Below are 144,179 nucleotides of genomic sequence, written 5' to 3'. Positions count from 1 at the left end.
ATCAATGTTAACTGCATTACAACATTCAGATGTTAGATCCTGTATTATTTGCTAAATTTCATGATAAATTTAAATAGTTAGTTTAATATATTAGTGAGTTTAATATTAGGCAAAATTTAAGACAGATAATTGATAGAATTCGCCATAAATAACACGTGCTTAGTTCGTCGTACGTTCAAAGTGCAACTTGGAATATATACGAGATAATTGATCATAAATGACAATGTATAGTACGAAACAACATTTTTTTTTTTAAATATATGAGACAACATCTCATACATTAATCTGTTCCCAATGTAAGTAGCTGAAGCACTTGTGTTATGGAAATCAGAAGTAACGACGGTACCACAAACACCCAGACCAAAGACAACATAGAAAACTAATGGTAATCTACGTCGACTCAGCCGGGAATCGAACCCGGGACCTCAGAGTGGCGTACTCATGAAAACCGGTGTACACACCACTCAACCATGGAGGTCGTCAAAATTAATGAAACTTGAAAATAATACTTAATTTATTCAAAAATAAATAAATAAAATGTATTTTTTCAAACGTTTGTCACGTGACACAAAACGCTCCTGATCGGCCGGGCTTATGATGAAGTCACTTTGTTGTAAACCTTGCTTTTCTATTATATGTACCACAGATTAAAATACAGCAAAGTGACGTCACCGACCCCATTGCAGCGCCATATTGTCCAAGTAGCGTTTTCGCGCGTTATTTAATATGGAATTTGTAATATGATATTTTTCGGCAAATATGTACTAGAAATAAAAAAAAACAATTTTTACTGGGTTCTTTAACCTCTACAAAATAATAAAAAATGGATTTTAAAAACCAGTCAAATAGCCTAGTATAATCGGTATATTTTGTCGGGCAACGTATACGGCTCTACAACAGGATGTCACAAAGCGTACAAAATGCTTCTGTGGCAACAGAATTTAAAAAAAATGTTTAGGAACGCTGTGTGCGGAAGGTTACTAGACAATTAGTGAGTTTATGATCAACAGCACACTTCCAATATATATTTAATTAATTCAACAAAGAAAAAACACGCTCAGTTTCGCCTGTTCTTCTCAGGTCAGTACTGTTTAATTTGAGTATCAATAAGTAAGTGCGACGATTCTATATTGAGTAAAGGAATTTGAGTTTGACTTTTATCATAATCATGAGTATTCGACACTACAAACACTAAATGGGGATCCACCATCTTTAACTGTAGTCTCTGTCACCACAACACGTGTCAGGAGAGAACAAATGAAACGAAACCACAGAGAGAATGAGTTTATTGCGAGAATCATTCCGAATCGCTGGAGTCAGAGGCGGCGTCCTCGACATCCACGCTGAACTTGTACTCCTGGTCGGCGCCCAGGTAGGCGTCCGACATGAAGTACAGAGTGTACGTGTGCCGGCCCGCCGAGCCACACACGAAGTCCAGTCGGACCTTGGCGGAGCGCCCGAGCGAGACACGTTTAATGGACAGCAGCGTATTCGTCTTGGGGTCGCCGATCACGACCCACCAGCCCTCTTCGCGTTTCTGCAGACGAGTCACACAATATCTTATCTACACTGATACTGTAAATATGTGAAGCTTCATCATCAACGAAGGCAGTGGACTGCTATTTAACCGACTTCAATTTTTTTTTTTTTGGAATAGGTTTGCAGACGAGCATATGGGCCACCTGATGGAAAGTCACCATCACCCATAGACAATGAAGCTTACATCGTCAATGTGCCACCAACTTTGGGAACTAAGATGTTATGTCCCTTGTGCCTGTAGTTACACTGACTCAACCTTCAAACCGGAACACAACAATACTGAGTACTGTTGTTTAGCGGTAGAATAACTGACGAGTGGGTGGTACCTACCCAGACGGGCTTGCACAAAGCCCTACCACCAAGTAAACTACAAAATAGGAAGTTATCAGTTCGACATATATGTGTGTAACGTTGTTTGTATGTATGTGTGTGTGTTTGTTCACGAATTTCTCGAAAACTAAAAGTCGCATCGAGATGATCATTACTTAATTTAAGTTACAATATTCACTTCAGATTAAGGAACAGTGTGAGTTTCATTAAATCTCACACCTGACATGCTGTGTACTTTGATATAGTATGTGTATAGATAGCGCACGAGTTGAATGCAGTCGGGGCGTGAGGTAAAGAGTGGGAGCAAGTCCCCCGCTGTCCGCACGCCCCTCCTCGCTCGCCCGCAGTGTAGTGTTGTTCCATCCTTGACAGCTATCGTACGCTTGCCGTGTTACCGCATTATTATTGTTGAAGTAATAAGAAAATTATTGGCAAAGGGATGGATTGATTGAAGATACCATTGATCGATTTATAATTGAAGTCAGCGACGGTGAGGATAGTGACACCGATTCAACCATGTGTGAATCTGATGATAATAATAATAAATACATTTTTGTGTTTTTTTTTTATTTCGTTTTGTGAAATAATTAATAAAAATGTATGATCAGTATTATTTTGCCTTTTTTTAATTATGCTAACCTAGTAAAATTATCGATATTAATTACTCACAATATAATGAGTGTTTTGGTCATCAATTATAATTAGGTCACAGCACTATCGAATTCCTGAGCTCTGCATTCAACTCGTGCGCTATCTATATATATAATGGAGGGGGGGGGGGGTGTTACCTGCGGGAAGAAAGGCGCGATGACCGGTCCAACGATCTCGTCTTCCCTCTCCAACGACACCTCCACCACGATGGGTTTGCCGGCGCGAAGGCGGCGCTCGTTCTTCACCTGACGACACGCATTACGTTATATTAAAACTCTCTGTGGTACAGTGGCGCTGCTGACGGTACTTAGCTGATTGTTAGGGACACGATAACCGACTATGGCGATGTTAACGGTGCATAGTCACAGATTGGTTGAACAGTGAATAATTTAGTTTTGAATTTTATACCCTACCCAATGTTAGAAACTTGTTAAAAATACATCGGTAAAGAAGTAACATTATTCAGTACAAGATTATACAGACGATAAAAAAGCGTGGATAAATAAATAATAAATAAATAATAATAAATATGAGACATCACATACATTACTCTGATCCCAATGTAAGTAGCTGAAGCACTTGTGTTGTGGAACATCAGAAGTAACGACGGTACCACAAATACTCAGACCCAAGACAACATAGAAAACTAATGGTAATCTACATCGATTCGGCCGGGAATCGAACCCGGGACCTCAGAGTGGCGTACCCATGAAAACCGGTGTACACACCACTCGACCATGGAGATCGTCAAGATTTAACTTACAGGCAGGATATATTACATACATACATATATAATTGTATTCAACTAACATGACACTTTAGACTGTACTTTTAAATGTTCATAAAGCTGAGTGTAAGATGTGACTTGATTACGTCTATGTAAATATTTATGTATAGTACGACACAAATTAGATGTAGCATCGGAAAATGCAATGGAATGAAAATCAAAACCGATTACTGCCGATTCACACAACCAATAGAAATAGCTCCCTATCGCGCCATTCGACGCTATTCGTCGCTATAGATTCACGCGTCAGTGAAAGCAAGTGCATGTAAATCGACGCGTCAAATTGACGAATATATCGGGTCGTATGATATTACAAGTTATTACGTTTGTGTAAAGATCATATTCACATGAGAAATAAATATTGATAATTTGGGATAGCGTACTCAATTCGGATGCGATCGGTTTTACGAATTTTGCCGATGCGACATCCAAGTTGTGTCGTACTATATGTATTATCTAGAGAGCCGCGATGGCCCAGTGGTAAATCTGGTTGGTTGGTAGCTCTTTAGCAGTGCTCGTACCTCGTAGGTCAGCTCGACGTTGGGGTAGCGGTTGCAGAACCTCGCCACGTCAGCCATTTCAGCAGGTGACAGTTGCAGCAGCTTCGCTCGGGCGCCATCTTCCAGCTCCATCACGTCGAACACAGTCTCCACGCTCTGCGGCGAACACACACACACAGATAAGTCGACATCTTACGCGATTGCACCTCAGCGAGTGATTAGTCGCTATTAGATTATTGTAGTGTGCATGTGTGCACCTCTCAACTTACATACCTATGTTATTATAATAATTCATAAGAATACATACTGTGGGGGAGAGTCTAATTAAAGCATTCATTAAAGCAAGACGTATTCTCATTGTCCCGATATCAGATTGTTGAGTCGAGATGGCCCAGTGGTTAGAACGCGTGCATCTTAACCGATGATTGCGGGTTCAAAGGCACCGCTGATTCATGTGCTTAATTTGTCTTTATAATTCATGTCGTGCTCAGCGGTGAAGGAGAACATCGTGAAGAAACCTGCATGTGACAAGTTTCATTTAAGTTCTGCTACATGTGTATTCCACCAACCCGCATTGGAACAGCGTGGTGCAATGTTCCAAAACCCTCCTCAAAAGGGAGATGAGGCCTTTAGCCCAGCAGTGGGAATTTACAGGCTGCTGTTGTTGTTGAGTGATTAGTGTGGAGTGTGAGGGTCGAACCTTGTCGGCACAGCGCTGCACCAGCTCGGGCGTGAAGTGCGGCAGCTGCCTCAGGTACGAGTCCTTGGCCCACATGGCCTGGGTGACCATCTGCGCAAGCTCCATGGCCGCCACGGCGGGAGACAGCCAGCCGCTGCTGGAGACCACGTCCACGCACGCCTGGATCAGTCTTATCGCCTGCAAACGTAATAACATACACTGATGTTACTACTGCTCGATAAAAGTAAGTAATTTTTGCTGATTAATCCACATTATCTATTAATCTTAAGAAAAAATTGTTGTTTATATTTCTATTGTATATGTTAGTAAATTCGTAACATCTATTGAATGCAACGACCAATTTTAATGGTTCAAAAAGTGATGTTTTTCTTGTTTTTATGGTATCGGTTGGCAGACGAGCATATGGGCCACCTGATCGTAAGTGGTCACCATCACCCATAGACAATGACGCTGTAAGAAATATCAACCATTCCTTACATCGTCAATGCGCCACCAACTCCCAACTAAGATGTTATATCCCTTGTGCTAACACTGACTCAGCCTTCAAACCGGAACACAACAATACTGAGTACTGTTATTTGGCGGTCGAATAACTGGTGACTGGGTGGTACTTAACCAGACGGGCTTGCACAGAGCCCTACCACCAAGTGATGTATATGAATGAAGCAGTCAATGGCCGAGGGTCGGTCAGGTGAGGTCAGGTGAGGTGAGGTGAGGTCAGGTGAGGGTAACCTTGGTGAGCACTAGCGCTGTGTCTGCCTGCAGCTCGGCCGGAAGCTGCGTGCGAGACAGGTGCGCCTGTAAGAGCACGTGAGCTTTCACGTGCGGCTCGTTGTACTTCAGCGTCGCGCCAGCCGCCGGCGCCGGCTTATGCGGAACCCTGCACACACAACATTACTGACTGCATCCTCGAAGGGAACAATAAAATCAAAAATCAAAGTATACTTTATTCAAGTGAGCTTTTACAAGCACTTTTGAATCGTCATTTAACAATTAAGTGAAGCTACCACCGGTTCCGAAAGTAGATTCTACCGAGAAGAACCGGCGAGAAACTCAGTAACTCTTTTTCAACATTAAAAAAAAATTCATTTATTAAATTAAATATATCCTGCGTGGAAGTCAACAGGTATTAATTCCACGCTTTTTTATCATCTACAAAATCTTGTATCGAATAATAAGCCTTTATCACCAATGTATTTTTTATAAACGATTTGAATTTACGAAACGGCAAAGTTAAAAATGTCTGTGGAATTTTATTATAGAAACCTTGCCCCAAGAAGGATTTATTGACTTTGCGGAGTCGGAAACTTGGCGTTATAAGTTTATCCTTACTTCTAGTGCATATACAATGATTATCACTGACTTTATCAAAGTGAGTTGAGATGGCCCAGTGGTTAGAACGCGTGCATCTTAACCGATGATTGCGGGTTCAAACCCAGGCAAGCACCGCTATATATATGTGCTTAATTTGTGTTTATAATTCATCTCGAGCTCGGCGGTGAAGGAAAACATCGTGAGGAAACCTGCATGTGTCTAATTTCAACACATGTGCATTCCACCAACCCGCATTGGAACAGCGTGGTGGAATATGTTCCAAACCCTCTCCATAATGGAAGAGGAGGCCTTATCTCAGCAGTGGGAAATGTACAGGCTGTTACTTTACTTTATCAAAGTGATCAATGTTACTGTGTATATACATGATATTGTTGTAAATATATTGCGACGCAACAGTGAGTATTCCTACTCTGTTAAAAACATCCCGCCCAGCGATTCCATGGAGCCCCTGTGTCTCTCCACAGAGGGTCATACTTATTAGATCTGTCTAATATAAACGATGTCATAAGGTCTTAATAAATAAATAAATAAATATGAGACAACATCACATACATTACTCTGATCCCAATGTAAGTAGCTGAAGCACTTGTGTTATGGAAAATCAGAAGTAACGACGGTACCACAAACACCCAGACCCGAGACAACATAGAAAACTAATGGTAATCTACATCGACTCGGCCGGGAATCGAACCCGGGACCTCAGAGTGGCGTACCCATGAAAACCGGTGTACACACCACTCGACCACGGAGGTCGTCTTACAAAATGACTTATGAATAAATAGGTCTTTAATAATGTTTTACTGGCTATATAGATTTTTTTTTCTCTTTCGTTTGTGTATCAAACGAGGTTACTTGTAAACTAGAATGGTCTAGAATAAGACAGTACGATAATAAAATCCTTTGACATCGTTACATTTTGTTTGCTTTTTTCTACATAAATCTATCAATACTCACTTCGCCGCCAGAGCTTTGATGATGTTCTCCTCACGGTGCCGGATGCAGAGGTCGGAGTACTCCGCCGCTGATGATATTATCTCCAGAAGACCACGGATCTTGGTCTTCGAAGTCAACGACAGACTGAACAGCTCTGAAGGTATAAATAAAACTAGTTATAACGGATTTGAATCGCGTATATTAATTATTTTGGACATCCCGACGTTTCGAGCACTTTACAGCGTTCGTGGTCACGGGTAGACCACCGGTAGTTTTATTTAAATGTGTAATAATCGCAAAAATTTAAGACAGCTCTGAAGGTATCAAACGATAAATTAAAGAAACGCGATATGATTGTATCTTGTATTGAGGAGTGTTAACCAAAGTTACTTTGGACCGCTACTGAAAAATTTTTCACAGACCCTATAACACTATTTAGAATACATATATAACACTACTTAGAATCTATACAGAGTCGGATGTAAAGGTCTGGAGGCCCTGGGGCCACAAAGCAGTGGACTAGACCAATAGGAGCGTAGAGATCCTAATATACTATCATGGATTAATGGATTAGCTTAAGCTTTTATTAATTTGAATCAGTAAGTATTTCTTGACTGGTATCGGTAACTTTTAAAATATGAAGTAGTAAGATTATTTTAATTTGACAATATCTCGGTATTTGTTAACTCACTGAAAACTTTTGTGGCCCCCACTTATGTGGAGGCCCCAGGGCAGTTGCCCCGGTTGCCCTTCACTAAATCCGGCCCTGAATCTATAGATCCCTTATCGTATAAGATAACAAAAATGTTCTATGTACAATAGAGATTAGATCTCTCTTTCCTATTTAAGATAATTCGTAACGAGATAGACTGTACTTACTTGAAAATATACACTATCGTATTCCAAGGCGCAATGCTCGTAGTTTTCTGGGTACTTTTGATGTCAGAATATCAAAAACGAAATTAGGATGTAATGCACCAATACCTAGATCATCTCGGTTGTACAAAGGTTTTAGTCAAGATCTAGATATTTTTAATGACTCTGCCATGATTTATCGTAAACGGGCGCTAGAATTGTTGAGAGATGCAAATAATAAATAAATAAATAATGTTATCTTAATTTTATTTTGTATTAATTATTATATTTTTAGTGATTTTTGTAACGTAAACTTCGCATGAATTTAATGAATTATTTAATTTTAGTTTGTGCCTATATCAATTCAAATTATTTGTGTTTTTTTTTTAATTTTAATTTTATTAAGTGTTTGTTAATTTTTTATGCTCTTTAATTTTTATCAATTTTGACATTATTTTTTTTCTTAATCTTTCTACTCATGTTGTTGTAATTGTGTGTTAATTTATTTTTGAAACAGATATTGTAATTGTTGTGGCTACTTTAAAAAGCTTCACATGTTGGCTGTTTTCGCATAGTTGTTTTACATTTGTCATTAAAACATGTAGAAGCTACTAGTGGTCCTTAAATAAATAAATAAATAAATAAATAAATAGAGATATTGAATATTCTCGCTAGGAAACTTGAAATCGGCTTTTGTCTACTATAATACACCTCTGGAACCAGATTAAAATCCATTTATTGGTGAGAACCGCATTAAAATCCGTTGCATAGTTATAGTTATAGTCGCGTTATAACACTGCATATGGACGATGCGTTACCTATGGTCGTGTAGTTGATGTAGTAGTACGACGCTATCATCCCGAGGTTGAGAGGTTGCACATCCATCTCGTCTTCGATGGCGATGCACTTTGACTGCTCCAGGTCTGACAGCGTCGTCTCCACGAGCTCTGATAGGTGATCTGACAGGTGCCTGCATAGATAATATACATTAACATGATATATATATACAATAACACGCGTGCATCTTAACCGATCATTGCGGGTTCAAACCCAGGCAAGCACCGCTGATTCATGTGCTTAATTTGTCTTTATAATTCATCTCGTGCTCAGCGGTGAAGGAAAACATCGTGAAGAAACCTGCATGTGACAAATTTCATAGAAATTCTGCTACATGTGTATTCCACCAACGCGCATTGGAACAGCGTGGTGGAATATGTTCCAAACCTTCTCCTCAAAGGGAGAGGAGGCCTTTAGCCCAGCAGTGGGAATTTACAGGCTGTTGTTGTTGGTGACACTTGATAGATTATTGAGAACAGGCTGGCCATCTGACGGTAATTTGTCATCAGTAACCAGCTCTTAGAAGATTAAAGCGCTGCAAAACTTGCGAAGATGTTACGTTCCTTGTGCCTGAGTGCTCTGCCTAGAGGGCTTACACAAAGCCCTAATAAATTAGCCTAATGGATTGTAAAACTGAATCCATAACCGTTTACCTATGCGTAACACCCTGTAGATTGTAGTAGTTGGGGTTTTGCGTGAGTCGGCGGTAGAGGAAGGTCCATGTGAGGTAGTCGACGGCGTCCTGCTTGTTCTCGATCGTCTTCGTGACAATTTCCGCGTTCATGTGGTCATGCAGCCGATGGTCAAGGTGGCTCTGGGGACGAGGTTCAGTCCAGGTTAGTGATTGACTACTCCACCCCCCCCCCCCCCCCCCCACTGAGACAGAGCACCGAGATGATAAAGAAGCGTGGAGTTAATACCTGTTGACTTCCAAGCAGGATACATTACTTGAAATAATTGTATTTAACTAACAAAACGTTGTATTTTTTAAATGTTAACAAAAGAGTAACTACTGAGTTTCTTGCCGGTTCTTCTCGGTAGAATCTACTTTCGGAACCGGTGGTAGCTTCACTTAATTGTAAAATGACGATTCAAAAGTGCTTGTAAAAGCCTACTTGAATAAAGTTTATTTTGATTTTGATTTCGATTTTGAGAGACGGTCACCTCTAGAGGCAGGCAGTCGTTGAGTAGCTTGGTGAAGAAGGTCTTGTGGTGCGCGGCGCACATGAGCACGGCCACCGAATGCTCGTCGTCCAGCGGGCGGCAGGCGCGTCCCAGCATCTGCAGCACCGTCGTCACGGGGTACTGCTCGTAGCTGTGCAGCTTGCCGTCGTACACGTGCGTGTCGGCCACGATGACCGTGTGGCAGTGCGCGGCGAAGGCGAACGCCAGCTCGGCCGCGACCACGCACAGCTGGGCCGCGCCAGACTCCAGCAGCTGCTGGGCCGCGCGACGGTCGGCCGGGCAGACGCCCTCGTGCAGGTAGGCCACGCCCGCCGCCAGCGTCTCGCGCAGCATCTTGTCCTGGAGCTTGCGCAGGAACGGCTGCAGCAGGTCGGGCCGAGCGCGCAGGAAGCGCCCCGGGCTCCCGTGCGCGGCGGCCAGCGCCAGCAGGTCGGCGGCCAGGAGACGCGCGTGCCGACGCGACGGCACGAACACCACGCAAGGCTTGGTGCCGGCGTGACGCACCACGGCGTTGTAGATCGGCTTCGTCATGGCGGCCAGCCGCGACGCCGCGTGCGAGATGTTGAAGCCCTGCGGGGGACACGTGACGTCACAATTCCAATTCGAAAGTAAAGATGGCAGCAGTGTGCTGTGACGTCACGATTCCGATTCGAGCCTTGAGATGGCAGCGGTGTGCTGTGACGTCACGATTCCGATTCGAAGGTTACGTTGGCAGCAGTGTGCTGTGATACAAGGTAGCCGGCGTCAGTTACCTGCACGTGCAACTCGAGGGGCAGTGGTCGCACGCTCGGGTGGAAGTTGAAAGCGCAGTTGGCATTGCAGCCGAGCCACTGCCACACGTCGCGGGCGTCGGCCAGCGGCAGCGACAGCGCCACGATACGGATCGGACGACCTGACGACGAGAACGGCGATAGTTACTGGTAAGTTTAACACCGAATATCATAGTACAAAAATATAAGCCGCTTATTTTATCTATAAAATGTGAATAGTCTATTTGACTGGTTTTTAAAATCCATTTTATATTATTTAGTAGAGGTTAAGGAACCCAGTAAAAGTTGATTTTTTTTATTTCTAGTACATATTTGCCGAAAAATATCATTTTAAAAATTCCATATTTAAATAGCGCGCAAAACACTACTTGGACGATATGGCGCTGCAATGGGGTCGGTGACGTCACTGTGCTGTATTTTAATCTGTGGTACACATAGAAGAAAAGCAAGGTTTACAAAAAAGTGACTTCATCATAAGCCCGACCAATCAGGAGCGTTTTGTGTCACGTGACAAACGTTTGAAAAAATGCATTTTTATTTATTGACTTTTGAATAAATTAGGTATTATTTTCAAGTTTTGTTAGTTAACAACCATTTTTAAACTCATAATATACACTGATTACAATAATTCACAATTTATTTTTCGCATTGTCAAATAGCCTATTATTTAATATAAGTGCCCAACCCCCCAAAAGATAACTAAGTAGTGTTGTCTTAAATTTTCGCGATTATTACACATTTAAATAAAACTAGTTATTACGGATTTTAATCGCGTATATTTATTATTTTGGACTTATCACGGGTAGACTGTCTACCTGTGACAGTCTACCCGTGACCACGAACGCTGTAAAGTGCTCGAAACGTCGGGATGTCCAAAATAATTAATATACGCGATTAAAATCCGTAATAACTAGTTTTATTTAAATAGCTAAGTAGGGTCACAAACCGGTCTGCGAGGCGATGTATCTCATGCGGGAGCAGGCCACCTCCAGTACGGGCCCCTCCTCCCCGCCCAGCAGCTGCAGCGCATCCACGATAAGCAGCGACACACTTTGCACACTCTTGCGGACCTTCCACCTGGAACGAATTAACTCATACTTATAACCGCGACTTATTCTTATAAAAAAAATTAAGTATATAATCTATGGTATACAACTGGCGCCATCTATTGACGGCTGTTTGCGGTTCTGCCTTGTGTTTTGTCTTTTGTCTTTGTATAGTAAGACACAAATTAGATGTAGCATCGGAAAATGCAATGGAATGAAAATAAAACCGATTACTGCCGATTTACATAACCAATAGAAATAACCCCCTATCGCGCCATTCGACGCTATTCGTCGCTATAGATTCACGCGTCAGAGAAAGCAAGTGCATGTAAATCGACGCGTCAAATTGACGAATATATTAGGTCATATGATATTACAAGTTATTACGTTTGTGTAAAGATCTTATTCGCGTGAGAAATAAATATTGATAATTTGGGAGAGCGTACTTAATTCGGATGTGATCGGTTTTACGAATTTTGCCGATGCGACATCTAAGTTGTGTCGTACTATACCAATTAAGAAAATAACAGTCGTTAGTCTTTAAAAACTGGTCATAGAACATGGAGATGACTCACCGCCTGGAGAGAACATCCCATTTGTCAGCTGTCGTTATGATGATCTGTCCCTTGTTGAGAAGCTTGTGGTCTGTGGCCGTCTCACCAGTTAGTTGCACCACCTGGAATATTGTATGTTACTTTTATTATAAATTGCTTACATTATATTATTACTATTATATAGTTTTATGTACACTTTACTAGGTGTCACTCACCAAAAATCGGTACTCATTTTTATTGCGTTAACTGTGATATTCCTAAAGTTGGTGATTATTGCAATTCCGTTTAAAGGGTGAGTGAGGCGTTGTCTCAGCAGACATAACATATCAGTTCTCAGGTTTGTTGGCACATTGGTGTTATAAATAATATTTCATACAGGGGGATTGTCTATGGGCGGTGATCACTTACCACAGTTACAGGGAGAGAAAGAGAGGCAAAGCTCATAAAACGTGTTTTTTAAGTCACGGTTTATAAAAGTACTACCGTACTATGAGTCGCATAAAGGAACCTTCGTACAAATAACTAATGTTCATGGCAATTTCTGCCCTGCCTCGAGACGAGACGACCTCCATGCTCGAGTGGTGTGTACACCGGTTTTCATGGGTACGCCACTCTGAGGTCCTGGGTTCGATTCCCGGCCGAGTCGATGTAGATTACCATTAGTTTTCTACGTTGTCTTCGGTCTGGGTGTTTGTGGTGCCATCGTTACTTCTGATCTTCCATAACACAAGTGCTAACTACTTACATTGGGATATAATGTATGTGATGTTGTCTCATATTTATATTTATATCCTCATCAATATCATTCATATACAAATACAAATGCCTCATCACACCGACAGGATGTGCGTGGAAGCCAGTGGAGCTCACCTTAAGGTTGAATCTGGTGCCAAACTTGTGGTACCAGTCAGCGAACACGATGTCTGCCAGCGCATCCTTGGGTAGCAGGTACACGGCGCGACCCGCAGCGTTGGTGGTCAGCAGTCGCAGCAGCGCCAGCTCAGCAATCACCGACTTGCCGGAGCCCGACGGAGCGCCCACGAACACGTTGTCGTCTGAGTTGTACACCGCGTTGAACACCTGCGAAGACAGCTCATTAGAACAACAACAACAACAACAACAGCCTGTAAATTCCCACTGCTGGGCTAAATTCCTCCTCTCCCTTTGAGGAGAAGATTTGGAACATATTCCACCACGCTGTTCCAATGCGGATTGGTGGAATACACATGTGGCAGAATTTCTATGAAATTTGTCACATGCAGGTTTCCTCACGATGTTTTCCTTCACCGCTGAGCACGAGATGAATTATAAAGACAAATTAAGCACATGAATCAGCGGTGCTTGTCTGAGTTTGAACCCGCAATCATCGGTTAAGATGCTCGTGTTCTAACCACTGGGCCATCTCGACTCAGTTATACGGATTAGACGAAATCAAACAAGCGTGTAATACACGTATACTAGCGTGCGCGCTGCGTGTCAAACGCACACTCAACGTACAAGATATATATATACAGCGCGGACTTAATACCTGTTGACTTCCAGGCAGGATATATTACATATAATCGTAATTAACTAACATTACTGTATTTTTAAATGTTGTAAAAGAGTAACTACTAAGTTTCTTGCCTTAAGGTTCTCCGCGGTAGAACTTTCCGAAATGGTGGTAGCTTCCCTTAATATATTTGTTAAATGAATTAAAAGTGCTTGTTAAAGCTTACTTGAATAAATAAATTTTGATTTTTATTACCTGTGTCTGAACAGGATTGAACTGCGGGAATGTATCAGCGTACAGCTCTTCGTATTTAGCGTTCCTCAGCGCTGATATCGGCAACGGTTGCAGGTCTAGCAGTTCTGTCGGTGGCAGGTTCTTCTCAGGCAAAATCAGGTGGCGGAAGGACACTGGAAGCTGAGTCTCAGCTGCTATCCACCTGGATATCATAAAATATTAGGAATAGTATTATTTATAGTCCATTCCAATGACAAAAGGAAACATTCAAAACATACCGTATTTTTCAATATCACAAGTATTTTGTTGATAATTCTGCTATATGATTAACTACAAAAAGTTCTTGATTAATATATCTTCATTTGTAATACAACAGTATTTCACTAAACTACATAAATCCACTTTAATTTCACTTCCAAAGTAACGAAAACAGTTTTGTCGACATTCAAGACGCCATTTTTCGATGACGAACATTTAAAATAAAGGCGTCAACTAAGGATGTTCGCTAAACGAATGTAGACTGAATGAATGTTTAAAAAAAATATATGATTTTAGTTTTAAAATTCATTATAGATATTTGTTTAATATATATTTATTTAATTGGTTGTAATATATAGTATGAATTATTTATTATAAACGTAAAAAGTTACCTAACGATAGATAAAAAAGTTATTTTTATACAGTAAGGTTTTTACATAAAAATAATATATTTACCAAGAATGTTAAAAGAATTATTTTACTTTAAAATAATCACTTAGCTCGAAATGTAGACCAGTTTTGTGCATAGCAATTTTATAGTTTTGAAAATAATACAATGCTAAAAAAGACATTCGTCTCTCATCTTTCGTATCATGTGCACGGATGCATATTCGGAATTCTCTGAAGTTTTTTATTACGACCTGGCTTTGTTTAAACGGAAAATTACTTTTAAAATCATAAAAAATATATCGTTCTTTAGCATTAATTACCCATTCATTCAATTATTTTCACCTCACTAGTCGAACGCAAATGACATATCAATTCAAGGTCAAAGTTGTTTATTTACCTTTTTTCCTCTTCCCATTGGAATAGACTATAAGTCGCTGTTTTCTTTTTAATATATATGATTATATTATCATTTGGGTTGTCTGGAAGAGATGGCTTATAAGCCATAAGGCCGCCTATTGTACAACATAATATTATACATGTCGGCGCGAAACCACGAATTTAAGAAAAAACACGTGTCCAGAAATGATTATATTAATAATTTAAAACTGTTTCATTGTTAAATTAATAATTTTTAGTGAAATTTGAAATTTTAAATAAGTCTGAAGTATTTTAGTGTTTGTAAACAGCTGTTATGTTGAGTGAATAAGTCTACCCACCTATTTTTGTTATAAAAGACCAAGCGCCTGTCGTTATCGACAGGCTTGGTCGAGCGGTCGGAGCGATCGGACCGCCTCATATTGGAATAAATCAGAGAAGAATATTCCCTGAGTTTAATTTCAAACCTCCGAGCATGGATAAAGATCGAAACCCTGACACTTGTGACGTCAGCTATCCTGACGTCATGTTTTTTTAAAAAACGGGCTCTGACATGCTGCTCCGTTATATATATAACATTTTGTATATTGTGTCTGTGGTGTACAATAAAGAACAAAGAAATTAGATTATGGTTACCTATCAGAGACAACTCTTAGGAAGTACTGAGGGGGCAAAGGCTCGAACACCGGAACGAAAAGTTTGACGTGGTGCTCGTCACGACAGTACTTCTGCTTCAGCAGGAAATATTCGTGGTGCAAGATCACCTCCGAATCCACATCCTCAACCAGGATCCAGAACGCTTCCGACTGCCCGTGTATCTGTTTAAAGAGATATAAGAATTAAGAGTAAGTATTTTCCCAACGATTGGAATCCCGAGAGGAGACCGTTTTTAAGAAGTCGTCCTAACTTCGGCCAAACTCAAGGAAGACCTGCCTGCACTGAACTGATAAAAAAGCTTTTTACTTTTTGGTAGGACTTTGTGCAAGCCAGTCTGGGTAGGTACCACCCACTCATCAGTTATTCTACCGCCAAACAACAGTACTCGGTATTGTTGTGTTCCGGTTTGAAGGCTGAGTCAGTGTAACTACAGGCACAAGGGACATAACATCTTAGTTCCCAAGGTTGGTGGCACATTGACTATGTATAGTTTAATATTTCTTACAGCGTCTATGGGTGATGGTGACCACTTAACATCAAGTGGCCCATATGCTCGTCCACCGTCTATACCATATACCATAAAAAAAAGATTCCAATATATTTTTATAGGATTCAGCCCCAGGTTTGATCCTAGGACCTCAAGAACTTTACATTCGCTTTACATTTATTACAATATTATAACATGACTACTCAAAAGTGCGTTTATGATCCAATTTGAATAAATTGGCAATGACCACTATTTATTTTTTTCCAAATATCGCGACTACCGATCTCGAACAACTAGTTTTAAACAAAATAGAAGAGAGCAATATCAACGCTTATCATGCGAATTTAAAATTGAATGCAGGTATTACTTTTTAGGGTACCTACTTATACAATACTAATATATACTAAAACAATCTCCGAAACGCGCTGCTTCTTTTACAACAAACAACAACAACAAACAGCCTGTAAATTCCCACTGCTGGGCTAAAGTCCTCTTCTCCCTTTGAGAAGAAGGTTTGGAACATATTCCACCACGCTGTTCCAATGCGGGTTGGTGGAATACACATGTGGCAGAATTTCTATGAAATTTGTCACATGCATGTTTCCTCACGATGTTTTCCTTCACCGCTGAGCACGAGATGAATTATAAAGACAAATTAAACCCCTGGGCCATCTCGACTGCTTCTTTTGCTAAAGTATCTTTATTGGTACAGTAGATTATTCAGTATATACCTTCTCGTCCCACTGGAAGTCCGGTGTGATGGTGAGCTCGACTCTAAGCGTCGATCGCGTCACCGGCTGGATGTGCGTGCTCAGCTCTAGTTTCGGGAACTGGTGCACATACTTGTGTATCATCTTGCCGAGCTTCGGTGCCCTCACAAGCTCGCCGATTTCATTTGGACCGAGTTCGTATAACTTTTCCCAGGGGAAATTTTTCTTTTCGAGTTTCTTTATGACCTGTGGGTATAAATGCACATTATAGTTAGTTATTCTATACAAATTATTATACATAGAGTAACAGCCTGCAAATCTTCAACACTCAGTAAGTTCTCCTCTTCATTTGAAGAAAAAGGATCATTGAGTTATCAATACAAAATAAGCACATGAAAATCAGCGGTGCGCCTGGATTTGAAGCCGCTATAATCCGTTAAGATACACGCCTTCTAACCACTGGCCCATCTTGGCTCAAATCAGCTCGGCAAGTTAAATTAGTGATAAAATTTTCGTGTCTACATTTCAGTACCAAAACTTTGCTTTAAGCTTGTTATACTTGTGACACTCGATCATAGCCTGTAGATATTAAATAACAATTATAAAACTCACCTCTTCCGGCATCTTTCTAAACTGTCGCAGCGGCGACATAGACTGCCACATCCGGCGGTCCACCATCTTACACAGGGCTAACGTTTTGTCCACCAGCTGGGCCCAACCTTGAATAGAACACGTACATAAATCACATTAAAGTAGTAAAGTAAAAGTAACAGCCTATACATTTCCCACTGCTGAGATAAGGCCTCCTCTTCCATTAAGGAGAGGGTTTGGAACATATTCCACCACGCTGTTCCAATGCGGGTTGGCGGAATGCACATGTGGCAGAATTTCGATGAAATTATACACATGCAGGTTTCCTCACGATGTTTTCCTTCACCGCCGAGCACGAGATGAATTGTAAACACAAATTAAGCACATATAAATAGTGGTGCTTGCCTGGGTTTGAACCTGCAATCATCGGTTAAGATGTATGCGTTCTAACCACTGGGCCATCTCCAAAATTAAATAAATTACATTCTCATGCAATATAAGACTATAAAGTAGGGACACATCTGTCTCAACAAAAGACGCTCAGCGCGTATAGTACGACGCAACTTAGATGTAGCATCAGCAAAATTCGTTAAGCCGTTCACATGCGAATTAAGCACGCTATCCCAAATCATCAATATTTATTTCTCATGCGAATATGATCCTTACACAAACGTAATAACTTGTAATATCGTATGACCTAATATATCCGTCAGTTTGACACGTCGATTTATTGTCTGGTCTTAAAATGAAGAGTTGGTTTTCAATTCTAAATACTTGTAGTAGCAACTTAAGATCAATTATAATACCACACATCTACTAACATGTAAAAGTAAAACAATCCAAAAGTAACTTAAATAAAGATATCGCTCTAAGTCACTTAGTGGTAGAGCTTTGTGCAAGCCCGTCTGGGTAGGTACCACTCACACATCAGATATTCTACCGCCAAACAACAGTAATATAACAATACTGAGTGTATTGTTGTGTTCCGGTTTGAATGGCGAGTGAGCCAGTGTAACTACAGGCACATGGGACATAACATCTCAGTTCCCAAGATTGGTGGCGCATTGGCGATGAAAGGATTGGTTAATATTTCTTACAGCGCCATTGTCTATGGACGGTATGACCATCAAGTGGCCCATACACTCGTCCAACCAATAGCATAAATATGCCTCGTGTACCTCTATGCAGCACAATCTCGTAGAGCGCCCTCAGGAGCCTGGCGGCAGACTGGGTCACGTACACCATGTCTGCCATCAGCGCGAACCCTTCCAGCTTCAGCTGCGATATGTAAGCTTGCAGCAGCACGTTGATCTTAGCCGACGGCTCCTCGATGCTCTCTTTGATCGGGATTGGGACCTGATGATAATAATCAAGTATTTACAACCAAGTATTTATTAACATATTATTATTTCACTAAAAGAATACTTCGTATAATATATATTATATACTTCTTATATATATATATATATTCACTAAAAGAATACTTCTTATAATATAACTCCGGGATTAAGGCTCGATTTCCATCACAGGACAGTAATTATTGTAAAGAACAGCATCGTAAATCTGTTTATTTGTAAAGAGCAACTATGCGAGTTTCTTGTTATTTCTTCTCACTGGAGGCTGCTTTCGGTGTTAGTGTTTAAATTTAATCTCATTAAGTAAGTCTAATGCTTCTATATTGAATAAAGAAATTTGAGATCGAGTTTAAACAGACCATTAAAAGTTAAGCATTAATAAATAAATAAATATTGGACAACATCACTACTCTGATCCCAATGTAAGTCGCTAAAGCACTAGTTATGGAAAATCAGAACGTCACGTAACGACGGTACAAACACTCAGACCCGAGACAACATAGAAAACTAAACATATTCAACGTCGACTCGACCGGGAATCGAACTCGGGACCTCAGAGTGATGTACCCATGAAAACCGTACACGCGACTCAAACATGGGAAATCGTCAATTTTTAATATACTATTTCTGATTAAAATTCACTGTTTTAAGTCATACCCTTAGTCATTACTTGGTGGTAGGGCTCTGTGCAAGCCCGTCTGGATAGGTACCACCCACTCACCTGTTATTCTAACGCCAAACAACAGTACTCAGTATTGTTGTGTTCCGGTTTGAAGGCTGAGTCAGTGTTACTACAGGCACAAGGGACATAACAACTTAGTTCCCAAGGTTGGTGGCGCATTGACGATGTAAGAAATAGTTAATATCTCTTACAGCGTCACTGTCTATGGGTGATGGTGACCACTTACCATCATGTGGCCCATATGCTCGTCCGCCAATCTATACCACAAAAAAAAACCTGTAAATTTCCCACAGCACACACAGGTTTGGAACATATCCCACGCTGTTTCAATGTAGGTTGTTTGAATACACATGTGCCAGCATATCTATGAAATTAGACACATGCATGTTTTCCTCACGGTGTTTTCCTTCACCGCCGATCACGAGGTGAATTATAAACACAAATCATGCTATACACGTGCTATGAATATTGTGTGTATGTGTGTTGATCTATTAACATATAACATCTAAATTTCCGTATAACATCTAAAATACTAGTCATTATTTATTGACGACCTCCATGGTCGAGTGGTGTGTACACCGGTTTTCATGGGTACGCCACTCTGAGGTCCCGGGTTCGATTCCCGGCCGAGTCGATGTAGATAACCATTAGTTTTTCTATGTTGTCTTGGGTCTGGGTGTTTGTGGTAACGTTACTTCTGATTTCCATAACACAAGTGCTTCAGCTACTTACATTGGGATCAGAGTAATGTATGTGATGTTGTCTCATATTTATTTATTTGAAAAATTAGAGAAGTATTTTAAACTTTTACCATAAAAAACAAAAACATACCCTCTCCATTAGCTTGTGTAGTTCCAGCTTCTCCTCATCCCGTACAGCGATGTGCTTGAACTCAGCGGACAGCGAGAAAACCCTGAAAAGTTCGATCTCGGCCAGCGTCGGTTTTAGCAGCTGATTGTAGCTCTGCATCGTCTCGTACGTGCAATAGAAGTGAGACGCGATACGACCCAGCTCGGTGGCCTGGAAATGACCGGATTTCCGCTCGTATTTCACGAGACCCGCTCTGAAAATTAATACATAAACAAACCATCAATACAACAACAACAACAACAGCCTGTAAATTCCCACTGCTGGGCTAAAGGCCTCCTCTCCCTTTGAGGAGAAGGTTTGGAACATATTCCACCACGATGTTCCAATGCGGGTTGCTGGAATACACATGTGGCAGAATTTCTATGAAATTTGTCACATGCAGGTTTCCTCACGATGTTTTCCTTCACCGCTGAGCACGAGATAAATTATAAAGACAAATTAAGCACATGAATCAGCGGTGCCTCGGTTTGAACCCGCAATCATCGGTTAAGATGCGCGCGTTCTTACCACTGGGCCATCTCGACCATCAATACATAATATGGCAATTTTTAATATGATATTTTTCAACAAGTATGTACTAGAAATAAAAAAAATCAGCTTTACTGGGTTCCTTAACTTCTACTAAATAATATAAAATGGATTTTAAAAACTAGTCAAATAGCCTATTATGAAATATTTCAATACAAATTTTACAACTATGCGAGTTCCTTGCCTTGCTTGTTTCTCCTCGCTAGACGCTGCTTTCCGAAACGGTGGTAGTATTTAATTAATTACGATTCAAAAACGCTTATTTGTGAAGTTTACTTAAATAAAATTTGATTTGATTTACTATTTTTATCAAAGCAGATTCTTCGTATTACGAAATATAAAAAAAATTTATAAACATAATTAATATGTTCGAAACATTGAAATTGGTTCAGTGGTTATAACGCGTACATCTCAACTGATTACGGGTTCAAACGGCAAGCATCACTAAATATGCAGAGATATACATAGATTAACGATCATTACACAGTACAAAACAAAGTCGCTAACCGCCGTCTGACCCTGTATGCTTAGATCTTTGAAATTACGCAACGGATTTTGATGCGGTTTTTTTTTTATAGATAGGGTTTGAGTTGGTCGAGATGAATGTTTTATATAAAATATATAATACATGGATTTAATATTAAAGAAACAAGAAAAAATCTGTAGTAGGTATATTTAGTATTGCACCCATGCAAAGCCGGGGAGGCTAGTATTAAATATACTAACTTATCGAGTAAGCAGGCCGCAGTGTGGATCAAGTCAGCTCGGTGGAGTTCCAACAACGAGTCCTCTTGTAACTTCTCCGGTGATATCCCGTAGAGAGCCGGCTGTCGCAGCATCCTTATGTAGAGATATGTGTAGCCTGGAAAACAATAATAATAATATTTATTTGCCAATAACAGTAATACAGAAGTAAATGACACATACAGAGTACTTAGAAAAACATTTAACAAGATAGTAGATTAATGACCCCATTCTAGGAAAATCATGTGTTATGGGTACAAATAGAGGTTGAAACATTTAGTGAAAAGATATGGCACATATGGCAGAATGTCTACGAAATTAGACACATGCAGGTTTCCTCGCGATGTTTTTCTTCACGAGATGAATTATAAACACAATTTACGCAAATTAATATTCTTGTGTGGTGCTTGCCTGGGTTCAAATCCGCAATCATCGATTAAGACGCACGCGTTCACATATAACCGTTTTTTTTTTGTGTTTAGTCAATGATATTCTAATAAACAGATATGTTATAGCCATATTAAACAAAAGAAAAAAGTGTGCCGCGACGGGACCGTTTATTTTACATTTCGTTACAAGTAAAAAGGATAGCTTGATAAAAACAATTAGTAAAAGGGATAACTAGATGTTTTAATTACGCAAAACGTAACGTAACGTAAAACGACTAAAGGCAAACGTCCCAATTAGGACGTTTTCTAGTCTTTACTTTTTGCGCGTTAATAACATATGTTTACTAGAACATCATTGTGTTTAGTCCTAAGATTTCTATATTTTTGTTGTGGTCTAAAGTATATTAAAAGTCTTAACAAACAAGCTTGGGAACCAAGATTTCACGTTCATCATACTGCACCACCCACACATTCAAACTGAATCACAACACTATAGTCTGTTCGCGTTAAGAATGCAGTGAGTTGTCATTGTTTACCGGCTTTACTCCGCCCCCTGACCAATCAAATCTTTTTTAACAGCAGGGTGAAGTTGTATGCATATTTGTGTTAAAATTCAAACTAATTATATTTGTTTTAAAGACTAAGTATAATTAATTTAAAAAATACACATTAAAATAAAAAATCGAATCGGGGTGAATAATCAACAAAATTCTTAACACTATATACAATCGTTTGCGAATCGCGATGTAGAAATTTACATATTTTGACATAACGTCATCTAGTAGCTATAGGTTACATTTATTATTACGTGTACAGCTTGAATAAATTAAATATAAATATATAAATAAACAAAATTTATATTATAAAAATGAAAATATCAGTTAATAATTAATTAAATGTGAACTTGACTTTGTAATTTGAAAAGATTTGATTGGTCAAAGGGGGCGGAGTCAGGCCGGTAAAGAATGACAACTCAGTGCATTCTTAACGCGAACAGACTATAAGTACTGCTCTTTGTTGGTAGAGCATATGACGTATGGGCGATATACACGGCGCTTAGCTATTAGTGCGTCGCTCACCGAGCCAGGTGACGGCGTCGCGGACGCTCTGCACGGAGCCGAGCACGATCTCGGCGTTGAGCGCGTCCGGCAGCTTGCCGACCAGCTGCGACTCGATGGGCAGCTGCTGATTCAGCAGCGACAGGTAGTACTGCAGCTCAGAGTGGTTCGTGATCAGGATACCTGGGATATAGTGAGGACAGATTAAAAAAATATTTATTATCTACTTTTCCAACCTTATATGGGACCAAACCAAATTATAAATGGTGCGTGGTATGTTATATACCATAAACAATAGATATGTTTCACTCCTAATATGATATTAGTATTACTATTCTAAATACGTGTATAGTACGACACATTAGATGTAGCATCGGAAAATGCAATGGAATTATAATAAAACCGATTACTGCCGATTTACACAACCAATAGAAATAGCTCCCTATCGCGCCATTCGACGCTATTCGTCGCTATAGATTCACGCGTCAGAGAAAGCAAGTGCATACATCGACGCGTCAAATTGACGAATATATTAGGTCATACGATATTACAAGTTATTACGTTTGTGTAAAGATCATATTCGCATATTGATGATTTGAAGTAGAGTACTTAATCGGATGTGTTGGTTTTACGAATTTTGCCGATGCGACATCTAAGTTGTGTCGTACTATACGTGTGTACGTGTAGATGTCGCACGCACACATTGACAATAAAGTTAGCTCGTTTCATTTAATTCTTTTGTATTCTGACACTCTATCTAAACAGATATAACTTTTTCATTCAACCCTTCGAGATAATATACGATAATACTACCCAATCCTCACACCACGTACACATAAAATCAAATCAAATCAAAATAAACTTTATTCAAGTAGGCTTTTACGAGCACTTTTGAATCGTCATTTTACAATTAAGTGAAGCTACCAACCGTTCGGAAAGTGGATTCTACCGAGAAGAACCGGCAAGAAACTCAGTAGTTACTCTTTTTTAAAATTTAAAAAATACAAAGTCATGTAAATTAAATACAATTATTTAAATGAATATACCCTGCTTGGAAATCAACAGGTATTAACTCCACGTTTTTAATCATCTATAAAATCTTGTATCGAATAATATGTATTTTTTACAAACGATTTGAATTTACTAAACGGCAAAGTTAAAAATATCTGCGGAATTTTATTATACAACCCATCAGGTGAAACCCTGAGGTCACAGGGTCACAATGCACGCTCACCCTCGCCCTTGGTGTCGTACTGCGGCCGGCCAGCTCGGCCCAGCATCTGCAGCACGTCGAGCGCGCCCAGCTCGCTCCAGCGGCCCTTCTCGGGGCTGTACACCTGCGTGCCCTTCACGATCACGGTGTGCGCTGGCAGGTTCACACCCCACGCCAGTGTCGCCGTTGATACCAGCACCTGAAGATAAATAAATAAATATGAGACAACAGGGATGTTATGGATATGAAATTTCGGTTACGGATTGGATACGGATATAGGAATGATTATTATACCGGATACGGTTACGGATACGGATAATAAATTATTTCGGATTATCCGTTACTTTCGGTTACGGATATTATATTTTTAAGGAATTTTAAAAGTAAAATACAAAATACAAATAGGTAATAAAGTAGTTTTATTTCGTTTTTGGCAGGAATTACAATCAGTCCGTGAGAAATTAATACAGCTATTTAAAATAAAAATAAATATAAATAATTATATTGAGTATTATCTATCCGAAACTTTAATTTCGGATTCGGTTACGGTTACGGATGATTTTTTATATCGGATATCCGATAGTTTCGGTTACGGTTACGGAGCTCCCTAACACCCCTATGAGACAACATCACATACATTACTCTGATCCCAATGTAAGTAGCTGAAGCACTTGTGTTAGGGAAATCAGAAGTAACGACGGTACCACAAACACCCAGACCCAAGACAACGTAGAAAACTAATGGTAATCTACATCGACTCAGCCAGGAATCGAACCCGGGACCTCAAAGTGGCGTACCCATGAAAACAGGTGGACACACCACTCGACCGTGGAGGTCGATAGATAGTATTAGAGATTCGATACATTTCGATAGTTAGGAAGATAGTATTAGAGATGTGTGAATAACAAATGTATTTAGATTTAATGCATAGTTTGGACAGACATCCATTCATAGAGCACTGGCACTGGCACTGGAATGTCTATGGACTATGTATGATCTGCAAGAGTTGACTTGAGTGCAAGTCCACGAGTTTCGAGGTTTCAAGGGTTCGATTCCCAGCCGAGTCGATGTAGAAAAAGGTTCATTAGTTTTCTACGTTGTCTTGGGTCTGGGTGTTTGTGGTAGCGTGGTAACTTCTGATGTTCCACAACACAAGTGCTTCAACTACTTACATTGGGATCAGAGTAATGTATGTGATATGGTCCAATTTATTTAGATATTATTTTGATAGTTTTGATAGGTAGAGTCGAGATGGCCCAGTGGTTAGAACGCGTGCATCTTAACCGATGCTTGCGAGTTCAAACTCAGACAAGCACCTCTGTTTCATGTGCTTAATTTGCGTTTATAATTCATCTCGTGCTCAGCGGTGAAGGAAAACATCGTGAGGAAACCTGCATGTGACAAATTTCATAGAAATTCTGCCACATGTGTATTCCACCAACCCGCATTGGAACAGCGTGGTGGAATATGTTCCAAACCTTCTCCTCAAAGGGAGAGGAGGTCTTTAGGCCAGCAATGGGAATATACAGGCTGTTGTTGGTTGATGGGTAGCATGTATGTACCTGTATGTGTCTGTCAGCGAATAGGTGTGACAAATTTCATAGAAATTCTGCCACATGTGTATTCCACCAACCCGCATTGGAACAGCGTGGTGGAATGTGTTCCAAACCTTCTGCTCAAAGGGAGAGGTCTTTAGGCCAGCAATGGGTATTTACAGGCTGTTGTTGGTTGATGGGTAGCATGTATGTACCTGTATGTGCCTGTCAGCGAACAGGTCCTCGACGAGAGTCCGGTCCACGCGGCTCATGCCGGCGTGATGGATCGCGAAACCGTACGGCAGCAGCTCCCGGAGCTCCGGATTCTTGACCTGCTCCGCTTCGGTCCTCAGGACTTCCACGCTGGCCGAACCTTCCCTGTTAAACAAATGTCATATTAATGTCAAAGTTCTCATCATTCAATATGGAAGCGTTACATTTGCCCAAACAAACATTAGAAAGTATTTAATTTCAGTTGTCTGTCAGTCTGTCTGTCGCTGTTGTCTTAGATTTTCGCGATTACTAGACATTGAAATAAAACTAGTTTTAACGGATTTGAATCGCGTATATTAATTATTTTTAACATCCCGACGTTTCGAGCACTTTACGGCGTTCGTGGTCACGGGTAGACTACCCGATAAAAATAATTAATATACGCGATTTAAATCCGTTAAAACTAGTTTTATTTCAATGTCTGTCGCTATTTCACGAGAGAACCGCTGATCGAATTTTGGTACGAAACAAATTTGAACTCCAAGAAAATAACTTCACACTAAAAACGATTTTTGTATATAATACATGAACAGTATAGTTGTATGTGAAGAAACAGTGATAATTTTAGATGTTTCTAATGTGATGTCATGAATAAACAAATTCTTTAGTATATTTAGTACGAGCATTGGACACATTATAGAATAGGACTTCCTCACCTGAGGAACTGCCCGAGAGTGTCCTTTTCCAGGCACATGTCTCGAATCGCGCGCGCCGTCTTCCCGGTCTCCTTGCGGGAGTGCACGAATACGAGAATCTGGAAAAGAGGGGGTGCAATGTACTATTAAAGGGGTAATTTAATATTTGGAATGTAATTTATTTTATTATGTAGATTATTCATAGTTCATTGACCTTCTATAGCGAAAACAAAATTAGGTAATTAATAATAAGCCACTAAAAAAAGTTATTTAAATCTTAGTCACATTTTTATTGAAATCATGCTGTGCCCACGACTTCGTTATCGGATACAACAAAAACAATCTTGTTGTACCCATAATTACTCCTGTGAAAGTCCCTTCAAAATAGGTCCAGCCGTTAAATAAACGGAGAAGCAGACAGACAAAATTTGAAAGAAACAAAATCTAATAATCCTACAACCTTGGTGGGTAGGGCGTTCTGTAAGCCCGTCTGGGTAGGTACCACCCATTCATCAGACATTCTACCGCCAAACGACAGTACTCAGTATTGTTGTGTTCCGGTTTGAAGGCTGAGTGAGCCAGTGTAACTACAGGCACAAGGGACATAACATCTTAGTTCCCAAGGTTGGTGGCGCATTGACGATGTAAGGAATAGTTAATATTTCTTACAGCGTCATTGTCTATGGGCGGTGGTGACCACATACCATCAGGTGGCCCATAAAAAAAATACAGTTCAATAATTTAAATATTTCTTCACACTTATCAAAGCCCTCTCATCCCCTCTATTTTATAATAACTAATAATAAATTGTACCTGATTCCTTCCAGCGTGTTCCATTGCCTTCTCGTAGACAATATCGTTCATCACTTGGAACCTTTTCAGTGCCTTCTTCTCTGTTACGCCGATGTACTGCTGTTCCAGGGCGACCGGTCTGCAATGTAGGTAAAGTACAAATTACACAATCATGACTATTTACAACTGGTTACTCACTCCCCCCCCCCCCCATTTTAAAAGAAAAAATAAGAATAGGCCGACTCCTCCACCGTGTTTAATATTTATTACGTAAGGATACATACTAAAGGATATATACTAAAGGAAAAAATTTATACACGTTAAATTTTTAGGTTTATTTTTTGTTGATTTATTTTATTGTTTATCTTTCAAAAGTAACAATTTTTTTGGAATGTTTATTTGTGATCTTAAAGATTCTAAAAGCTAATCATTCTAGGGAACGTTGAAGAGTCGAGATGGCCCAGTGGTTAAAACGCGTGCATCTTAACCGATGATTGCGGGTTCAAACCCAGGCAAGCACCGCTGATTCATGTGCTTAATTTGTCTTTACAATTCATCTCGTGCTCAGCGGTGAAGGAAAACATCGTGAGGAAACCTGCATGTGACAAATTTCATAGAAATTCTGCCACATGTGTATTCCACCAACCCACATTGGAACAGCGTGGTGGAATATGTTCCAAACGTTCTCCTCAAAACGAGAGGAGGCCTTTACCCCAGCAGTGGGAATTTACAGGCTGTTGTTGTTGTCTAGTGAACGTCGGCAATCGCGCGGTTTCCGGTGCCGTTTGAAAGTATTTTACTTTGCGTATTTTTTTTGGAGCCGAGATGGTTGCGTTCTTAGAACGCGTGCATATTAATGATTGTCTACTGAATATTCGTTTGCTTTATTTGTGCTTATAACTGATCTCTGCCACATGTAAATTGTGAATTCCACCAACCTTGGAGCAGAGAGAAGAGACACACAGACCAGCAGTGGGAAATTTACAGGCCGTTGTTGTTGTTGTTGTTTTTTTTTGGTCTTACTTAAGAACGATCGATCGATTTGCTGTCAATGTCAATGATGTTTATTTGGCTCCTATTATATGTGGAATAGAGTGTATGTATGTATGTGTGTTTCAACATACCTGAATGAGTTATCAAAGTAGAACAGGCCCTTCTCCGGCTTGACCCTCAGGAAGGCTGCGACGTCCGTGTAGTTCGGCAACGTGGCAGACAGACCCACGAGTCGAACCTGCGTACGTTGGAAATTAAATTGAGATATTCTTTATTACTTACATAATAAAAAAATTATATGTTATAATACTTATGATATTAGTGTTTATATGTAAAGATAAATAAATAAATATGAATGTTTGTAGCAGTCGCCTCTGTGGAGCTGTCATTTTTTACACGAATTATAGAATTACCCGGTGAATCAAGTGGTTATATGTATGTCGAAATTTCAAAAAGTTTTATTAGAATTTATTTCCTTTTTTTATCATACATACAGGCGACTTCAGTATGGCGTAGAAAACGTGCAAAAAAATGGGATATTTTAAAGAATATCGAAGGAAAAATATCACAAACGTGAACGACTAAATTTATATTTTGAATATCCATCATGTCTGATAACGAGTATATGCCTAACTCCTCGTTATATATAAAACATAGACTGGTCAGGCCAATAGAGCCCATTCTTCTCCGTAGAATACAAATTTTACCGAGAAGAACCGACAAGAAACTTAGTGTTGTCTTAAATTTTCGCGATTATTACACATTTAAATAAAACTAGTTATAACGGATTTGAATCGCGTATATTAATTATTTTTGGCACTTTACAGCGTTCGTGGTCACGGGTAGTCCTCAGTCTACCCGTGACCACGAACCACCACCGTCGACCACGAGATTCAAATCCGGTATAACTAGTTTTATTTAAACGACAAGAAACTTAATTGCTCTTTTATTTCTTGTATTCGCTTAGTGCATTTCGACATGTCAAAGTCTAGAGGTAGGTAAGCTGTTAGCGCGATGCGCGTGCGCATTAGGTTTCTTGTAATCGGTCGGTGCTTTTCGACATGTCAAAGCCTAGAGTGAGGTAAGCTGTTAGCGCGATGCGCGTGCGCACCTCCTCCTGCGTGTGCTCGACGGTGCGCAGCGTGCGCGCCACGAGCGCCTCCAGCACGGGCCCGCGCTCGTCGTGCAGCAGGTGCACCTCGTCGATGATGACCAGCCGCACCAGGCTCGTGAACGAGCGCTCGCCGCCTGCCGCACACACACACACAGATACATAGTCTTATGGCTAAAGCTAACCGACACACACACACACAGGTCACACACACACACACACACACACACAGGTCGCACAGATACACAGCTCTATGTCTAAAGCTAACCACAGCTTCGCAAGGGTGCAACGCTGATACTAAATATACTACAGAATTTAATAATATATTTTTGTTATATGCTACTTTGTTTTATACTACGTAATGATAAAATATAATAACATGTTTATGAACATAATTTCGTGATCATTTCTAATTTCAAATATAATATATGGCGAATGTTCGACCAATTTTAAAACGACGTAAATACAACAAACAAACAACAAACAACTAAGTATATACAGAACTTGTTTATTTAAAGTAAAAAAGTAAAGTAACAGCCTGTAAATTTCCCACTGCTGAGCTAAAGGCCTCTCCCTTTTAAGGAGAGGGCTTGGAACATGTTCCACCACGCTGTTCCAATGCGGGTTGGCGGAATACACATGTGGCAGAATTTCTATGAAATTTGTCACATGAGGAAACCCTCACGATGTTTTCCTTCACCGCATTGTTGTTTATTTACGACATCACATTAGAAACTTCTGAAATTATCAGCGTTTCTTTACTATATTGTCCATGTAATATTTGCGACTTTGTTTTATACTATGTAATGATAAATAATAATGTTTTTGGTCATAATTTCATGGCCATTTCTTTCATTTCTAATTTCAAATATAATATATGGAGAACTTTCAACCAATTTTAAAACGACGTAAATACAAAATGTCGCATCTTATATTGGATTAATTAGATTACAATCTGTTTCGCGTCAAATCATCAACTGTCGAAAGCTCTTCCTTTAAGTTCTTCATTGGTCGGTCTTACTGTAAAGAGCGACCAATCATATATCACCATTATTATTCGGTAGTTTACAATCTATCGAAGTAAATTCTAACGATGTTTGTAATGTTATGGTAACACATACAACTTTACTTATGAAATATTATAGAGCTGAGATGGCCCAGGGGTTAGAACGCGTGCATCTTAACCGATGATTGCGGGTTCACACCCAGGTAAGCACTATAAATATGTGCTTATTAATTTATGTTATAATTCATCTCGTACTCGGTCATCAGAAAAACATTTTAAAGGAAACCTGCGTGTGTCTAATTTCATCGATATTCTGCCACATGTGCATTCCACCAACCCGCATTGGAACAGCTTTTTGGAATATGTCCCAAGCCCTCTCCTTAATAGAAGAGGAGGCCTTATCTCAGCAGTGGGAAAATTACTGTTACTTTATGAAATATTTCATTGTAAGCTGATAGCGCTGTCCTATAAGTGTTACTTTAATTTATGAAATATTTCATTGTAAGCTGATAGCGCTGTCCTATAAGTGTTACTTTACTTTATGAAATATTTCATGGATTTAAAGCGCTTTCCAGCGCCACAAGTGTCGTTAAGACTAACCCTTCCTCGTGACGATGTCCCACTTCTCCGGCGTGCACACAATGAGCTGCGTGGCGTCGATCTGCTCGCGCGTCAGCTGGTGGTCGCCGGTCAGCTCGGACACCTTCATGTTGTAGGCTGCGAGGCGCTTGCTGAAGTTGCCCACCTGGGAAACCACTCGTTCGTGTATTGAACGTACTCAAATAACGGATAAATGCAAATAACGATTTTGTTTTTATGGAATAGGTTGGCGGACGAGCATATGGGCCACCTGATGGTATGTGGTCACCATCACCCATAGACAATGACGCTGTAAGAAATATTAACTATTCCTTACAATGTCAATGCGCCACCAACCTTGGGTACTAAGATGTTATGTCCTATGTGCCTGTAGTTACACTGGCTCACCCTTCAAACAAGAACACAACAATACTGAGTACTGTTATTTGGCGGTAGAATAACTGGTGAGTGGGTGGTACCTACCCAGACGGGCTTGCACAGAGCCCTACCGCCAAGAACTAACGACTAAAAACTAAGTTAATTTTAATCTTAATGTCATTTTATTCAGAACTAGCTGTGAACGCGACATTTTTTTTAGAATTTAACGAGAAATATCTTGTTGTAGGCTAACTTATTACATCAGCTAGCTGCCTGTGAAAGTACACTAAAAATCGGTCCAACCGTTCCAGAGACTAGCTGTGCCCGCCACATTGTATGAGTTTTACTTTTTTACTTTACTATGTTGTCTTGGGTCTGTGTGTTTGTGGTACCGTCGTTACTTCTGATTACTTACTTACATTGGGATCAGAGTAATGTATGATGGTGCCCAATATTTAAAAAATAAAAATACATATCCAGCCATTCCACAGATAAACCGAAATAAACAAACAGACAGACAAATATTTAAAAAAAAAATGTTGTTTCGGTATACGTACCGTATAATCATATGTACATAAGAATTAAGTGAAAAGCGGTTATTCGACTATGTCAATTAGACAGTGTGTAGGTTACCATCTCCTGCACGAGCGAGCGCATGGGCGCGACGTAGATGACCTTGAAGTCGTCCGCGCTGACGGAGCCGTCGTCGTTCACGTGCTTGCCCACCTCGCGCATCACGCACAGCAGCGCCACGTTGGTCTTGCCGGCGCCCGTCGGCGCGCACACCAGCAGATTCTCGTCAGACTCCAGCGCCGCCGACGAGATGCGACTCTGCACACAAATCAAATCAAATCAAATCAAATCTATTTCATTCAAGTAAACTTCACAATGAAGCGTTTTTGAATCGTCAGTAATTAAATACTAACACCGTTTTGGAAAGCAACGACAGCAAATCAAATCAAATCTATTTCATACAAGTAATCTTCACAATGAAGCGTTTTTGAATCGTCGATAATTAAATACTACCACCGTTTTGGAAAGCAACGATAGCAAATCAAATCAAATCAAATCAAATCTATTTCATCCAAGTAAACTTCACTATGAAGCGTTTTTGAATCGTCGATAATTAAATACTACCATCGTTTCGTAAAGCAGCTTTTAAGAAACGGCAAGGTACTCGCAAAATTCGTTGCGTAGTTTTAAAGATTTTTTTATTATACTATGTAGTGATACAGAATCACAATCCAAGTATATTAATTGAGTATAAGTATAATATAGAAGTCTTACTTTATATGTTTTTTACTTTCATTTCACATCGAAATCTTGGTACTGGTAATGGTACGAACCATTAAAAATATATTGAAGATCCTTCAGTAATTATAATAATTTTTCTTAATACTCTTTTTGGTTAATATAACCCTTTGAATCTCAATCGTGAAATATTGACAGGCGACTCATAGCTTTATGGCTACTCTTGGGAGTGATTAGTCAGCCATTAACAGTCCTACAGATAAAATAGATAGATAGATAGATAGATAGATAGATAACCTGTATCCTGTTCAACGTCTTGAAGCCTTCAAACGCTGGCTGAACGTATTTCGGTAACTTCTCTATCGGCACGAGCGTCTCGTTCTCTTCGAAAGGTTTCGGCTTCAGAGCCGGCACGTGAACCTCTTCGTAACCTTAAATAAAAAAAACATATATATATTGTTGGAATAAACAAGCAACATCAGCGTCAAGTCATACAACATCCCTATTAAAAAAAAAAAAAAGGCGGGAGATTTGTGGTTGACGCATTGAGAATTGCAATTATAATTATTACGGTGCAATGTGATTATTGATGGTTATTTGTGTTGTAGACTAAATGTTTTTCTATTGCGGTAGATTGATTGTTATTTTAAATTAAAGATAATTGGGTTAGAGGTTAACCTACTTCCTACTTCTGGTTGTAAAAATACGTATAAAAATGACCGAAATGGCCAATAATATAACCGAAAGATGGCTAGTAGTTAGAACGCATCCATCTTAACCGATGATTGCGGGTTCAAACCCAGGCAAGCACAACTAATTGTTCACGTGCTGTTTGATGACGAATGAAAGATCTATCGATCCAGGAAACTCAATTTTATTTCGAACAATGCCTTACATATCGTAACAAAACGAAGACAACTATAGCGCGATTTAAAATCCTACTAATGCCATCTATTAATGACAACTATACTAGCGGCAAGATACGATGGCCGTTTTTACACATTAAAAAAGTGATGTGAAATGTAAATTTATTATCGATATAATATATTCAAATCTTTGTTTTTTTGCAAGTAATTTAATTTAACTTTGATCATTATATCGTTTTTCTATCTGATTTCTAAATACACTTGATCCTGATCTAACATAGTTGAGTCGTGATGGTAAAGGTTACTCTAATGACCGGAAAACCTCCTTCGTCTTTCCCATGTAATAATGTAGGTACGTTCTGTTGCCTGATCTGAATACTAAATAACACCAACTACGAGGTCGAGTGTGAGAGTATGACGTACACGTTTACAAAAAAAAAAAAGTTATCTTCGCGGTACCCTTATATTTGTAGTTTAGAAATCACATGCGATAAATTTTATGACTAACTGCACGTCACTATTGACAATAAAGAACAACAATTTGCTCCTTTGATGTAATTATTTATAAAATACGAAACTTCATGAGCGGGCAAACGTCAAAACGGCCATCATAGCGTGCCGCTACTATAATAAAAATAATTTGATTAACATGAACATGAACACATGCTTAATTTGTGTTTATAATTCACCTCGTGCTCAACGGTGAAGGAAAACATCGTGAGGAAACCTGCATGTGTCTAATTTCATAGAAATTGTGACACTTATGTATTCCACCAACCCGCATTGGAACAGAGGGAGTGGAGGCCTTAGCCCACCAGTGGGAAATTTACAGGCTGTTGTTGTTAATACTAAAATCTTTGAATTTTATATTATCAATGTATCATTATGATAGTTAAGGATTACTTTATTCAAAATGTATAATATTATGCATGAACTGATTCTTAACACCGACTGATGACCAACATACTGAAAACTATATGAGTTATATATACATGTATATTCACATGTATTCACTCACAAAGATCCACCACACTAATTTAAATCTCGTAATAAACTTAACTAATATAATCAAATTTTTATTTTTTTTATTGTCGCTACTGGTAAACAGCCTCACGCACACGAAGATATCTTGTAAGCACGATTGTTGACCTACACGACTGTACTACTGTCGAATAATGCACGGCGATTTGTTTAATCAAATTTAATTGTCCAGCATTTTTTGTTTTCAGACTCCACATTAATGTATTATTTTTTTGCTGACCGTACTTATGATTGCATATTCCGCTATTAATAAATAATTTGAATTCTCACACCTCCAACTTCACTCACCTTTCCTCTGCTTCCTGAACGAACCAGGTGGCAGCTGACAGCGCTTGTTGGCCATCAGATGTGAACCGGCTGCGAACACCAGTTCCTCGAGCTGCAGCACCTTCCTGTTGCCGCCGACGGTACCACCACTGCTGGCGGGCTCTGTGCCGGTCTTGTGGCGCTTTCGCGGCTGTTCTGATTGTTCGGCCGTCTGTAAAATTATAAATATGTAATGTTAATAAAACTTCAGCGAAAACTAACGAAAATTAAAAAAAAAAATTTATGTTATAAGTTGGCGGACGAGCATACAAGCCACCTGATGGTAAGTGGTCACCATCACCCATAGACAATGACGCTGCGAGAAATATTAACTATTCCTTACATCGTCAATGCGCCACCAACCTTGGGAACTAAGATGTTATGTCCCTTGTGCCTGTAGTTACACTGGCTCACTCACACTTCAGACCGGAACACAACAATACAAGACGTGCTTGCACAAATGCCCTACCACCAAGTAAAGTATATAAATACTTCTCACGATACCTAATTTTTTGAATAATGACTGGTATTTTAGAAGTTATACGGAAATAGATGAACATACATAGAATATTCATAGCACGTGAATAGCATAATTTGTTTTTATAATTCACACGTGCTCGGCGGTGAAGGAGAACATCGTGAGGAAACCTGCATGTGTCTAATTTCATAGATTGTTATCTTTTTTTTTTGTAATATTTTTGTATCTGTATCTCAAAAGATAAGTATTATTATTATGTAGCTAGACAGTGATCTTCAGCAGTGCTGTGTACGTCTGTAATTGGTACAAACATCATATTAGTGTCAGTTTTAAATGTTTAGTTTTAAGTGTTTAATGTATGTACTGTTGATGTGCCATTCAAATAAATAAAATAAAATAGATATTCTGGCACATGTGTATTCAAACAACCTGCATTTAAACAGCGTGGAATATGTTCCAAACCTCCTCAAAGGGAGAAGAGGTCTTAGCCCAGCTGTGGGAAATTTACAGTCTGTTCTTGTATATTATATAAGTGTATAATGGGTGTTTTATATAATGCCCACCTCATCATCCCCCTTCCCGGTATCCAACTGCGCCAGTATCTTCTGCAAGTGAGGCTGTTTCGACATCTCCTCTCTGATCGCAGCTCGCTCGCTCTCCGATTGAGACGAAGCTAGCTTCGTGCAATAGAGGACTGAAAGAGAGAGATATACATGTAAGAAATCGAGTATATAGAGACTACTAACGCCATCTAGTTTAATTATTATATTTTTTTATTATTATTATATTTAAGGAATAAGGAACAAAGAATAAGGAATAGCACAGCAACCAAAACACAATAGGCGATAGGCTACAATATTCGACCAATCACAGCGGTTGAATACCTGCTACTAGTTACGTGCTGCTGTTAGTTTTGCGACACTTCGTTGAAAAAATGCCCTGCGATTGGCTGGCTATAAGAAATAAGAAACAAATTCCCACCCGAAGGAAATTTTATTCTTATTTCTTATTCCTTATTTTTCAATTATGAATTGATTAACAGTGCTGCCATCTGGATTCCATTTTTCCTTATTCCTAATCTCTTACATCTTATTTTTTTCATTGTGTAATGGGCTTAAGCTTTTTTATTTTGAGTATTTCTATTTACTAAAACATGACAATAAATTAAGAGTTACAATTTTGAATAATGAAATATGTAATAATGTATTGTAATATTCAGTAATGAGCTAAGTTATTTTGAGAATAATTTCAGTTCAAAAAAGAAAGATTCAAATCCAATATCTTTAATCCGACGTAACTTTATAGTAAAATATTTTCTAATCGACAATATTCAAACTTTTCCACGGCAAACTCCGGAAGAAAATAACTTAGTAACTCTTTTTAAACAAATCAGATTTACTGTAAATCTAATTTGTTTTAAAATGTACAAATAAAGGCTACTTTTATTTAATACTAGAAGTCGCCCGCGGTCTTGCTCGCGTTTAAGAGTTGGTTGTCATGTGTCAGTCATAAAAAGCTGTTGTCATTTCTTGCAGTTCAAGTTTGCTTCATACCAAACTTATCAAATTGTTCGTAAAAGATTCTTTCACATTTATAATATTAATATAGATTTTTATATTGTTAAATCAAATCGAGTCGAGATGGCCCAGTGGTTAGAACGCGTGCATCTTAACCGATGATTGCAGGTTCAAACCCAGGCAAGCACCGCTGTTTCATGTGCTTAATTTGTCTTTATAATTCATCTCGTGCTCAGCGGTGAAGGAAAACATCGTGAGGAAACCTGCATGTGACAAATTTCATAGAAATTCTGCCACATGGGTATTCCACCAATGCGGGTTGCATTGGAACAGCGTGGTGGAATATGTTCCAAACCTTCTCCTCAAAGGGAGAAAAGGCCTTTAACCCAGCAGTGGGAATTTACAAGCTGTTGTTGTTGTTGTTGTTTGTTGTTGTCATGTGTCAGTCATAAAAAGCCGTTGTCATTTCTTGCAATACAATTTTGCTTCATACCAAATTTATCAAGCTCGGTTCAGCGGTTTGTTCGTGAAAGTCATAGCACATGTATCATATTAATATAGATTTTTATATTGTTAGTATCCCAAATTACTTATATCTATATATAAATCTACATACCAGTATATCTATATTTGTTTAATATCTTCACGAGATCGAAGCAGTCGTACCCGAGAAGCAACACTAGTCTATTCTCCAAATCCCTGTCGTCGGCTGCGTCCGCTAGAGCGCGCAATACCTCTGACGATTTAGCCTGGTACATATAATACAAAGATAAATAATTGATTTTTAAAATCAGATCTGAGTATAATACGACACAATTTAGATGTAGCATCGATTCACAGAAAATAGAAATAGCTCCCTATCGCGCTTTTCGACGCTATTCGTCGCTATAGATTCTCGCGTCAGCTCAACCCGAGAGAGCAAGTGCATGTAAATCGACGCGTCAAATTGACAAATATATTAGGTCATACGATATTACAAGTTATTACGTTTGTGCAAAGATCATAATCGCATGAGAAATAAATATTGATAATTTGGGATGGCGTACTCAATTCGGATGTGATCGGTTTTACGAATTTTGCCGATGCGACATCTAAGTTGTGTCGTACTATATGTTTGTGTAAAGATCATATTCACATGAGAAATAAATATTGATAATTTGAGATAGCTTACTTAATTCGGATGTGATCGGTTTTACGAAATTTGCCGTTGCGACATCTAAATTGTTTTATATTATACAATTTGCGAACTACATCAGTCAACTATGAACGAAATATGATGATTAAGGGTGTGTACGCATGCGTCGGCCTGTGCGTGTGTGCGTGCGTGTGTGTGTGTGTGCGTGTCTGTCTGTGTGTCTGACTGTGTGTGCGTGTGTGTGCGTGCGTGTGTTCGTGCGTGTGTTCGTGCGTGTGTGCGTGTATGGGTGTGCGTGAGCCACCTGCGACAGCATGGCGTCGGGGAAGTGTCGCGAGAGGCGGCGCTGCAGCCAGTAGGCGTCGATGTCGAGCGCGTGCAGCGTCTGCGCCTCGCGCCGCCGCTGCGACTGCGCCTGCGCACCCTCCTCGGACAGCTGACAACAATGTATGTGATTATTATTATTATCTGATGGTAAAATTTTGATATTGATATTTGGGCTTTTATTAATGAGTTGATACATCATACAAGACAAGACAAATTCATAAATCTAAGGGGATGAAACTTAGGATAAAAGTTATGTAAGTTCGTAAGATTTAGTTTTAGAAATATGGAAATAGATGTTTAGAGTTTAAAGACAGTTTTTTTTAAAAAACATAGAGTGAAAATGGGGATGAGAGTTAGCATAGAGGTTCACATTTTTGAACACATCAAACATATGAAAATCAGTGTTTAATCTTCTATTTGTGAATAAAATATATTCTATAATGTTATGCTAAATTCACCTTTTAAGACAGTGATATTAGAGATGATTTTTTTTCTAAATAACAGCTAGTTAGTGAATAAAAATAACATCAAATCTCCCACGAGAGCAATTTAAGTGGTCTTGAACACAAACTTCAATAAAAAAATAAAGAATTTTATTTGTGCTCAATTTTAATCATATGTTTTTATTATTTATCATATAATTTCAGAATAAAGAAATGTTTAATTTATATTTTCAACAATATTCTAATGCACGATGAGACTACAAATATTCTACTATTTATAGGTAGAACTTTTACCTTGATAATTTTGAAAAGTAATTTATTTTTTGTATGTGATATTGTATCTACTGTTGGTTGTCATAATGAAAATAAAATAAATTAAAACTCGACTGAAATTGAGTCTAAGTGAAGTATTTAGCAACAGAGCACTCACTTTAGCGTGGATAGCGTTCTTCTTTCCCTCCCCATCGCTGTCATCGCCCGAACTCTCCTTACCCTCCTCGTTTTCTGAAACATCACCTTCTTCCTTCTCTTCATCGTGGACCTGTAATACAAATAATATATATACTACTAGTAGTCACTCGCGGCTTCGCACGTATTTTAAGCAGTGTAGTTGTCATGTGTTTGGCAAAAAAGTATCATATGTTCTTTCTTGGACTCCAAGTTTGCTTCAGACCAAATTTCATCAAATTCGGTTTGTTTGTGAAAGAATACAGACAGAATTATTTTCACATTTATATTATAAGTATAGATATATCTTAATTAAGAATTGATATATAGAGGATAATTAATATATTAATTTAATATATTTTTTTTAATTTATTTGATGGTAGGGCTTTGTGCAAGCCCGTCTGGGTAGGTACCGACCACTCATCAGTTATTCTACCGCCAAATAACAGTACTCAGTATTGTTGTGTTCCGGTTTGAAGGCTGAGTCAGTGTAACTGCAGGCACAAGGGACATAACATCTTAGTTCCCAAGGTTGGTGGCGCATTGACGATGTGAGGAATAGTTAATATTTCTTACAGCGTCATTGTCTATGAGTGATGGTGACCACTTACCATCAGGTGGCCCATATGCTCGTCCACCAAACTATACCATAAAAAATATATATGCCAGTAACCATAACCTAGAAAAAAGAAATCAATATAATTCAAAGCTATTTCACACTCAAATAATTTTAAAAATAAACATAATTTATGATGAAAAAAAAGGACCTATCACAATCAGCTTGTAAAATAAATAATCAGCTTTGTAACACCACTACATAGCCATATATTAGCAAACGTTAAATAAAAGATATATTTTTACTCTTGGCCCCCTTACCTCTCCATAGGCATCCTCATCATCTTCCTCAGATGACTCTTCAAATTGTACGTTGATGCCGTATGTCTCGTCAATTTCAGTGTTGCCCTCCGTAGCTGAGCTTATAGTGAAGTCTGTGATCTTCTTACCTGTTTAGTTACAATAATATTATGAACAGCCGTGTATCCAAGTTAGGGAGCGTTCAAGTAAAACGTAACGCAATTAGGGGGGAGGGGGGTCTCGTAAAACGTTACAATGCGCTACAGGGGCGGAGGGGGAGGTCTTACAATACATTATGTAACAGTCTTACGTAACATTGTTTTTTTTTTTTTAAATAAAAAATTAGGGAATAAAGACTCCAAAATTGGCAACCCTTTTCATTTACGTTTTACGCGGAATCCCTCGATTGTATTGGCCTGGTCGTCATTTTTGATTTGTTCTCGCAAGTTGGCAAACCTTTTTGTTCATATTTCACGGGGTAACAAACTTTTTTGCGACTTTAGGGTAAGAATGGTCACTTGAGTGTTACGTAACGTTTAGAGAGTGGGAGGGGGATACATAAAAATGTTACGGTGCGTTACAGGGGGAGAAGGGCGGGTCAAAAGTCTTTAAAAATTGAGTTAGGTAATACTTTAACGCTCCCTTAAAACTTTGGTTTATTATAAAGTACAACTCAATGGGAATTTTTATATTTTTATATCAATCCTCGATTATATATAAATGTTTATAAGTTTCGTGTGCGTTAATTTTCTCGAGGATAAAGTTATAGGTTCAGACAGTATAAAAAATAAATACATGAATATCTCTTGAAGAGATTTCCTAATCAATAACATCAAATTTAGTTCATCCATGAAAACGTAAAAATCTAATTTCAGACAGTTACTTTCACATAAATGTAGATAAAGTATATTTTTTTATAAAAATCACAACCAATTATACTAAGAAAAAACATTTAACTAGTACTTTATGAAGATATCTGAGTGACAACAGCATTACTAGTAGTAAAATAACTTACCCAAATTAACCAAGAGTGCGAATCTCTCGTCTGGTATGGGGCCGAGTAACATTTCGACCTCCTTCTTCCTCTCTGGATCCTTTAGTTTATCATTTTTAAGAACTACTAATACCTGAAAGGACACATTCATTATTATTAATTGATTTCATTTATAGGAAATAAACCCGCAATCATCAAGTAGAGAGTCGAGATGGCCCAGTGGTAAGAACGCGCGCATCTTAACCGATAATTGCGTCTTCAAACCTAAGCAAGCACCGCTATATATGTGTTTAATTTGTCTTTATAATTCATCTCGTGCTCAGCGGTCAAGGAAAATCAATCAATTTATAACATACAATAATAAACATAAATTTGTTAGCTGAGTTTTAGTGCATATGCTTTAGTGAAAACAAGATCGGTTCATTATTGTAATCCTTTACATTGCTTATTGTATAGTAATATTATTGAGTTAATAATCATTTTTGTGTAATCCTCTCTTTCATCATTTATTCTATCTAGGGAAGTATCCTTATCACCAAAGTCACTAGTAATTCTCATATTTTATAATGAGTATTCAAAAATTGCAGAGTGTACTAGAATTAACAATATTTTATTTGGATAATAACTAAAATTCAGTAATAATCTATGTCAGCGTGGTGGAATATGTTCTAAGTCCCTAATGAGAGAGGAGGCCATTAGCCAAGCAGTGGGAAGTCTACAGGCTGTTACTTTTTTTTATGTCAAAAGAATAAATTGGACATATTTAAGATAACTAAGAAGAAATACTTCAGCGTATTAATTTGTATATGAGTACAACCTCTTGTTTGGAAACTCCGACACCATAGATATAATGAAAAATTTAGCATAGTGTTATTATGCTAAATTTTTTCATTACATATACCTATGACAGGGATAAATTTGTATGAAATTTTACCTAAACGAAGCCTAGACAGCTAGTCTAAGAATAAAATCTGAAACTCACTTCATCACAAGCTCCACATAATATGTCCCTCGGCTGATCTCCCAGTGCGCTTTGCATAAACGCTAGCAATAACTCGTAAGCATGCCTAGTGTGTTGAGCTCTGGGACGATATAGAACTCCCGCTGGTGTGTCGTCTGCCCATGCTACTCTGGATTTCGATTTAGACAACTCATATGACGCTTCATCTCTTTTTTGTCGTCTGTGAAACAAAATAGGATGATGACTATTTACCTTATAACAAAAGAAATCTAGAACTTCTAGAGTCATTGTCACTCATCAGATACTAACTGAGTGAGTCAGTGTAACTACAGGCATAAGAACATAACATCTTGGTTTCCAAGGTTAGCGGTGCATTGGAGATGTAAGAAATAATTATTATTACTTATTGGGTCATTGTCTACTGGTAGTGGTTACTACTTATCATCAGGACTAGTAGTAATAGTAGTAGTAAATTTATCGTCCGCTTACCTATACCAAAAGAAAAAAATAATAATATTGTTGTATTATATCAGTGTTTATAAGCTTTTTTTGCCAAGCATTGAGGACTACAACTATTTCCTGATATTTTTACAGTAAATTGGTAATAAATCATATTTGTTAGTTCATAGTACCTCCTCTTATGACAAGAATGATACAAATAATATTCATACAAATCGAACTCACTTTGCTTTCCTCTCTTCTGCTTTTTCTGGTTTAGTTCTCTGTGCACGGTCACCCATACGGGTTCCTGTGAGTTTGCCAGAAAGCGACAACACTTCTCCGGTCGCTTCATCGCGACCACGTCGTTCTATTAGCCTCACATCGGCTTGTAACACGAGATTGGAATTCTGAGAAACATCAGATAAAGGAAGTAAATATATAAGTTGATTTTTAAGAAATGTTTTATTATTATATTGCAAAACAAGTAATAAATACTGGATACACGCGATTTATGACGAGAATTGATAAACTCGTAATAATATTATAAATGCGAAGTATTAATAACCAAAAGGGACGCAAACAAAAATATAAGATACGAAATAATTTGTTCATTATACGGAATAATAGCTACACGAAGTATATATATTTCACGATATTGGGTTAGCAGGTGTTTAAATAGTATTAAAAACGTGATTTAAAAATAATATTGCACAATAACAAGAAACTAGAATAACAAATAACTTACGGCTTTATATTCATATTGCAGCTGTCTGGCCGCCGCATCCGCCATGGCGAAATCTTATATTTATATTTGAAAATCACAATTCCCGTTCTTAAATTTAAATTTCCTCAAACGCAATTATAATAAAACGTTATACTTAAAAATATTAACACAACGTAAAACGAGGTTATACCGCTAACGCCATATTTATATAAACGTCAAAAAATATTTAACGTAAATATCTGTGTTGCAAGTACAATGAATGCGTGATGCATTTTAAAACATATTTAATTAATATGAAGTTAAAATTAAAGATAAAATTTAAACATATTTACAAAATTGTTGCTAATATTAAATCATAAAATATATCCATAGAAGTCAATAAATACGTTTCAATTGTATAAAAGATTTTGGCATAGACAATCTTTTTATTTTTGTATAGATAACAACAATGAAGGCAACAACAATAAACTATTTATACATCATACAAAATAGAAATGTCCTCCTATCGTGAAACCCACTCATTTTTTTTTCATATTTGATAAAGCTTAAGCTGTTCTAATTAAATCTTATAATATTTGATCATCTCATATTTTATTAATATATTTATGATGAGAAGCTCTTTTTTTAATTCACATTTGGGTATTTCATGCAACATATTTTAACAACAAACAAACGATGAATTCTATTCAATCCTTTGTTGTGCGTAAGCGATACTATTTATTATAGTTTATGTAAAATCAAAATGTACTTTATTCCAAAAGCTGTAACAAGACAGTATTTTCAAATCCTCATTATAAGAGCTCAATATTATTATCTATCATACTATTGTCGACTATGTATGTTGTTTCTGCCGAGAAGAAACGTCAAACAACTCTGCGATTCTTTAAAAAAAGTACAAGTGGAATCATTTAAGTATATTTATTCTATGAACATCCACGAACATAAACTCCAAGCTCTTCTATTATATACTATATAATCTTGTACTGAATATATATACATACATATATATATATATATATATATATATGTATGTATATATATATATATATATATATATATATTATTTAGTACATTATTGATAGTTTTTTATTATAATCTAGACTAGTGCCCATGATTGAGTGAGGACTACCGATACGATTGACTGAAAAAAAGTACATGGCTAAACTGAAAACTTAATTATATTTAACGCGAACTAATTGGAGTTATTCGCGTGTGGTACAACAACAGTCTAGTATCGTACCCTTTGTATCGTACCCTTTACGAGAAGAAATCTGCGATTCTTTAAAAAAAGTACAAGTGGAATCATTTAAGTATATTTATTCTATGAACATCCACGAACATAAACTCCAAGCTCTTCTATTATATACTATATAATCTTGTACTGAATATATATATCGTACCCTTTGCGTTAAAATAATTAAAAAAAAAAACACCCAAATTCGACCTTGAACCTTTATTCTTAAACAAAAAACGTTAAGAGTAATGTATTCATATTTTTGAATGAAACTGCTGATTAAACATACGTCGTTTAATTTATTGTTATTATTTTTCGATTAATATGTGTCTAATAAATTGCATTAAAATAGAATCATGCTTGTTTGTTTTGATAACCTTCAACAGTGTGTGAGTTCAATCACCTTAAACAGCTGACATTGACAGCTTACGTCATACACACGAGAAATAATGGCACCGTATATCAAAACAAATTTTAAACATTACGGCATGATGTAGATTTAATTAACACGAATGCTTTTGATTTAACACTTCATATATCATCTATTGCGCTTAAGAACATTTCTCTCTTTAAGTCATTGCTGATTTGACTTAAGGAAAGAAAACAGAGTTTTATTTATCATACTATACACAAAATTTATAAGTAAAGCCGTTAATTATAAATAAATTAATAAATTTATGACAATTACCTAAGAATAGGTACACGGATATTCAAAAATCCTTTTTCAACACATGTATTTGCATTACACATTACTATCACGTGATGTAAACATTGAATTGCATAGCGCACGTGTCAGGGCTGTGATTGATGCCTGCTGGCTGTTTTAAGCGAAACCCTTATATTTAAACTGTTACTGTATTTCACATTACCTCATAATAAAAATGTGGGCGTGACGGGACGCTTGGCACATATATAACATGAAAATAGACTATTGAAAGAATTGTTATTTAAACTAACAGTCGTCCTCGACTTCACCGGCGGTTTAAGCTTTGGTCCTTATTTGACGGTATTAGGCATAAAAAGTATACGCTACTCCAGGAGTTCAACGTTGTTAAACTTCATCAAAATCGGTTCAGTACAGTTACTTTCGCATTTATAATATTTGTATACATAAAACGTCATTTTGTTTGAAAAAAAAAGATTTTGTTTGATTTTGAAGAGAAAAAAGAACAAACATTTTTTTTTGTCTAAGAAGAAGAAGCTAAAACAAAAAGTGTATGGCGTATATTAGATGTTTAACATTAACAATGAATTCAAATTAAAAATATCTTCTTCAAAAGAAACAGTGTCAAAAATAAAAATATTTTATGTACAAATACGATATCTCCTTACCTGCTTACCTGTACAATGTTAATTACATTGAATGAAACTTGATACAAATAATATTAAATATCAATGGAAATAACAAAAGTTTTAACATTTCTGAGTTGTTTCTAATATAAAGAATAACATAATACAATTTACACTATTATTCCAATTATGATATATGAAATAATTAATTGATATATCAATTAACAAAAACCTTAATAGTTCGAATATGATTTGAATACTCTTTTTTATTGATTTTTAAAGCAAGCTCCTTTGAATTTCTTACAGTTGCAGCCCTGGATTGTTATTGATTGTATAATATTTATAAATGTGTGTAAAGGCGTGAGTTCCTTGAAGCTTTAAGTTTACATCAGTGTGCGTAGCATCGAAACGTCACAATCACATCAAAGCAACACAATTTTACTTGCAAGTGTCATGAGAAACAAAATATAGATTACTTATTGATAAATTGAGCATTCAAGATGGCGACTCCATCTAACGGAAGCGGCAATTTGGTAGAAGAATTCGAAGAATCCTTTCAGGTAAGTTGAAAAACATAAAATGTTATATACATTTCGCAATAACTTAAAAGCTAATTCTATTTATAACCTCTTCATTTGTATATGTGTGTTATCTGTCAAAATAGTACAACAATACCAACATCACAAATCTAACTATCTATATGGTGTTGCCGTATACGCAAACTTGAAGCTTCATAAGCTAAACTAGTCATTGATGTTGAAAATGCTAAGAACTTTTGTGAGTACGTGACCCGAATTCGCTTATGCGGCTTCGATCGCCGCTAGAGATTTTTGTTGCAAACGCATCTCATTCAAGTCGGCCATTTTACTGATAATGTTTTCTCATTATTAAGAAAAGTTAATCGCGTTTATTTTCGATTGAATCAATAATATACCTCGTGCAAGTGCAATAAATAACACGAGATACAACTTTATAAATATGGTGGTGTGGACGAACGTGTGAAATTGTGGTTTTCAATGACGAAACATTGTTGATTTGGATTTTTGATCGTAAAATACTACGATAATGTCGGTGACCGGGGATGATGTTTGTACATCGAGTGGTGGAGTATCTATACAAGTGTTTCGTCCAACATGGGATGAATTCAAAGACTTCAACAAATACGTGCAGTATATGGAGTCGAAAGGAGCCCACAAGGCAGGACTCGCTAAGGTGATTCCTCCTCCCGAGTGGGTTCCACGGAAGAAGGGCTACGACTTGGACGAGCTGAACGTAACCATACCTTCTCCTATTTGTCAAGTCGTCACTGGGAAGCAGGGTTTATTTCAACAGATCAATATTCAAAAGAAATCTATGACAGTGAAACAGTTCGCCGTGTTAGCGAACTCAGCTAAGTATTGTACTCCTAAACACACAAACTACGATGACTTGGAAAGGAAATACTGGAAGAACGTCACGTACGTTGCACCAATATACGGCGCTGATGTCAATGGCAGCATAACAGATCCAGACGTTAAGGAATGGAATATCAATCACCTCGGGACAATCCTAGACTTTGTAAACTCTGATTATGGTATAGAAATCGATGGTGTTAACACAGCTTACCTGTACTTTGGTATGTGGAAGACAACCTTTGCTTGGCACACCGAAGACATGGATCTGTATTCAATAAATTACCTTCACTTCGGCGAGCCCAAGACCTGGTATGCTATCCCACCAGAACATGGTAAAAGATTTGAGCGAATTGCATCTGGCTTCTTCCCTACATCCGCTAAAACATGCCAAGCATTCCTGAGACACAAAATGACATTGATATCACCACAAATATTGAAACAGTATTCGGTACCAGTAAATAAAATTACTCAAGAATCCGGCGAAATAATGATAACATTCCCGTATGGGTACCATGCAGGTTTTAATCATGGTTTTAATTGTGCTGAATCGACAAACTTTGCAGCACCGAGATGGGTTGAATACGGTAAACGAGCTTTGCAATGTACATGCAGTAATGATATGGTGAAGATATCCATGGACACATTTGTTAAACGGTTCCAACCTGACCGTTATGAGTTGTGGTTAAAAGGTCAAGATATAGGCTGCCACCCAGAACAGCCGGAAAAAATGGTCCCCGCACCCCATCCCTCTGGCCAAGATATATTATGTAACAAAAACAACACAGAGCTTCCTGAATCGTTTATAGAAGCAGAAGTTGAAGGTTTAAAGAAGAAGAAGCGTCATCCTTTACATTTGAAAAGAGCAATGGCTAGCAAGAGCATATCTGAAGGAGCAATTGCTGTGTCTATTCTAGGTCATGATGTAATGGATGATGATGAAATGACAATGGCAGAAGGTGACTTAGATATGATGACATCAATGAAACGTCCTATGATGCCCATGGATCCAGACGACACGCAGCTCGATGCTCTTGAAGATATATGGTTAAAAGGTGATGAAATGGACCCGTCTGAAGCCCAACTTCCCGATATTGGTTACATTGATTCCGACAGAGATTCAGATTATGTCGCACCAGCCACTAAGAGGAATACTAAAATAAGGAAAAAACGAAAAGAAAGCATTAAAAAGGAACCAAGGGAGAAGGTTATAAAAGAAGAAGGTGATACTAGTCAAGAACAGGAGAAAGTAGCGTCGCAGCCCAAAAAGCAACGTAGAAAAATGAAGTCTAAGAAACTATCTGATGAACAGTTAGAAGACATGGCAGCTGTGATCTCTAGCTGGGAGTCACCCCCTCATGACGTCGACGATAGTATTAAAATTGAAACAGAACCTGTTCCATCACCCAAGACTGATCCTTTACACGAAATCCCTGCATCACAATCGATCACATTAGATAATTCAGTAGAGTTAAAGAAAGAACCTAAAAAACGCAAATCCAATACAAAAACAGATGCCGAGAAGAAAGAGAAACCTAAAAAAGAGAGGGTTAAGAAGGAACCAGTTAAACGTGAACCCAAAGTCAAGAAAGAAAAGACAGAAGGCGACCAGAAAGTTAAGAAACCTCGTAAACCTAGAACACCAAAGAAAGATACGAACTTTGCATATAGTTCACCATTAGAACCCGTTATTGATGATCAGTCCAAATTATATTCCCAACTATGTCAGCCGAAACCCTCCACAGCAACTACATCCACCCAACCTTCAACTACAACACAGAAACCACTTCAGACTAATCCAAAAACACCACTGAAATCATATCCAACTTTCCGCCTAGACTCTAGTCCCCGAGTACCTGCAGTAATTCCGCCTATAAATAAAAACCCAAGTGCATTTCAAGGAGAGTTCCACAAGTTTATGAAAACTAAGCAAAACACAGTCATTGAGACGTCAGAATCATACTCTCGCAAGAAGTCAACTCCTAAGAAAGTTATAGTGGAAAGTGTCGAGCTGAAATCTTTCCCGAGTACACCGGAGAAAACTCAAGATATACCATTGCCAGTAGGTCAATATAATGACAGCATTTTCTTAGACGCACCAATTGATTATAGAACATTTGCACCTCCAAATGGTACAGAAAGATTACAAGAAGCGATGACTCAACCTAGTTACAGGCAGGAGAGGAACCAGTGGAGGCCAGAGTACTACCCTAATCCCCAAATACCGACAGTACAACCAATGTACGGACAGATGAGTTCAAATCAATATTTTAGAAGTCCATACCAATCACCGTGGTACGGCTATCAGAAGTGAAGGCAGTATTTGTTAATTAGTATTACTTAATCGTTCAGAGCACTCGCTACGTCGGTGATATGTAAAAATGATTTTCCAATGCTAAATTTTATTAAGAGACAATTGTATAAATTAAAATATAATTTTAAGGTATGATCCGATTACTAATTTGTGTGTGAGTGGTAGAGACTTAAAACTCTTATGTACAGATGATAAATAAACTTCATTGAAAATTTAGTTTGAATTTTTCAATTGAAATAAAACCTCTGGATATTTTTTTAAATTTCGAATTAACATTAATGTGAGAAAATGTATAAATTACTTTTTTTTTTTTAGTGAAATGATTATAGTACAAATATTTTGAAATAGGTTCTTTTCAAAATGACATTAAAAAAAAAGGTTTTTTTTTAAATTATAATTAAATTCAAACATTGACTTTAATGTTGTTATGTATATGTTTGTGATAAACAGTTCTGCCTAAGTTGCAACTAAGTTTTTATTTTAAGTAATGTAATGATTTTGTAAATTTATGATAATTTATATATTTTTTAGATTTTATAGATTCTTGTCTACTTATTAATTAAAGAGACTGAATATTATAAACGACCTGGTAACTTATCAAGAACATTTTTTCTTACTATTGTCCATAGAATAACTTACTGTCGGTTTATAAAAAAATAAAAACAAAACTTTCGTATCCATTGGCCAGTAGCTCTGTGTTAAACGTATCTTAATAGTCGTGTATTAATAGGCATTTATAATTCAACTTTAATAATAAAATATTCAAAATATATCTTTTCTACATTGCCAGTATAGTATACTGACAAAAAGTTTTTATGTACAGAAACATAAATCATAAAGTATTACAATTTGGAATCAAACCTTATGTGGGTGTTACCAATAAAATGTTCCTCACAACATAAAAATGCTCTGATCTTTGTTGATAATACTAATGACCGGCCATAACTGGTTCTCATCTGTAGACCATTTTATTATATCTATCTTAACTTTTTTTTTATTGTGTGTTAAAGGAATACGATCACAAGTCCTAGTCTGGGTTAATGTTTCCCGATTCACTTATTTTGTGTTCGAGTTTATAACTTTGATTAAACAGTTGATCTTCGGTAACATTCATTGCGGTCAAATAGATTTTTTTTTTGAACATGTTGTGACTTGTTTGCGCTATAGTAATCATGTACTTTGCTGGATTACAAGGTACACTCAAAAGTTTCGGACTACCAAGTACTAGCAGTCATTGCATTCTATAGTTCGACTAATTCGATCACCTGACATCGCCTTGCAAATAGCCCGTTACCGCGGGTCAGTTATATTTTTTTTTTAATATATAATTATTAATATTTTGGATTTAATAAAAAATATTTATAGATAGCGATGACGTGTCGTTAATCATAATACTTGTATTGTAATCATTATTCGAGATTATCTTGCCCTGGATTAAAAAAAAAATGGCGTGTTTTACAATCGAGTTGTTTAATCTGCGTTCTAGCGTGTTGTATATCAGTCGAAAGTAAAATATAATTGTTGGTAAAATTTTAAAAATCCATAACAGATATAATAATTGTTTGTATTTTTCATGTCAATTATGTTATTTCTCTAGTCAATATAATTAAAAAAAAAAAACTGGCAGACATATTTGTTTTTTAACCTACGAAAAAAACGTCTTTTTTATTTTGTATGTGCTGTTTGAGAACTTAGTAGACAAGAAATTTAATGATCTAGGACTCTAGGTAGAGAAAAGTAGCTCCTAATTGAATTGAAAATGTATATTTTAGGTTTTTTTTTTAAATTTAGTTTTGATACCCACCTTTCCTTAACTAATATTTAAATAATTTGCAAATAAGTTATTATTGTTTAATCGAAGTGGTTTAATTTATTATAATCGGGTCATACTTAATTTATAAAATATTATAAATAATTATATTGTTAGTTCTAATGATAGAAATGAAAGTTTGTTAAAATAAGTAATAAATCTATTTGAAATTTACGTTTGTTTCTTTTTTTTTTTAAATCTGTGTATCTTGAAATATATAGTCATTAAAGTTTATGGTTATTAAAGAAAAAGATTCTTCTGGGTTGGACATCTGTGTAAGTTCAAATCAAATCAAATCAAAACTCTTTATTGTAAACCAGTAAATAAATCACATAGACACGGTTAGGAAAGATGCACAAGAGGCGGCCTTATCGCTAACACAGCGATCTCTTGCAGGCAGCCTTAAGGTAGACGAAAACAGATATAGAAAGAGGTAGAGGTGTACAAAGCAGATATGAACATAATAAATAAATACAGTGTAATATTAATATCTTTAATAAATAAAATAAAATAAGAATTTATGATTAATAGATCTCTATCTATAATATGACACTATTACACGTAACTATTATTTCCACGTTAATTTTATTTCCAAAACTCCGATAATACACCTTGGAAATGAAACGATCGCCTCCTGGCTATTTCATTTCATTTAAATTGTTTATATAATATAAGAGACAAAAATTTTTTCTCAGGGTATTTTCTTTTCCGAACCGGTGGTACTGTTTCAATTGACCGTCAATAAGAAAGTGTAATACTTCTATATTGAATAAAGCAATTTGAGTTTGATAACAGTTTCGTCGACGTTGAAAACGCTTCCTCTTTCTCAAATCCACAGTGAATATCACATTAATCAAGCTATCGGCCAATGGTATTGCGTCAATTTGCTTTCAAATGTTGTTTATTTGGCTTTTCTCCTGTTATGGTCGGAATAGAGTATAAATACATATGTGTAGGGCATCACACATGACATGAACATTAATGATGCCCTCTTAAGAATACAATTCGTTAGTAATTTGTTATGCATCTCAATTTTTATTATATTTACATTAGTTAAAAGCTCTTCACATTTCTGTTTTGATTTTATATATCATAGGCAGCATGTTAAAGAAAGCCTCTAGTGAACATAGGCTGAACCCAACTTTGAATAAGCTGTGGATTTTGATCTCCAGTTATTCGGTTTTACAGATGTCCATGTATAGGAATATATGTGATTTTATATACTAATTTAACACTGTGAAAACTTTACTAGGAAAAAAGACAGATCTAAGAAATGTCGGTATTTGTAACAGGCATGCTTGAACGTGCTGACAAAACAAGAGGCGTCCCCGTGCGTCGAGAAGGAAGAGGTCAAGGTTGAGGTGGAAAGGTTCATCGACCTCGCGAGGCAGATGGAGGCCTTCTTCCTACAAAAAAGGTAATATTTTTATAGAGAATACTGGCGACCCGCCCCGGCTTCACGGGTGCAATACTGATACTAAACATACTACAGAATTTGTTTGCTTACGACATCTCATTATAAACTTCTACAATTATACGTTTTGGCATGTGTACCGTATATACATTCATGTCCACGTAGTAGAAAAATTACAAACAGACGACGACGTCCGCGTGGCGTGGGAAATTTGCAAAACGCAACGCAACATACACCCGATCATACCAGTATAAGCTGACCCCCAATTCATATCGACAACAATATCAGAAAGAGCTCAACTTAAGTTGGGCGCTTATATTTCCAAAACTTTGTATTATTTGCGTATAAAAAGTAGCCTAAGTTACGCCTTAGTACATTACCTACCCGCCAATGAAAGTCCTGTTCAAATCGGCCCAACCGTTCCAGAGATTAACCGGAACAAACAGACAGACAGACAAAAATTCTAAAAATATGTGTTTTGGTATGTGTACCGTATATAAAGACAAATGCATGTAGCAGAAAGCGGTTATTTTAATATTACAAACAGACACTCCGATTTTATTTATTTGTATGTATTAATAAAAACTATTAACGATCACAGATGTGTATGTTCTATGTTGATGGTTTTAGATTCCTGTTGTCAGCCATGAAACCGGAACTCCTCGTAAAGGAGGACAACAATGAGCTTAAATGCGAGTTACAGAGGAAAGAAGAATTACTGAGGAGGCATTACGACAAGATCAGTCAGTGGCAGAACCTCCTGGCAGATTTGCAGGTACATATATGTATGACTTCGACAGATTACAATATAGCGAAAAATAATGCGTTCAAATGCAATCAATTTTCACAGTTCACTATATTTCGACAGTTCACAATCTGCCTCGTCAGATTGTGATTTAACGAATTTTGTAATCTTACGGTGACATATATAAAATGAATAAATGTACGGTCTATAAATTTGTAACCGCTAGGCTCAGGCCTCCTCTCCATTTGAAAAGGTTTGGAGCATATTCCATCACAATGCACAAGCACATGAATATTCAGCGGTGCTTAGCTGGGTTTGAACCCGCAATCATCCGTTAAGTTTTTTCATTTATTTATACTTTATTGCACCAAGTTAATGTTTTATTAAACCTAAGGATTAGGCGATATATAAGATATATAAGCGATCTCTTCCAGGGAACCTTTGGGCAGAGCAGAGATTGTAAAATTTTGTTACCAGTCCTTGCCTCAGTGGTCAGTGGTTGATGACTTCGGGTTCAAACCCAGGCCAGCACAACTGTATATATGTGCTTAATTGTGTTTATAATTCGTCTCGTGCTCGGCGGTGAAGGAAAACATCGTGAGGAAATCTGCATGTGATAAATTTCATAGAAATTCTGCCACATGTGTATTCCACCACCCCGCATTGGAACAGCGTGGTGTAATATGTTCCAAACCTTCTCCTCAAAGGGAGAGGAGGCCTTTAGCCCAGCAGTGGGAATTTACAGGCTGTTGTTGTATGTTGTAATGTTGTATTAAACCTAAGGATTAACATTTAAAGTTGTATCAATGCAACAGGCATCCTTATCGCTACAGCGGTCTCTTCCAAACCTTTGGACAGAGCAGAGGTTGTAAAATTTTGTAACCATTTCTCGCCTCGAGATGCACGCGTTTTAACCACTGGGCCATCGCGACTCGGCTGAACTGTCATAACCTGTTACTTTACTTACTGTTACTTTATTTTTATTTTATATAAATATTCCCGCGTTCAGGGTCACACGCAGTACAATAAGTGTCAGCAGCAAACGCCGCAGCCGGCCTTGCAGCAGGCAGCGTCGCCGATGCAGCAGCCGTGCAGCGTGCAGCAAAGCGTTCAGGTAAATAATGAAGGATACCTACCTACCTCCAGAAACACACATACATAGGCAATTAAATTAAGATTAAGAAGAAGGAAATAGAAGAAATTTTGTCGATCTAGAACTTATATATTTATTTATTGTTTGCAAAAATATTGATGTAGATAAAGTAATATACTTAACACTAGAAACATTGTTACTATTTACTAGCTGTGCACGTGGACTTGTACGCGTTTGAATTTAACAAAAAAGATATTATTGTAGCCTAAGTCACTCCCTATTATATCAGTTATCTGTCAGTGAAAGTCCCGTCAAAATCGGTTCAGCCGTTCCAGAGATTAGTCGGAACAAACAGACAGACAGAAAAAAATTGTAAAAAATATTATTTTGGTATGTGTACCGTGTATACATACATATGCATTGCGTAAAATATATATTTTAGGCTATTTTAATATTACAAACAGACACTCCAATTTTGTTATATTCATAGATAATTTTGATTTGTTTTTTTTTTAACTTATATAATTGTGAATACAGCAAAAGATATTTCAAAAATAAATTAGGTATATACGCTATTTGACCTCGGATGGTTGACTTTAGGCTCAGCAAATGGCAGCAGCGGCAGCAGCACAGCAGGCGGCGTTACAGCAACAGGCGTTGCAGCAACAACAGGTACCGCGGCCCCCGCACCCGCCCGCATACCCCGCCACCGTGCAGCGGCGGTAGCGCGGGTCCTACCTCAAGGCCATCACTGGGCTCTTGTTATTTTTAATCTGTTAATACTTGAAAGTGCTAAATAGCTTATGATAAAATATTACTTTCATCCTAACAAATCCAGTAATAGATCAAGTTTGTCGTTTAAGAGGATTTACCACGGAGGTTAGGTTGTATAAAACAATACACAATATTTAATTTTGCTTCAGGTAGTTCGCTAAGAAGTTTGATTAGTTTAATGATTAATTTAATTTTAAGATTTTTCACGGATAAAGATGCTTTTGATTTGTGTTTGGCCATCTCAATTCTCAACTGAACAAGTTATATCGTTATACAAATATATATATATATATAGTTGTTTGAGATTAATTTAATTTGGAATAGACAATAAATTTGGAATCATGTCATCTGGGGTTATTCTACTCACAAATTGATACTTTATCGAAGTTGGCTCGGAATATACTCAAACATGAATGTTTATTAATTAGTAGTATTATTATTGTATGCCTCAAATTAATTTAGGAATTACTGATATTCTTAATTACCCCTCCTTTTAAGCTTATCTTATTATATAATACTTGTTGTCGCCCGCGGCTTTCCGCGCTTTTTAGAGGGTTGGTTTTCATGTGTCAGGCAAGCAAGTAGCCTATGTTCTTACTTGGAGTTGCGCTAATGACGCTTCAGTGGTTTATTTTTCAACTGTTATTATCTTATTTGTAGAATCGTTCATTCTTTATTTATATTGCTAATGGCCGCGATTAACTCTTATCTGAGACGCATTATTTTAACGCACGCTTACGGCATAGTTGTTAGTTGCTGTAAAAGGTGCTCAGTTGAAAATGTCAGAAGGAGATTTACTATTGAAGTTATCCCTTTAATAACCCACGAATTCATGTAACACTTGACTCTCAAGACTAGTTTTCTTTATTTAATTTGGACCAAAGGACAATATGTCCTCCTAAACTGCATTTTCCAAATCGATTCACATATTACGGATTTCTGGGTTACATTCAATAAATACGACCAAATTGATAATTCCTTTTTAAAGTCAGCTGATAGCTAACATTTGTCTAGTAACGGTGCCTCTACAATAAACTTATAATAGTTTGTTGATGTTATTACTAATATAGCGATATGGTTACTTAGTAAGTACTTGTAGGTGTTATATCAGATTAGAAAATATTATTAAGAAGTTAGGGTCCAGTATTAAAACAATCGAATCTTAATCGATGGCGGTTTTAAAAATGGCGCAAGTAACATTGATATTTCATGTCTTTATTGACTTTTTAAATTAATCTCGTGATCTAAAGGCAAATATCGTGAGGATCATGCTTGTCTCAGGTGAAAATCTTACAAGCGTATGTAAGCATGGTTGAATAACTTCCATCTTCCTTAATTTTTAATGAGGCATCGTCTCATTTATGTTATGTATTACGTAATTAAACATATATTAATTATGTTGTATATTTTGAAAACAGTAATAATCGGTAAGTTGATTGTAACCTATTCCAAACATAACGGGAAAAAAGCTAAATAAACATCTGACGGCGAACTGTCGCGACACCATCGGCCGAGAGCTGGTTGCTCTCTGACACTCGCTGTGGATTTGCGACACTATGACGTTTCGAACGTCGACGAAACTGTTATCGGAATTTGGAAGTGAAATTACAACGTGTGTAAGTAGTTGAGTGTAACAGTGTCGTGTTATACATAGAGATATATCAACCATGAGCTCTCAGTGCGCGATACAGCTGAGTTATTAGCGAATATGTACATCTGAGGTTTGTTTATCTTTATTCCTGCTTTGATTGGAATTGGTTAAAGATGCTTCTAAGCCGAAAGTTTAATACATTCTAGGAGGTTTATATTGGCCAAATTTCGCTTCGAATTATTAGTTTGTTTCCGATAGTTGTCATTATAAGTTTTTTTTTTAATTTCACTGTAATATTTCGAAGCACTTAATTTTTTGTTTTGTATTATTTTTAATTTCGAATACACATTTTTTTTATTTGTAATTGAGTTTTATTTATTTTTTCCTGCACCTTTTTGGTTTTTTAGAAAGCTTATTTTATCTGCACCATTTTAGTTTTCACGAGCGGTAAGTTTTTTATTTTATTTTTTTTATTTTGTTCAGATTTAATTTTTTAGTTTGCTTTTTCATATATAATAATAAATATTACTTTAAATATATATGCAGTTAATTTATTTCATAGTTAATATAAAATCCGAATATTTTTATAATTATGAATGATGTATGAAAAAATATTTTTTTTTTTAAAAGATGCAAAACATGTTCATGGCCGGTGGTCGAGGAGGTTATGCCGGCGCCACCCTGCAGGGACCATTGGCTTATTTGGAGAAGACTGCTACTAACATAGGTGCGTTAGGATTACCATATTAAATATAAAGAATATTACTACATAACAGATAGAGGCTTCCATTAATTAAGTAAAAGTAAATTAACAGCCTGTAAATTTCCCACTGCTGAGATAAGGCCTCCTCTTCCATGAAGGAGAGGGTTTGAAACATATTCCACCACGCTGTTCCAATGCGGGTTGGTGGAATACACATGTGGCAGAATTTCTATGAAATTTGTCACATGCAGGTTTCCTCACGATGTTTTCCTTCACCGCTGAGCACGAAATGAAACATAAAGACAAATTAAGCACTTGAATCAGCGGTGCTTACCTGGGTTTTAACCCGCAATCATCGGTTAAGATGCACGCGTTCTAACCACTAGGCCACCTTCCTAAATACTTCAATGCAGAGAGCGTCGGTGTTCTGTTGCAGACATGGTGGGTCTGGGCGATGGGCGCAGGTGACGCGGCCGCGGGAGGGGCAGGGGTCGGGGCCGCGGCAGAGGCCGAGGTGAGGGCTCTGCATAACTTATTACAAACAATTCCATATCGCAGGAGAACTAATAAACAATTTTGACGTTTGTTTTATTTGATTGAGATTTAATATAATCAATGGTATTTTGTGTTGTCTGGTGAATTTTAAGATTGCTGTAGGATTTATTAACGGAGAAGAGATTATTATAAGAAATAATAATTACGAAATTAAACTGAAAACAATATTAGTTTGAAATAGGTTCCATGTTGATAAAAAAATATATATTTTGAAGAGTGTCTTAAATATGATACATAAAAATAATCAATTTCGAACAAGATTTTAATTGATTGAGATATCAAATAATCTATAGTATTTTATTTTGTCCGGTAAACATTTAATTTGACGTACCTTTCTGTAGGATTTATGTATCCTACAGAAAGGTACGTCAAATTCAATTTATGTATCCTTCATACAAACAAAATAATATTAGTTGAAATAAGGTTTCATTTCATGATACAGTAAAAAAATATTAAAGAGTGTCTTATATTTATACTGGGACTATGATGCTTGCTTGCTCAATTCTTGTCTATGGTCGCCGCAGGTCGTGGCGCGTCCCCTGAGTATGGCGGCAGCATGACGCCGCCGTAGCGCCCCCTCCCGGCGCCACTCGCGCACTTCACACACACTCGCTGACTCACACTTTCTTTTCTGACTTTAATATATTTATTTAAAATATATTAATACGTGTACATACAAATTATATAATTCGTTTTTATATATGTAAAATAAATTAAGATAGAGTTTTAGTTTAACGTTTTGTAATATAATAAATAATTTATTTTTTGGAAACAAGAAATGTCAACAAATAAATATTTTTGAAGGTTATCATAGATATAGTTTTTTTTTTAATTTTATTATATTATGATTTTAGGTGAACAAATCACTAAAAATAGACAAAAATAGTCTTTTTATTTTTTAATATTTTATTATAGTTAGCCATGAAGCAATTTACATACTGATTAATAGAAAAAATATCGTTTTTTTGGAAAAACAGATACTTAATTTTATCGTATATTAAGTAAATGGCGTCAGTGAGTGTAATCATCCACCGATTTCCATTCCATTTCAGTCATTAAATAGATTTATAAGAAATATGTACATTATAATATTTAAAAAAAAACAAGAGTTTAATTTTATATAAAATATAGGATTATGAAGGTAAGTTTTAAATAAAAATAATCAATCTTATTTTATATGTAATTAGATTAATTCTATTTTTTTGTGTGTCACAATAATTATTTTTATTTTGTATTTTTGTACTATACCAGATATTTAAAAATACAGATATTAACTGTCACATTTAAATTGAAATAAAAAAAAGTTTGACATTTATAAAAAAAAATATACTTGTCAAAGGTTGTAAACCATTTTGTTGAAGCTTATATAAGCTTGTAATCTTTTTAAGTTTATTGAATAACCGAGCTGCCCGTGCAAAAGTATGTAAGCAACACATGTAATGGAATTTTCTCTAACAAATGCAGCTGTATATCATGTTGTCTAATTCAATTTTTATTATATTAACGCCATATTGGAAATCTATTATCCAAATTGTTATTTTCGTCAAAGTTTATGAATTATCTGTGCTCCGCGGTCTTATTCACTTATTGTACATTAAAAAATATGTCTTTAATAACTATTCCCAATGTTTATGGTTAATTTTCTTCCGCCTCCTCGAACGAAAATATTACCTATAAAGGTTAATTGTTTTCTATAAAAATGTTATTACGACTTGTGGAGGCTAAATACTTGACGTTCTTTCCCACTTTCCAAGGCGAATTTTAAAGAAAAAAAAATTAAAATGAAAAACAACCTGCAAAAACAAAAACTACCCAAACAACACTGTTGGGCTAAGGCATCCATCCTCTCCCATTAAGGAGAACGTTTTGGAACATATTCCACCACGCTGTTCCAATGCTGGTGGAATGCACATGTGGCAGAATTTCGATGAAATTAGTCACATGCAGGTGTCCTCACGATGTGTTCCTTCACCGCCGAGCACGAGATGAATTATAAACACAAATTAAGCACACATATATAGTGGTGCTTGCCTGGGTTTGAACGCGAAATCATCGGTTAAGATGCACGCGTTCTAACCACTAGGCCATCTCAGCTCTTGGGCGAACTTTCGTACTCATATATTTAAGCTTATGTTGACTTATGACCTGTCCGAGATCTTGATGATACTGTCAATAAAGATAAATATTTATACAATAATTTAAATGCCATTTGCTATAATGATTTTGTGAAATGGACAAAATAATTATTTTTTGAACGAAATACTTTAACGCAGCTTACATTACAGTGAACTGCAATGAACTAAATTCAAGCGCGTTTGAATTCAACAGAGTTATTTTTGTAGCCTATGTTACTCCTTATTACATCTTATATCTGCCGGTGAAAGTACCGAAATCGGTCTAGTCGTTCCTGATAGTTACTTTCCTTAGCTTACGTTTCTTTATAAAAATATTAGCGATCCGACCCGGCTTCGGCACGGGTGCAATACTGATACTAAATATACTACAGAATTTGTTTATTAACGACATCACATTAGAAACTTCTGAAATTATCAGCGTTTCTTTACTATAATGTCCATGTATTATATACAGAAATCTTTCTCTCGAATCTCTATCTATTCTAAAAACAAGCCGCATCAAAATCCGTTGCGTCATTTCAAAGATCTAAGCATATATATGGACAGACAGCGGTAAGCGATTATGATGTATTCATATGTTGTCAATATTTGTTTCCCATTTGCTTAATTTGTACCGTTCTTTGAATTAATATAGTTTAATCTATGTAACCGAATACTTTATAAATGTTTATGTATAATCTGGGAAAGTATATTTTTTTAAATTCAATATATCGTATTATAATCGTATTATCTATTATACGGTATTTAAGTAGACCCCAAATCGATATAACCATTTAATATAAGTCATAATCATTAATTATAATTAGTCAAGTGTGTTTTAGACAATTTTTAGCGAAAATATATTGAATCATATTATAATAAAAAAAAATGTTTTATTTCTAATATTCCTTCAGTTTTGTGAATGTCGAAGAAGTTTATTGGTGGTAGGACTTTGTGCAAGCCCGTCTGGGTAGGCACTACCCACTCATCAGATATTCTACCGCCAAATAACAGTACTCAGTATTGTTGTGTTCCGGTTTGAAGGGTGAGTGAGCCAGTATAACTACAGGCACAAGGGACGTAACATCTTAGTTCCCAAGGTTGGTGGCGCATTGACGATGTAAGGAATAGTTAATATTTCTTACAGCGTCATTGTCTATGGTGACCACTTACCATAAGGTGGCCCATATGCTCGTCCGCCAACCTATACCATAAAAAAAAGTGTAATCATCTTTCACTGGCGATTTTTGGCACCTTCAAGAAAAGAGCGTACTCCTAAAAGGCCGGCAACGCATCTACAAGCCCCCTGCCAGGCGGTGGTAATCAATTTCCATCAGAGCTTCTGCTCATTCGCCAAACATCTATATTTTTAACTATTTTTTTTTAATAAAATCTAATCAAAATAAATTTAATTAATCGTCATTTAACAACTATATTTAGTGAAGCTACCACCGGTTCCGAAAGTAGATTCTACCGAGAAGAACCGGCAAGAAACTCAGTAGCGGTAGTTACTCTTTTTCAATACTTAAAAATACAGCCATGTTAGTTAAGTACGATTATATGTGTATTTAATATATCCAGGCTGGAAATCTACAAGTATTAATACGACGCTTTTTTATCGTCTGTATAATCTTGTATTGAATAATATTCTATAAATGACACGAGGGGAATAAAACACGTTATGCTAATATAATTTATTGTTATCCATAAATAAAACACAGAATACACTATTACTCTTAAAATTAATATTCGATTCCGCAATATATGTGACATTATTTCAACATTTATACAACCGACTTAAATGCTACCACATATTCACGTAGAATGGATTGGCTTTAAGGGAAAATTCAATGTAAACAATAGTTAGATTCTTGCCGGTTCTTTATATAATCTGTGTATGTCTAATACTTTGACCATCATCAATGACAGATTCAATGTTTTTTTAAATTTAACATATTTGGATTTAATTTCAGAAACGTCTTGTCAACGACGCCATTTTGTTTTTTGTTTCCCGCCAATAAAACAACAAATATTAATAAAATTAACTTCTTAATTAAAGCTAAAATGTTAATTACACATACATACATTCGAATACATAATATATTTATATAAATGAAATAACCAATCCATTCTACATTAACACATAAATCAAAACAACACAACGATTCACATTGAATATTATTACAGCTGTAATTAATGACAATTAATTAAATTATTAATATTTTTAAGCACGGACTCGTGAGCACTTACTGCCTTCAAGTACTACGTAAGAAACCGTAAGTATGTATGGTATGGTAAGGATTTGATTTCTCACATAGAACATCAATGATAACTCTTAAACCTCTCCTTTTTAACAAATACTATTGCCATTTTATGTCTTGTAAGGTACATACAGGTACAGTACGACACAACTTAGATGTAGCATCGGCAAATTCAATAAAACCGATCACTGCTGATTCACACAACCAATAGAAATAGCCCCCTATCGCGCCATTCGACGCTATTCGTCGCTATAGATTCTCGCGTCAATTCAACCCGAGAAAGCGAGTGCATGTAAGTCGACGTGTCAAATTGACGAATATGATCATATGATATTACAAGTTATTACGTTTGTGTAAAGATCATATTCACATAAGAAATAAATATTCGGATGTGATCGGTTTTATGAAATTTGCTGATGCTACATCCAAGTTGTGTCGTACTATACATTTATTAGTAATCTTCACTTCTAAAGAGTATACAATTATGCTCACGTAGTACTTGAACGTATAATCTGCTTCCTTTGTCATAAAACGCAAATAATTTAAATAAAAAAAAAAAAACAGATCTACAGATATCACTTTATACATCCTTATTAAAAATATATAGAGTTGCAATTAAAAAATATTAATCGATTGAAAAACAACAATATTATTGTCTTGAATTCATTTAATTGATTTAGGCCTTAAGTCGTAGAGCCTTTAAACTTTAACGCCGCAGATTTTTTCATTCAAATAAAAAAAGAAAACTATTCAATTAATTAAAAAGTAATAAATACTACATGATAGCGATTATTTGACATTTCTTAATTCGTAATTACATTTTCCATGTTATAACAACACACAATTAAACTATTTTCAATCTTCCTAATATAAAAATAATATATTATATCGAATCGGGTAAAAATGCATTGAAATATTTTATAGTTAGTTTTTTTAAAAACCAAAATCTTAAGTCGTATTAGATAAATTAAAAAAAAAATTAAGTAAACTTGCCATGATTAAAAATCAGACTAAAATAGGAACGTTGCTAATATCTAAGTTGCACCAATTAAGTAACTTGTTATGTCAAAAAAAAAAAACATAATATTTGGCTGAATGTCACAAATTAAAAAAAAAAAAAAACAGAATACCGTGAATTTAAATCACTGGGACACTGAGTATTCTATCTTTGGGTAGTTGACTGTTCGACGGTATTTCGACCACGTGATCATCGCTTTGCATAGTGATACAGGATTTTGAACATTATTGCATTGAAAATAGAGCTCGGTTTTAACCGCTGCCTGAAGTATGGGGGCGTTCCAGTAATACGTGACCCAATTTAGGGGGAGGGGGTGTCTCGTATAACGTTACGATGCATTGCACGGCCGGGAGGCGATCTTTCTAACAACACTTTACATAACATTGTTTTATTTAAATAAAAACTTAGGGGGGCGGGGGATTGTGTGTCAAAAATCGTAACGCTCTACTTGAACGCACTCTAAGTATCACAATTGCCGATATAATGCTTTGATTACTTATATGTCTAGATAGACTGACGAGAGTTGACAAAAATATGGGCCACCTGTTGGCAAACAATAGGAGCAATATAAAGTAGGATGACGTCACCGACGTAACACGCACACCAATGTAAAAAAGTATTAATTTTACTTCTTTTGTACTGCGAAACTCTATCTAGATATATAAATAATTTTACATCATAATATGTATCCGGCTCGCAGAGGACCAACACTATAATAATCGTTGCTTAGGGGGCGTTCAAGTATAACGTAATGCAATTTGGGGGGGTGGGGGTGTCTCGACCACGAACCGTTATAGGGATGTCTTTCTTACAACATGTAACGTTACATTGTTAATTTATTTATTAAAAAAATAATGTATCAAAACTCCTAAATTGGCAACCCTTTTCTTTTACGTTTTTTGGGAATCCCTCTATTGTATTAGTCTGGCAATAATTTTTATTTTTTTAAAACATTAACAAAATACGCATGTGTTAGACTAAAAATCTCTTGTTGTATTACTACAGTCAATTAAAACTACACTTTGTGACTTTATGGTAAGAATGGACACTTGAATGTTATGTAAACTTTAGAGTAGGGGTGGTAAGGTATAGGAAAGCGTTACGTGGCGTTACAAGAGGAGGAAGGGGAGGGGGGGGGCAACAATCTTCATTATTGAGTTAACGTAATACTTGAACGCTCCCTTACACGCGTTGTCGCGTTACACCCAAAACAAAAAACATACAAACAGACATACACTTTTAATGACACTAAAAATCAATGTAAATAAAATTTCATTCTTAAATTCATTTTCAAATAAATAAAATCGCAAAACGAACCTATAATAAAAGCGTTATTATCTAACTTATAAAATATTCATTATTTTGGCTTCGAGTAAGGACTACGGTGCGACGCGCGTATTTAAACATTATATCCAAACTATTTTAGTATTTCTGTTATATTAAGTAAAATCAAACAGTAGACGTGTAGAAGTTTCTAGAATGTTTCTCAATTATCTGTGGAAGTTTCTAGAATGTATCTTAGAACTTTTGATTTTAATATACAGAACAAAAATAAAACGCGCGCCGAACGATTTCGCTCTTATAAATAAGTGCTTTCTATATCTAACAAAACAGTGCGTTCCTTTCTAATTCCTTGTTCGTTTCCTTAATCTAGATGCTAGTGATGTAACGATTATCGACAATCGATATCGAACCAAATTGAATATTACATATTATATTAGTTATCGTGGATGTACAAATATTTTTTTTCATATTTTTTATTTGTTATAAAATTTGAATAAAGTCGATATAGTCCCGATTTTATATCGATAGTCGTTACATCACTAAAATAATATTATTATAACATTTAAACTAGAATTAATGACGGAATTTGTTATGATGAAATTTAAACGCCACAGTATAAGGCAATTTATTTTAAGTATTCAACCACTTAAGAAGTTTAGTTATGACTAGGCCCCTTGGGGCTTGTGTGAAAGGGCCCCTGTAGTGCACCAACTGTATTACTCCACTTCTGATACTTAGATTTTAAAAGTGAATATATCAAGTGAACATTAACTTGAGCCCCCTGTTACCAGGGGGCCTTGTATTAAAGGGCCCTAAATCGGGCTCGTTCTATTAACGACAGAGACCCTGCTATTGCTAAGGCCTCCTGTATTAATATAGTTTAAAGATTTCGCTATATTGGTCGGAATATATCAATTTTATTTTCACTATTTCGTAGATACGAGATTTTCTAATTTTTTTTAATATTTCTTTCTAAAAAATTCTCAAAATTTATAAATAATACCATAATGTAAGATTACTGTTAGTGTCGATACTGACGATTATTGCTAATACTGGTACAGTACGACACAACTTAGATGTAGCATCGGCGAATTCAATAAAACCGAGCACTACCGATTCACACAACCAACAGAAACAGCTCCCTATCGCGCCATTCGACGCTATTCGTTGCTACAGATTCTCGCGTCAGAGAAAGCAAGTTCATGTAAATCGACGCGTCAAATTGACGAATATATTAGGTCATATGATATTACAAGTTATTACGTTTGTGTAAAGATCATATTCACATAAGAAATAGATATTTATAATTAGTGATAGCGTACTTAATTCGGATGTGATCAGTTTTACGAATTTTGCCGATGCTATGTTATTTAAATTGTGTCGTACTATATAGATAATTATTTGAAAGGCTTAAAACTGCTGTTTACATTGAGTATAAAAAAATTTGGCGATTTTTTTAAAGTGTTAATTTTTTTTTACATTATTTAAATAAATTACTTCATACAAGGTGAGAAATTAAGTACAATAAATGTATGTATGATTAGGAATGAGGCCGTATTGTATATATTGAGGTACATAGCTTTTTTGGTATATAGGGAGGTATCATTACACGCCTTAGTGGTGGGGGTTTGTGAGACCATCTGGCAGCACTGGGATGAGGTATTTATCGTACATTCTACCGCCAAACAGCGATACGATACTCAGTTTGAAGGGTGAGTGAGCCAGTGTATCAGGCATAAGGGATATAACATCTTAGTTCTCAAAGGTTGGAGCGCTTTGGTTGTGTGAGAAATGTAACTGTGTTGATGGTAAGGTAACCATGACCACAATAAATATCAATAAATGAAAGTTTCAGGGTTAAATTAGCAATTTACGTGGGGGGGGGGGGGAGTTTTGATTCTTTTCTATTTACCAACAAATGAAGATCTATATTAAACGTTACGTTAAAAAAATTTACATCTTGTATCAGCAGTGTTTACTTTATGCATCACTTGACTATTTGACCAGCATTCAACACTTCCAACCTTGACATCCAAGATACCCTCGTGGCAGACGCCTGGCTCACTCACCAATACAAAGTGTACCTTGACGGCTCACTCACCGCCCGAGCACTGGGGGGGCAGGGGGGGGCCAGGGGGCCTGGGCGCTAGTGCTTGAGTAGTTTCTCCTGCTCGTCGGCGCGCGCGAAGGCGTCGCCGTTGCGCTCAGGGGACGCTCGCGACGCGAACGACGCGCGCGTCACCGGCGACGCCGACACCGGCGGGTTGGGGGACACCTGCGGCCACGACATCAGTGTCAGGGTGACAGAGACAGCATCATGGAGAATTAGGTAGGTGCGAGCGAGAGGGAGATAAAGAAGGCAGGATGGCAACACGACGTGAAAAGATGGTTTATAGTTTATATATGTATATGTGTGGGCAGAGTCGGATTTAAAGGTCTAGAGGTCCTAGAATTAACTCGATTTTCTTTAATTTCAATCAGTAAGCTATCATTTATTTACTCGTACCATTAAATTATAAAACTGTTTGTGTCACAATCTTTATAAAAAATAAATCCTCTAGTAAGGATGTGTATATACAAAAAAATAAATAATAAATTAACCTAACTATATTAAATTGACCACACATATATTTAATTGTAGTAACTAACACACGTCAGTTGGATCAGTGTTTTTTTGGAGATGATGGTTGTGTAAGATGGGGGGGGGGGGGAGAACTTGTGCTGTATAATATATGGTGTTAGGAATCGATGAAAGGTATAATGAGTGGAAGTTCCACATTAAAAAGAGGAACTGGCAATAATTAGAAAGATTACCTGTCTCGATGGAGTCTTGTGCTCCCCGCTGATACTTATATCTTCGTCCACTGACTCCAACAACTGGAAAGAGAAAAATTAAAAGAATTATATATAAAAGAACCTCAAATTTCACACAAAAAAGATGGTAATTGCAGTTTGTATAGCCTCAAATCACAGTAACAGCCTGTAAATTTCCCACGAATGGGGTAAAGTCAGGTTTATAGGAGACGGTTTGGAGCATATTCCACCACGCCGCTCTAATGCGGATTGGATTCACATGTGGCTGAATTTCGTTGAAATTAGACACATGTAGGTTTACTCACGATGTTTTCCTTCAAAGAATTATAAACACAAATCAAAATATATATATTGGTGCTTGCTTGGGTTTTAACCCGCAATCATCGGTTAAGTTCTACACGTTCTAACCACTGGGCCATCTTGGGTCTTAAAAATACTTACTTGAGAAAAACATATTGTTTATTAACGTTGAACACATAATACAATAACTCTATATACTGTTACGTTATTAAATACAAATAGAATCTAGTTTTTTGAGAGACGAACGTATATTGTAAGGACCAAAATTTGACGACCTCCGTGGTCGAGTGTGTACACCGGTTTTTATATGTATAGTAAGACACAAATTATACGCCATATACGCCTCTCCGAGTCGACATAGAAAAAGTTCATTAGTTTTCTATGTTGTCTTGGGTCTGGGTGTTTGTGGTATCGTTACTTCTGGTTGTCCAAAACACAAGTGGAAGCTACTTACATTGGAATCAGAGTAATGTATGTGATGTCCAATTTATTATTATTAATTCGTTTTCTTGCGTTTCATATCGATTGGTAATTGTTTTATTTGAATTTAATTTGTTATTTCGATGGTTCTCTTTAAGTGGTTATAAATATTTAATGTTATTTGGATGACTTGGGTATTGTTGACATACAAGACGACTTAGATGTAGCATCGGCAAAATTCGTAAAACCGATCACAAGTCATCATCAAGTAAAGATTGTATTCTGTTTCTGTACTTATGAATAAATAAATATCGATATTACACACTGGAAAAACGATTACAAAATTCGACGTTACGTCAAGATATATATACATATACAAAAAATCAGCTAATTCTAACTAAGCCTAGACTAAAACAAACTATACTAGACTAGGCATTAGCCTGACCTCACAAATCACGATAATCTATTTCTAAATTCTAATACGAATATTCGAATTGCCGAATCCGACTTCAAAATCGAATCAAAACCTAAAAGGCTAGCGAGTAATCTGACAAATACTGGTCTACATTTAAAGTCTTAAACGCGTCAACGTCCGTTATTTAACTTTTAGTTAACTAATCAAATTGTTTTGACAACTATATGACCAAAAATATATTCATTACAACCAATGATATTCTAATAAACTGATATGTTATACCCATACTAAACAACAGAAAAAAGTGTACCGCGCCGGGGACCGTTTATTTTACATTTCGTTACAAGTAAAAAGGATAGCTTGATAAAAACAATAAGTAAAAGGGATAACTAGATGTTTTAATTACGCAAAACGTATTACTACATAATTATGTTGTATTATAACGTATTACTACGTAAAACGACTAAAGGCAAACGTCCCAATTAGGACGTTTTCTAGTCTTCACTTTTTGCGCTGTAATGACATATCTGTTTACTAGAACATCATTGATTACAACTATTGATTTACTGCTAAATTTAAGACTACAAAGTTAACTAACGATTCACGTCTCATCTCTCTTCTCCAAAAGCCTCAGAATCTTCGATAGCTGCTGAAGAATCTGTTCAGAATCGTTTGCACTTCGCTTACCATTCTTGGAACTGTTATCGTTCTGTTTGCCCAAGTCAGATATCGTTGGATCAAGTTCTGCAGCGTCTTCCATCATTCGATCCTCAATATTATTGTTGGTATCGATTAGTTGTACGTTTGTGTCATGACAGGCACAGATTATTTCCTCTATAGCTTTTATTTTTGGTATATTTGTTTCGCTAACAGTTTTTTCGTATTTACGATTCATTGATTTATCATTTTTGTCTTTTCGTTTCATATCATCTGGTTCGTGGAGGGATAGGAGTGACTTGTCAGTACGAAACTGAGTCTTCTTTTGGTCTGAATTGATTAAAATCATTTAGCTGTTTGTTAAGTGGTCACCACTACTTTGATGGTGTGTGATATCATCAACCATTTTTTAAATAATGCACAACTTTGTGAACTGGAAGATGTTATATCCCTAGTACCTGTTACACTGGCTCACTCACCTTTCAAACCGGAACACAACACTACCTACCAGCTACGCAAAGTCCTATATGTAAAGTTTATTTTCGATATCTAGGTATCATATGTTTTGAAATATATCATGACTAAAGTATGGATTTGAAGATGTTATCATTGCGTCCAGTAGTACAAGATTTAATAAACTAGTAGTCACTTGCGGATTTGCTCGCGTTTTAGAGTGTTAGTTGTCATGTGGTTGGCAAAAAAAGTAGTCTATATCCTTTCTCGGAGTTCAAATTTGCGTCATATCAAACTTCATCAAATTCGGTTCAGCGGTTTGGTCGTAAAATAGCGACAGACATACAGAGCTACTTTCACATTTATAATAGTAAAATATAGATTTGTAAAGTTGGTGTGTGAGGGAGATAGCGAGAGGGAAAGAGTAAGCTGTTCGTTGAACAGGACCAACCTTTCTTCCCTTCCTCCTTACTCTGACGTGGAGATTTACTCATGATGTCACTTTGGCTCAGTGACGATGACTTTAGGCGAGATCTCCTAGACGTACTCGGCAAGTGTTTTACATCGGAAGGATCGTATTGTTCCTCGGTGCCATCTTGCTCGTTCGTGAGTATTTTTTTATACGTTTTCGCGAAGAAATTCTTATTTTTATACGAGAAATCGTCAAAATTTAAATTTTCAGCGTCAACGTCCGTGTAGCTTTTCGTCGTGAAATTCGGCGGATTTTCCAAATCTTTCGTCTCGTTGTATTTCCTATCGTTTTCCGAACTTTTATCATCTTTACTCGAATCACGCAACAGCTCTTGGGACCAATGTTTGGTATTTGGTGACCAATCGGTCAAATATTTGGAAGACGTTGCCTCGTCATCGTTTTGGACATTGGACTGAAAGTTTGGCAAACTTTGCGACGTGTCCAATTTCAATGATATGTTATCTTGTATCGAATCACGTTTTAAGGATATAGACGAACTTATATTAGATCTTGAGTCATATTTTTTTGGGTCTTGTATTAGATTTAATTCAATGGATTTTTTATTATTCTGAAATATGTATTATGATATTCTTAAGACTTTATTAGGAGAAGGTCTACGATCACATACGCTAGCAACCTTAACCATATAGACCTTTTTTATACTGAAAATGAGGCACTATTTATAAGATTGAATATTCTATAATTATTTGGTTTCAAGCTGATGGTAAGTGGTCGCTACTGTCCATCAATATTGGTTCTGTGAGAAGTTGTAATCATTCCCTACAATGCGCCACCAATCTTGGATATTATTATGTCCCTTGTGCCTGTAGTTACACTGGCTCACTCACCCTTCAAACCGGAACACAATAATACTGCGTACTGTTGTTTGGCGGTAGAATATCTGATGAGTGGGTGGTACCTACCCAGATTTGCTTGTACCAAACCCTACCTCCTTGGAAACTTGTTATGAAAACTCTAATTAAATTTTAATTTGACATATATAATGATTATATCATACTAACATACACATCAATGTTTTTCGTCAAACTCAATGTACTCGGCGTAGCGAGTTTTATCGGTATTTGGTTAGCACTGCGAGAAGGATGTAAGGACTGAAGAGAGAAGCTTTAATGTATATATGTTAACGAATAATTTTAATACGTATGTTTATAATTAATCTCGACAGATGTAGTACGTGATCCCTGTGAGACCTGTAAATGAACCACTGGGCTGAGGCCTCTTTTCTATTTACATTTTTGGAGAAGATAGGAAGCCTGCACTAAGTTGCTCTTGCAGGTTGTTGGATACATAAATAGCAAAATTTCATTGAAATAGCCTTCCTCACCACTGATCACAAGATGAATTATAAACATATCAATTTCAGTGGTACTTGCCGGGTAAGAACCCGAAATCATCGGTTGAGATGGAGTTCTGACCACTGGACCATCTCGGCTCTTTGTTACATAATGTTGTCTTAAATTTTCGCGATTATTACACATTGAAATAAAACTAGTTATAACGGATTTGAACCTGTGGTACCCGTGACCACGAACGCTGTAAAGTGCTCGAAACGTCGGGATGTCAAAAATAATTAATATACGCGATTCAAATCCGTTTAAACTAGTTTTATTTCTTTGTTACATCTATTAAATGATATTATATGTTGTATGTTTGAATGTCATATTGATATCTTAATCGTACCTTATCAACTTCCGTATCGAACTGCTCGTTCGTGGCGCCCTTCGATAGCGCGCCCTTTTCCATGAGGGTCGCCCTCTTGGCTGCTAAGTAGAGGGACCTGGAACAATGCAGGAAGAGATTATGATACAGGCACATAGGCCACATGGTGAGTAGTGGTCACCATCCATAGACAATGGCTGTAAGAGACTTTAATCATATATAGTACGACACAAATTAGATGTAGCATCGGAAAATGCAATGGAATGAAAATAAAACCGATCACTTCCGATTTACACGACCAATAGAAACAGCTCCCTATCGCGCCATTCGACGCTATTCGTCGCTATAGATTCTCGCGTCAGTTCGACCCGAGACAGCGAGTGCATGTAAATCGACGCGACAAATTGACGAATATATTAGGTCATATGATATTACAAGTTATTACGTTTGTGCAAAGATCATATTCGCATGAGAAATAAATATTGATAATTTGGGATAGCGTACTCAATTCGGATGAGATCGGTTTTACGAATTTTGCCAATGCTACATCTAAGTTGTGTCGTACTATACATATATCTCCAATGTAAAATCCACCTTGGGATTTAAGTTAAAACGTCCATTATGCCTATAGTTACACTGGCTCACTCACCCTTGAAACCGAAACACAACAGAGTAAGTCATATCTAAGCAGATGGTTTTGCTAATCCCTACCACCAAGTTAAGAAGAGTATACCACCACAAGTAATCTAGTTCATGATTTATTTCTATGTTGACGTTCCTAAACGTTGAACGATTATCTGTTTAATAATAAAATGTATGCAAGTAGGACCATTTTTAATCATTATAAGATGAAGCGGTATTCTATTAGCGGTTTGGTTAGACAGTAAAAGACTCCGTGACAGCGTTGCAATGATAAATTTGGATCTTTATCCTCAATTGTCACGTGAGAAATGATCTATTATTGGATATCTATGCAAAATATTACTAGAATTTTAGGAATGCAATCAATATTTAGGTATATAGCATTTGTCATACATGACGACGGTATGTACACCGGTTTTCATGGGTACGCCACTCTGAGGTCCCGGGTTCGATTCCCGGCCGAGTCGATGTAGATTACCATTAGTTTTCTATGTTGTCTTGGGTTTGGGTGTTTGTGGTACCGTCGTTACTTCTGATTTCCATAACACAAGTGCTTCATCTACTTACATTGGGATCAGAGTAATGTATGGGATGAAAAAAAATACATCACTCACGAACAGTGAGAAAAAAATTGTATTAGTGTTTATGGCAATGTGTGTGCGTGCGTGCGTGCGTGCGTGTGTGCGTGCGTGCATGCGTGCGTGAGTGCGTGCGTGTGTGCGTGCGTGCGTGCGTGTGCGTGCGTGCGTGCGAGCGTGCGTGCGTGTGTGCGTGCGTGTGTGCGTGTGTGCGTGCGTGTGCGTGTGTGCGTGCGTGCGTGCGTGCGTGTGCGTGCGTGTGCGTGCGTACCGGCGCACGGCGAGGTAGAACACGTCGGCGATGGCGCGCACGGAGTAGTCCGGCACGAAGGTGTGGCGCAGCATCGCCTCCATGCTGATGTTCTGGAGCGACCCCATCGCCGACGGCGTCGGGGACTCCGCTGCAATACGGGCAGGGTCAGAGCTAACCATACCGGCACTTACATCGACAATGCAACCATCTTTAAGATAGTAAGTAAAGTAAAGTAAAGTAACAGCCTGTAAATTTCCCACTGCTGAGATAAGGCCTCCTCTTCCATTAAGGAGAGGGCTTGGAACATATTCCACCACGCTGTTCCAATGCGGGTTGGTGGAATGCACATGTGGCAGAATTTCGATGAAATTAGACACATGCAGGTTTCCTCACGATGTTTTCCTTCACCGCCGAGCATGAGATGAATTATAACACAAATTAAGCACATATATAAAGTGGTGCTTGCCTGGGTTTGAACACGCAATCTTCGGTTAAGATGCACGCGTTCTAACCACTGGGCCATCTCAGCCATGTTTAAGATATAAAATGTTATATCTATGTGTTGGAATAATACAAAAACTCTCCTCACAATCAATACTTTATCTCTCCTGAAGTGTTTCACGATCCTTCCAATTCGACGATTAGAGTAAGAATGACCATTTCTAGGCTTACTCCTAGTATTTAATGTTTACACGCCCATCCGACTGTAGCAACATACGGTTTTGATTTATTTAAAAAAAAAAACAATTTAGTTTAGTCAAAACCGAATGTTGACAATCAACGTAAATTGTAACTATTTAAATCGAATTATTTATGCTGATAATGCTTTAATATATCAAAACAATAAAATATGATCATATTAAAATAAATATGCTAACAGCTATGTGAGTCAATACCTGTTGACTTCCAAGCGGGATTAATTTAAATAATTGTACTAACTAACATGACTTTGTATCTTTTAAATGTTGAAAAAGAGTAACTACTGAGTTTCTTGCCGGTTCTTCTCGGTAGAATCTACTTTCGGAACAGGTGGTAGCTTCACTTAATTGTAAAATGACGATTCAAATGTGCTTGTCAATGTCTACTTGAATAAAGTTTATTTTGATTTTGATTTTAATATGATATTTGAAATTATGCACAGCACTTATATTTCTCTATTCTAGCGGCAAGATACGATGGCCGTTTTGACTAAAAAAGTGATGTGAAATGTAAATTTATTATCTATATAATATATTCAAATCTTTGTTTTTTTGCAAGTAGTATCTGATTAAAAATGTTTAATAAAAAAAATATAAAATAATAAATATATATAAATAAAATAAAATAAATAATTTATAAAATAGATAGAATATTTACTGTCAACACAAATGTAACACCGACTACGAGGTCGAGTGTGAGAGTGTGACGTACACTCTCACACTCGACCTCGTCGATATTTGTAGTTTAGAAATCACATTCGATAAATTTTATGACTAACTGCACGTCACTATCGACAATAAAGAACAACAATTTGCTCCTTCGATGTAATTATTTATCAAATACGAAACCTCATGAGCGGGCAAACGTCAAAACGGGCATCATAGCGTGCCGCTACTATAGATAGCATAGCTACCAATTTAAAATACAATTTAAATAAATCCTAGCGGACTGCAGCTTACAGTATGTCTTACCAAACGCAGTAGACGTACTATCGTTACTCACCAATGCCAAGGTTCTGTGCCAGCGCTTGAACCCCGAAGTAGGTGAAGGGTCCCGCCTCGAACACGAGGTTCTCCTTGCCGACCGTCACCTCCACTCGACCCTCCAGAATCAGCGCGAAGTAGTCCGCCGGGGGGGGGGGGGGGGACGAGGAATCAATATACATATAATGTGCAAAATATCGAAATATACTTACACTTTACTATACATAACTTAAATTTCCTTTGAACACCCCCCCCCCCCCCTATTAAATATTCTACAGAATTTGTTTATTTACGACATCACATTAGAAACTTATAAAATTATCAGTGTTTATTTACTATATAGTCCATGTATTATATACAAAAACCTTCCTCTCGAATCACTCTATCTATAAAAAAAAACCGCATCAAAATCCGTTGTGTAATATCAAAGACCTAAGCATACCTAAGCATACATAGTCACAGACAGCGGTGAGTGACTTTGTTTTATACTTTGGAATGAAGTTCTGATTACAATTTTTCAAATATTCAAAAGGTATATATAGTACGATACAACTTAGATGTCGCATCGGCAAAATTCGTTAAGCCGATCACATCCGAATTGAGTACGCTATCCCAAATTATCAATATTTATTTCTCATGTGAATATGATCTTTGCACAAACGTAATAACTTGTAATATCACATGACCTAATATATTGGTCGATTTGACGCGTCGATTTACATGCACTTGCTTTCACTGACGCGTGAATCTATAGCGACGAATAGCGTCGAATGGCGCGATAGGGAGCTATTTCTATTGGTTGTGTAAATCGGCAGTGATTGGTTTTATTTTCATTCCCTTGCATTTTCCGATGCTACATCTAATTTGTGTCGTACACTTTTTATCCACTTCAATTTTATTTGTTAAGTTCTGATTACAATGTTTCAAACATTCATAAGGTAAGTTTTTGCGAATCATTACACAGTATAAAACAAAGTTGCTTACCGCTGTCTGTCCCTACGTATACTTAGATCTTTGAAACTACGCAACCGATTTTGATGCGGTTTTTTAATTGATAGAGTTATTTGAAAGGAAGATTTCGTATATATAAATATAATAATAATAATAAATATGAATCATCACATACATTACTCTGATTTCAATGTAAGTAGCTAAAGCACTCGAGTTATGGAAAATCAGAAGTAACGACGTCACAAACGACCATACCCAAGACAACATAGAAAACTAATGTTAATCTACATCGACTTGGCCGGGAATCGAACCCGGGACCTCGGAGTAGCGTACCCATGAAACCTGTATAAGTACACACCTCGATCACGTCGTCAGTATATAATACATGGACAATGTAGTAGATAAACAAGATAAATTCTGTTGTATATTTATATCAGTATTGCACCCGTGCGAAACCGGGGCGATTCGCTAGTTCATAATGAATACCATGACAAATCAAAAAATCGACCAATGATATATTTTCATTTCAAGGTCAGAACTGTTTATTTAGCTTAACTTATGTGTGTGTGTGCGTGCGCGTGTGTGTGCGTGTGTGTGTGCGTGTCTCTGTGTGTGAGCGTGTGTGTGTGTGTGTGTGTGTGTGTGAGCGTGCGTATGTGTGTTTGCGTGTGAGCGTGTGTGTGTGCGTGTGTATGTGTGTGCGTGTGCGTGTGCTTATGTGTGTGTGCGTGTATCTGTGTGTGCGTGTGCGCGTGCTTATGTGTGTGTGTGTGTGCTTGTGTGTGTATCTGTTTGCGCGTGTTTGTGCGCGTGCGTGTATGCGTGTGTGTGTGCGCGTGCGTGTATGCGTGTGTGTGTGCGTGTGCGTGTGTGTGTGTGTGTGTGTGTGTGCGTGCGTGTGTGTCTGTGTGTGTGTGTGTGTGCGCGTGGTTAAGCTACAAGCTCCGCTCACCGGTTTTCCCTGCTGGTAGACGTACGTGCTGAGCTCCTTCTTCGTCTTCCCTTTCATCTTGATGTGCTGGATCACGTCCTGCCTCAGCAGCCGACGGAGCACCGTCTCCGACACGGACTCCGGCTTGAAGTACTCGATGCCTGGAAGTTGACGACAATATCAACACACATACATAATCTTGTGAAAGACACATCGGTAAAAAAGGCATATTATTCAGTTCAAGATTATACAGACGATGAAAAAGCGTGGAGTTAATACCTGTTGACTTCCAGGATATAAATAAAAATCAAAATCAAAATATACTCTATTCAAGTGGGCTTTTACAGGCACTTTTGAATCGTCATTTTTATTTATTTATTCATTTATTTATTTTGGAAACATACAGTAACTTTTGAATACATAAAAATTTTACTAATTTTACAATTAAGTGAAGCTACCACCGGTTCCGAAAGTATATTCTACCGTAGTGGACTATGTTCCAAATCTTTTCCTCGAAAGCAAGAGGCCTTAACCCAGCAGTGGGACATTTATATTTACAGGTTGTTATTTTTGTTGTATCCACACCCTCCCTTCAAGGAACGTCAAGGGATCCTTCGCAAAGGACAAAGCTGGCTGACGTATAACAGTCTCCAAGGTGCCCAAAGGTCTGGCTGACGTCTCCAGGCTGCCAGCTGTGAGGATACTCACTGGTGCTGAGGAACTGGAAGGTGGCGAGCGTGAGCTGCGGCGAGATGTGTATCCGCTGGTTTTCGTGCCGCTCCGCGAACGCGGCGAAGTCCTGCAGCTTGTGCATGGGACGCTTGCGGCGGCGCTTCGTGCGGTTGTCCACTGGAATGAGCAATATTTATTTAATATATACGTATAATGAAATTGGAGAGTCTGTTTGAGCAATATTTATTTAATATATACGTATTGAAATTGGAGTGTCCGTTTGTAATATTAAAATAGCCCTTTTTATACAATGCATATGTATGCATACACATTTTTTTATATAAGTACAAATTTTGTCTGTCTGTCTGTTTGTTCTGGCTAATCTCTGCATGGGACGCTTGCGGCGGCGCTTCGTGCGGTTGTCCACTAGAATTATCAATGTTTATTTAATATATACGTATAATGAAATTGGAGTGTCCGTTTGTAATATTAAAATAGGCCTTATTTAATCTATACATATAATGAAATTGGAGTGTCCGTTTGTAATATTAAAATAGGCCTTATTTAATCTATACATATAATGAAATTGGAGTGTCCGTTTGTAATATTAAAATAGGCCTTATTTAATCTATACATATAATGAAATTGGAGTGTCCGTTTGTAATATTAAAATAGCCCAATGAGTCAATGCATATGTATGCATACACATTTTTTTTTATAAGTACAAATTTTGTCTGTCTGTCTGTTTGTTCTGGCTAATCTCTGCATGGGACGCTTGCGGCGGCGCTTCGTGCGGTTGTCCACTGGAATGAGCAATATTTATTTAATATATACGTATAATGAAATTGGAGTGTCTGTTTGTAATATTAAAATAGGCCCTTTTTTATACAATGCATATGTATGCATACACATTTTTTTATATAAGTACAATTTTTATCTGTCTGTTTGTACCGGCTAATCTCTACATGGGACGCTTGCGGCGGCGCTTCGTGCGGTTGTCCACTGGAATTATCAACGTTTATTTAATCTATACTGTTGGAATAAACAAGCAACATCAGCGTCAAGTCATACAACTTCCCTATTTAAAAAAAAAAAAGGCGGGAGATTCGCAGTTGACACATTGAGAACTGCAATGATAATTATTACGGTGTAATGTGATTATTGATGGTTATTTGTGTTGTAGACTACATGTTTTTCTATTGTGGTAGATTGATTGTTATTTAAAATTAAAGATAATTGTTTTAGAGGTTAACCTACTTCCTACTTCTGGTTCTAAAAATACATATAATAAAATTGGAGTGTCTGTTTGTAATATTAAAATAGCCCTTTTTACTCAATGAGTCAATGCATATGTATGTATACACGGTACGTATACCAAAATAACATTTTTACTTAGTAAGTACAATTTTTGTCTGTCTGTTTGTACCGGCTAATCTCTGGAACGCCTAGACCGATGCAACGAATTTTAATTCTAACACAAATTATTTTCGTAGACATTCTTGTCTATTACGATTAAGAGTCAATGTTTAAAATCGACGGTAGCACTAAGAAATTGATGGTACCATCAGGTAATACTCACTGAAGACATCGGTTTCATCGACGATCTCCGCCTGTATCATCTCCTCGATGACGTCCTCTAGCGTGACCAAGCCAATGGTCTCGTAGAAGGGGTCGCCCTCGCCCTCGTTGTTGATCCGGTGCACGAACGCCATGTGACCCTTGTGACCTGGACAGAGGTCACGAGAATTATTAACACCAGTCAATTTAAAAAATAATAATAATAAGTGTCATAGTCTATATCCCAGACACAAGACAAGTAATGAACCTTTTGTACATCGATTCGGCCGGGAATTGAACCCAGGACCTAGGAGTGACGTATAGAATTCAAATAAAAAATCGATAACATTCGAACTAAGTACGCTATCCCAAATTATCAATATTAAATTCTCATGTGAATATGATCTTTACGCAAACGTTATAACTTGTAATGTCATATGACCTAATATATTCGTCAATTTGACGCGTCGATTTACATGCACTTGCTTTCTCTGACACGAAAATCTATAGCGACAAATAGCGTCGAATGGCGCGATAGGGAGCTGTTTCTATTGGTTGTGTAACAGCAGTAATCGGTTTCATTGAATTTGCCGATGCTACTAATTTGTGTCGTACTGTACCCAAGTAATTGCACACACTACTCCATGGAGGTCATCAAATAGATGGATAGTCAAATATTAATCATGTACAACCAACCTTCTTTGAACTGCTTAAACATGACGTCCAAGGTGACGTCCTCGAAGACGAAGTTGCATGGGTTCTGGTAGTACTGGCAGAGCGTCTTCAGCGGCGTGTTGTCGTCAGGGTCGACGAAGGCCAGGTCCTTGATGAAGAGCACCGTCACTATGTTCTCGCGTGTAGCCTCGTACACCGGGATCCGGGAGTAGCCTGGGGGGAGGATCATCGGTGTTTATTTCATGCATCATTAATATGGAAATATTTTTGCCAATGGCCTTGATCTTAAGTCTTTACACATTGGCGCTGTAAGAAATATTAAACAGTCTTTCTATCGCTGTTTAGCCACCAGCTTTTGGAACTAAGATGTTATGTATCTTGTGGCTGTAGTTACACTGGCTTACTCACTCACCCTTCAAACCGGAACATTGACAAAATTGTGATGATTGTATCATATTGGGATGGTGTATGTTTGTAATATTAAAGTAACCGCTCTTTTCTAAATGCTTATATATATGTTACATTTTTTTATGGTATGGGTTGGTGTTCGAGCATATGGGCCACCTGATGTTAAGTGGTCACCATTACCCATAGACAATGACGCTGTGAGAAATATTAACTATTCCTTACATCGTCATTGTGCCACCGACCTTGGGAACTAGGATGCTATGACCCTTGTGCCTGTAGTTACACTGACTCACTCACCCTTCAAACCGGAACACAACAATACTGCGTACTGTTGTTTAGCGATAGAATAACTGATGAGTGGGTGGTACCTACCCAGGTGGGCTTGCACAGAACCCTACCACGTGTGTGTGTTTGTATACCATGAGTGTATCATATTGGGAATGAGTAACTATCTATACATATAATAAAATTGGAGTGTCTGTTTGTAATGTAAAAATAACCGCATTTTACTTAATGCTTATATAAATACATATGTTTCATATACCAAAATAGCATTTTTTACAATATTTGTCTGTCTGTTTGTTCCGGCTATTCCGTGGAACGGCTGGACCGATTTTGATGGGACTTTGACTGGCAAATATCCGATGTAAAAAGGAGTAACTTGAGTTACAACAATGAATTTTTGTTAATCGTAAAGGCGCGAGTAGAGCTCGTCAAGGTTATATACACAAAGTGGTATTTCGTGTGGTACTAATATTATGTGCAAATCTGTGACGTCATTGGCGACAACCCGGTAAGTGGACAGGCGTTGTATTGATTGCGAGAGGATGATGCCATCGTCTAAAGATTCTCGAATATCAATTCTTTTTTTACGCGTCATCAAAAAAATGACAGATGTGTTTTTTTTTTAATTTGACGACAAAGTTGCCCGCTTAACAGCCGACCGCTAGTCGCTCGAAATATACAACTTCACGACTGATCTTATTTTATAATATTTATTTTATTACAAATTAAAATCGTCAATGTTATTTGTTGTGTTCCGAAAACAAACAGCCTATTGCATCTATTACTTAATATATAAAAAAAAAACCGAAATAAAACGGTTATATTGAATAACAATCGATTGTTTTTTTGCCGAGACTTCTGCTGACTTTTATATAGCATCTCGCTAGAGTTTCATCACAATCGGAATAATTTGTATTTATATTTAGGAGATTTCCTTATCCTTATAGAAAGCGCACTAATTTGAAATCGCCATTAATTTATCTTTTTTTTTTAATTTATTTCACATCTAGGCTTACAGTAATATATATATGTATATATATGTAGACATAAAATAATAAAAACCGGTCAATTACGAGTAGAACTCGCATATGAGGTGTTCCGTACCATTATTTATATAAACGATATTAAAAATCATAATTGTTACATGGAATCGTCCTTATTTTTTTTATATTTATTGTTAGCAGTGACAACAGAAACACATTATCTGCAAAAACTCAACTGTCTAACCAACACAGTTCATGAGATACAGCATAGTGACAGACCGACAGACAGACAGCGGTCTCTTAGTACCAGGGTCCGCCTTACCATTTAGGTACGTTACCCTACAAACGATACACACACAACATTACACAATAAATATTTTGGCATACCATCGAAGTGGGCTATGTATAGAAATTGTTTACGTTACATTATTGGACGCCCTCCAACGCGGACACCTAAAATTAAGAACACCATTAATTCATGGTTTTGTCACACACATAGCGAGTTTACATAACACGCGTAATATATTTGACTGGTTTTTAAAATCAATTCTATATTATTTAGTGAGTCGAGATGGCCCAGTGGTTAGAACGCGTGCATCTTAACCGACGATTGCGGGTTCAAACCCAGGCAAGCACCGCTGATTCATGTGCTTAATTTGTCTTTATAATTCTGCCACATGTGTATTCCACCAACTCGCATTGGAACAGCGTGTTGGAATATGTTGCAAACCGTCTCCTCAAAGGGAGAGGAGGCCTTTAGCCCAGCAGTGGGAATTTACAGGCTGTTGTTGTTGTTGTTGTTGTTGTATTATTTAGTAGAGGTTAAGGAACCCAGTAAAAGTTGCGTTTTTTATTTCTAGTACATATTTGCCGAAAAATATCATATTAAAAATTTAAATAGCGCGCGAAAATGTTACTTGGAAAATATGGCGCTGCTATGGGCTCGGTGACGTCACTTGCCTGTATTTTAATCTGTGCTACATAAAGGCAAGCAAGGTTAACGAGCAAGTGACTTCATCATAAGCCCGGTCAATCAGAAGCATTTTGTGTCACGTGACAAACTTTAAAAAAAATCATTTTTATTTATGGATTTTTGAAAATTTTATTTTTGTATTCAGATTTTTATGGCACAACCATTTTTAAACTCATAATATATACTGATTACAATAATTGACAGTTTATTTTTTGCATTGTCAAACAGCCTATTGTTTCAATAATCCTTAGCTGTTCTGTTTTTTATTTTTATGGAATAGGATCACGGACGAGCATATGGGGCACCTGATGGTAAGTGGTCACCATCACCCATAGACAATGACGCTGTAGGAAATATTTACTATTCCTTACATCGTCAATGCGCCACCAACCTTGGGAACTAAGATGCTATGTCCCTTGTGCCTGTAGCTACACTGGTTCTAGTTTTTTTGTAACATAGTAACATTGATCACTTTGATAAAATCTATGATAATTGATAATCACGATTAAACGCCAAGAAGGATTTATTGACTTTGCCAAGTCGGAAAGACTTGGCCAAGTCAATAAATCCTTCTTGGGGCAACGTATCCGCTTCTACAATAAATATCCACGGACATTTTTAACTTTGCCGTTTCATAAATACTAGTCATTTGTAAAAAAAATACAATATATCAAAAAGACGTTACGTCTTTCCCAGAACAGAGAAGAGAGAAGTCTATCTTCTTCTTAGTCGCACTACACACTAAACAATACAAGACATATATTTATATTTATTTATTATATATTTATAATTTACGCATATGAGACAACATCACATATAGTACGACACAACTTAGATGTAGCATCGGCAAAATTCGTAAAACCGATCACATCCGAATTAAGTACGCTATCCCTAATTATCAATATTTATTTCTCACGCGAATATGATCTTTACACAAACGTAATAACTTGTACTATCATACGATCTAATATATTCGTCAGTTTGTCACGTCGGTTTACACGCACTCGCTGTCTCGGGTTGAACTGACGCGAGAATCTATAGCGACGAATAGCGTCGAATGGCGCGATAGGGAGCTATTTCAATTGGTTGTGTAAATCGGCAGTAATCGGTTTTATTTTCATTCCATCGCCTTTTCCGATGCTATATCTAATTTGTGTCGTACTATACATTACTCTGATCCCAATGTAAGTAACTTCCACTTGTGTTGTGGAACATCAGAAGTAAGGACGTCACAAACACCCAGACCCGAGACAACATAGAAAACTAACGATAATCCACATTGACTCGGCCGGAAATCGAACCCGGGAGTGGCGTAACCATGAAAACCGGTGTACACACCACTCGACCACGGAGGTCGTCATGTCAGTTAGGCGTATGAGCCCTCACTCCGTATTGAACACCTTAAGAGGAGAAAATCCGAACCCAATAACCTTGTAAGGTAAAGTAAAAGTAACAGCCTGTAAATTCCCCACTGCTGAGATAAGCTCTCCTTCGTCCATTAAGGAGAGGGTTTGGAACATATTCCACCACGCTGTTCCAATGCGGGTTGGTGGAATGCACATGTGGCAGAATTTCGATGAAATTAGACACATGCAGGTTTCCTCACGATGTTTCCCTTCACCGCCGAGCACGAGATGAATTATATATACAAATTAAGCACATACATACAGCGCTGCTTGCCTGGGTTTGAACCCGCAAGATCGGTTAAGATGCACGCGTTCTAACCACTGGGCCACCTCAGCTCTTAATAACCTTAGGCTTCTTCAAATAGCAGCTAGTCTCCCATTTATTACCAAACGACACACCCAGAGTCGTATTTAAAGTTCTAGAGGCCCTATGGCCACAAAGCAGTGGGGGCCCTAGACCAACAGGAGCGTGGGTTTTCACGCTGAGCGTGATGACCCTAATAATTATATTATGGATTACTAAGATTTTTTTTATTTCAATCAGTAAGCTATGATTTATTTACATGTATCGGTAACTTTTAAATAAATAAATATGAGACAACATCACATACATTATACTTTGATCCCAATGTAAGTAGGTAGAGCACTTGTGTTATGGAAAATCAGAAGTAACGACGGTACCACAAACACCCAGACCCGAGACAACATAGAAAACTAATGATAAACCACATTGACTCGGCTGGGAATCGAACCCGGGACCTCGGAGCGGCGGCGTATCCATGAAAACCGGTGTACAGAACACTCGACCACGGAGGTCGTCAAAAACATTAAGTAGTAAGTTTATTATAAATTGACTATATCTCGGTATTTGTTAACACGCTGAAAACTATTGTGGCCCCCACTCTTGTGGAGGGCCCGGTCGCCCTCCCCTAAATGAGTCCATGGACTTACCAGACTTGATGATCTCCGACATAGTCTCGAAGTCCAGCACCGACGTGATGGGCAGCATGAACACGTCTTCCAGCTTCGTCATCACGTCGGAGACTGTCTTCTTGCGGAGTTCCAGGGCTCCGGAGATGATATTCACCTCGTCCTTATCCAAGTCGTTCACGCCTGTTGTCACCTGCGCAGATTAATGAAACATACCATATATTGACAAGAATCCATATTACTAATTTTTTTGTAAAAGGAATTACTACCCTGCTTAAGGGGTCGGGATCGAATCTGAGACCTTTTAGATCGGTAGGCGGCCTGCCTTTTTCCTTCATCTCGCTCGAGACCATTACACAGTATAAAACAAAGTCGCTTACCGCTGTATTTCCATATGTATGCTTAGATCTTTGGAATTACGCAACTGATTTTGATGCGGTTTTTTTTAATAGATAGAGTGATTCAAGAGGAAGGTTTTTGTATATACCTAATACATGGACAATATAGTTAAGAAACAAGAAACAATCTGTATTATATTTAGTATCAACATTGCACACGTGCGAAGCTGGAACGCTAGTAAAATAAACACAAATTAAGCACATGGAAATTGACTGGGTTTGATTGAACCCGCAATCATCGGTTAACATGAACGAGTTCTAACCACTGGGCTAACTCGGCTTTAACCTATATATATAATATAATTGGAGTGTCTGTTTGTAATATTAAAATAGCCCTTTGTGTATACACGGTACATATACCAAAATAACATTTTTACAATTTTTGTCTGTCTGTCTGTTTGTTCCGGCTAATCTCTGGAACGGCTGGACCGATTTTGATGGGACTTTCACTGGCAGGTGTTATATAATAGGGAGTAACTTAGTCTACAATAATATTTTTCTTTGTTATATACAAAAGCGTATAAGGTCGCGGGCACAGCTAGTTACATATACAGGGTTATTTGTAACTCGACGTACATTCGCTAGGAGGTGATAGGGGGTGACTATTTGCAATAATTTTAACCCCCAAATGCATATTCCAAAAGTTAACATTTTTTGAGTTATCACGTTTTTTAGCTTTTTTTAAAATTTGACAAAAATGCAACTTCAAAAATTTATTTAAAAAAACAAGTATCAATTAAAATCCAATTTCTTTCTTCTGTTTTATAAAACCAATTAAACACTGGATATTTGTCACACCTATCACCTAACGGATATACGTCGAATTACCAATAACCCTGTATATACATATTATGATATATTCTTTTATACAAACACTAGCGGTCGCCCGCGGCTTCGCCCGCGTAGATAACGGTTCATAATCAGTCTTCTAATATCCCTACTGCTGAGGCACGGTCACATTTGAAGAATTACTGCAACCGGCGCTTGGATCTATTGTGATAAACCTCAAATTCTTGATCACAACACCTCAGCCAGACCAACATCAGCCACGAATCTGATGAGGTTCTTAGGGTCGGAGGCCATTATGCCCTCTAATGACCGGAGTTAGAACATTTTATAGTTCTATCTTTTATAGTTTAGGCATCATACGCAAAAAATCAACTTTTTTGGTAGATTTTTTTCCTTTTTTGTCCGAAAAACCCAAAATGTCTTACGGAACCCTATTTTTTTCAAAATAAAATTTAGCCCATGTTATGCGGGATTAATTTAGCTTTCGAATGGTGAAAGATTTTTTAAAATCGGTCCAGTAGTTTTTGAGTCTATTCATTACAACCAAACAAACAAAGTTTTCCTCTTTATAATATTAGTGTAGATAATCATAGACATAGCATACCTTAACCAACTCCTTCAGGCGTTCCCTGTTGTAGACGTTACCGATTTCCTCCCCGAGAAAGTAGTCGAGGAGCTTGCTCACCGGGAACGCTAGGGGCGCCGTGAGGGCCATAACCGCCTGAAAATATGTACTATACTAACTTAGCTATTTTCAACCGACTTCAAAAAGGAGGAGGTTATCAATTCGTTTTTACTGGGTGGACCGATTTTGATATTTTTTTTTTGTTTGAAAGGTAGTGCTTCCCGTGGGGTCCCATTTTTTTTTATTTTTTTCCTATGATGGTATCCGTATGAAAACGACATAAGTCTTAAATTTGCATTATATTATGTGTATTTATCATGATATAATTTTAACTTTGCCGTTTAGTAAATTCAAATCGTTTGTTATAAATACATTGGTGGAAAAAGCATATTATTCGATACAAGATTTTATAGATGATAAAAAAGCGTGGAGTTAATACCTGTTGACTTCCAAGCAGGATGTATTAATTTAAATAATTGTATTTAATTAACATGACTTTGTATTTTTTAAATGTTAAAAAAGAGTAACTACTGAGTTTGAGTAGAATCTACTTTCCGAACCGGTGGTAATTTCACCTAATTTTGTAAAATGACAATTCAAAAGTGCTTGTAAAAGCCTACTTGAATAAAGTTTATTTTGATCTGATTGATTATTATTTTGACTTTGAATTATTGATATTATTTTTTAATTAGTTATTGTATTTTATAAATTTATGTATACTGTTAAATTAAATGTAGTTATTAATAATGTTTTCGTAGTCAACATAACTAACGCATTGGATTACTGTAATGTTAGATTTAATTTATTTTAAATAAATAAATTTATTTTTAATTATATACTCAGTATTACAATTAGAAATTATGAGGCTCTTGAGAGAAATCAATCTCTTATTGAGGTATGTTCTTATAGGTCAACCAAATGGTAAGTGATCACCATCTACTGATATATAGAAAAGATATATCAACCATGGCCCTTATTCCTTGTACTGGCTCACTCATCCTTTAAACCAGAACACAACAACGATTTCTCGAAAAAAAAAAGGTTACAAGTGCCACCTTACGAGTCTTTGCAACACAATGGCGGTCCCACACGAAACGCATTCGCCTGATCAAATCAAATCAAATTTAGTCAAGTAAACTTCACAATGAAGCGTTTTTGAATCGTCGATAATTAAATACTAGCACCGTTTCGGAAAGCAGCTTCTAGTGAGAAGAAACGGCAAGAAGCTCGCATAGTTGCTCTTTTCATATAAACAGATTTACAATGCTGTCATTTACAGTAATTAGTGTCCTATGATGGAACCCGAGCCTAACTCCAGGCGTTTCTTTCTAAAAAGTACTTTTTTAATGAATACAGATGTAACAACGCAGTAACTTAATTGTCAAATACGTCATTAAATCTCAGATAGGTAAATTACAGACGAATGCTTCCGTTTCAGTGTTTCCCACTGCTGGACTAAGGCCTACTCTCCCATTGAGGAGAAGTTTTGGTACATATTACACCACGCTGTTCCAATGCGGGTTAGTGGAATGCATACATGGCAGAATTTCGATGAAATTAGACACATGTAGAATTCCTCACGATGTTTTCCTTCACCGCCGAGCACGAGATGAATTATAGACACAAATTAAGCACGTATATATAGTGGTGCTCGCCTGGGTTTGAAGCCGAAATCATCGGTTAAAATGCACGCGTTCTAACCACGCGGCCATCTCAGCTTTCACGAGAGACCGCGAGACCCTGACAGGAGCATGAATATTTAAAAAAAAAGAACGCTTACCTTAGTTATCATGATACTCTTCGCCCCAACCATGAGTCCGTGTCTCGAACATATCGCCTGAGGCGTTATCTCGCCGAGTAGCACGATCGAGAGAGTCGAAAATATGACCGCGAACAAACCGGACGTCAACTCGTCCAACAGTATCGTGAACGTCGAATTAACGGCGACATTCCCCAAGAGAATACTGCACAGTAAATAGTTTCCATGATCACGGACCGGCATTATTGCTCTCGCATACTTTCTCTCTTGTTCAGTTCCCGTATTGGATATTATCTTCAATTCCGTTCGGTCCAACGACATCAAACCAAGGTTGAGACCGGAGAAGAGCGCAGAGAACATCAGGCAGATCATGATGAGGGTCAAAGACACCCATAGCGGCAGCAGCTTGCTGTGTATCGCGATCACCTTCCAGTGTTCAGTTCCTTGGTGGGAAAACTTCTCCTCGTCATCCCCTGGATCCGTGATGCCGGGCTTCAGATTCTTCGCGCATATGTATAACTTCGGGGCGATCAGTGCGGATGGGGTGGTTATGTCGAATAACGCTGACCTTGGAGTCACTGACCCCTCTACCGCCTGAAAGCGAGTTAAGCGTGACTTCGAGGGCAAATGATAAGGGCTATTTCTAGCCCATAAATATAACACTTTTGTTTCCTTCAAGGCTTCAATTTTATTAATGTGAATGATTGGATTTTTTAGCTGCCAAAATCTACTCCTTAGCCATAATTACTATTATATAAAAAAGACAAAAAACGAAACATTTTTTAAATTATGGTACTTATAATAAGGCGAAGGAAAGGACCTCGGAGACCACACTTAATCGTTTGGGGAAATATGTTTAACAAAACACTTAATATTTGCGTGAAATTAAACAAATGCAGGTTTCCTCACGATGTTTTTCTTCGAGTAACAGCAAAGTTAGCCATTGTCGGGGTAAGAAAAGGTTCGTCACATTTAGATCTATTTTCGTGTGCTCAGTGTGAGCGATAATCTGCTTTACCGATCGTTAATGACATATTGCGTCACAATGATTTGACGTTTAGATTCAAAAGGTACTAAGAGTTTACGATTTGATAAAGGAATTAGTTTGAAAACTGACGAAGGTTTTCTTACTCTGACTGTACAATATAATCTTTATAACCTCCGTAATAATTGTACACCCATTTAGATTTTTAAATATTTAATGTATAATCGTTTGATGTACATGCTGTGAGTATAATAACTTTAGTATAGCTTTCTTTATTACTAATAAAAACGTTTACTTGATATACGAAATAAATGCACGATTAAACTAAGAAAAAGATTTACTAACATGTGATAAATTGTAATCAAGCAATCAAAATAAATAGCATCCGGCTTTAACAATTTGGTTAAAGAGTTTTTTCAATGTCAATGGTGTTACATAGAGTTAATAAGACATCAACTAAAAACATGTTGTTGTTGTAAAAACATACTAAGGAATAACATTAGATTCTGAAAGTATAAAATCGTTTGTGAAGGATGAAATTTTGGACATTATTTTGTTTTTATTATAAATATCCCATAAGAAAAGATTTCTATAAATTTCAACAATAATGAGGGACGACCTCCGTGGTCGAGTAGTGTGTACACCGGTTTTCATGGGTACGCCAGTCTGGGTTGGATTCCCGGCCGAGTCAATGAAGATGAGAAAAGGTTCATTAGTTTTCTATGTTGTCTTGGGTCTGGGTGTTTTTGGTACCGTCGTTACTTCTGATTTTCCATAACCCAAGTGCGATGTTGTCCAATATTAAAAATATATATATGGGGAATGTAGCTTTATATGAATTTGGAGATACGTACCAAGTATTCGCCTTTCAGAAGGAATTTACACGGCGATCCGAACGGCAGGGGGTCGAGGGTAAATGCAATCACCGTTTTCTCAGTCAAACCTTGACCGAAAAGCCTGAAAACAATCAGAATATAACGCCGATACTTTATAAACGGCCCCAATCCAGTTACTATAATCAAGAACCGTTTTCATTTACTTAGGTATAGTTTTTACACTTATAGATTATATATAGATATGCAAATTGTCAAATGGTACCTGATGGTAAGTGTTGACCACCTGATGACTTACCATCATCGCATAGACCACGCCTTCAATTTTGAGAACTAAGATGTTATGTCCCTTGTAGTTATACTGGGTCACTCACACTTTGTACTGGAATATAACGCTAATTGACGGTAGTGGATTTGTTTTATAATATTTCTAGGAGTACAGAGCCACCTGACAATGAGTGGTCGAAACCACCTTTGGACATTAATGCTGTATGAAATATAAACCATTCCTTACATCGTCAATAGGTCATCAACCTTAGGAACTAAGATGATATGTCTCTTGTGCCTGTAGCTATACTGACTCACTCAACCTTCAAAATCGGAAAAAAAAAAAATTAAGTATTGCTCTTATGATTAGTTTTTTCCTCTTACCTTAGTACAACCTTAGACTCTCCTAACACACTAGGTATACCATCTTCGACAATTTTCGGTTCCTTATCCGAATCTTCGATTCTCAGACCATCTATATTTATCGGATCCGTGCTTCTCACAATCGAAAAGTCACGAATCTGACGATTAGCGACGATGCCATCATTCGAAGCGAGATCTTTGGTGATAGTTGCGTCTCTTTCTTTCTCGTTGTTATATTTATCCTTGATTATTTCCCGTTTCCTTCTATCGTTCAGCATTTCGACGTCTTGTCTATCGACGTTCTTCAAAATCTCATCACCGAGTCTGTTGTACTTGATTTCGTTTTCAGCATCACGTATGCTGTTCAATGGATAATATTTATTACGTATGTACACTTCTATATCATCAGCCTCCTCTCTGGTAGGCCTCTTTACACTTTGTAGATAATTGACAATTGTATCGTGGGACAGATCCGCCCATTTCGTGCTCGTTTCCTGTGTGACGTCATCATCGTCTTCTAATTTTTCTAATCTGCGAACAAGGATTTCTGATTTATCTCAAGGCCTATCATTTGATAATAAACTATAATATTTGATTGATAGTTTTGTATGATTAGATAAGATTCATAGTTTGATAGATTTATAGTATCTTTTAATGATAAAACTATTTTCATGGCTAGATTTATGAATATGATATCATTTTTTTTTTATACACAATTGGTTACAAATATTATCACATACGTATATTCTAAGCTACAACTAGACAAAATAATGAGGTATCGTTAGAAGAGCTTCCATCTAGATATAAGCTGTGACGTCACAAGTTGAATCTAGATCACATAAGACTTTTTTTAGATAAAATAATATACAATTTCTGTAATAAGTTCTTGCTTGCTACTTTTTGTGCATTAGCTTTGTAACATAATATGTAGTCATGCCTCAAAGGACTCGTGAATACTATATTAAATATACTATTTTTTTATGACATAGGTGGCAAACGAGCAGGAGGCTCACATAATGGAAAGTGACTACCACCGCCCATGGAACCCTTAGTACGCAAGTTCGGATCACACTTGTTACTCACCTATAATACAGTAATACGCTTGTTTTATTAATGTTTAAACTTTTCGATACATTTAATGAATTGCTTATTTTTACACAGAAAAAGAGATTTAATACAATTTTTTTATCAAATCGTTACGCGATTGAAAAAAAGTTTTGTGGGATTGAATCAAACTCTTATTGAAGTCATTTTTGTAGTTTAAGCATAATAATTATTCATTGATTGATAGTGGTCAATAATAGTAAATATGAATGCAAAATAGGACCATCGAAACAGAAAAGATGGAATATATAAAACGTGTAATTATTGTCATCAATATGCTCTACATGTTTATAATAGACAATAGGCTATTTGACTGGTTTTTAAAATCCATTTTATATTATTTAATAGACGTTAAGGAACCCAGTAAATGTTGATTTTTTTATTCCTAGTACATATTTGCCGAAAAATATCATATTAAAAATTCCATATATAAATAGCGCGCGAAAACGCTACTTGGACAATACGTAATAAAAAATGCAATTTTATGGATTTTTGAATAAATTAAGTATTATTTTCAACTTTCGTTGACAAATAACCATTTTTAAACTCAATATATTTACTGATTACAATAATTGACGCTTTATTTTTCGCATTGTCAAATAGCCTCTTTTTCAATAGATATCACGACAAAGGTAAAAACAGCCAAAACCATTGTCACTTTATGCGTATGCGTATTATTTGGTGATTTATTTGTGATAAGAAAATTAGATGTTAGTGGTTTGTTACACAACTGCTTTAAGAATTATAAATTATTGTCTGTTTTATAATCTATTTAATTTTATAACACCTTGCCTCATTGCCTCCACTGGTGACGGGAGGGCTGGTTCGTTTGCCCAGAGGATCGGAATTGCGATTCAACGGGGAAACGCTGCTAGCATTCTTGCCACCATTCCACGCGGCCAAGATTTATACAGTAACTAGTTTTAGTTCATATTTTTACATAAATATTTAAGCATTTAATGTTGTTAATTCTTATGTTAATAAAATATATGCCATAGATACTTAGTTTTAACGAAATATCTTTTTCGATTTTTTCAATCAATAATTGACACTTTATTTTTCCCATGGTCAAATATCGTATTTTTCGACAAAGGTAAAAACAGTCAAAACCATTGTAACTGTATATTGTGAGTAGTATTTATGTTCATAAAATTAGAAGTTTTTGTTACAAAACTGCTTTAAGAATTATAAATTATTGTCTGTTCTATAATCTATTTCAATTATGTAGGTACACTAATTGTATGATGATAAAAAAGCGTGGAGTTATTACCTGTTGACTTCCAAGCAGGATATATTAATATAAACAATTGTATTTAACTAATATGACTGTATTTTTTAAATGTTAAAAAAGAGTAACTAGTGAGTTTCTTGCCGGTTCTTCTCGGTTGAATCGTACTTTCCGAACATGCAACATGGTGGTAGCATCACTTCATTGTAAAACGACGATTCAAAAGTGCTCGTAAAAGCCTATTTGAATAGAGTTTATTTTTATTTGATTTTTACGTACTTTCCGATTGACGAAATGCAACGGGAAAGCTTCCGAGCTATAACTGAAAGTTATTTGTTTATAAAAACACGCGTTTTTTATCTACTGACGAGGCAGATCAGACCAATATGAAATTCGACGATTCAAAAGTGCTTGTAAAAGCCGTAGTTGAATAAAGTTTATTTTGATTTGATTTGATTTGATTGGAGAACTAATCAATCAGACGTCCGGTTAGACGTGGTTACGCAAGAAATCGATAACGTTTATAGTATTCCGAGTGTCACTTCATTCATGACTCGACCGTGACGAAGGCGTGACGCGTTTGGCGCTGAGAGCATTTCAGTGGCACGTGCTGTTTTTTATCGAATTTACGACATTGTAAACGATTTCGATCGCGTGTACGTTATTACGTAGATTATTTATAACACGCGCTATTCAAGTTTTATTCAGCATTCTACGATTTATTTGAAAAAAAAAAGAAAAGTTAGTAGCTACAGCCGATTGGAACAAAATAAATTTATCACTGCTGGGCTAAGTCCTCCTCTCCCTTTGAGGAGAAGGTTTGTAGCATACTCCGTCATGCTGTTCCAATGCGGGTTGGTGGAATGCACATGTGGCAGAATTTCGAAGTGGATTCATGTGCTATCCATAACAACGGTACGGCTTCGTTACATTAAATATAATCTTTTAAACAAAGTAAAAAAAGTAAAGTAACAGCCTGTAAATTTCCCACTGCTAGAATAAAGCCTCCTCTTCCATTAAGGAGAGGGTTTGGAACATATTCCACCACGCTGTTCCAATGCGGGTTGGTTGAATGCACATGTGGCAGAAATTCGATGAAATTAGACACGTGCATGTTTCCTCAAGATGTTTTCCTTCATCGCCGAGCACGAGATGAATATAATTCCATCAAAAACAATACTTGTCAAAAAAACCAAGTCTCGCAACTCAGTTGTTCTGCGGTAAAAAGTTGTGAGATCCATGTAATACCAAGTCTTATCCATGTAATACTTAAGCGACTTCCTGTCTTAATACGTCCACCCCCTAAGACCACGATCGTGGTCCATATATTGACTCGGCCATCGCATAAAAACACGTGTTAATTAAATTATTTAGTGCGATGACCAAGTCAATATATGGACCACGATCGTGGTCTTAGGGAGTGGACGTATTAAGACAGGAAGTCGCTTAAGTATTACATGGATAAGACTTGGTATTACATGGATCTCACAACTTTTTACCGCAGAACAACTGAGTTGCGAGACTTGGTTTTTTTGACAAGTATTGTTTTTGATGGAATCTCATTTCTTTTTGTATTTTGTAGACAGTTCTACTTTTTTTCTTTTCGGTACCTTCTACTTATATCTACCAGCAACGAATTTTCTTAAAGCCCTCTCTCTGAATTATTAACTTTTCTTATTTTTGTAGGTAGCCTTCCGTTTTCTCTTTTCCGGTACTACTTCTTGAGCTTCAGCTACAGTTTTTCTAAGAGCCCACTCCCTATCTCTATGTGTTTTTCTGGGAGGCCTTGATGTTAAAATTTTTGACAAATCTGGACGGTAAATGATTCTTAGTCTGTTGTATTCACAAATTGAGGATTCCTGCGCTTTAACACTTCCAAAGTCGATGTTAATTAGATGTAAACCGCCCAGACTTGTAACTCTCGAAAGTGCCACGTAAGCTTGACCGGATGTGAATACTGCAGAACCGATATCCATATTTTATGTAATTAATACACTAAAATATTAATATGTATATTATTATTAATAATATATACTATTATTAATAATATTAATTTTATTATTAAAAATAATAATACATAATATCCAAATATTTAATAATATTATAAAATAAATTAAAAAATAATAAATAAATACAGGAAAAGCGGTCTTTGGAAATGTAAAGAAACATGGTCATAGTTTAGTCTGGTCTTGTAGTTATAAGTGTGCACTAGTTGAGAACGTAATTACACAATTAACAAACATTTTCGAAAGCTTATTAATATAATAAATTTATTATATTGTTATTATAATAATATAATAAATAATCTTCCTTTGAATTTGTAATTTTTTTTTTTTTTTAATTTTATCATTTTGTTAATTATTTTAGTTTTTCCTTGGTTCATACACTAAACACTACTTATATTCCAAATTTGAAGCTTCTAGGTCTGCTAGAAGTGCCTTAGAATTTTGATGATCGGTGAGTCAGTGAGTGAGTGACAAAATTAAGAAACTTTGACCCGTTATAATTCTTAAACTACTAGTTCAAATTGAATGAAATTTGAAATATACCGTGTCTTTACAATGCTTGCATGGTTACTGAAAATTCAGTCTTCTAGTTTTATCCACAACGAAGTTACAGGGGGTCGAAAATGGCCTGAATTGCTTCGAGAAAAGGATGGTACGGCCGTGCTGCTTTTTTGCTCGACTTGGTGGGGGCACTGCCGTGCCCCCAGAACACAAATTAAACATTAAATTAAGCACATATATATAGTGGTGCTTGCCTGGATTTGAACCCGCAATCATCGGTTAAGACGCGTTTTGGGTCATCTCAGCTCACTAATTTTACTATGGATTCAATAATATATTAAAAAAATAAGCCTCGTATTCAGAATTTCGCTGACTAAAGGATTACTAAGGATTGTCAAAATACTACCAACAAAAATTCGGATGACAGACACATTGGTCTTGACAAGAAACGGCAAGAAACTTTGCAGTTTCTCATAAACATCACGCTGGTCTCGTGATTGGACTATTCGAACGAACACGGGTCTAATAATTATAGTTTTCCCAAAATGTGATTTAAATTTATGAATTTATTTATTTATTTTATTTATTTCTGCAACAACACTGATTATAATAATATAATATAACAAAAGTAAAATTATATTCTAAGTGTCACAATAGGCTATTTGAAAACGCGAAAAATAAAGTATCAATTATTATTGTAATCAGAATATATTATGAGTTTAAAAAGGGTTATTTATCAACGAAAGTTGAAAATTATACTTAATTTATTTTAAAATCCATAAATAAAAATGCATTTTTTTAAACGTTTCTCACGTGACACAATACGCTCCTGATTGGCCGGGCTTATGAGTCACTTGCTTGTTAACCTTGTTTGTCTACTATATGTACCACAGATTAAAATACAGGCAATTGACGTCACCGATCCCATTGCAGCGCCATATTTTCCAAGTAACATTTTCGCGCGCTATTTAATTATGGAATATTTAATATGACATTTTTCGGCAAATATGTACTAGAAATAAAAAAAAAATCACCTTTTACTGGGTTCCTTAACTTCTACTAAATAATATAAACGGATTTTAAAGACCAGTCAAATATTAAGCTATTGCATAGCTTCTATCGCGGGCCTTGAGCGCGGGGACCGAATCCAGAAATTCCGTAACGAAAAAACCTCACGCTCCCCACTCCGACGGGCCGTGCATCGTCTAACGTCGTTTCAGTTCGGCAGTCTTCGACACGGCGTTGTGTGCGTGCGATTAGACGTATTGTACGACTACGAAACTCGAATATTTATGTTTCTTATTTCAGTTATCATAAACCTATAGTTTCAATGATAAATACTCTTGAATAACCAACAGCTACTGTAAGTTGATAAAACCGACATGTATTGCAAAATAATAAAAATATTTTAAACAATATTAACTTTTTATTTCTTTAATAAAAGAAAAAATTGTTTTCTTATCGGTCACCACGCTCAAAAAGTGTAACTTGAATTAATATCAAAGAAAAAGAAATACTGCATAAATAAAATAAATAAATAATTATAATTTCATTAAAAGTTGATACAAAATACTATGCAATAGCTTTAACGCGGCAGTCCCCGAGTGCCACACGTCTTTTATTATTTAACGATTTGTGTACCAAACAGTATTTCATCTAAATACCAATAATTTCAAAGGCCCTATAAGATGAATATAATAATAAAAATGTCGCCGTACACATTACGCAGACGTGTCAATTCGTCTAGCACGTAACTGGCTCACGGCCAATGTTACATCTGAAACTGAAGTAGGTACGAAGGAACGTAAATGTTGCACAAGGTCGTTTATGAAATCATTTTCGTCTGCGGAGACGACGAAAAGCTGAAGCGTCAAAATTGTCGCATAATTTGTAGAATTCGCAAATGGGTGGTACTCAACTTTCCTAGGGACAACAACAACAGCAGCCTGTAAATTCCCACTGCTGGACTAAAGGCCTCCTCTCCCTTTGAGAAGAAGGTTTGGAACATATTCCACCACGCTGTTAGTGCGGTTTGGTGGAATGCACATGTGGCAGAATTTCTATGAAACTTGTCACATGCAGGTTTCCTCACGATGTTTTCCTTCACCGCTGTGCACGTGAAGAATTATACAGATAAATTAAACACATGAATAAGCGGTGCTTGCCTGGGTTTGAACCCGCAATCATCGGTTAAGATGCACGCGTTCTAACCACTGGGCCATCTCGACTCTTTCCTAGGGTGGTACTCAACTTTACGGGTAGGATAACTTCTATGATAATATTCATCAAATACTTTTAACTTTGGTGGTTAATAAATTTTAAACTTCACGACAAATTAAATGACATACTAATAGTCATATAAGGCTTATTAAAATATAAGATTATATTAAAGACAAAACGTTTATATAATATTTATTGATTTCTAACCAGGATTAAAAAAAATTGTACCCTACTGACATAGTTTATAATTAAGTTTGTGGAAAGATACCAGTAACTATTGGTATTTACATTTGATTCAACAGTGTAATACGACGATTTCAAATTGAACCTATAAGCCTACATGAAAATAGAATATTATGAATTTCATGGAGCGTGTGAGGAGGGATTTGAGAGATATTGTTGTTAACGATCTGATGACAAATAAAAGAGGAGAATGGAAGATTGGAAAAAGGAGGGAGAAGCGCAGAAAGAGAAAACAAAAACAACTATCTTCTATACATGATAATAAAATTGAAATGTCTGTTTGTAATGTAAAATAAACATTAAAGTTATTAATTTCGGGATATTTACCATGTTTTTTATTTTCGTTCGGTGGAGCTCGATATTCGACATTATCTACGAATGTCTTGTTCACGAGACTGAAGTTTCGTAGATAATCGTAAACATGGTAAATATTCCGAAATTAAAAATTTTAATAATAAAAATAACCATGTTAATTTAAAATCTTGATATAAACATTTTTCACTAAATGCATACGTACACGCGATATGTATACCAAACACACATTTGGCTTTTGTCCTGTTACGTTTGGAATGGAGTAAATATTATATTATACATAATGTTATATAGTCTAGACAATATGGCGCCAGTTGGTGAGAGTTTATGAACTAGGACGTAATGATATCACTGAATGTACACTGTGTCTGACTCAATTCGAATTTATTAGTTATACTTATATTATAAATCATGTTGGTACAGGGACAACAAATGGATCTTTAGGATACGAAATTGGTTGGCTCCAAAAGGTTGGGCATATTCAAGATGGGCAGATGAGCTAATGACAGCATCTGGCCAGGGATATATAGGGTTGCTGCCAATGATAGAGAAAGGTGGAATTCCTTGGAGGAGGCTTTTACCTGTAGGGGGTCCACACAACAATACAATAGCACAAGAAATGCTCAATAATTAAATTAGATTCTTTTTTTTTATATTTGGTTAATCTGCATGTTATATGTATTGGTTGAACTTTTGAATTATTATTTTGCGTGGAATTAAATAAAGCTGTTATAATAATAATAATATTATAAATGTGAAATAGGCTTCCTGTCCCTTTTGAAGGAACAGTTTTGGAGCATATTTCACCACGCTGTTCCAATGCGGGTTGTTCAATTGTAATATGTACCAAATGTGCTTTGTAAATATATCATTTTGTATTATTTAACTTTTATAATCGTCCAAGAATAGCGTCACGCGACGACGTATTGTGGGAAAAAATATCGTGATCACGTATTTTTCCCATCGAGCCTCGAGCGTTATAACGAACGCCATTTCTTCGCCTTGAACTATGAGGGGTTGTGATGACCTAGATCGTAAAGAACGGTAGGAAAATGTCGAGCAAGTAATGAAGCGAGCAATTCGAATTATTATACTGTAAAAAACTAGCGACGACCCGGCTACGCACGAGTGCAATGCTGATACTAAATACATTGCAATGTAAGCGCATAACATGTGTTTACCTACAACAACAACAACAACCTCTTACATTAAGGAGAGGGTTTAGAACCTGTTCCAATGCGGGTTGGTGGAATACACATGTTGCAGAATTTTCTATGAAATTCGACACATGCAGGTTCCCTCGCGATGTTTTCCTTCACCACCGAGCACGAGATGAATTATAAACACAAATTAAGCACATATATGTATTGGTGCTTGCCTGGGTTTGAACCCGCGATCATCTGTTAAGATGCACGCTTTCTAATCACTGGGCCATCTCAGTTCCTGACTAACACAAAGACAATCTAATCCATCTCCAGCCAGACACAGACGAATCTACCAGGGGAAGCTATTAAACGAACAAAAGGTAAAACGAACGGTAATAATATGTGACTGAGTTATACAATGGAACTCGATCTATTTTTATACTTAACTAGCTGTGCCCGCGACCTTGTACGCGTTTGAAATTAACAAAAATAAAAAAATATTGTAGCCTAAGTTATTCCTTATTACATCAGTTATCTGCCAGTGAAAATCCCGTCAAAATCGGTCCAGTCGTTACAGAGATTAGCCGCAGCAAACAAACAGACAGAAAGACAAAAATATACATACATATGCATGGAGTAAAAAGGGCTATTTTAATATTACAAACAGACACTCCAATTTCATTATATGTATATATATTTCATTTACGGTATTTGTATACAAAGCGACTGCTCCCATTTTTATTCTTTGTTGGAATAAATACTTTTCTTGCTAACAAATACACTTCATTGTAACGACGGCCCAGTTAGACCACGAGAATCTTTAATGATTGAATATTCAATTCCAAGCAAGCACCACTGTCTTTTTTGCGTTCAAAAATCCACATTAGCGCAGCGTGGTATAATAGGAAAAAAGTATTTGGTGGTAGGGCTTTGTGCAAGATCGCCTGGGTACCACACATTCATCAGATATTCTACTGCTAAACAACAGTACACAGTATTGTTGTGTTCAGTTAATATTTCTTACAGCGTCATTGTCTATGTGTGGTGGTGACCACTTACAATCAAGTGGCCCATATTCATTAAAATAAAATTATACTTTATTCAAGTAGCCAACATAATAATGGACATATGTTACACACACTACACACACACTACTCGACCACGGAGGTCGTCAAGCAGTAACAGCTATAATTTCTCCGGCATAATTAGCCGTGACATAAATAGGTCACGAGATCACGATCAAGATAAAGTAAAATAATACTGATGGATTGTAAACATAACGACTGTATTTTTAAATGCTGAAAAAAAGGAACTACTTTTCTTGCCGACTCTTCTCGGTGGAATCTACTTTCCGAACCGGTGGTAGCTTCATTTAACGATTCAAAACTGAATATTTGTCAAAAGTGAGGCGAGATGGCCCAGTGGTTAGAACGCGTGCATCTAAACCGATGATTGCGGGTTCAAGCCCAGGCAAGCAACGCTGTTTCATGTGCTTAATTTGTCTTTATAATTCATCTCGTGCTCTGCGGTGAAGGAAAACATCGTGAGGAAACCTGCATGTGACAAATTTCATAAAAATTCTGCCACATGTGTATTCCACCAAGCCGCATTGGAACAGCGTGGTGGAATATGTTCCAAACCTTCTCCTCAAAGGGAGAGGAGGCTTTCAGCCCAGCAGTGGGAATTTACAGGCTGTTGTTGTTGTTGATTCAAAAGTGCTTGTAAAAGCCTACTTGAATAAGTATATTTTGATTTTGAACGACGAGGGAGACTTTTGATGATCGATGACGAATGAGTTCGTGAAAAAAAGAGGAAATACACAACGTAATTCCATTTCCAGCATTATATAGTATCTGAAAGTCTATATATATGCTAATGCAAATTTTACGACTCCCATCGTAATGGTCAAATTTGTTTTTCAATATTTTTTACGATCCTGACGCACGCCACCTGACCTCGTCCGAGACACTAGTTTACTAGAGCATCTATCTATAAATAGTATAAATCAAAGTCATTTTCTGCTTCTGTCTGTACTTACTTCAAACCATTCAACTGTTTTTAATGCGGTTTTCTATGATAGGAAAAACGAGGAAGATTTTCACATATATTATGTTTTTTTAATGGTATAGGTTGGCGGACGAGCATATGGGCCACCTGATGGTAAGTGGTCACCATCACCCATAGACAATGACGCTGTAAGAAATATTAACTATTCCTTACATCGTCAATGCGCCACCAACCTTGGGAACTAAGATGTTATGTCCCTTGTGTCTGTAGTTGCACTGGTTCGCTCACCCTTCAAACCGCAACACGACAATACTGCGTACTGTTGTTTAGCGATACTTGTTTCGTTCAGTTGATATGGGTACCGACTGAACCTTGAGATCAAAATACTTTTTGAATCGTCATGGTAAAGTGACAAATTAAATGTTAATTATCACTGGTTCGGAAGAAACTCAGTAATTGCTCAATAATATTTTTATTACCGAGTATATCAGTAACGCCCTCACACAAGCTCTAAAATTGAAATGGCAGTGGGCAGGTCACATATCGAGATACAAAGGTGGACAATCAATGCTACAATTTGGGATGGGCCAATCTCCAAAAGAAGGGTAGGGAGATCGAGTAGACGATGGATGGACGATTTAACGGATTTAACAGGAAAGGACTGGAAAAATATCGCCAGGGACTGAATTGAGTGAAAAGGACTGGACGAGGCCTTCACCCGAAGAGGGGTCCATAACCAATAACAAAAACTAACTTTTAGTAACATATAGATATAAGAATATAGAATAATAACAATCTACTAACAAATACCTACATTAGAATTAGAAAATGTAAGGTTATGGAAATAAAGGCTTTTTATTTTATTTATTTATTTTTATATCAGGAAAGTACAATAATATTATTATATATCCTGCCCAGAAGTCAACAAATAGTTAATAATAAGTTAATATTAAAGATGGAAAAGCCACGCTTTTTGCCACATATGTATTCCACCGACTGGCATTAGAACAGCGAGGTGGAATATGTTCCAAACCTGTTCCTCAAAAGGGGAGGAGGCCTTAGCCCAGGAGTGAGAAATTTACGGGCTGTTGTTCTTGTTATTACTTGACGCTTCTGTCTCGAGAGTCAAACAATCTCGTCAATTCGCCACAATAATCAAATGCGCATGCAAAGTTTCAGCTGATGGGGTGGTGCTGTTCTAAAATCGAATGAAACAAACATATTCTAACAGGTGATGTTGCTTATGAGCAAATTTAACGCGTTATTACGTTTTATTTGTTTATAATCATACAGCCACGAGCTTGTCCAATCCGCCAATCATTTGGCAGGTGCGAGACAGCCCAACATAGGCGCCATTTGCACTATTTTCAGAAGCACTACATCTTTAAGAGCTAAAATGGCCTAGTGGTTAGAACGCGTGTATCTTGACCGATTATTGAGGGTTCAAACCCAGGCAAGCGCCACTATATATATATATATATATATGTGCTTAATTTGTGTTCATAATTTATCTCGTGCTCGGCGGTGAAGGAAAACATCGTGAGGAAACCGGCATGTGTCTAATTTCATCGAAATTCTGCCACATGTGCATTCCACCAACCCGCACTGGAACAGCGTGGTGGAATATTCACAATAACATGAAATGAAGTAAGTTAAAATGCAATTTACGCAGTTAATATAGTAACCGCAAGCCTGTGGACGCATCAGGAAGTCACATATCCTGTGGAAGTCATATTCAGGTGATTCTGAGAAGGATATCAGACGGGATGGCATGCGCACTAGCGAAAATCATAGGAGGCGAAATCACCCTCCTGGGGAAAGTTACGAACTATGCAGCAGCCCGAATGCGTCACATCCCAGTGCGCAGTGGATAATAACTCTACACAACCCGCTTTCCAAGAGAATTCCACATTGCGTGAATCAGCAAAAGAAAAAACATATCATATGTAGATAAAAGATATAGACAACAATGCTTATTTTAAAGAGTATATTCTTTAAGCTTCAATTAAGCATAAAGCTTGTGCTAGGAGTTCGGAAGACCAAGGGCTCTGGATCGTAGCTTTGACTTCTTACGACGCCAGTCGACCTGAGAACCATTGCGCTATCGAGGCTATTAAGAGCAAGGTTTATTCTGACCTTATATTACATCTCTGTTGTTGATTTCTGAGGAGTCAAATCAAATCAAATCAAATCAAATCAAATCAAGTCTCTTCATCTAGAGCTAATCAACTAACTTTGTATATAGAAGAAAATTATTCCAATTGCTATAAGAATTAACTAATTATTTCAGACAGACAGACAAAGTTACTTTCACATTTAATATTAATATAGATTTTGTGGCATAGCATATTTATGGTAAGTACTAACGCTGACAGACATCGGCGCTGTAATGTTACCTTATATCGCCGATACAGCCCCGACCATGACTATGACACCTAATACATTTATGACTTATATGCCTGTGCCACTGACTCACCCTTGAAACCGGAACATGACTGTGTAATACTTAGTGTATTACTATTTTGCGGTGGAGTATAATAAGAGTGGATGGTACCATACAATAACAATACTGAGTATTTTGCTGATGCACCCCGCTGCACCCTTTCTCCCGACGCCCACGCTATGCGTCCGAATATCGATTAACGACACGCTCGCGACTGTTCTCGTGACGTCATGGGAACATATATACAATTATACATTAAAATTGAATATACAATTATACGTAACTAGTAATTACCCGCGGCTTTGCTCGCGTTTTAGGGTGTCATGTGCAAAAACAAAGCCTATGTTCTTTCTGGGAAATTTTCCCACTGCTGGTTTAAGGGCTATCTTTCTTCGAGGAGAAGCTTTGGAGGATATTCCACCACACAGTTCCATTGCGAATTGGTGGATAAACATGTGGCAGAATTTCGTTGAAATTAGTCACCACCACTGACCACTATATGAATTATAAACCCAATTTTAGCCTATGAATAATCAGTGGTGCTTGCCTGGGTTTGGACTCGCAATCATCGGTTAAGATGCACGCGTTCTAACCACTGGACCATCTCGGCTCTCGAACAATCCGATACAAACGTAATACAATCGAATGGAGGTTATATAAATTGACCATTGTATACCCACTTTATAAAAAAAATATAGAAATTAAGATTTTAAATTAACATGGTTATTTTTACTATTAAAGTTATTGATTTCGGGATATTTATCATGTTTACGAATGTATTGTTCACGGGAACAAGACATTCGTAAATAATGTCGAAATATCGAGGTCAATCGAACAAAAATAAAAAAACATGGTTAATGTCAACAACAACAACAACAGCCTGTAAATTCCCACTGCTGGGCTAAAGGCATCCTCTCCTTTTGAGGAGAAGGTTTGGAACATATTCCACCACGCTGTTCCAATGCGGGTTGGTGGAATACACATGTGGCAGAACTTCTATGAAATTTGTCACATACAGGTTTCCTCACGATGTTTTCCTTCGACGCCGAGCACGAGATGAATTATAAAGACAAATTAAGCACATGAATCAGCGGAGCTTGCCTGGGTTTGAACCAGCAATCATCGGTTAAGATGCACGCGTTCTAACCACTGGGCTATTTCGACTCTGGTTAAAATCCCGTAACTTTAATTAAAAATTGAGCATGGATGTGGACGGATAGAGGTAGAGGACGACCAAGGAAACGATGGATGGATTGTGTGAAAGACGATATGGTTAGAGAGAATGTTACTTGTGAGATGGCGTCTGACAGAGAAGTATGGAAGGAGAAGACATGCTGCGCCGACCCCAAATACAATTGGGATAAGGGCAGGAGGATGATGGAGGATGGTGATAATAACTTTAATTATAGAAATTTTATACTGTAATTCTATAAAGTATTTTGAATATAATATTTATAAATAATCATTAAAGGTTGTATAACTTCTAGCTGTTGAGCTATATTCAGTCACAGAATTATATGAATGTAATGAATACTTTTTGCTTTGACATTTTTATAAATAAAAGTAGAAATAGAATATTATTAAATTTGATATGGGAATCGTTAATCTGCTTTTAAATATGGAAGGTAATGATGATTGTAAAGAAAACTGTAAAAATATAATTGTAATCCATATTAAATGTTGTTAATAATTTGATGTTCCTGTTTATCTGAAACTGGGTCTAGAATACGTAATCGTTATTGGGTGTTTAATTGTGGAGTTGATACTTAATTGGCGGGTAAGTGAGCAACTTCATCATACATTTCATGTAATTTTTCATTATAAAAATGAAATCGTTAAATTCGTTCATAAATTTAATATTAAAACAATATCCATTTAAACAGCGCACGCCATGAAAGCTCTCAGGAGACGCGATGTAATTTAATTGAGGGCGAAGTCATCACATTAAGTATCCTGTACAATAGAGTACAAACAAGATTCTCTGAATATTCTGGTCACTTGCCGTGGTTCAAATCCACAATCTTTTTTTTATGGGATAGGTTGGTGGACGAGCATATGGGCCATCAGATGGTAAGCGGTCACCATCACCCATAGACAAGGACGCTGTAAGAAATATTAACTATTCCTTAGATCGTCAATGCGCCACCAACCTTGGGAACTAAGATGTCATGTCCCTTGTGCCTGTAGTTACACTGGTTCACTCACCCTTCAAACCGGAACACAACAATATTGAGTACTGTTATTTGGCGGAAGAATAACTGATGAGTAGGTGGTACCTACCCAGACGGGCTTGCACAAAGCCCTACCAACAATTAAGCCTTAGTTTAAATCCACAATATTTTGATTGAGATTCACGTGCTATCCATAAATAGTAAAAAAAAGTAAAGTAACAGCCTGTAAATTTCCCACTGCTGGGCTAAAGCCTCCTCTTCCATTAAGGAGAGGGTTTGGAACATATTCCACCACGCTGTTCCAATGCGGGTTGGTTGAATGCACAAAAATTTCAATGAAATTAGACACATGCAGGTTTCCTCACGATGTTTTCCTTCACCGCCGAGCACGAGATGAATTATAAACACAAATTAAGTACATGAATATTCAGTGGTGCTTGCCTGGGTTTCAACCCGCGATCATCGGTTAAGATGCGCGCGTTCTAACCACTGGGCCATCTCGGCTCAGTACGATAACAAGTACTGATTTATCTCAAATACGTACAACGTGCGAAGCTCCTTTGGATGACGACCAAGTATCGTACAGTCGCTGACAAAACTGTTATGTAAAATTAAAACGTGGATACAACTTTTAATTATGATTTTCATTTGTATAGTAATATAAATATGAAAGTAACTGTTTGTCTGTCGTTCTTTCACGACCAAACCACTGAGCCGAATTTGATGAAATTTTGTGTGAAGCATACTTGATCTCCGAGAGAACACATAGGCCACATTTTTTGCATGAAACACATGACAACCAACCAAGTGATGAATAAATACATTTTGTATAATTTCACGTCAATGATATTCTAATAAACAGATATGTTATACCCATACTAAACAACAGAAAAAAGTGTGCCGCGCCGGGGACCGTTTATTTTACATTTTGTTACAAGTAATAAGAATAGCTTGATAAAAACAATAAGTAAAAGGGATAACTAGATGTTTTAATTACGCAAAACGTATTACTACATAATTATGATGTATTATAACGTATTACTGGCATAATTATGATGAAAACGACTAAAGGCAAACGTCCCAATTAGGACGTTTTCTAGTCTTCACTTTTTGCGCGTTAACGACATATCTGTTTACTAGAACATCATTGTTTCACGTCATACTAACCAAACTGTCTATAGTAAACCAAGGGACTGATATAATTATTTAATAGAAGCACTAACGAAGATGCAGCCACACGCACACACGTAAAATCTGTAGTCTGTATAGGCACACTATAGAACAACATACCCTACATACTTGATGTATTATGTACCATTCGTAATGAGTATTAGATAACGTCACATACATTACTCTGATCCCAATGTAAGTAGCTAAGCTTGTGTAGTGAAAAATCAGAAGTAACGACGCTACCACAAACACCCAGACCCAAGACAAGGTAGAAAACTAAGGAACTTCTTTCATATAGTTTCGTCCGAGAATCGGCCGTACGACCACAGAGGTCACGACTTCGGTAGTTACACGAAATCAGCCATACTTTAAACTAGAGCATAACAAGGCGGAATCCTTGTTAGTCAGTCTACCCGTGACCACGAACGCTGTAAAGTGCTCGAAACGTCGGGATGTTAAAAATAATTAATATACGCGATTCAAATCCGTTATAACTAGTTTTATTCGAATTTAAAGTACCGTTCACAGCTAAAATTATTTTCGATAACACTTACGATCGTGACTGTATTCATTACGCATTACGTCGAGATGTAAACGTATTATTATGTAAACCTGAGTCAGAGATGAAAAATTCCTAAGAAAATATATTGTTGAATAACGCAATTACTATACGCGATGAGCATCCGCCGTTAATATATTTACTGTACAACTGCCACATCTGTTATCACTGTTATTATTAAGGTGCGTCCAGACTTGATAAAAAAGTATACTTTATTTAATTGGGATCTTATTTTTTATTATTTATTATGAGTATTTTTGTATTGTATAAGCTGTCACCCGCGACTTCGCATGCGTTTTAGGGGTTGACTTTGACATCAAATTCGGTTCAGCGGTTTCGTCGTGAAAGAGCGTCAGACAGACAGAGTTACTTTCACATTATAATACTAGTATAGTATATTGATTTTCCAGTGGTTAGAACGCGCGCATCTTAATCAATGATGGCGGGTTCAAACCCAGGCAAGCACCGCTGAATATTCATGTATTCAATTTGTGTTTATAATTCATTTCGCGCTCGGCGGTGAATGAAAACATCGTGAGGAAACCTGCATGTCTATAAATTCATAGAAATTCTGCAATATGTTTATTCCATCAAACCCCATTGGAACAGCGTGGTGGAATATGTTCCAAGCCTTCTCCTTAATGGAAGAGGGGGCCTTATCTCAGCAGTGGGAAATGTACAGGCTTTTACTTTACTTTACTTCTTTTCAAAGGGAGAGGAAACCTTAGCCCAGCTGTGGGAAATTTACAGGCTGTTGTTGTTTGTTATCGTGCTATTAAAATAAAAAGTAATCCATTTATATTATTCTATATATAACGTTGCGTAATAACAGGGCTGTTATTTGGAGTTATACTTCTTCACGCGTGAATAGTAAATTTTTAAGTAGAACGGAAGTGACGTCAAGAGAATATGTGTTGTTTGTTTTTATATAAAATTATGTAAGCTAGACTAACGGTACATTTATATATTCAACTAGCTTAGAAATATATATTTGAAACAGATTTAAAAATAGAACAGCAATAATTAGTGATCCAGTGATATTCTACCGCTAAACAACAGTACGCAGTATTATTGTGTTCCGGTTTGAAGGGTGAGTGAGCCAGTGCAACTACAGGCACAAGGGACATAGCATCTTACTTCCCAAGGTTGGTGGCGCATTGACGATGTAAGGAATAGTTTATATTTCTTACAGCGTCATTGTCTATGGGTGATGGTGACAACTTATCATCAGGTGGCCCATATGCTCGTCCGCCAACTTATTCCATAAATAAAATAAATCAATTTTATGACAGCAAATGAACAAGTAAATGGTCACCTTCGACCATAAATATTACAAGCTGTAGAACATATGAGCCCTTCTACTCCCTTACACCTTCGAAGCGCATTACAAGCTATTGATTTTTCGGACTGGCTTCCACAAGAGCAATATTCTAAAAGAATACACTCGTTCACTTATGGTGATACGTTATTTGTTAAACAAATATTTTTAATTCTATACATCTATATTAATAACAGCAACTACTGAGTTTCTTGGCGGTTCTTCTAGGTAGAATCTGCTTTCCGAACCGGTGTTAGCTTCACTTAATTGTAAAATGACGATTCAAATTGCTTGCAAAAGCCTACTTGAATAAAGTTTTCGAATATTTAAATGTGAAAGTAGCTCTGTATGTCTGTTGCTCTTTCACGATCAAACCGCTGAACTTAATTTGATGAATTTTGGTATGAAAGTTGAACTCCGAGAAAGTATATGGGTTACATTTATGCCAACCAATATCCTAAAACGCAAGCGAAGCAGCGGGCGAATACTAGTATAATATAACTTCTTTGAGAGTTATGTAATACCATCTTATAGTATATTCCAATCGAAGTGGGAATAAAGATGAATGAACCTTAGATGTACATATTCGCTAATAGCTCAGCTGTATCGCGCACTGAGAGCTCATGATTGATATATCTTGATATGCCCAGTGGTTAGAACGCGTGCATCTTAACCGATGATTGCGGGTTCATATCCAGTCAAGCACCACTATATATATGTGCAATTCATCTCGTGCTCAGCGGTGAAGGAAAACATCGTGAGGAAACCTGCATGTGTCTAATTTCTTCGAAATTCTGCCACATGTGCATTCAAGCAACCCGCATTGGAACAGCGTTGTGAAATATGTTCCAAGCCCTCTCCTTAATGAAAGAGGAGGCCTTATCCCAGCAGTTGGAAATTTACAGGCTGTTACTTTAGATTTTTAATATATCTCTGTGTATAACACAACACTGTTACACTCAACTACTTATACACGCTGTAATTTAATTCCAAAGTTTCGATAACAGTTTCGTCGACGTTCAAAACGCCAGTATTTCGCAAATACTTTTATAATATAATTACACAGTATAAAACAAAGTCGCTTACCGTTGTCTGTTCCTATATGTGCTTAGATCTTTTTTTAATAGATAGAGGTTTTTTTCAACCGACTTCAAAAAGGAGGCAGTTATCAATTCGTCTGTATTTTTTAATAGATACAGTGATTCGAGATAACGATGATTACTAGACGCACGCGTCTTAGATGGTTAGATATATGACGCAATTTTTCCACATCCTTCCTCGAAGTAAGTGGTTATAAAGCAATAATAATATACTTCATGAAACTCAGCTCAGTCAGACAGAGAGACAGTTAATTTCTCATTTATAATACTTTAACAACGAACGAATTTCTATCGCCATTTACAGTGCAGAATATATTTCTGTACAAAATTTTGGTGATTTTTGAACCAATTTCTAAAAAAGGATGTTATCAGTTTGACATGTATGTATCTAACATTTTTAGAATTGAATAATATTTGGGTAGGATGATGCGTTTAGGCTTTCAAGTATGTGTGCTTAATTTCGTAAGTATATTTTTGTACATGAATTTCTCGAAAACTGAAAGTCGTATTGAGGTGATCGTTTTTAATTTAAGTTAGGTGTACTGTAAGTGTGTGTAAGATACGTTAATATTGGTCATTACTAAAGTTATTAATTTCGGGATATTTACCATGTTTTTTATTTCTATTTGGTGGAACTCTATATTTCGACATTATCTACGAATGTCTCGTGAACAAGACATAACTATAAGAAGAAGAAATAACTTTAGTAATTAAAATAACCATGTTAATTTAGATAGATATATTTTTTTTATTTTCATTTCACGAGCTGTTTCTAATTTTGAAGTTGGTTTAATTATGAACGAGTAATTATTTAAGCATAACACTAAACAAATATATTTTAATTATTATGTCATTACAGAGAAAACACGAGGCGAACAGAAGAGGTACATCAATAGGCCGTTACTTTTAAACATATTTGACAACGAATGCAATGCAACCTCATAGATATTAACTACAACTTTTTGATGATATATTTAAAAAACTTATTTTAACTTTAAAAAAATGTCTTTATATTTTCGTTTGTATAGCTGATAGGTGTTTTATTTTGGTATATATGTTAGTTAATTATATGGGACATGAGTTTGCCTTTTTGTTTAATTTTGTAATTATTTAATACTGTGTAAGATAACTTTCTTTTAAAAATCTCTGCTTCAAATGCCTTAATATATAATAGTTAAGATATTACATTAAATATTGATCTATTGATGCCATGGATAAGTTTAATTTTACAACTAAAATTATAGTTGTAACATTTAAATATTCAATTTAACATTACAGACTTAGAAAAAAATACTGAATATTAGCACATTATTTCTTTTTATATTTGCATTAAATACAGACCTAGAAAAATTACTGCAAGTTATGAAATCATTTCTTATTATGTCAAGCATAAAATTATGGTGTTGAGACATTACATTACAAGTTAGCATAGAATGTACAAATATCTTGCGCACAAAATTCATTATATTTAAAATAAAACTTAATTAAATATCACTTTATTTATTATAGAAAATACTTTTAGATAAGAACTAAGTAACCTGTAGTAAATATTTATCACCTTACTTACTAATTAAATAAATGAATATTTTTTTATTACTTTATAAAATAATTGCAAATTGGATTCTAACTAGATTATGATAGTATTTTTTCTTACAATTATGAGTAAAATTTATGTAGCGTTAAGTTAACAGCTATTAATTACAGCGTATTTATTATTTGATATATATTTATTTTTTTTTAATTTGGCTGTATGCAATCTTTTATTAAGAAGGTATTTGAAAAAAAAAATCATTACTGGCAAGTTGAACGCATAGCTAAATATATTTAAAACTACATAAGCCGATGAGTCACAGTTTCATAATTGCAATGTTTTACAAAATCGCTACGCTTACAAATTGAATTTTACCTGTTAGCATTATTTAAAGATGAACTATCGTCGATATCAGGGTGCAAATATAAATCACCGCCTTGATGAATCCACTTTCCACTGACTGGTGTATTCTCTTGTTCCGTATGCCGTAAACAAAAATATAATTTATCATTCACTTTCGGCACGTATATTTCGAGTCTCGTAAGCCACTGCGATGTTTCGATTTCTCTTAATTCGTAATTAGGGTATATCGTATCACAATTACTACCCCTAGCGCCTTCACTGGACGTTAATCTTAAGGAATTATGTCCCAAAAACTCACTACCGTTCACCAATAATAAATATTTACATCGAAAATTTACGCACGATTTCGCTTCTACTTTAAATGATACTATCCACGGTTCCACCGTTAAATTCTTTGTAGCGTGCACTTGTAAAATAAATAAAAATAATATCCCACAAGTCCGTGACACACAAGACACACGAGCCATTTTAATGGATCGAAACGATGAAAAGAAAACAAGATATCACGTAAATCACATCGACAGCGACATGTTTTTCTCTATTGACAGTTCGGCGGCAATTGTTGCCGGAACTGCAGTATTTTGTAAAAATGTTGTCATATCCGGACGAAATATTGCTACCACTAAAGATCGAAAAATATTAGGCACCACAATTTTAATTCATTTACTTGGAAGTTCACAGTATAATTACATTTCAAGAATATGTAAAGAAAATTTATAGAAATAATTTAATTAAACATTTTTCTTTTAGTAAGCTGTTTTCAGCTGCTACAGATTATCAATATTTTAAAATGTTTATCAGCTGTCTTTGACATTTCATTAATATCTGTGTGTAATGGGCGGATTATTTTTACATCTGTGCCATTTGGCAAGAAAAGTCAAAAATCAGTGTGTTGGCTCGATTTAGACAAATATTCATAATTATCACGTAATTACAAATTATAATGAGACCGAAATTATACATTTAACCATGAAATTAGTTAAAATATATTAATCAAGTATACACGAATGTATTGAATGTTTCATAGTTCAATGTTGAGGGTCGTCATGACTAGGGCTTTTCGTTAAATAGAATTTTTTGTATGGAAACTGTGAATATGGAGTTAAGGGAAGCCGGAGATGGGGCTGCGGCTGTGGATTGTGAGGATACTCCGAAGAAATACAGTTGGGCGGAGGTTCGGCAAGCAGTTCACGACTTAAGAAAAGAGCTATCGTCTTTGTCTACGATGGTACCCATGGCAATATCGTTCAGGAAACTTGGCAATGGAAAGACGAGGATATATTTTCTGAGGACCCCGCAGAACGGCTGGGAGATCACGCTCCTGTACACCGATATCAGCCCCACCCAACAGACCAGTAATGCAAGGTAGTTAAAAACTTTTTAATTGTTTTGCTTTGGTTTTTTTAAATAAAATTCCTGACATACAGATTTACTTTAGAATATTTATTATAACTTTATGGACATACATACTATACTAAATGCTAAAAAAAAATATTATACTTAATTTAAATACAGATTTTTACTGATGAGGAAATTACTTAATTATTTTCCCTTTACTGGTTTATTTATCACAGTAGGATAACTTCTCTTTAATTTAATTTTCAATTAAAGTTTAACTTACATGTTTCATGTTTAAGTTACACTAAAAAATTAAATTGTGTAATTAATAATTAATTCAATTTTCCTATTGAATCAATTTAAATGCAATGTCTGTATATGTCCCAGTGCTGGGCTAATTTTTTGACCAGAAGTTTTAGAGTATATTACAGCAAGCTCCAAAGTTAATTGGTCGATATAAAATATTTACAAATATATGAAAAAAAAATCTTGTATTAAACATTCATACAATGTAATATTTATTACACTATTTAAGAGCATTGATAGGTGATCTTATCACTAAGTAGCAATCTTTTCAAAACAAACTTACTGGTTTAAAACAAAGACAATATAAATTCAAAGATGAAATACAATTAAATAATTTGTTTTATACACAATTATGGCATAGTATATATTTCTATTACAATTAAAAAAAGGTTGTATATATATTATACAATATTATTCCACTAAAAAGTTTCTAACCACTTTATTTTGACTTTCAAAAGTACAACATTTCATACATCTATGTACAAAAGTCTTTTTTTATATTGGTTTGGTGAAAGGCTTCAAAAATATTGTATGTCCTTTCCTGAGAATTAAACAATCTCCACAAAATTTCATCTAATTCCATACAGTGGATTAAGCATTTATAATGTTAGTATAGATTGAAATATGTATGTTATGTAGTAGCTTAATATATTACAGAATATATATTACTTAACATTATAGTAGAATTAATGAATATTAAATAGATAGGGACCTGTATACTCTTTTCCCGGAGATTGGGGTGGAGTATTTATTACTTATCAAATATAATGTGCAGATGTGATATGTATGTAATAAAATTAAAAATCTGGTTTGCAGAGTTAGCTTTTATATTTTAATTAAGTTGGCTGAATAGCAAATGGTCTTGGGGCAAATGTAGTTGGCCACTTCCGAAAAAAAAAATTAAGCATCTTTATGTTATGAGTATGAGACCATTATTGGGATTTATAACTTGCATTGGCTCACTGGTCCTTCAAACTAGAATGTAATAATATTTATTATCACAGCTTACAGTCAAATATCTGTTGAGTAGGTACCATAACCACCATAGGAGTAGTAAGTACCATGGACATAGTCACTACCATTGACAAAATGCCTGTTATGCCTACATAGATAAGACAATTGAATATATTATTAATAAACAACATATTTTTAAAATGATGTGTAATTCAATTTGTGTTACAATTTTAAATATTATGAAGATTGATTTTTAAATCAGATTATTCTATTCTTGTAACATTATAGAAGAAAAAATTATCCATAGTCACAAATAAAACTAACTTAATCATTGTTTAAGAACTAGAAATAGGTTTTGATTGTAGGTTAAATTTTCTAGATTTGATATTTATATTCTATCGCTAAACAACAGTACTCAGTATTGTTGTGTTCCCGTTTGAAGGGTGAGTGAGCCAGTGTAACTACAGGCACAAGGGACATAGCATCTTAGTTCCCAAGGTTGAAAAAAAAATTGGGTTTGTTTCGAAGTATTAATCCTATTGAGAATCTCTGACAATTAGTTTCAGATATAGATTATTAAAAATATAATTTTTAAAATGATATGATTAAAACTTTGTCCTAGATCTAACAATGCCTGTTTTATAAATTCCTTTAAATTATTTAATCTCCACCGAATTGTTGTGCGTGTGTGTTTAGCTTATATTTTTATTTGTTTTAGTGTGCTTGCATATTTTTATTATCAGGCAGTACACATAAATTTATTCGTTTTTTAATGTTTTGACCAGTGGAAAAGTGCGTGTGCGTTATTAAAATGTTTTTTTTTTTAATTTATAAAAAAGTTTTTTATATCTGTGATTGTTAAAAATGCATAAATGAAATATTTGTGCTATTGTATGAAAATGATACATTTTTAAAAGCGAGATCATTATCTAAAGTAGCTTTATAAATGTATTTTCCCGCCAGAAAAAAATGATTTTGGAGGTTATATAGAATATCAACAGATATTTTCGATTGTATTGAAATGTCAGTGATATTTTTTTAAACTGAACAAGATTAAAGCCTTAGATCAGTAGTTCCCAAACTTATTTTTCTCGTGGACCACTTTCAAAATTTTATTGGTTTCGGTGGACCCCCTGCCGCTACATTTCTACAACATTCTTAGTCGCCAAAAAATTAAAATTTTTCGCTCCTGACTTCTGTCCCTACATTCCGATAGGTAAACTAAAAACGAAAAAAACTACATTTTGTAACACTTAACTTATTAAAAGAATATAATTATAAGAAAAAATTAATAAGGTAATATAACTATGCTCACATTTTTGCTCTTTACTATCAAAAGCAAATAAATTTTCATGGACCCCATTAACATCTTATGGCCATTTTTTATTCAGGCCTACGTAGACCCCCATCATGTCTCCCGTGGACCCCTGGGGGTCCACCTGGGCCACTTTGGGAATCACAGCCTTAGATTATTATTTATTATTAGGCATGTGACCGATATTTCTAAAGTAATCTAAAGTCGGATGTCGTCGGAACAACAGATGTCAATCGATTTGATGATGACGAACACCGCGTCTAAAAACTATGAATATCATTGTGGTACGTCAAAGCATTCAAAGTTTTTAATATTTCTTACACCGTCATTGTCTATGGGTGATGGTGACCACTTACCATCAGGTGGTCCATATGCTCGTCCGACATTAGGTTTATTCCATAAAAAAAGTATGTTATCCTACTTTTTTTTTATTCGTTAGATTCGTTTTTTAATCGCATTAGACTCATGAAATATTCGCCTTATCTCTCTTTAACTTCACAGCAACCCATCTGTGAGAAAGAGATAAAGTGAATGTTAAACCGATTTTGATATAGTATACGTTACATCTCTTTCTCACATATTGTACAATTTTAAGTTAAGCAAAGACAGGAGAGCTGAGATGGCCCAGTGGTTAGAACGCGTGCATATTAACCTATGATTGCGGGTTCAAAACCAGACAAGCACCACTATATATATGTGCTAATTTGTGTTTATAATTCTTGCTCTGAACCTGCATGTGTCTAATTTCATCGAAATTCTGCCACATGTGCATTCCACCTACCCGCATTGGAACAGCGTGGTGGAATATTGTTCCAAACTTTCTCCTTATTGGAGATTGGTTGGTTACTTTACTTTTCAAAGACGGCGATATCTGAAATAGGTTATCAAAACCAATATTTCAAATATCTTTTACACAACCGATGTCACATAATTCAGATCTCCCATGCCTATTTATTATTATCTAGATAGAGTGTGGAATTACAAAAGCACTAAATCAGACAAGGCTACTTTATTATCTGTGTGTCCGTGGCAGCTACTCTTGACACGCGCCAAACGTCATACTACTTTACTAGTGTGAGTGTACTTCAGTTGTATGTGTACTGTGTACTTCAACAAATCTTAACCGCCATTTTTTTTTCGAGTCATTCTCAGCTTCGATTATAATCTGTCTGTAGCGTATTCAGATGAAAGTAGGAATAAATATATATATACAAACTTTTTTCACGTATTTCATGAGATTCGCTAATAACTCAGCTATATTGCATACTACTAAGAGTTTATGGAGCTGAGATGGCCCAGTGGTTAGAACCCGTGCATCTTAATCGATGATTTCAGGTTCAAACCCAGGCAAGCACCACTATATATATGTGCTTAATTTGTACTTATAATTCATCTCGTGCTCGGCGGTGAAGGAAAACATCGTGAGGAAACCTGCATGTGTCTCATTTCATAGAACTTCTGCTACATGTGCATTCAACCCGCATTGAAACAGCGTGGTGGAATGTGTTTCGAACCTTCTCCTCAAAGGGAGAGGAGGCCTTAACCTAGCAGTGGGAAACTTACAGACTGGTTCTTTACTTTACTTTAACCAGGGTCATATTAAGGGGAGGCCTAAAGAGCTCTACCTCTAGTTCCTCATAAATGCTTTATAAATAAAACAGTTTTTGCTAATTCTTTTGTATAATTGAAATTTGTTCGAAAATAATTATTGAGAACCTCCATTTTGTTTTTGGTCCAGATTATACAAGCTTCTCAAGCCGGCCTTGTGCATATTCTAAATTCAAAAACAGCAGTATTGCTATTTACAAAAAATAGCCTAAGTATTTTATAAAAAAAAGAGTGCATGTATAGTGCCTAATTAGATTTGGATTTATGGAATCCATCCCAGGTGACACCGATATTACATAAATTAATTCGACTAATTAACGACAGTCTTGCTTTTAATTAAACGATTGTTATTATATCAGCAATTAATATTATCACGAGAGATAACTTTATAAACAATACAGTTTTCAATAACAATCGAACGATTTGTGATTTAATTGTCCACTTAAAATTATATTTAATCTAATTTACAATGAGTAATTACTGTGCATGCAATGTTGTTGGTATTTTAATGGGGGATAATGCTGAATGAGCCGAGATGGCCCAGTGGTTAGAACGCGTGCATCGTAAGTGATGATCGCGATGATAGTCATTCTTATAAAATATTACATCGCTCGTTTGCTATATTTTGGAGACTTTCACATTGTAATGTCATATCGCATAGTACTTTGAGATATTTTATCTGTTTTTATTTAGAGAGCAGTCCGATCTATTTATTATCTTGGAGCTAAAGACTCTCTTCAATCTTATTAACTAACATTTTTAAATGTTGAAAAAGAGTTACTACTTCTTTACTTACCGGTTCGTATCGGTAGAATCCATTTTCTGACCCGATGGTAGCTTCACATAAAAAGTAAAAAGTAAAGTAACAGCCTGTAAATTTCCCACCGCTGGGATAAGGCCTCCTCTTCCATTAAGTAGAGGGTTTAGAACGTATTTCACCACGCTGTTCCAATGCGGGTTGGTGGAATGCACATGTGGCAGAATTTCGACGGAATTAGACACCTGACAATGTTTTCCTTTACCATCGAGCACGAGATGAATTATAAACACAAATTAAGCACATATATATAGTCATTCTTGCCTGGGCTTGAACCCGCAATCATCGCTTAAGATGCACGCGTTCTAACCACTGGGCCATCTCAGCTCACATAATATAGTTCTTAAATGACGATTCAAAAGTGCTTGAAAGCCTACTTAAATCACTGCATAGTATGAAACAAAGTCGCTTTCTCTGTCCCTATATCCCTTTGTATGCTTAAATTTTAATACCACGCAACGGATTTTGATGCGGCTTTTTTTTTGATAGAGTGATTCGAGAGAAAGGTTTTTCAATATAATACATGGACAATATAGTAAAGAAAATGATAATTTTAGAAGTGTCTAATGTGATGTCGTAATTAAACAAATTCTGTAGTATATTTAGTATCAGTATTGCACTTGTGCTCAGCCGGGGCAGATCGTTAGTAAAGTATATTCTGATTTAATTAATTTAATTTCCAGGTTGGATTGGAAACCATTGATAGAATCAAACATAGCGCTCGGTGTATCATCAGGGAAATGGTCCAGGGAAGAACAGCTGCTTTGGGAGCGGCAGAGGGTGGCCGGGTGGGGCATAGCGTCCTACGAACTGCACCCGAAGACCGGCAGGGTGCTCTTTCCGTGTGCCTCGTCGCTGTTCGTAGCTGAGGAAGGGCCTAATCAGGTCCGTATAGTTTTAAATAATTAATAAATACAGTGAAAACTCAAACTCAAACTCAAACTCAAATTCCTTTATTCAATATAGAAGCATTACACTTACTTATTGATTGTCAAATTAACACTACCAACCTGGTTAAGTGAGGCTTCAAAGGACCTGCAATGTTGTTGTCACTTATAGAGGTATTCCCTCAGTCTCAGATACCCAGGTATAAATAAATATCTTCCTCACTTAGAGATGTGATCATTAAACAAAATAATGTGTCATGAAAATATAGACAAATAATATAATAATAGTTGGCAAATAAACAAAACTATATGATCTCAGTTGCAGAGGTTTATGAACATAAAAATCCCTTGCTGTCCCATTTATAGAGGTAACAGTGATAGAACAAAATAAGTAATTCCAGCTATAGAGGTCTGCTTCGTACCAATAACAGAGGTGATTCAACGCCAAAGTGATGGGACCTCAGCGTGACTTTCAGCTATGGAGGTATTCCACTTATCCAGGTCCCACTTGACCAAGTTTCAATATTGGACAACATCACATACATTCCTCTGATCCTAATGTAAGCAGCTGAAGCACTTGTGTTATGGAAAATCAGAAGTAACAGGTATCACAAACACCCAGATCCAAAATTACATAGAAAATGTTATTTGTATTTTATGGTTGTTTACAGTCACCACCTCTAGTCCCCCGCTCCCTCAGTACGGGGTGGGGGGCGCCTCTGACGCCTGCGATGTGTCCCTCAATGCCCTCGCTCGTGGCCCACGCTGCGAGAGGGGACATATGGCTCGCGGGTGATAATCTAAAACGGCCGGCTCGACTGACATACGCTTGCAAAGGAAGGGATGAGCGGTGAGCGATCGCCTTTTATAAAAATTCAGAATAGAAGTAATTTTTAACAGACATACAAAATACAACACACTGGTCACTTATACTGTGAGGCAGACTACATAAGCTTCCTGATTATTTTAGAGTTATGTAATAAAAACATATTATTTGAAATCGTAATCGTTTTCTTGATAGTTTTTTTTGTTTATGTATCAACGTGGTTACCGATTACCCTGAGGCTTTTAATACTAATATCCTTTATATTTCCATTTATACAGGGTTATTGGTAACTCGACGTATATCCGTTAGGAGGTGATAGGGGTGACTATTTGCAATAATTTTAACCCCCATATGTATAGTGCAAAAATTAAACATTTTTGAGTTATGATGTTTTTTGATTTTTTCAAAATTTGTCATTTTACATTGCTGTATATTAATCTGGTACATGTAGTAGAAGAGCAAGGTTTACAAGAAAGTGACTTCATCATAAGCCCGGCCCATCAAGAGCGTTTTGTGTCACGTGACAAACGTTTGAAAATTTGCATTTTTATTTATGGATTTTTTAATAAATTGAGTATTATTTTCAAGTTTCGTTAGTAAATAACCATTTTTAAACTCATAATATACACTGATTACAATAATTCACAATTAATTTTTCGCATTGTCAAATAGCCTATTGCTGAGAAACTTTTATTAAATTCGGCAGTTGTTTTATTAATAAGCATTTGTTTCCAGTTTAGCAGATGATCCTCGCCAAGCCGGGGTTCCGTGCTACGTCACACAGGAGGAATTCTCAAGGTACACTGGCATCTGGTGGCAACCGAAACGAGATGGTGAGTTGATGGTGAAGTTCTCTTGACCACTCTCTTCTAAGTTTATAGGCTATTGGTTTACTGCCAGTCATCACTCTGATCGGAAAAAAATTGGGCATAAGACCTTCGTATAGTATAACACATAGATGTAGCGTCGGCAAAATTCGTAAAACCGATCACATCCGAATTAAGAACGCTATCCCAAATTATCAATAATGATTTCTTATGTGAATATGATCTTTACACAAACATAATAACTTGTAATATCCATGTGACCGGAGTAGAACTCTAATCAAAATAGACTGGCGACCTGGCTTCGCAATGTTGATATACAACGTTTACAGCTTTACAACATTAGATGATTCAAACTACTATGTCGCTCCATTTTAAATCTGTGATATCTTCGAAAATATTAATTTAAATTATTTGCTGGTAAGGCCGTATTGATCTATATTGAATGCGTAATGAATTCAGTGGCGGATTTACCAATAGGCTAAGTAGGCTGGAGCCTAGGGCGGCAGATTTAGAGGGGCGGCAAAATTAGCAAATTTGTTATTATCTTACAGAAATAAAAATCATATCATATCAACTAGATTATCATCGCACTAATAACGGGAAAAAACCGATGTAATGAGGACGATAGACCACAAATCTACAAATTCTATCCATTAAAAAAACCGCTTCAAAATTGGTTGCGTAATTTAAAAGGTCTGAGCAGACAGACTGCGGTAAGCGACTTTGTCTTGTGCTATGTAGTGATGTAATGACGTCACGTCCGCAGATGACCCAGGTAGGAGCCACTATATATATGTGCTTAATAGTGTTTATAATTCATCTCGTGCTCGGCGGTGAAGGAAAACATCGTGAGGAAACCTGCATGTGTCTAATTTCATCGAAATTCTGCCACATGTGCATTCCACCAACCCGCATTGGAACAGCGTGGTGGAATACGTTCCAAACCCTCTCCTTAATGGAAGAGGAGGCCTTATCTCAGCAGTGGGAAATTTACAGGCCGTTACTTTACTTTACTTTTTTTTTTACCGCAGATGACGTGTTCCGGATAGCGTACGAGGAGGTGGACGAGAGCGATGTGAAGATATTCAGCTTTCCGTCCTCGCAGAGCTCCAGCGGTGAGGTCGAGGAGTTCAGGTGAGGACCAACGGTTTTTATGACACTTTTAAGCTAATAAAATACTTACTTAAATTTACTTGGTGGTAGGGCTTTGTGCGAGCCCGTCTGGGTAGGTACCACCCACTCACCTGTTATTCGAACGCCAAATAACAGTAGTCAGTATTGTTGTGTTCCGGTTTGAAGGGTGAGTGAGCCAGTGTAACTTCAGGCACAAGGGACATAACATCTTAGTTCCCAAGGTTAGTGGCGCAGTGACGATGTAAGGAATAGTTAATATTTCTCACAGCTTCATTGTCTATGGGTGATGGTGACCACTTACCATCAGGTGGCCCATATGCTCGTCCGCCAACCTATACCATAAAAAAAAAGCGAATCGATACGGCGAGTTTCGTCTGCAAAACACGGGATCGAGTGTCGAGTGTACATAAGATAAATATAACTAGTGACAATGGTAGGGGTGAATGTTACAATAGTAGTGGTGACCGGTGTTTACGCAGCAAACGTACGAGAAAGGAGGTCCGATATGGACACTTCTAACATTATCGACATCTACCCGCAAACTTCAGTCTCGTGAATAAGACATTCGTAGATAATGACGAAATATCGAGCTCCACCGAACAATAATATAAGACATGGTAAATATCTCGAAATTAATAACTTTAATAATAAAAGTAATGTTAATTTAAAAGCTTATATGTTTATACAATCTTATACCTTTTTTTAGTGGTATATGTTGGCGTACCTGCCACCACTGCCCATAGACAATGGTATATTACAAATATTGACAATTCTTTATATCGACAAAGCGTTACCAACCTTGGGAACTAAGATGTTATGTCCTTAATTAAACTGACTCACCCTTCAAACCGGAACACAACAATACTGAGTGCTGTTGTTTGGCGTCCCATTAAGCATTTATTATAATATCTGTAACTTACCTGATTATAAATGACCTTACTTACATGGCCAGAGTTTAAAGGCGATGGTGATCAATTACAGTCAGTAAAGTATCAATATGTAAGTTTCCCACTGTTGGGCTTAGACCTCCCACTCTTCACGCTACTCCAATGACGGTTGGTGGAAACACATGTGACAGAATGTCATTATAATTAGTCATATGTAGGTTCCCTCACGATGTTTACCGACCACAAAGCGCGAGATGAATGCCCCAAATAAATTACCCACTGAAGTGAAGCACCGGATAATTCAGTTCTTGTTTGGGATTGAACCCGCGATCTTCCTAACTCAGCGTAAGGAGTTGTTCATGGTTAATTTTGACGATTTCAGATTTCCTCGCGCGGGCACACCGAATGCGAAATCAATTTTGAAGATGGTTACATTCAGACTGCAGAATGCGACCCCCACCACAGTTCTGGACTACTACCAGGAAGGGCACTCCGACCACACACCACAAGGTATACATAATTTTTTCACATTCCATATTATTTTGTTAAGGTTTTTAAAAAAAAATGAAATATTTGTTTTGATGATGGTACTATATATATTTTATTCATATTCTATATTATTTTGTTAGGGTTTTTAAAATAGCAATATTTGTTTTGATGACGGTACTTATATTTATCCCTCCCAATACCATTGATTCAAAATCTATACGTTGATTGTAAAATAATTATTCGTTTCGATGATAAAATTCCACAGTTATTATTAACTTTGCCTATTAAAAAAAATTAAAGCTCATATAAAATATCATTGTTAATGAGCCGTATTACACAATACAAGATTCATATTAAAGATAAAGAAAGCGTGGACTTAGTACTTATTGACTTCTTGGCACAATATATAAAAAAAAATTGCTTTGATTTGTGCATAGTCTGTAATCAAAATAATGGCATAGAGAAATTACTGAGTTTCTTGCCGGTTCTTTTCGAACTGTTTTTAGTTACATTGAACACTACGACATGACGACGTCTACGGAAAATTCGACTAAAACAATTTGTCTAAAACAATTCTACTAAAAACAATTCGTCTAAAACAATTCGTCTAAAACTATTCGTCTAAAACTATTCGACTAAAAACAATTCGACTTAAACAATTTGACTAAAAACAATGATACTAATAATAATTCAAAGATTCAAAAGAGATTTTATGGACTTAGTAAATAAAATTTTATTTTATCTGTCCCCAGCCTCAGACTCGAACGATTCAATGGAGGTGACCGACATCAGATGGTACCACCTCAGACAGTCGCTCAAAGAGACGTTTCCCTGGTTCGAGTACTTAGCGAGGGTCGGATGGACTCCTTGTGGCACATAGTAAGTAATTAATAAAATAATTAATTAAATAGTAATTACAATGTATACAAAAACATATCTAATAAGTATAAATAAATAAATAAATATAAATAAATATGAGACAACATCACATACATTACTCTGATCCCAATGTAAGTAGCTGAAGCACTTGTGTTATGGAAATCAGAAGTAACGACGGTACCACAATACCCAGACCCAAGACAACATAGAAAACTAATGGTAATCTACGTCGACTCGGCCGGGAATCGAACCCAATCTAATAAGTATGCCAATGATATATGGCCCTTACTGTGAGCCAATATGGCCCAGTGGTTTAAACGCGTGCATCTTAACCGATGATTGCGTATGTTTGCTTAATTTGTGTTTATAATTCATCTCGTGCTCGGCGGTGAAGGAAAACATCGTGAGGAAACCTGCATGTGACAAATTTCATAGAACTTCTGCCACATGAATTCCAGCAACCCGGGTTGAAACAGCGTGGTGGAATGTGTTTCGAATCTTCCCCTCAAAGGGAGAGAAGGCCTTTAGCCCAGCAGTGGGTAATTTACAGGCTGCTGTTGTTGATTGTTTACTTTGTTATGCTTAATGCTTTTTTATGGAATATGTTGGCGGACGAGCATATGGGCCACCTGATGATAAGTGGTGACCATCACCCATAGACAATGACGCTGTGAGAAATATTAACTATTCCTTACATCGTCAATGCGCCACCAACCTTGGGAACTAAGATGTTATGTCCCTTGGGCCTGTAGTTACACTGGCTCACTCACCCTTCGAACCGATACTGCGTAATGTTGTTTAGTTTAATATCTGATGAGTGGGTGGTACCTACCCAGGCGGGCACAAAGCCCTACCACCAAGAACTACTACCACACTAAACATACATAAGACTTTCGAGATGATAAGTATGCCTGACACCCCCCCCCCCCAGCGTGTGGGTGCAGCTGCTGGACCGCAAGCAGCAGCGGCTGGAGCTGGCGCTGGTGCCGCTGAGCGAGTTCAGCGCGCGCGCCGCGTACGAGGCGGCGCCGCCCGCCGCGCAGCCCGCCCCCTGCGACGCCGCGCACGCGCACTGCGCCGCACAGGCGAGTCTTGTTACGTCATCTGACCCCTCAAGGTCACTCGTGTAGGATGTCACTGGTGTCGCTCCTGGTCTATGTGAGCTAGTTTCAGTGTTGGGCATTAATCAAGCAATTGTCAATTATCTTATTAATTGACTAAAAAAGTAATTGCAATTAAATTAATCGCAGTTACACTTTTAATTTCACCTTGCAATTAAATTAATTTGATTAACGTATGTCAATTGCAGCTTACAATTAAAATAATTACAATTAACTTTTGTTTTATAAAACAATTAAAACTAACAATTAACTTTATATATCAAAATGTAATTAGTAAAAATTTAGGAAAATTAAGCTATAAGTATCAGCCTTCAGACGAATAAAAATGTGGTCAAGTATTAAGCTTATTTTTTCTAAATCTCTCTTTCCACGGAAAAAAGTGTTTATTTTTATATTATATAATATAAAGTTGCATTGATAAATATTTCTGCAGCGTAGGTATAAAACAAAAACATTTCAGGTCGTCGTCTTCGTTCAAGTCCTTACATTATACAGCAGTATTTTTAATTGTTATTATTAATTAAAATTAGCAAAACAATTAAAAATTAATTAATTGTTAATTGTTACTAATACAGTTAACAATTAAATAATTGTTAGTTGTGATTTTCCACAATTACAATTGATTAACACGTTCAGTGCCAGCGACAAGCCTAGCGTGTTCATGCGAATTTCTATAGCCACGCCGCGAACACGCTAGGCTTGTTCTAAGAATTTCAGTGATATCTTAAAAACTAGGCTAAATTATTCATTCAAACTAATTGTGTGCAATCTTCAAGCGATAAGCTACTGAGTTTTTAAGTGGCCCGTTAAAAATAATATTTTTTTTTTATTTTAGAAAAAAATGTCTTTTGTAATGCCGGCGACACGCTAGGCTTGTTCACTTATTAAGGATAATCATAGATTGTCAAACTGTTTTTTCAACAAACCACTTTTTATTAATGGCCTATTACCAATTTGTTGACAATTGAACTAATTTTGTTATTGTTTTCTCAAATTTGAGGAACTTTGTTACATTTTTTTTTTGTACAAATATCTATTATTATAAAAATTTATACACCTTTGTAGTAAAACTATATAAGCCGTAATTCTGCCATTCCTATTTAATGACAAAGTTTATACTAAATTGTCTTACTTTGTGTTATGTTGATACTGATACTGATTATGTATTACAAGTACCTATATGTTAGTTCGATTAATCATTAACTACCACATACATACACCAAATATATAAAATCAAACACTAAATAAGGCTGATTTACCTTAAAAATGTAAACACATGTCAACTTCAAATTCGTGTTACAAGAATTGAAGTAATGAAACAATAAAACGAGTTTAGCTTACAAGAAGCTTGATTATTTTTTAATTATTTGTTTATTAATTATTACTTATTTAATTTTTCTTTATTATTATATCAAGACATGTGCACCGAATCGATATCCTATGACCTTTGAACATTTCTAGCAACTAAAAAGAAAGTGAACGAAACAAGTGAGATAAAAATTGATTTTAGAAATTAATAAGTATGTATTTGAGAAAAAAAAGAAGGTGGATTTTTATGGACACTTTATGAAGCGAAATTTAAACTCTGTTTTAATTTGTATTGAAAGTTCTATTTTATTTTATTTGATTATACCTTACTAATTTCAAACTGACCCGCGTCCTTTGCAGGGATACAACAGTAGATAACAGATAACAGTATATATCATGAACAATTTTTTTATTGAAATACGAACTAAATCATAACGCGATAAAAAGTATATATCAAATTCGACACCAATGTAAATATGATATGTGGGAATTTATTAAAAAGTTTTACAACCACTGATTCATTATGATGTTTAGTTACCATAAAAGCGGTTTTTTGTCATAATTCCGGGATAAAACACTGACAACATCATTCTAAACACCTTAATTATTGCATAACACAAGAAATATTAACTAAAAAAGACCGTTTTAACAAAAAAATAATATGTTTTTTGTTCCTGTGCCAGTGGACACGCTACGCTTGTCCATACAATTTATCTTGCGATGCCGGGGACACGCTTAGCGTGTTCGCGGCATTATGTATGCCGGCATCGCTATAAGCATAGGAAAAATTTAGGTGGCAGTGAACGTGTTAATTGTTAACTGTAGTAGTAACAATTAACTATTAATTAATTGTTAATCTTTAATTGTTCCTGCAATTAAAATTTGCCCAACACTGGCTAGTTTCTGGCTTACTTCGGCAAGTGACTCCTAGATTGTGACAAACCAGCTTCCTGGTTACTTTTAATTTCAAATAAAAAAAACTTGCTAGCTCCTTTTCTAATTCAGTTATTAAAAGTTACTTGATTGTCTATGGAGGTGTATATTTATAACAGATAATGTATATAACGACGCGCGATTGATTTGTTTTCATTATTAATGAATAGAGTAATTGTTTATATTACTTGACGGCTAATTTACTTTAAAAGGACCCCTTTTAACTTACAGGCATTGTCCGCACGTTTAGATAATCGATTCATAATCGACCCCTTTTTACTTTTTTTATATACAGATCCCTTTATTATTTCTTGTTGTCATTTGTCACTTCATTTCTTGTTTAGAGATTTACCATAAAAAGTTTTTAGTCTTAACATTGCATCTTTGAATGAAGCGACGAAGTCGGTCGACCCGAATGGATTTGTAAGTGTCATGGTCGACGCGATCCGTTATTATTTGACAAGCGTAACATTTTGCTTACATAGTCTTTCTAATGTATCAACCATGACACCTGTTTAGCATCCTGTTACTCCGACATATTTCTTTTAAATTTTCTACTTAAATACTCAAGCATATACATCTTATATAATCATTTCCAAGTCCAAGTACATAACCTTGCTAACTCATTTCCTGTTTGTGTCAATGCTTTGTCTCTAGAATATTCTGAAATTATAATATAATAATAATAATCGTTCAGCAAATCCAAGTGCTGATATCGGAGACGGCGCCGGACGCGTGGGTCAACGTTCACGACATCCTGCATTTCCTGCCCTCCGCGCCGGGGACCATGCGGTTCATCTGGGCCTCTGAGGAGACGGGCCACCTCCACCTCTACCTCGTCACGTGCGCGGTGCCCGCCAAGAGAGCTACCTGTGAGTAATATGGGCCCTAAATTAAAAAAAAAAACAAACTTCCAAGGCTTTTTACCCCCTAAGGGTGTCTACATCCTATAAGGAACATACCTGGAAAATTTCAACTTTGTAGGTGTCACAGTTTCTGAGTTATTAGTGACTTCATTTGGTGGTAGGGCTTTGTGTAATCCGTCTGGGTAGGTACCACCCACTCATCAGATATTCTACCGCTAAACAACAGTACTCAGTATTGTTGTGTTCCGGTTTGAAGGGTGAGTGAGCCAGTGTAACTACAGGCACAAGGGACAGATCATCTTAGTTCCCAAGGTTGGTGGCGCATTGACGATGTAAGGAATAGTTGATATTTCTCACAGCGTCATTGTCTATGGGTGATGGTGACCACATACCATCGGGTGGCCCAAATGCTCGTCCGCCAATGTATTTTGTTTATCTACTATAATATATGTATATCTTTTTACAGCTGTAATAGATATGATAACGGAAGACGAATCGAATGCCCTCGGCCCGAGCGTGATCAGCAAGCAGGCCATCACTAGCGGGGAGTGGGAGGTGATGGGCAGGAAGATATGGGTGAGGATACATATTTATTCTGAGAAGGATCGGAATTAATCGTGAATTTTCGGTTTTATCCGGCTCGAAGGACCAAAATTAACATACTAATTCCACGAATTACCAAACTGGAATTAAAGTTTTTTCTAAGATTTTGTTGTTAATTAATTAAATATTGAGGTGGACGAATCTCGGGGGCTGGTGTACTTCGTGGGGCTCCGGGAGACGCCGCTGGAGCGCCACCTGTACGTGACTTCCTACGACCCGCCCGCACCGCAGAGCGTCACGCTCCTCACCACCGTGGGGCACTCGCATACCGTTGACATGGATGAGGTATTACGTTAATATAATATACTAAATTAATTTGTAATAAGAAAAGCTAAAATTTGGCACAGATCATAAGCACGCTATTAATACGTGAAATAATAATCTCCCAGAAACAGATCCCTACAGCTAAAATAATACAGGGTTGACGAGTACTTTTAATTTGCTCGATATGTATACATTATGGGACACTGCTACCATAGACTTAGGAAGACTTTCAATTCCAAAAATATGGTTGAATTAAGAAAAAAAAAAATAGATCCCACTGAGTTTCTTGCGCCAGTTCTTCTCTGGTCTGAGGTATATATTTTCGACTATAAATTAAAAAGTTTAAACACTTCCATTTTTAATGAAAGGCTTTTTTTTGATTTTTTATGGTGGGATACCTCGATTTTCTCTCGAGACGACTTTTAATTTGTGATGAGCTATTTCAGTTCAGTATGATTACTCGTAAAATGAAATAGTTTTGATGTTGGCATACCTAAACAAATCTGCGTTCTTAGGAGTGCTCGACGGCGGTGATCACGTCGTCCAACATCAGCAGCGCGCCTAGCACGCGCGTGTTGCGCGTCGAGCACGCAGGCAGCGGCGTGGCGGGCGTGGCTCTGCGCGCGTGCGGCGCGCTGGCCGAGCGCGCGCACGCCCCGGGTGAGCACGCCGCCGTGACGTCACTACGCACCTCTTTCATTTTTTTTCTTTAATATATTTTTTAAAAATTATTTTAAATTATAAATGTGAATGTATGTCTGTCTGTCTGTTGCACTCTCACGACCAAACCGCTGAAAAGAACAGAACAGTCTGTCTGTCTATCTGTTTGTCTGTCCGTCCAAACAAATCAAACCGCTGAACCGATTTTGATGAAATTTGGAACGAAGTATACTTGAACTCTAAGAAAGGAAATAGAGTACTTTTTTGCCTGACACGTGTCAACCAACAACATAAAACACGAGCGAAACCGCGGGTGATTACTAGTGACATAATAAATAACAATTAGTCTCCTAACAAAACGCTTTGAATGCAAACAGAGCATTGTTAAACGGAACAGTGGGTAATAATAGATATTTTTGAATTGCAGACACATCTGACACTCGATCGTTCAACGGTTCGTGGGACAGCCGGGCCGGCGACGGTGACGACGACAACGACGTTTCCATCCTCGTTAAAGGTAACAGTCGCTTCATGTCACAAGTGTGGTGGTAATTAGACTGTATCGAGTCTCGATGGCCCAGTGGTTAGAACGCGTGCATCTTGATCGATGATTGTGATTCATGTGCTTAATTTGTATTAATAATTCATCTCGTGCTCAGCGGTGAAGGAAAACATCGTGAGGAAACCTGCATGTGACAAATTTAATAGAAATTCTGCCACATGTGCATTCAACCCGCATTGGAACAGCGTGGTTGAATATGTTCCAAGCCTTCTCCTCAAAGGGAGAGGAAGCCTTTAGCCCAGCAGTGGGAATTTGCAGGCTGTTGTTGTTGTTTGTTGTTGTTGAGTCTTGATGGCGCTGTCGCCCTAGAAAGCTCGAGCTGGTCGCGGCGTCAGCGTCAGGATAACCGACAAGTAGCCGTGTCGTTGAACAATAATAAAATTCCACAGACATTCTTAACTTTGCCGTTTCATAAATTTAAATCACTTGTAAAAAATACATTGATTAAAAAGGCACATTATTTAACTGACATGATTGTTTTTAAATATTGACAAGGAGTAAGTACTAAGTATCTTGCCGGTTCTTCTCAGTAGAATCTACTTTCGGAACCGGTGGTAGGTTCACTTAATTGTTAAACGACGCTTCAAAAGTGCTTGTAAAAGCCCACTTGAATAGTGTGTGTTGATGTGGGTGCTGTGGTTGCAGAGCGTCTGCTGGCGGGCGCTCCGGCGCCGCAGATCCTGAGCGCGCGGCTGTCGTGCGGGCTGCGCGCGTACTGCACGCTGTGGCGCGCGCGAGGCCCCGGGCGCCGCCCCACCGTGCTGCACGTGTACGGCGGGCCCGAGGTGCAGACCGTCACCAACAGCTACCGGGTCAGTGGCCGCACCGCTTTTTTTTTTTTTTTTTTCTCGCTGGAAAAACGCATTACGCGCTTCCCCCACGTGATGGAAAGTGGGGGGGGGGGGTGTGGGACTCCCACACTAGTGGTTTGCCCACTAAAAAACCAACGGTACCTTCTCCGTCTTTCGATGGACGCCACGGGATCGCTTACGCATGATAGCGTGACGAAGTGCCCGCACCCCTGCGCGCTGAGGACCGGAAGTGGGGTGTCCTCGAAGTCAAAATATACTTACTTATTCCTTTTTTTATGGTATGAGTTGGAAGACCATCGCCCATAGACAATGACGTTGTAAGAAATATTAACTATTCCTTACATCGTCAATGCGCCACCGACCTTGGGAGCTAAGATGCTATGTCCCTTGTGCCTGTAGTTACACTGGCGTACTCATCCTTCAAACCGGAACACAACAATACTGAGTACTGTTCTTTGGCGGTAGAATAACTGATGAGTGGGTTGTACCTACCCAAACGGGCTTGCACAAAGCCCTAACATTAAAAAAAAAGTATATAAATCAAGTATAGACCGACACAACTTAGATGTATCATCGGCAAAATTCGTAAAACCGATCACATCCGAACTAAGTATGCTATCCCAAAATATCAATATTTATTTCTTATGTGAATATGATCTTTACTCAAACGTAATAATTTGTAATATCATATGACCTAATATATTCGTAAATTTGTCACGTCGACGAATAGCGTCGAATGGCGCGATAGGAGGCTGTTTCTATTGGTTGTGTGAATCGGCAGTAATCACTTTTATTAAATTTGAAAGAAAGAAAGAAAGAAAGAAATGTTTATTAGGACACAGTACATAATAAAAGAATAAGAAGTATATAAATTTAAAACAAAAGGAAGAAAAAACAAACAAAAAGAATATAAACATATTAACTAACTATAACTACTTGCTAACTAAATATACAAAAAAAAAACAACAACAATACAAAACAACACAATGATCTTAACATGTCCTAAAAGGTGTACCATTCAGCTTCCAAGTTGGGTTCCAAGAACCCAACGCTGATTTTCAATGGTACCCTGTGTGGTTGTGACGGGTTGTGACAATATATGATAATATATCATAAAAAAAAATAAATAAAAAATAAATAAATAAATAAAAAATAAAAAAATCTACAATTTGAATGTACATACAATATACACATAATAACAATACATAACTATAAATATATAAATACATACATATTTTATGAACCCATTAGCTAATGACAATTTTGTTCCATTAGCTAATAATCGTTCGGGGGGTGACGGGGGAAGGAATGCAAGGCCTCCCGCCTCAATGAGGCGCGCGCGCCGGCAGTGTATCGACGCTGTCACGCATCCTTCTATTGCGTTTTTTTTTTTTTTGCCAAAATTTGCCGATGCTACATCTAAAATGTGACGTACTATAGGCTATTACAAGCACTTTTGAATCATTATTTAACAACTACTTTAAATGAAGCTAGCACCGGTTCCGAAAGTAGGATTCTATGGAGAGGAACGGGCAAGAAATTCAGTAGTTAATTTTTTTCAATATTTATTAACCAGAAATTCGAACTCGTTAAAAATGAGTTCCTTGTGTAGTATACCAATTATATAGAATTGAAGCCATATTATATCATTTTTCTACTGAATCCAGTTCCCATATGACCAAAAATTTAATCTTCCCATGATAAATATTTCCAGGGTATCAGACAGCTGCGCATGCACATGCTGGCGGCTCGCGGGTTCAACGTGGTGGCCGTGGACTCGCGGGGCTCCAAGCACCGGGGCCGCGCGTGGGAGGCGGCGATACGGGGGAAGATGGGCCAGGTCGAATTGGATGATCAGGTACGAACATTTGACACTTTGACTGATCCCGCACAAGTATATAAATACTAGCTGTGTAAATATTATTGTAGCCTAAGTTACTCCTTATTATATCAGTTATATGCCAGTGAAAGTCCCGTCAAGATCGGTCCAGGCGTTCCTGAGATTAGCCGGAACAAACTGACAGACTGACAAAAATTGTAAAGAATGTTATTTTGGCATATGTACCGTGCATTGTATAAAAAAAGGGCTATTTTAATATTACAAACAGACACTCCAATTTTATTATATGTGTAGATTCAAATATATTACTTATGGAACAAGAATTAGGTTAAATATTTCGCTGTGGTTGTTGTGGGTAGCGTGGCCGAGCGGTCTAAGGCGCTGGTTTAAGGCACCAGTCTCTTCGGAGGCGTGGGTTCGAATCCCACCGCTGCCAATATATTTTTGTTTTAATGTAAAGTCGACAGCTACATTTTTTTTTCTTATATAATCATTACAATAACAATTTATTAAATCAAAGCAAATAATTTATTAATATTTTTGAAGCTGGGGTCGTGACGCTAGTAAGGGATATAACATCTTAGTTCCCAATGTTGGTGACGCATTGTAGATTGTAAATGGTTAGTTAATATTTTAGTATTAGTGGCTATTTGACAATGCGAAAAATAAATTGTGAATTATTGTAATCAGTGTGTATGTAAGTGTATATTATGAGTTTAAAAAAGGTTGTTTACTAACGAAAGTTGAAAATAATACTTATTTTTTTCAAACGTTTGTCACGTGACACAAAACACTCCTGATTGGTCGGGCTTACGATGAAGTCACTTTCTTGTAAACTTTGCTTTTCTACTATATGTACCACAGATTAAAATACAGGCAAGTGACGTCACCGACCCCATTGCAGCTCCATATTGTCCAAGTAGCGTTTTTGCGGACTATTCAATTATGGAATTTTTAATATGATATTTTTCGGCACATATGTACTAGAAATAAAAAACACAACTTTTACTGGTCTCCTTAACTTCTACTAAATAATATAAAATGAGTTTTAAAACCAGTAAAATAGCTTATTGTAAACACCGTTACCGTTAGATTATAATCTATCTCACGAAATTTTCGGTAGATTATCATCTATCGCAGTAAATTACAGTTACATTATAAAAATGTTAACTTAACCGCAATATTATGAACTATAGAAATTGTGTGTGTTTTATTTGTATATTGATAGATTATAATCTAAATTGCAATCATATTTCAGGTGGACGGCTATGGATGGATATTTCGATAGTTTACAATCTCACGAGATAGATTTTAATGTTATGGTGACATGGGCATATACACTAAAAAAATGTTTTTTTTTTCAGGTTGAAGTATTACAGTGGCTGGCGAAGGAAACCGGATGTATCGATATGGATAGAGTCGCGATACACGGCTGGAGTTACGGTGAGAATCGATAATGTAATCTCATTGAAAAGATTAATAATTTTTTTTTTTATTTAGTTTTTTATGCCATTGTTTGGCACATAAGCATATGAGCCACCTGATGTTAAGTAGTCGTTAACCATTCTTTTCATAACTAACGCGCCACCAACTTTGAGAATTGAGATATATATCCCTTCTTCTGTCTGTCTGTACAAACCACTTTTTCTTCTCTCTGGAAAAACGCATTACTTTCTTCCCCCACGTGATGGAAGGGGGGACGGGTGTGGTATTCCCCGGAGCCCCGAAACCACTAAAAAACTTTCGGTAACCTCTCCGTCTTTCGGCGGACGCCACGGGATCGCTTACGCATGCTACCGTGACGCCCTGACGGTCGGCCCGCCTATACGGGCCTCCAACACCTAGGGGGATTCCCAGGGTACTTGGACCCCCCCTGGTCCCTGCGACCCTTATTGAGGCGGGGGGAGAAGGTGCGCGTAGCGCCTTTTCCTTCTCCCCGGTCGTCTTCTGCGGAGCGAGTCAGTGGTGGCATTCTTTTCCCGCTCCTGCTCTGCTGCTTCCTTCTGCGACATGACACTTTCGCAGAAGGAGCGCATCTCCGACCAGCACATCTCGCTACCGAGCATGGCGTTGATGATGCTCGGCAGCGAGAGGTCCCTCAAGCCCAGCATTCCCATGCGGTCCACGGTGAGAGCCGTTTCGAGGCAAGGCGAGCCGCCTCCCGGAAGTCCCGTCCAATCGCCGTGACGAGAATGTCGTCAGCGTCTCAACACTCTCATCCCGGGAAGGACGGGAGCCCGCAGGAGCCAGTCGAATCAGATGTTCCACAGAATTGGCCCGAGAACCGACCTCTGTGGAACGCCGCAGCCCACTCGATGCCGGACGATCCTCCCATCGACCCCCGCCCAGAGAATCTACCTGCCCTGGGGGTACGCCTCCAGCAGTCTCCTGTAGGAGACGGAGTGCCTCCCGTATCGTCTCGAAAGGGAGACTGTTGAAGGCGTTCGCCACGTCAAGCGACACAGCCAGGACGACCTGCCCCCGGGCCACCGCTTCCGTCGTCCGAGTCTTCGGGCGTCCAGGGCGTCGACCGTCGACCGGCCCGCCCTGAATCCGTACTGTGCCTCCGAGAGACCCGGACCGACCTCCTCGAGGTGCTGAACGAGGCGGGCTGCGAGGATCTTCTCGAAGAGTTTTCCTGTCTTGTTCAGCAGCACAATTGGCCTGTATGCCGAAGGGGAATCCAACGACCGACCTTCCTTCGGCAACAGGACCAACTTCCCTTCTTTCCAAGGCTTCGGAAACTGCCCGCTGCCCAGACACTTGTCAAACAGCTTCCGAAGCCTTGCACCTGGGTATTCCAGAGCTTCTTCTTCTGCCTCGCCTTATACCGTTACGCGGGGTCGGCTTTCCCAATCATGCGATGCTATTTGCATCGTTCTTGAGTGTCTTGTTCGTGAAGTCCCAACACCTTCATGTCCTTTGGACATTTTTCATCGAAGTTGTTTGGGGCTTCCTCTGCCCCTCTTTTTTGTAGCGATGGAACGGCACTTCTTAACCACGTGATCGTCCGGTCTTCTCATAACGTGGCCGTACCGTCTCAATCTAGCCTCAGAAATTTTTTGGGATGTGGGAGCTTCTTTGAAACTTCCCCTTACATATTCATTGCGCACCATGTCTTTAAGAGTAACTCGTTCCGACCACCGCAACATAAGCATCTCTGTTGTGTGCAGTTTTGTTCATGGGCCTTAGTTGTCGGCCATAGAGCAAAGTTGGTCTTACTGCCGTTTTGTAAATTATCTTTCTCATCCTTTATATATTTAGTTGCAATTATGTCTTTACTGTTCTGGTGTCTTTGCTTTGCTATCTTATAAATTTCAGTGTCCGTTGCTAGTTCTAGGCGTCTGTATAGGTTTACATCGGCTTTGTCTTTTTCAATTGCCACAGTTCTTCGGGCATTTTTCTTTGCTTCTTTGTACAGCTCCTTATCTTGGTCCAGGCCGGTTTCTTGCCATATTTTGAACCGACGCTTTTTCTCTGCTACATTTTCTTAAGTAGCGCTGTTCCACCACTTAGAATCTTTCCCAATTCTTGGTGGGCCTTTACTGATTCCTAGCTAGCTACCTAGCTAGAGAATCATTTCCAGGGGGATTTTCCGTCATGAAGTTTCTGATGCCCTCTTGAAAAGCGGAACCTTTTTCTGAGTGGATTTCTTGCCATTTAATTCTCTCAGTTTTTGTAGTCTGTATTTTTATAGGCCTTTTAAGCTTCATCGATGCTATGAGTAGTCTATGTTGGCTTGTAAGCGGTTCACCTGGTATTACTTTACAATCTTTGAATTACTTTATGTTCGACTTGTCGGCAAGAATATAATCAATTTGTGTTTTGGAGTTTCCGCTTTTATAGGTTATAAGATGCTCATCCTTCTTTGGAAAAACGTATTTACTACTGCTAAATTCTGTAGGACGGCAAATTCTAAAATTGTGATTCCTTCATTATTTTGTTTCCCATACCTGAAGCCACCATGATGTCCTCCAAAGCCGCTCCTGTCTGAACCCGGTCTCCTCAGATAAGTCTTTGTTCTTTTGTGGGTATTCTGTTTATGTAAACACTCAGATCATCCCAGAATTCCTGTTTATCCGCATCTGAGCACCCGGATTGTGGCGCATACACAGAGACGACATTTAGACATGTCTGCTTCTCAAAAGCCATTTTTACACCTATGGTACGGTCACTAATTCTGTTTACCTCAACGATGTTTTGGCTGAGATTTTGATCTAGAATTATTCCAACTCCATTTTTAGCATTATCTTTTCCATTATATAAAAGTTTATACCCCTTACCGATGTAACATGATTTAGCCCCTTTCCATCTTGTTTCTTGCACACAGCAAATATTTATGTGGCGTCTTTCCAAGATATCACTTAGTTCAATACTGCGTCCAGTCATGGAACCAAGATTACAAGTCGCAATACGAACTTGGGATATTGGCACCCTGTTTCGATCTCTTGGTTTACCGTCGCTTAAAGGGGACGCCCTAGCATTATTCCTCTTTACTTTTGTGCTTTGTCTCATGATTGGTATAAAGATCGGCTATGGTTTTTACGGCCGGTTGCCACCTGACGCTAAGGTCGTAATCTTCTTGGAAGACTTGAGTGCCGCCGTTGACCTCACTGTTAGGTTCTTCCGCCGCCATCCCGACATGAGTATCCCGAACCATACACTCATCTCCGCCCAAGACCTCTGCTTCACTTATCTTGAAGGAGCTCCTGAGCAGGGATTTTTGAGGGAGTTTTCTCTCCGGCCTTATTTGGTTCGCGAGAGGTATTTAATTTCCCTCTTATCCTTCAACAGCTGAGACTGCTGACGGGCGTTCTCCTATCCACCACCTGGGGACAGCGCTCTCTAGGGTCAAAGGTTTTCTCCGAGAGACCTAGGTATTCCAGAGCGTCGCACAGAATAGGCCCTGGAACAGACGTAGCCGAGGGCCATCTCCATCTCCCGCTCCCTAATCAGTGGTGGAACCATTGCGTCTTCGGTCACGGAGCGGGAGCTGTACAAACCGATCTGCTGTACCACTTGATAAAATTTGGAACGAACCAAACTTGAACTCAAAGAAAAGACATTTTTTTTCCAACGACATGACAATCAGCACCCTCAAACGCGAGCGAAGTCGCGGGTGATTACTAGTGAAGCAGATTTAGACGTCAACGTTTCTTGCAGGCGGCTACTTAGCCCTGCTGGGGCTGGCCACGCGGCCCACGGTGTTCAAGGTGTGCGTGGCGGGCGCGCCCGTGACGTGCTGGCGGCTGTACGACACGGCCTACACGGAGCGCTACATGGGGCTGCCGGCGGGCGCGCCGCACGCCTACTCGCGCGCCAGCGTGCTCGCGCACGCGCCCTTCTTCCCCGACCGGTGCGTGCCCTGAGTGAGTGCCTCTGAGCGCTTCAGCTGCTCACAGTGAGAGATCATTACTATATATGTTATTACAGAGAGGGCAGACTGCTCATAATCCACGGGCTGGCGGACGAGAACGTCCACTTCTGCCACACGGCGGCGCTGCTCTCCGAGCTGATCCGCCTCGGGAAGCCGCACCGAGTTCAGGTGCGATTCCTGTCGACTGACCGAGGAGCAATATTACACAGATAGTTCTTGCCTTGAAATATGATCATGTGTGTTTGTGCTATGATCTAGCACAAACACACGCACGCACATACACGCATACGCGAACACAAGTAAACACGCACGCATAGACACACGCACGCACACACAGTCACACACGCACGTACAGACACCACACCCGCACAGACACGCACGCAAGCGCAGACACATGCACACACACACCCACACACATGCACACACCCACCCACACACATGCACACACACACCCACACACATGCACAAACACACCCACACACACACACACCCACACACACACACACACACACACACACACACACACACACACACACACACAGGCGATTTTGATTACACTGAAATAATAATGCGCTTTATCAAACTTCATCATTTATTTTTCCCTAACGAAAATACACTGTTACTAATTTCGACCGTAATGCCTCGTTGTTAAGTGTCATTATTGAGCAACCGACTGACCCGATGATCAACACTCCAGGTGTACCCCGGCGAGCGGCACTCGCTGCGGGCGATGCACGCCTCCAAGCACTACGAGGCGACCCTACTCCACTTCCTGCACGAGAACCTCTGAGTCGCCGCGGCCGTCGGTAGCTCGACCGGCGACGCTACCGCTCCGTACGGTCTGCAGTTGAGCTACCAGTTGCCAAGTATAACTAGCTGATTGAACAGTATTATGCGGTAAAGAGTCGAATGTAAACTTTTAAGTATTTTTATTTCCCTAATCTTATAAGTATTACTGAAGTTTTATTTCTGAAAAAGATCTTCATGAAATCTTGGCAAAAGCAACGAAATAACTCCTGAAAGTTTCCCAGTAACCGGATTCGTTCAGATGTAAACCGGTTCTATCCGGCTAGAAGCGGCTCAAACTAGATAAAATATAGCGATGAAATTTTGATACTTGTTTCGTTTTAAGTTTGTAATTTGTATAAATTTATTTGAAATCGAGTTTATTTACGAATAAAACTATTTACCTTATTTTGTTTAATCGATTTTTTATATAGTTTTAATATAATGGACCTTCCGCGTCACATCCGAGCATCGAGCGGTTTCTCAATCCGTCTGAGCTGCTAATTAAGCTTTGCTCTTGAAATAAATGCTATTAAAATTCCCAGTGATAAAGTTTTCAAATGAATTTATACAATACTAGCGAGATACTGAATATATACAACAGGATTTGCTTATTTACGACATCACATTAGAAACTTCCAACGTTATCAGCAGTGTCTCTTGACTGCACTGTCCATGTATTATACACAGAAACCTTCCTCTCGAATCACTCTATCTATTGAAAACCGCATCAAAATCTGTTCGTAATTTCAAAGATGTAAGCATACATACGGACAGACGGCGGTGAGCGACTTTGTCTTATACTGTGTGATGATGTAATATGTTTAAGAATACAAAGAGTGCAATCGACGAAACTGTACTCGTACGCCAATCTCACTGACTGTATGTATGTTTGTATGTTCGCGCGAGAGTTTATATGTAATGTATGTGATGGTAGTTGGTACCATCTGCGACGGGCTGGCCCCTACCGCCGAGTGAATGTCACAAATCGCTCTACAACTGTAGTTGAGTGTACTCGTAGTCTATTCCAATCGAAATGAAACAAACCTCAGATGTACATATTCGCTAATAACTCAGCTGTATCGCGCACTGAGAGCTCATGATTGATATATCTCTATGTATAACACGACACTGTTACACTCAACTACTTACACACGCTGTAATTTCACTTCCGAAATTCCGATAACAGTTTCGTCGACGTTCGAAACGTCATTGTGTCGCAAATCCACAGCGAGTGTCAGAGAGCAACCAGCTCTCGGCCGATGGTGTCGCGACAGTTCGCCTTCAGATGTCGCTCATTTGACTTCTCTCTTCCGGTTGGAATAGTGCGGGAGTTTTCAAACGCGCCTTACATTCGAGCGGTCTCAATAAGATCTCAGGATGTGTAGTATTCTTGAAGGGAAATTCTATATACATTTCGTTTTTCACGCTTGTAACGTCGAGTGCAATTCCTGGCATATATAATATGTTAAAACCTTCACGGACGCGCTGAATCTTCTGTCATAAGTTGCATGTATTTTGGTTCAGCAGTAATCAGTTAGGCATTATAGTGAATGCCTTTTCATTATTATAGATTGCAACGGAATTCGTACGAACATCGTTTGATTTCATTATTTCTTTACGTCGATGAGAGTCAGTGTAATAAATATATACGAATGATTTGGATCTTGAATTCGAAGTTGATATTTTGTTACTAGCAACATTCAATGTCATTTCTGTAACGCGTGTTGGTAAGGCGAACGTAAGGTCAGCAAAAACATTTCAAACATTTTTTTTTTTATTAGAATTTACTCTTTACTAATTAATAAACAATATAATCGTTTTGGTTGTTAATTTAAATTTATTTCAAAGAAAAGAATTTCAATACCAAAATAATGTTTTTTTTTCTAACGGTTAGTTGTCGTTTATAAATCTTCTTAATTGACACAGATTATATATTTATACATCTGTTCGCTCACGTGCATGTGTGTCTTTATGACATTAATCACCTCGCACGTTATGACGTCTCGTAAGCACGACCGTTAATTAATAATTAATCGCTGATAATATAATTACTCCGTGGACGAACAGATCTATAACTGTTCAAACTGCGTATCAGTATATAAGTTAAAGTGAAATTGATTTTATTGTAACTACAGAAGAGATGAAGCTGCAGATTGTAAGAGAAGATGGCTCTCAAGTGCAGCATTGATATATGTCTAGAATACTCGCAACGAAAATTGATCCAAATCGTCATATAAATAAGGATTACAATCGTATATATGTAATGAATGTACTGTCAAGTCTCTGTTTCCCTTGCAATATAATTATAGACTTTATTCATAAGACTAAAGGATCGTTTTCCAATGCAAATAACTCCGGCTTTGGTTACGAGCGAATGTCTCCAAAGCTGGTCTCCGACTGCGTCCGGCGCTCGTCTCGCGTGAGATGCGACGTCTCGGCTCTGGTCAGAGTCCGAGTGTGTTATCTGAACTCCATTCCACGAAACGAGCTCCTAGGACATTGCTCATTGGTGGTTTATTGGACAAATCATTACTTAAGACTGTCTTCAGGCCCGTCTCTAACTCATCGGAGGCCCGGGGCTTATTTGGATAATGGGTGCTTATAACAAAGACCCTTTCGTTGTTCTTCAATTTGCGAATGAATAACGCTTCGTTATAACACCTTGTTACTGATTTTTTGCCATCTTTGTAGATTCTGGATGTATCGGAAAATCAGAACCTTTATTTTGGAAATATGTATATTATTCTATATGATCTGAGGTGTTCTGGGTACTTGCTCAAAGTGCCCGCTGGCAAACAAGGGTCTGACATTCTCACACGCTGGACAAATCATTTCCGATCGTCCGTCTCGCTCTCTGAGCGCGCGTCGACCAATGAGCGACGAGTGTTTCGTTGCTCAGTAACTCGACTCGTGGAATGGCGTGTCGCGTGATCAACGCGCCTTATATATATATATATATTATTTAAGTAAAACCTCTTTCGTTTCGTCAGATTGACTCCGCAGTTCCGCAGTCGGCATGTTTCTGTACATACTCAGCTGTAGTGTAAGCGCGTGCTGAGACACGTTATCGCATAATACTCGTTTGATACAAAAGTCATCAATATTATAAGTTTCTCACTGTTATTATAAAATAAAATATTTTAATGAATTTTAAACGTGTTTTCCTTTCTGTATATTGATGTCAAATATATATAACCCTGTCACATAAATAGGGTGGTACTGAACCATCTTGGGAGTGAATACATAAAAATGTCATCAAAATCGATAATATGTTATAAGTAAATATGAGACAACATCACATACATTACTCTGATCCCAATGTAAGTAGCTTAGCACTTGTGTTATGGGAAATCAGAAGTAACGACGGTATCACAAACACCCAGACCCAAAAACACATAGAAAAGTAATGGTAATCCACATCGACTCGGCCGGGAATCGAACCCGGGACCTCGGAGTGGCGTATCCAAGAAAACCGGTGTACACACCACTCGACCACGGAAGTCGTCAATAATTAATTATGATAAATAATTAATTAGTAAGTTTGCAAATGGTATTATTCTTTGTTATAATTACCATGTGTAACGCCGTTAGTAGCCTTTTCTGCGCCCTGTGGGAGCTTCTATAACTGCGCCCTATTTAAGCAGACCCTTTGCCTGTTTTACTGTCTCACTCACTAAAACTTAAACGCAGGTTCACTACTGCAAATGCCCAGTAACGATAAACACTAAACACCAATACGCTCGTGCGCTGTCATAAAAATGAGCGCGATGTATGTTTTTAATGATACTAGCATGTAAGTACGTTTGTATTGGAATCGAGTATTAGGGGCTCAGCGGAATCTTAACTAGAGCAAAACGAAAAAACAATAGTCCTGCCCGGTCTGTCTAATCTTGCGCCCCAAAGAGTCTACGCCCTGTGCCTGGGCGCCGGTGGCACCGCCCTTTTTACGCCACTGGGTATTATTAATGGTTATATTTTGTTTTATATGCTATTGTTATTCGTGAATTAAATAAATAAATGCTAGTCTTAAATATGTCATATACAATAGTATTAATTACAACAACAACAACAACAACAGCCTGTAAATTCCCACTGCGGGGCTAAAGGCCTCCTCTCCCTTTGAGGAGAAGGTTTTTGGAACATATGCTACCACGCTGTTCCAATGCGGGTTGGTGGAATACACATGTGATAGAATTTCACCGCCGAGCACGAGATGAATTATAAAGACAAATTAAGCACATGAATCAGCGGTGCTTACCTGGGTTTGAACCCGCAATCATCGGTTAAGATGCACGCGTTCTAACCACGGGGCCATCTCGACTCTTAGTATTAATTAAAGTTCAACAAATTATTCAGTAACTAATTACAACAATTTTATAAGTACATAATAATGTAAAATCAATAGTTTCGATTATAATCATTATATGTATTTAACTATATTATTTAATATTATAAATGTGAAAGTG

The 144,179-nt window shown here is 37.2% G+C and overlaps 4 protein-coding genes, 1 long non-coding RNA gene and 1 other non-coding gene across 6 annotated transcripts; 4 read left to right on the top strand and 2 right to left on the bottom strand.

Moving 5' to 3' along the window:
• Positions 1-1,270: 1,270 nt before the first annotated feature.
• LOC124541396 (putative U5 small nuclear ribonucleoprotein 200 kDa helicase) lies at positions 1,271-43,363 on the bottom strand. Its single transcript, XM_047119249.1, has 40 exons — positions 43,165-43,363; positions 42,663-42,826; positions 42,000-42,198; positions 41,039-41,150; positions 40,045-40,172; positions 39,152-39,262; positions 38,256-38,387; positions 37,433-37,565; positions 35,863-35,993; positions 34,804-34,993; positions 32,906-33,039; positions 31,991-32,188; positions 31,001-31,145; positions 29,395-29,531; positions 28,415-28,521; positions 27,312-27,429; positions 26,520-26,617; positions 25,806-25,968; positions 24,077-24,254; positions 22,864-23,025; positions 21,378-21,513; positions 20,085-20,316; positions 18,395-18,572; positions 17,238-17,344; positions 16,647-16,871; positions 15,408-15,589; positions 13,770-13,950; positions 12,893-13,102; positions 12,044-12,144; positions 11,369-11,499; positions 10,405-10,544; positions 9,632-10,222; positions 9,121-9,281; positions 8,449-8,600; positions 6,797-6,929; positions 5,240-5,387; positions 4,508-4,684; positions 3,829-3,963; positions 2,658-2,765; positions 1,271-1,537 (listed from the first exon to the last, which is right to left on the bottom strand). The coding sequence occupies exons 1-40, from the start codon at positions 43,207-43,209 to the stop codon at positions 1,298-1,300; spliced, it is 6,453 nt and encodes a 2,150-aa protein (XP_046975205.1). The 5' UTR covers positions 43,210-43,363; the 3' UTR covers positions 1,271-1,297.
• Positions 43,364-46,434: 3,071 nt separating this feature from the next.
• Positions 46,435-55,341, top strand: LOC124541422 (probable lysine-specific demethylase 4B). The gene is made up of 5 exons (XM_047119289.1): positions 46,435-49,288; positions 52,475-52,599; positions 53,227-53,371; positions 54,351-54,455; positions 55,035-55,341. Exons 1-5 carry the CDS (start codon positions 46,733-46,735, stop codon positions 55,158-55,160), a joined length of 3,057 nt encoding a protein of 1,018 aa, XP_046975245.1. The 5' UTR covers positions 46,435-46,732; the 3' UTR covers positions 55,161-55,341.
• A 2,092-nt stretch (positions 55,342-57,433) lies between these two features.
• Positions 57,434-58,735, top strand: LOC124541765. The gene is made up of 3 exons (XR_006967265.1): positions 57,434-57,526; positions 57,939-58,016; positions 58,582-58,735. It is a non-coding gene; the product is annotated as an uncharacterized LOC124541765 (long non-coding RNA).
• Positions 58,736-66,633: 7,898 nt separating this feature from the next.
• Positions 66,634-112,860, bottom strand: LOC124541687 (unextended protein-like). Its single transcript, XM_047119616.1, has 15 exons — positions 112,324-112,860; positions 90,912-91,421; positions 90,282-90,384; positions 88,464-89,036; positions 86,663-86,779; positions 84,893-85,064; positions 79,908-80,099; positions 79,234-79,380; positions 77,691-77,831; positions 77,007-77,143; positions 75,120-75,249; positions 73,437-73,566; positions 71,967-72,063; positions 67,549-67,611; positions 66,634-67,009 (listed from the first exon to the last, which is right to left on the bottom strand). Exons 1-15 carry the CDS (start codon positions 112,776-112,778, stop codon positions 66,881-66,883), a joined length of 3,096 nt encoding a protein of 1,031 aa, XP_046975572.1. The 5' UTR covers positions 112,779-112,860; the 3' UTR covers positions 66,634-66,880.
• Positions 112,861-113,152: 292 nt separating this feature from the next.
• LOC124541428 (dipeptidyl peptidase 9) lies at positions 113,153-142,861 on the top strand. The gene is made up of 19 exons (XM_047119296.1): positions 113,153-113,676; positions 119,333-119,534; positions 120,208-120,386; positions 121,098-121,195; positions 122,221-122,323; positions 123,593-123,720; positions 124,452-124,578; positions 125,510-125,663; positions 128,638-128,812; positions 129,273-129,382; positions 129,542-129,694; positions 130,189-130,333; positions 130,761-130,850; positions 131,541-131,707; positions 133,422-133,565; positions 134,912-134,990; positions 138,711-138,903; positions 138,981-139,092; positions 139,622-142,861. The coding sequence occupies exons 1-19, from the start codon at positions 113,393-113,395 to the stop codon at positions 139,712-139,714; spliced, it is 2,736 nt and encodes a 911-aa protein (XP_046975252.1). The 5' UTR covers positions 113,153-113,392; the 3' UTR covers positions 139,715-142,861.
• Trnal-aag lies at positions 133,902-133,983 on the top strand. The gene has a single exon. It is a non-coding gene; the product is annotated as a tRNA-Leu (tRNA).
• Positions 142,862-144,179: the final 1,318 nt, after the last annotated feature.

Source organism: Vanessa cardui, chromosome 28 (assembly GCF_905220365.1).
Source record: "Vanessa cardui chromosome 28, ilVanCard2.1, whole genome shotgun sequence".
Classification (NCBI taxonomy): Eukaryota; Metazoa; Arthropoda; class Insecta; order Lepidoptera; family Nymphalidae; genus Vanessa; species Vanessa cardui.
This window is presented reverse-complemented; position numbering and strand designations above follow the sequence as displayed.

Excerpts from the sequence above, each read along its gene's own strand:
- LOC124541396 (XM_047119249.1), bottom strand. The coding sequence starts at position 43,209 with ATGGCGGATGCGGCGGCCAGACAGCTGCAATATGAATATAAAGCC. Across the intron at positions 40,173-41,038 it reads CGCACTCTTGGTTAATTTGG|GTAAGAAGATCACAGACTTC; the intron begins GTAAGTTATTTT and ends GTAACTAAACAG. Across the intron at positions 24,255-25,805 it reads TCGCTGACAGGCACATACAG|GTGCTGGTATCAACGGCGAC; the intron begins GTACATACATGC and ends ATTTATCTTCAG.
- LOC124541422 (XM_047119289.1), top strand. The coding sequence starts at position 46,733 with ATGTCGGTGACCGGGGATGATGTTTGTACATCGAGTGGTGGAGTATCT. Across the intron at positions 49,289-52,474 it reads CTAATCCCCAAATACCGACA|GCATGCTTGAACGTGCTGAC; the intron begins GTACAACCAATG and ends TATTTGTAACAG. Across the intron at positions 54,456-55,034 it reads GCGTGCAGCAAAGCGTTCAG|GCTCAGCAAATGGCAGCAGC; the intron begins GTAAATAATGAA and ends GGTTGACTTTAG.
- LOC124541687 (XM_047119616.1), bottom strand. The coding sequence starts at position 112,778 with ATGGCTCGTGTGTCTTGTGTGTCACGGACTTGTGGGATATTATTTTTA. Across the intron at positions 73,567-75,119 it reads GGCACAGAACCTTGGCATTG|CGGAGTCCCCGACGCCGTCG; the intron begins GTGAGTAACGAT and ends CCCGTATTGCAG. Across the intron at positions 67,612-71,966 it reads TCGATACGGAAGTTGATAAG|TTGTTGGAGTCAGTGGACGA; the intron begins GTACGATTAAGA and ends TTCTCTTTCCAG.
- LOC124541428 (XM_047119296.1), top strand. The coding sequence starts at position 113,393 with ATGGAAACTGTGAATATGGAGTTAAGGGAAGCCGGAGATGGGGCTGCG. Across the intron at positions 130,851-131,540 it reads CGTTTCCATCCTCGTTAAAG|AGCGTCTGCTGGCGGGCGCT; the intron begins GTAACAGTCGCT and ends CTGTGGTTGCAG. Across the intron at positions 138,904-138,980 it reads GCGCCCTTCTTCCCCGACCG|AGAGGGCAGACTGCTCATAA; the intron begins GTGCGTGCCCTG and ends ATGTTATTACAG.